Source organism: Amaranthus tricolor, chromosome 9, assembly GCF_026212465.1.
Source record: "Amaranthus tricolor cultivar Red isolate AtriRed21 chromosome 9, ASM2621246v1, whole genome shotgun sequence".
Lineage (NCBI taxonomy): Eukaryota > Viridiplantae > Streptophyta > Magnoliopsida > Caryophyllales > Amaranthaceae > Amaranthus > Amaranthus tricolor.
The window spans coordinates 23297547-23441725 of record NC_080055.1 but is presented as its reverse complement, the minus strand read 5'-3'; the positions used below and the strand labels follow the sequence as shown (position 1 = coordinate 23441725).

Genomic DNA, 144179 nt, shown 5'->3' with positions numbered 1-144179 from the left:
ATGGTTGCGACAATCAAAGAAGTCGCTCGGAAACTTGATATGAGTAGAAGGCGTTCATGCACTTTCCTATTGTGATATTTCTTCTACAAAGGTGCTTGGGATGATAAATGAAATTCACAATGAGATACAATCTACACAACAAAATCCTAGCACAAGGAAATTGTAATAGTAAATACAAGTGTTGTGGTGAATTAATAACTTTGATGATATTGAGAGTTAATTACTCTCTCAATATTATCTCATGAAAGGAAGAACAAGAATAGGTGTATTCTTAAGGGAGAAATAAGAAATGATATGGAGATGGGATGGAATGTCCCTTGGCATGCAACCTCTATTTATAGAGCTATGCATGAAACAATACCTCCTTTTGAAACAAAAGTGTTTCACCAAACAAAGCTTTTTCATCAAGCAAAGCTTATGAAACAAAGTAATGAAACAAAGTAATGTTTCACCAAGCAAAGCTTATGAATCAAAGTAATGATTCATCAAATTCTTTGAGGCATTTAATTTGGACTTATAATATGTTTATTTAAGTCCCACCACTATACTAAGTATGTAGTATATACAAATCTAGGTTTATATACTCTAAATGTTCAACAATCCTCCCCCATTTAGAGTATAACAAACCACCTCCTTCCTTTACACATTAAGTATATAATTCTGTTTCATGCATCAACGCTAATGTCCCTACGGATTGAATTAACGCCTAGTATAAAACACTTCACAAGCAATCGAACTAGAATGATGTCCCTACGGATTGAATCAACTAGCCCATCCAACCACTTGAAGGTTAAATACACACAAAACCAATAACACATTGTCATTTACCTTGACACATTATATAGGGCCGTGTCCATATCTATTCATAAGTTTATCATAGTCGGATATGCCAATCTTGACTACTTGAAGCGGCCAAAACTTCAAACTTATATAGGTAGGTTCTCACTACGTAAAACATGTCCCCGTGATAGATAACCACCAAGAGCTCTTCAACCCTTGACCTTGAGAACTTAAGCGACTACCTTGTCATCACGGCCTAAAGCAACTATGGGTCATTCATCCTTGTTGCTTTCAAAGACTTTAAAGGACTTTACCACATTGAATTCAAGACACATTGCTACTTGTGTGCGAATTGGGACTTTCCTTTAAACTTTATTGACATAAACCGATCTCAATTGACGCTTGTTCAATTAGAACCTTACTCATGGCTTTAGTGAAAAAATCAGCCAAATTGAACTTGGTGTTCACATAGTCAAGAGTTATGACCCCATGAATGATAAGATCTTGCACTAGACTGTGTCTAAGAGCAATGTGTCTCAACTTACCATTATACACTTGACTATAAGCTCTTCCCAAAGCTGTTCTGCAATCCGAATGAATTGCCACCAGTAAAATTGGCTTTGGCAACAAAGGTATCTCAAACATGAGATTCCTTAACCACTCCGCTTCATTTGCCGCCGAGGCGAGTGCAATGAATTCCGCAGACATAGTGGAATCTGCTATTACCATTTGTTTCTTGGAAGCCCATGAAATGGCACCTCCCCCATAAATAAACACCCAACCACTAGTTGAAGAATTATCCTTTTCATTAGTGATCTAAATAGCATCAGAATAACCTTCCAAAATAGAAGGTTCACCACTATAAGTTATACCATAATTTATGGTTCCTTTTAAGTATCGTAATACTCTCCTTATCGCCAACCAATGTTGGGGACCCGGGTTACTAGTAAATCTACTCAATTTACCAACCGCAAATGCTATGTCCGGCCTTGTACATGTCATAGCATACATCAAAGATCCAATAATCTTTGCATACTCTAATTGAGAAATTGGTTTTCCGGTATGCTTGGTAAATTTCATACCTTGCTCCATGGGACTTGAGATTGGTGTCGAATATTGCAATTTAAACCTATTAAGCACTTATCAATGTAATGAGATTGACTAAGCATAATACGACCACCATCTCTTTTGATCTTTATGCCTAATATCACATCGGCCTCCCCCATATCCTTCATTTGGAAGGATTTAGACAAAAAATCCTTTGTCTCTTAGATATGTACTATACTGGTACCAAAGATGAGCATGTCATCCACGTATAAACAAATGATAACTCCATTGCCATGGTTATCAAATTTGCTATAAACGCATTTATCCGCTTGATTCAACTTGAATCCAAAGGACAATATAATTTCATCGAACTTTTGATGCCATTGTTTTGGTGCTTGTTTAAGTCCATATAGTGACTTAACAAGTTTACACACCTTATTTTCTTGTCCTTTCAAAACAAACCCTTAGGGTTGTTTCATGAAACTTCCTCATCTAGCTCACCGTATAAGAATGCGGTTTTCACATCCATTTGATGGACCTCTAGATGATAAATTGTAGCCAATGCTACCAACAATCTAATGGTGGTTATTCTTGCAACTGGTGCATATGTATCAAAATGATCAATACCAAGCTTTTGTCTAAAGCCCTGTGCCACTAAACGGGCCTTGAACTTATCAATAGTTTCATCAATTTTCATCTTCTTGCGGAAGATCCACTTGCAACCAATTGGTTTACAAGTCGGTGGAAAATCTACTAATACCCAAGTATTATTCCCCATGATGGATTGCATCTCATCATCTATTGCCTCTTTCCAAAATGCACTATCTTGTGATGCCATAGCATCACTAAAAGTCAATGGGTTTTCTTCCACATTAAATAAATATGGAACACTAAATGATATTTTATCTCTAGTTTCTTCAACCAAATATACATGGAAATCTGGTCCAAAACTTTTGGCTTTCCGTTGTCTCTTACTCCTTATAGGAATAATTTCAATATTTTCTTCTTCATCATCTAGTTGTTGATTTGTATCAACATCTAGAGGGGGTTCTGGTTGATCATTATCAATACTTTCTTCGGTACTAAGTTGTAGATTCTTTTGTCTACTCAATGATGAGAATCTATTCTCATCAAAAATGGCATCCCTAGACTCAATAATCGAGTGTATCGATATGTAGTCATTTTGTTCTATTACATAGAACCTATAAGTTTTGCTATGTTGAGCATAACCTATAAAGATGCATTCCAAACCTCGTTCACCGAGTTTCTTTCTTTTGTTTCCGGGTAATCTGACTATGGCCCTACATCCCCAAACTTTAAGATAACTTAAGTTTGGTTTTCTTTTATACCAAAGTTTATAAGGTGTTTCCTTATTGGTTCTTGTAGGAACCCGGTTAAGAATGTAACAAGCCGTCAACATTGCTTCACCCCAAAATCCTTCACTCAAACCGGAGTAGGATAACATGGTATTCACCATCTCTTGAAGAGTTCGATTCTTCCTTTCTGCCACACCATTGGATTGTGGTGCTTAACCAGCAGTGGTTTCATGAATTATACCCATAGATTGGAAATACGTAGGATCATAATATTCTCCTCCCTTATCGGTTCTCAATCTTTTAAGATTACGTCCAATTTGTAATTCAACTTCATTTTTATATAGGGCTGGCAAAAGCTAACCCGACCTGCTAACCTGATCTGAAACCGACCCGAAATTAGCGGGTTTGGGTTTAGATTTTTGACCCAATTAATTAAATGGGTCAACCCGACCTGATCTGTTTATTAAATGGGTTAGGTTCAGGTTGAATATTTAAACCCGAAAAAAACCTGTTTAACCCATTTATTAAATGGGTCAATCAGGTCAGGTCGACCCATATTTAACCCATTTATTAACCCATTGAAAATTTTAAATAACTTAATAAAGATAATTAGATAAGTGATAAATCATGTTTCTTAATGTCATAGCAATTGACTGTGCAAGAAAAAATGAAACTTGCAGAACAATACCCTCACTAATTCATCAATTGAGAGTTTGATACTTATAACTACTTTTTGTAGATTGAATGTCAAATGCTGTCTGCAAGTTTTGTTAATAATCCGTTATTCTTTGCTTAAATTCATCAAGAATAATATCCAAATCAGCAAACCCCAAAACTGAAATTGTGATTGTTTGATACCAAAAAATATGTCCCACATCGTTAGACAATAGAGTGTACAGCTAGTAATGATAAAAGTCAGTTTTGAGAAAGAATATTGTCCCACATCGTTAGACAACAGAGTGCACATGACAAAGGAGAGTATAAATAAAGGATACAGGACATTGGAAAATTTACTTCCCTGAACCGGGTCTATGAGTGATTATCAAGACTCATGGTCTAGGGTGTTGACCTCCATTGCACTTTGGTAGGGGCAGCAGCCTATGATGGGTTAAATGTGAATATAATATTTGGGTCAAATGGGTCATATAATATTTGGGTCAAATGGGTCATATGATATTTTGGTTTAATGACTTGGAATATATATGGGTTTAATGACTTGAAAATAAAAAAGCAGGTTAAATGGGTCATTGGCAGGTTGATCCGACCTGCTACAGATCAGGTCGGGGTTTCAATTTTTGACCCAATTAATTAAATGGGTCAGGTTCAGGTCAGGGGTCTATTGACCCATTTATATATGACCCGAACCTGAAAATGACCCAACCCGACCTGTTTGACACCCCTATTTTTATATATCTTAAAAGAATCAAGAGCTTCATCTTTTGCATGTAACAAGAACACATAACAATACTTGGAATAATCATCAATAAAAGTAATCACATACTTCTTATTGCCTAATGATGGTGTACTATGAAAATCACATAAATCACTATGTACCAAATCTAAAATATCAGATTTTCTTAAAACACTTTTGAAAGGTGTTTTCTAGTGATTTTATTCAACATGCATGTTTTACAATTATGAGATTGTTGTGGACAAAAAGGAATTAAATCATGCTTAGACATAAAAGAAACTTTATCAAAATTCACATGTCCCAATCTTAAATGCCAAAGATAATGCAAATCATCAAATATTTTACTAGGATCATCAATATTATACACATAGTTTTTATATACAAGAGAAAGCTTAAATAAATTACATTGTAAATAAGCACGTCCTATAAACAAGTTTCCTTTAGAAATTATACATCCATCGGCTTCAAATACTAATTTGTAGCCCATTCAATTCAATACGGAACCCGAGACAAGATTCCTACTAATTTCGGGAGCGTAGTATACATCTCTTAACACCAAGAGATTTCCCGAAGTAAACATAAGTTCTACTTGCCCTTTTCCATGGACATTGATAGAAGAATTGTTCCCCATGTAGAGAGACTCTCCATCAACCACCTTGTGCAAGGTTTTGAACAAATGTTTGTTGCCACATACATGTCTCGTAGCCCCTGAATCGATAAACCAAGACTTAGGATCATCCTGCACAATACTAATGTTAGTATTCATTAAACAAACATCAAAACTAGATTGTTTATTTAATATGAAATGATCACCTTTAGTAGGTGGGTCCCCTCTTGTTGAAGCATGACCCTTTGTCTTCTTTTGTTTGTTCTTAAAAACAAAACAATTTTTCTTTAGATGTCCGGGCTTTCCACATTCCCAACACCCGTTTTCAACGGTTTTGGATTTGCTAGAACTCCCCTTGTAAGTCTTCTTACACTTTTCACCACGAGAGGATTTTCCCTCTACCATGTTAACCGATCCAATATTTGGATTTGGATCCTTTTGCCCCTCTTGGGCACGAATGCTAGACTCAACAACAAGATGTTGTCCAAGATCGGCAAGACTCATGTCTTCCTTCTTATGTTTTAGTGCATTTCTAACATCCCTCCATGACGGAGGCAACTTGTCTATTATGCTACTTACAACAAAAATCTCATCCATTTTAATGTCATGAATTTGCATGTTAGAGTGTAACCTTTGTAAGTCATGAAATTGATCAACAATTGGGCGATTATCAACCATTTTATATGCATTAAAGTAACTTACAAGGAATTTCTTTGAACTTGCATCTTCGGCCATGTATTTTTCTTCAAGTGCTTCCCATAAAAGTTTGGTCGAGTCATGATATTGATAAACATCAAAGAGAGAATCATTCATGCCGTTCAAGATGTGTCCTCGACAAATGAGATGTGTCCTCGACAAATGAAGTCGTCATTATCCCACTTACTTCTTTTCCTTGCTTGCTCCAATGTTTCATTTTCGGACTCCTCCGGTCTAGGAGTGCTAATAACGTAAGCCACGTCGAGGGTTGTCAAAAGAATTTGCATTTTCTTTTGCTAACGTCGGAATTTGACACCAACAAAATTTTCTAACTTGGTGAAATTTGAAGTGAGTTCCTTAACACTTGCCATGATGAAGAAATCATCACAATAGATTATTACAATAATGATGTATTAACAAATATGTGTTATGTGTTACAAGATAAATCTACACTATTTATAATCCTTTGTATATGGCTTTGAACTCTTGTTGAATCACCAAGGAGACGATGAAAATATAGTTGCAACAATCAAAGAAGTCGCTCGGAAACTTGATATGAGTAGAAGGCGTTCATGTACTTTCCTATTGTCATATTTCTCCCACGAAGGTGCTTGGGATGATAAATGAAATTCACAATGAGATACAATCTACACAACAAAATCCTAGCACAAGGAAATTGCAATAGTAAATACAAGTGTTGTAGTGAATTAAGAACTTTGATGATATTAAGAGTTAATTACTCTCTCAATATTATCTCATGAAAGGAAGAACAAGAATGGGAGTATTCTTAAGGGAGAAATAAGAAATGATATGGAGATGGGATGGAATGTCCTTTGGCATGCAACCTTTATTTATAGAGCTATGCATGAAACAATACCTCCTTTTGGAACAAAAGTGTTTCACCAAACAAAGCTTTTTCACCAAGCAAAGCTTATGAAACAAAGTAATGCTTCACCAAGCAAAGCTTATGAATCAAAGTAATGATTCATCAAATTGTTTGAGGCATTTAATTTGGACTTATAATATATTTATTTAAGTCCCACCACTATACTAAGTATGTAGTATATACAAATCTAGGTTTATATACTCTAAATGTTCAACATAGTTAAGGAGATGCGTGGATTTCTCCTAAGACTGAAGAGGTTACCTAAGATTGGTAGAGTGGGAGGACCTGGTGGTAGTCTAATTTGTTGATTTGATGGGATAGTTTTTGTTATTTTTGAAATGAGAATATGGGTTAGTGTCCATGTTAGTACAAGACATAAGAAAATACTTGGATAATCCATGGGATTTTAGGAATGTTTGTTGTATTTCTATGTTTATTGTTGTATGTAGTTTGTGCTATGTTATGTTGTTAGTTATGTTGTACTTGTCTTACTTTTGGTAGTAATATCTTGAGGGATAGTATTTGAAACGAAGAAATAAAAGCAGTTTACAAGTGGCAAATTATATTGAGGAGAAGATGACAGATAATTGTTTAAGAGAGTTTGGACTTATGTAAAGACATGGTATTATTGAATAAGGAAAATAAAAACTTGAAATACAGATAACTTAAAAAGAGGGTGAAGAAGAGTAAAGATAACCTGATTATATACCAAATAATTTGAAAAATTTAGATTTATAGATTGAAATTATAGAAAATTAAAATCGATAACTATTAAAATTAATATATTAATTCATATAACCATCACCAACCTTTTTAAGGCTAGGCCATTATTAGTATGAACCAAAAATTTTGAGATCATGAAAAGATATAAAAAAGGACAAAACAGCACAAGACTCCATTCATTCAATTCATAATTCTTATCCGTTTCCCTGACCTCTCCTTTCATATCTATCATGTACGTAGAAAATGTTTGTACTTGGTACATAAAGAGAAGTATGAGAGTATGATGGTTTTGTACAAATACATCATGTATTTTCTATCACAATCAAAATTGAACTATTAACGAATTAACTAATAACCATTGATAATATGACTTCAATTGTTTTGTTGGGGTGCCCGTATTTGACTCTTCATAGTCATATTTATGATCATTAATTCAATATTTTGCTGAAAGTTCTGCTATTATTTTATTTTTTTCTCAAGTTATTATTCTCTACAAGTTATTAAGTGGGAGGAAAGTTGATCACTTCCGTTCCTTCTAATTTTAAGTTTATTCATTAGAACTCTTATTCTTCACAAAAATTAATTATATAATGCTTATAATTAATTGCAAATCTTTATATCTCAAAAGTGTATTTTAAGTTTTTAAGCCTAAGCACCAAGTAGGCGGAATAACGTTTTTAGAAAAACAAAATTGTACCTTAGTTTGATATCAAGTTTTTGTAAACAATATTGTCTTAAAAGAATCTTCAGTTTATAGTAAGTTTTATTTAAAGTTATTTAATTTCAATTACTATATTTGTAATAGGTTGCAAAGACTTGTAATCTCGATTTGATGCTTATAATCTCTTTAAATTTTACATCTATAAAATATATAACAATTTAAAAGCGTTACTTCAAATTTAACCGTTTATGTTGCTGGTTAGTTTGATTTACTGAGTTTTTTGCTTCAAATTGAATGAGTTTGAAGAGATGTAAATGTTGTTTTTTTAAGAAATTGCACTTGCTGATTTTTTACTTTTTAATTTTAGGTTGCACGTTAGTTTTAGGCTGACAAGAATAAAACCAAGACTCCAAATAATTTAACTTTTCTCAATTGAATTCATAAATGTATATATTTCTGTGCGTGAAGGATGCTAAGTTGCACTAAAACGGACACGGACACGGACACGGACACGACACGGGTACGGGAAAACGCCAATTTAAAAATGGCGGACACGGGGACACGAAAATAGTAATATAATAAATATATCAAATTAAAGATAATTTTACAATCTTTCATTTAATATATGTAAATAAAGTCTAAAATAATATCAAATGATCAGAAAAATAGTATAAAATACCCTTTATCTTAATTTGAAAAGGGGAATAAAATAAAATTAAAAATAGAAAATTGGTGAATTTATAACACCATTGAAGAAAGAGCTTAACTCATTTCCTTCTCAGCTTTCTCTCTCCTCAAAACAACATCAAAAAAGTTGCTTTTGCCTAAGCTGAGCTATAGCTTTTGCTGGAAACAAAGACAGACTGAAAAGAATCCCTATAGTCGTAGTCATCGGGGGAACTTCCTCTATAAAGGATCATGTTCTCCCTTCTCTGTCCCAAAGGATCTGCCATAGTTGCTGTAGTGAAGATGGAGAAGCAGGGAATAGAAGAAGAGAAAGCACGACAGAGTAAAAAAAAAAAGTTTCAACCTTTCAGTGATTTTTTCACTTCAATGGCAGATTTTACAGCTATCCATTTCCTCCAACAATGAAGATCACTCCAGACACTGACCTTTCTTCTTTACTTTCCTCCAAAAAAAACCCACCTACACAACTCCATAAAAACCCAGATCTTCCCCAAAAAAACCCCGTAAACCTACCCGGAATAGCCCTCGGGTTTCCAAAAAGTCCGGCCCGCCTACCCCACTACTACATGCTGAAGTTCTGATTTTAATTTTTAATTTTTATTTATTTATTTTTAAAAAAAAAACGTGTCCTTGATTCTTGCCGTGTCCCTTTCGCGTCCTTGCCGTGTCCGCGTGTCCGGAAATATATTAAAATATTAGACACTTCATTTAGCGTGTCGGACACGGATTTTCGCGTGTCCGTCGCGTGTCCGTGTCCGACACGCGACACGCAGATTCAACGGCGTGTCCGTGTATCACAGGAAGGATGTGTTTGCATTGAATCGTACCATGTGTGCATTTTTACTTAGTTGAGACCGCTCTCTAAATTTGAACAACTTGTTTTATGATGGTCTATCAGTCCACTTGTGAAGGTTCTCTAATGTGAAAATCTTGAATTTATAAATTAATTATTTTGTTGTAGAAAAATTCAGCCAAATACTATATTTCAACAAAATGCTATTAAGGTATGTGGTTCGAGTGATGAGTCCAAGTTTCTTGCTAGGATTTAATTTTATTTGTTTTACCAAGAAAGGCTACAGCATGTCGAACAACTAAAAACCGAAAAAAAAAAAAAAAAAAAAAGAAGAAGAGGTTTTTGTTATATTTTTAATTGAATTTTCTTATCTTTATCTAATAATTAATTTGAATAAGTAAATATTTGAACAAGTGAAAACTCATACAATAAAACAATCAATTATGAAAATAATGAATATAAAATTTCGTTACAAAATGAGCGACAATTTTCTTTCTGATAGGTAATGATATATACTGAGAGACAAATAGTGAAGACATATAGTGTCATTGAAATTATTGACGATTTTAAAGTACTGAAAGAGCGTTTATATTTATTTTGATTTGAACATTATAATTTTTGGTTGTATTGATTTACTATATTTTAATTGAATTCAATTTTTTTTGTTAACATTGTCCCCTTAAAATTTTGTTCAACTTTCACCATTGTCCACCACTAGACATTATGCCCACACTCTCGTTGAATAATTTTAAAATACAAAACAATATAAAATTTAAATTGGAAAGTTGTGAAATGAAAAAAAATCAATGGAAGAAAATATCATAACAATAATAATAATAATTAAGAAGGTTAACTTAATAGGCCTTTTATTAGGATATAAAATCTAAATCATTTTCTTCAATGAATTCCCATCAGCAACCATGTAAACAATATCTGATCCAACGTCTACAATAAGCTGTTGGGGTATTACAATCTGTAACCCTAATTACTTTTCAAAGGCATGTTACCCTAATTCATAACGATCAAATTGTTCCCCTGGAATCTTTTCATGCAACTCTACCATTTATCAAATGTATATGTAACAATGAGATTTTAACCAGTTGATTAAATAAGATTAATTTAAACTAATGTGAAAGTGTAACACTTATGTCAGGCTATTACGTTGATAATATAATCAATTACTACTGATTATATTATCTACTGATTATAATATCTATTGATTAAATTAATCTTTTGAAAAATATAAAGAAATTACATTATAAGAATCATTTGAACCGATTTGAAATATATAAATTTTTATGGAAAATCCCGTAGAGTTTCGTTTGTAAATCGGACAAATCTAAATTTTTACTTTTGACTTAAAGTCATCCTGTAAGTTCAAAACCAACATTTCAAAATAATAACGCCAGTGGCACAGACGACAAACATTCTGAATTCACATCATTTCGAAGGGTGGAATATTTTCTCCAATCATCCAAAATGAGTGCTAAAATAATTTTAAATAAAAGATTTATTTATTTACATTCTTTTATATGACTAAATGAGACTACTTTGTTGATTATTATCCTTTACTGATTTTATCAATTTCAAAACTGTCCCCCTACCAGGATAGTTTCATAAAACAAAACTACATAGTCAGTTTATGTTGAGTATACATTTATAACTTAATTTTAATAATTCAATTTATTTAATTGTTCACATCTTTTGAATTTGTAGTTTTAATTATAAATCCCGAGAAAACAATTAGTGTCTTAGTAACTTAATTCACAATATAATCAAAATACTAATTATATATAAAATTTACAGAAAAAAATATCATAATTATATTTACACAAAAAAATGACTGGCATTATTTTTTAATTGTATCTAAATAGATATGCAGATAGGATACATTAATTATATCCTATAAATCATTTTCTTTTACAATTTATAAATATATTATAAAACTGTTTTATTCTATTTATTTATTTATTTTGATTTTATAAATCAAATATGTTTCCACTTTATTTAATAAAACATTTCCTTTCAAAGTCCAGAAATTATCAATTAAATCTATGAAATAGAACAAATTTTCTTTTCATCGGACTAGCTAGACTCTCCAGATAACTATTAGACAAAAATCCCTAGTATGCATATCCTACAAACGACTAAATTGTAGTAGAAGATCTAAGTCCGAGGTACTAATTAACATACCCCCAACTATTACGTAAATATTGAGATAATTCGGACGAAGTTTCTATTAAGTTTGATGATTTGGAACGGTTCCAAGAAAAAACATCTCCATGTATTATGATTTCAAAGTTAGAAAAGCAACTTTTTATATTCCCCTCTAACATAACAAAAGAAAAGCTAAAAACACCAACAATGTTATTAATAAAGTTTCTACCTTTTTCATCATTAAAGAATTAAATGTTAAATAATCTACATTTCTCATTAATAAGGTAGCAATTTGGTTGTTAATAAGTATGAGTAATTTTCTTTTATTTTTTATTTGGTTTGATTAAAATTGATTGTTACATACTTTTTTTGATGTATCAAAGTTTTTTAAAAACATTTTAACAACAAAATGTAATTAAATATTTTATTGATATATGAGTACGGTAATACTATTCTAAAATGGTATATGGACCTACGATAATTCATGTAAAATCATGAATACATCATTTTAAACCTTAAAAATAAAGTGGTCAAGGAAAATTATAAAAAAAAAAAATGAAATTACGTATACCATTAGACAATTGCACATTAAGTAGTCTAAAATATCAAATTTGTTAGATTAAGTATTCTTAAATAAGATTGAGGTTCCACAATGAAATTGTGTGTTGAAGATTTCACAAATAGTATTTGAAATGAGTCATACATAAACATTCCTATATTTATTTATTAACTTAAACGACAAAGGAAAATAACACAAGTGGTTAGAAAGATAGGAGAGCAGATGAAATAACACCAATGAAAATAATGACAAATTAAAAAAAATAAAATATCAATAATTATATATGTTGTTTTCAATTCAACACGCTTTTTTTATTTATTGATGATTTTCTATATCTAAATTTATAATAATTTTCTATATCTAATATCTACTTTATTTTCTTTATCTACATCTAGATTTACATAAATAACACACGTGGTTGATTAGATTATTAAGAGGGCAGAATGTCATTCGATGGCTGCTAAAACATGTGAACTTAAATAGTTGAAGGATTTGCTTTTGAGCATCTGAAATCTATAAATTATTATTATGACAATCAATCTGCTTTAGATCTTGCTCAAAATTTGATATTTAATGAAAAAACTAAGCATATGAGGTTGATTGTTATTACTTGTGCAATGCAATATATGATACATCCTTCTATATCCTAGTCATAATTAATTGGCGATATTTTTACTAAAGCTCAAGGTCATAGTCAATTCATGTTGTCTTTCACAAGTTGTGCATTTGCAATTTTCATGCTCCATCTTGAGCTGAATTTAGGATTATTATATAGTGGTTTATTGGGCTAGGGCTACATATTCCAAATCAACTAGTCTCTTGAGAGACGATCTCTTTGAGAGACGTATCTCACCAACCCATTAAACATTAATGCATACTTACCGTATTCTTAATCCCTACTTATATTATCCTTAATGCTTACTTATCGTATCTTTAATGCCTACTTTCAACATTTTAAATGTATATTTAAATCATTCTTAATGTCTAGTTACAATATTTTAAAAAATATATAATGAGCTGGCCTAATTAGAGATGGTCTCTCAAAGAGACCATCTCTCAACAGAATTTGTGATTCCAAAATAGCCCATGTGTAACATAAGGTTAGTATAGAATTAGTTATGTTATATATATATATATATATATATATATATATATATATATATATATATATATATATATATATATATATATATATATATATATATATATATATATATATATATATGTATGTATGTATGTATATATATATATATATATATATATATATATATATATATATATATATATATATATATATATATATATATATATATATATATATATATATATATATATATATATATATATATATATATATATATATATATATATATATATATATATATATATATATATATATATATATATATATATATATATATATGTATATATCAATTATTATCAATGAGCATCACATCTATTACTTCGCATATCATCACTTCTTTGAGGGTGTTTGGCAAATGCCTGGTAATTGATAGTCGATTATAATGGTTGATTTGACCAGCTGAATTTATTAACTGGTTTGACCAGCTAATTTTAAACTCGCTGCTATAAGCAGCTTGTACAAAAACAACTTATACGTATCAATAAGCTGTTTCAACTAGCTAATTCACCAAACACTAGCATTAGCTGGGACCATCCAACCCTCTATTTATATCAAAATAAGCTAAAATTACTCAATAAGTTAATTTGTCAAACATTCTATCTCTTCTTTACACTATTACCTCACTCTCTAGTGAAAAAATATATATATATATCTTCTCTTTTTTTTTTCAAATTTTAAAAATTTTGACTTGATTACATATTTTTTTTCATGGACACTATTGTATCAGATTAAATTTGTGTTAGACATTGAAACTATATAATTCTAAAACACTTTGGATTTCTATCAAAACAAAAATATGATGTCATGAAAAAATATTAATCATCAAAAATGTCTTGAAGATTATGATAAGGAAAAAAGTAAATGTATCTTCAATTGATAGTAAGAATTTATACATAATAATGCATTATTAATTTATCAAAATAAACAAGGACAAAATTTTTGTAATTAGACGGTCTACAAGTGATTACTTATAACGTGATCACTAATAGTTTTAAAGTAATCAATTTTTATATTTTTGGAGTAATCACTTATAACTTCAAAAATAATTAATTATAATCTTAAAGTGACCAATTCAGACTTTGACCGTTTATATGAGCTCGTTTCATTGTGAGATGGTCTTATACAAAATTTGCTCCAATAATGCAAATTGGACGTCTTTTTAATTTTGTAGCACAAGTTTTTAGCATTTTTCCTTAGTAAAAACAATCTTAAAATTTTCCGTATATATGATTTCTAAATATAGTAAAAAAAATATTGAATTGTCATGACTAACAAGTGCTTTAAATAACTTAGCTCATTAATTATTTAGTAACTCTCAAAAAGTATTCTAATAATAAGTAGTCATCTTTTTTGAAGACAACGCCTAAAACTCCTCCCTGAAAAAAAAATAATAAGGCTGAAAAAAGAAGACACAAAAAAAAATCTAAAAATAAAATCACAATTTAAGAAAACAATTAAAGAAAACAGGTTGGAAGGAGGAAAAGAATTAAGAGAGGCAAACAAAAAAATAAAAATAAAAAATAAAAAACCTCCTCTCTTCCTCTTTACCTCTCCTCCCATTTTTTTTTTATTTCTCCATAAATTAATTATTTTCTTTGATTTTATTCGAGCCATGGCATTTGAAGAATTTAGCCAACTATCAAAACGTAGAAGAGAAGAACGAGCACAAAAGTACAAGAAAAAAATATTGCTAGCGGTTTTATGTACATTTATTTCTCTCCTATGTATTGCTATTGGAGTTTTTTCATTCTTATATTTTACCGATAAACAAATTAAAAGCGATAAAAATAATAATGTTTTTCCTCCATCTTCTAAAAAAGAACACGTAAAAACTTCGAGTAAAATAATAGAAATAATATGTGAACCTACGGATTATAAGAAAAAATGTGAAGATACGTTAACAAAAGTTGTACGTACGGATGTTTCAAAACCTTCAATTGATCCTAGAGCTATTATTAAGGCCACTATCTCTGCTGCTATGGATGAGGTTTTTAAGGCCATAAATATGACCCACAAATTCAAGTTTGACAAGCCTCAGGATAAGGCTGCCTTTGATGTTTGTAAGAAACTTTTTCAGGTATGATATATTTTTATTTAAGAATTTTTTATGAAAAAATGGATTTCTAATTAAAAAGAAATTTCTTTTCCAAATAATTTTACAAGTGTTTAAAATATCTAAAATATAACAACCAAAATTATATTTTTCTAGGCTTATGTTTTCCTCAATATTGATATGTTTTGGGGTCTAAAGGCAATCATATATACTCTAGGTCAATTGTTGATTATTTTGACTTGAGTTTTTGGGTTTAGGTTACCGATATATCAAAGGGAGGTACAAAAAATAATGTAATGGGTTAATTTTAAGATAGTTTATTATAAATGGTTTAATTTCATGTTGGGACGATTTGTGTGTTGTTTAGAATTGTAGATATTATGTTTTGTCGTTTTTGAGGCAGATTGATGTATGTACAAATTAATTGTGGATCGAGTAGATATCGAATCAGACTATATATACACGTATATATAATCACTTTTTATCTTGAATATATAACGAATTAATGTCATGTTTAGGTCAACAAAATGTAAAAAGGCAATTATATAATCATGTAATTTAAAATGTTGATTATTCTAACATAAAATTGAGTTAATTCCTTTTTGACTAATTAAGAATAACTTTTTACAATGAACTATATATATAAAATAGTTAATGACTTTTAAATATGTATTTTAACACAATATAGTTATTTTAAAATAAACGTCAATACTTTTAAACTAATATTATATTTTTATAAACATACATCCTATTTAATTTATTATGATGGTTGACTTAAAGTTTTCATCATTAAAATGACTCGTGTTTTAATGGCATGTTTAGCAAGTACAAAATTCAAAATATCATCAATAGTGAGTGGAAAAAAAAACCATTAATAATTTAGGTTTTATACTTTTATATTTATATTAAGTAGATAAAAGAATAAATAATAGATAAGACTTTTGGACAAATGGCTCGCCATGTTGCATTAGAAAGCACTATGACTAAAAAATATCAATGATTTTTAAATTTTACGGTGCAAATTCAAAGCATAGAATTTTTATTTATTTTTTTTATTGGAAAATATTTTACATATAAGGAAGATCTCGCATCATAAAATAGTGGATTGTGTGATTCGTGTATAATGTTTGGTAGGGCTAATCCTCCTAATGGCTAATACCTTACATGTAAGGAAGATCTCGCATCATAAAATAGTGGATTGTGTGATTTGCGTATAATGTTTGGTAGGGCTAATCCTCCTAATACTATATGATTTTGGGAAAGAATGAACCTCCTAATCCACTTAACGAGCCCACGGATTTTCTGTGGGTGCATGTGTCCCACAGGTGATTATGTGACAAATTGTCACAGACTAACACATGTGAACAAGATCTCATATAAGCCCTATGGGTGTCCAGGGTGATCTAGTAATGAATTATCACGGCCTAACGCTGTGACTTACACTTATTTTCACTTTGTACATTATACACTTTTGTTATCAAACATGCTAATGAATTAACAAACCATGCATGTTTTAATACAAAATAGGATTCAACAGAAGAATTGGCACAATCAATGAAACAAGTAGAAGAAGAAGCTAAAAGCAATCACATAAAGATTAATGATCTAAAAACATGGTTAAGTGCAGTTTACTCGTATCAAGAAACATGTATTGATGCATTTGATAAAGGGAATATGAAGAACCAAATGAAGGGTGTATTGAGTTCTACTGAGGAGTATATTAGTAATTCCCTTGCTCTTGTTTCCCAAATCTTTTCTGCCGTTGAGAAGTTTAAAGGAAAGCGTAACCTATTGGCAACGGTTGATAGCCATGGGTTTCCTGAATGGATGAGCCATGAACAACGCAAGCTCATTGTCAAATATACGACTAACTTAACCCCCGATCTCACGGTGGCTAAAGATGGAAGTGGAAATTATACTTCTATTAATGATTGTTTAAACTCATTGCCACAAAATCGTACAAAAAGGTACGGTATTCCAAAAATGTTATCCAAACATAATATTGGTGTTTTGAATAGGTCGTGAGTCATCTACCGTTAGAGTATATAACATATCTTGGGGTCTTAACCATCAACTTTAAATTTTGGTTGAGTTAGTATCTTAACATGGTATCAGAGCCGAGAGGGTGGTTCTTGGATATGATGTGACTCGCGTATGAGATGGAGTGTTAGGGTATATAACATATCTAAGGACCATCATCATTAACTTAAAGTTTTTAGTTGAGTTAGTTTCATAAAATGGTATCAAAGCCGAAGATGGTCCTTAGATATAATTGGTTGAGTGTTAAGAGTATGGAGTATAACATATCCTAGGGCCTTAAACATCAGCTTAAGTTGATGATTGAGATCCCATGATATGTTATATACTCTAACATTTACTTACATGGAAAGGAAGATGAACTTTATCTTTCAAAACAAGATAACTTTTGGTTTTGTTCATGGCAATCTCATTGTCAAATATAACTAAACAAATGACCATCAATCAAGAAGTAATGTTTTTAGTGAATTTTTTTTATAGAGATAACATTTTGTGAAAAAAAAAAACACTTAATGCTATGATGATGCTGAAATATACTTTCTCTGTCCCTTTGAGATCACTAATAATGATGATATATTATGAAGAAAAAATCACTATCACAAACAATTTTAAATCGATAGAGTTTTTACCTAGTCTACAATGTCAAAAATTACTTTTTGCGCTAACTCAATAGGACTTAAAAGCTAACTTTTATTGTATTGTGTATGTTATATATCTAGAATCAATATTTTCGTCAAAGAAGGAATCTACAATGAGTATGTAACTATAACCAAGAAGATGGTGAATATAACCATGTTCGGAGATGGGTCACAAAAGACCATGATTTCTGGCAGCAAAAATTTTGTAGATGGAGTTCGAACTTTTGAAACTGCTACTTTTGGTATGTACTAGTCAATTTTTATCGTTAACTTTACAACAATTCATGAAATTCTTCTTTAGTATTTTACCTCGTATTCTTTTTATTCCACTTTTATGGGTATATATAGCTTATTATGGGTCTCAACTATCTGCTTAAACTTTTTGTTGAGTTGGTTTCTTAATATAGTACCAGAGCCTACGTGACAAGAAATCACGAGTATATATTCTAATATTTGATTATCTTACATGATGGTTCTTCAGCTGTGCTGGGAGAAGGATTTGTAGGAATAGCATTGGGATTTCGCAACACAGCAGGACCAGAAAAACACCAAGCAGTAGCCCTTCGCGTGCAAGCAGATCGTTCAATTTTCCTAAACTGTCGTATGGAAGCATACCAAGACACACTCTACGCTCAAACACACAGACAATTCTACCGCGGTTGTTACATCACAGGAACAATAGATTTCATATTTGGTGACGCAGCAGCCATTTTCCAAAGTTGTCTACTTATGGTAAGAAAACCAATGGAGAACCAACAAAACATAGTAACTGCCCAAGGGCGAGCTGATAAACACGAAAACACAGGGATCGTACTTCATAACTGTCGAATCTTTCCCGATAAAGAGCTTGATCCTGTGAAGGAAAAGTTCAAAACATATCTAGGAAGACCTTGGAAAGAATACTCTAGGACAATCATTATGGAAAGCACAATAGGAGAATTTATAGCACCGGAAGGATGGATGCCATGGGAAGGGAGCTTCGCTCTTAGTACATTGTATTATGTAGAATTTAACAATCATGGTCCGGGAGCAGACACATCAAAGCGTGTCAAATGGGCTGGTTATAATAACTCGATAAGTAGACAAGAAGCACATAGTTATACAGTTACACCATTTTTACAAGGTAGTTGGATTCGAGAAAACTCTAATGTGCAAGTTCATTTTGGGTTATACAATTGAACCAAGCTTCATGAACTATAAGGACATTTCATTTCATTTATGTTATGTTTGATTTTATTCAAGAGTAATTGTAGATATAATTTGAATATCTCTTTTTTCTTGTTAATTTGGTACTAACAATTAATATGCGATGTATATAGTATGCAAAGTTCTCTTCCTTTTGACTCCATTCTAATTATACATTTAGATTTATTTATTGGAGAGTTTTTTTTTTTTTTTTTTTTTTTTTTTTTTTTTTTTTATCATTATAAGGTAAGTTGAGGGAACAAAAAGGATGCGTGAGAATCAAACTAAGAACCTTACTTGGAAAAGCTATAAAGCTGTATTTGAAGATAATATTCTTTTTTAAGAGTATGATTTAGTCAAATAACCCATCCATTGCTTGGTAGTAATAAAAATTCCAAATATGTTCAAACTCAACTAGTGGATATGTGTTCACTCTAGGTGGTGGAGCTATCTTATGAAAGAAATCAAAAAGACTTGTATAGCAAGATCCACCATGGAGTCTGAGTTCATTGCTTTTGAGTTGGTAGGGAAAGAGGAAGAGTGCTTGAGAAATATGCTAAATGATATACCATTGTGACGAAAAGTAGGTGCACCTATTTCATTGCATCGTGATCTCACGCAGCCCTCAATTTGGGTAATGGTAACTTCTATAAAGGTAAGAAGAGACATAAAGATCGGCATGGTATGGTTAAGAAATTCTCAAAAATAGAGAAATTTCTTTGAACTATAAAGTCAGAAAGAAATTTAGATGATCCATTGATAAAAGGGTTGATAAGAAAAGTGTTCTTTGAAAAGTCGAGAGAAATAGAGCTTAAATACTTAAATTGAGTATGTGGTAGATAATAATATTTTAGTCAAACTAAGTAACATAATTTCAACATACACTACATTTTCCATCCACTACGACACATGATAGATCTTGTATAAACTCATAGCCTTCATGGTGGTGCTTTTGAAAAGCACTTGATAGATTTATAATGTTAAGGTTGAGCTTTGCAATCTTAATAGTTCCATAGCCTCATATGGTGGTGTTAGTTAGAAACACCTAATGGACTACATACGTAAGTGTGAAGGTATAACCGCTTTCTATGAATATTGTGTTGTTTCCTAGAGTAATTATGAGAACTTAGGTAAGAAAAACGTTGACTTTAAACATACTAGATTGATCTTGCACGATTTTGCATAAGGGGATCATAACTAAACACTAATATGTTTGAGTAATTTCACTCATTAGTAAGTTGTTGCCTCACTCCACTATGTATCACTTCAAATGGAAAGATACGATTGTTGATGTTTAAGTGTTTTTTCTTTAATAGGCCTTCTCTTTTGTAAGTTTTTATGGGGAATTATTGAAAGTTGAGGAGTTATAATTTCAAATGACTTTTATTTCACCATCCCACATCGTTCACAAATACGTGAATTGTCACATTAATGTTAGTATATATACTTCACTTTCCTCCCGAAAAAGAAGCTAATGGTAAAAGCTCGAATCTCAGATAAGAAAATGGAGAAAGAGATTCAGCAAACTTTGTATACTGTTCAACAGCTCGTTACACTTAACCTTTATAATCCTGACATCTTTCCTGATCTTGAAAACCATGTCAATCACCGGGTTACATCTCTTTCTCCTCGCTTTTCTTTCTAATTTTCAATTTTCTTTCTAAGTTTCAATTTTAAGTGTATTTAGTACAGAATTATTACTCTACTTTCTCTTGGGGTTTTTCATTTGTGTTTCAGAGTTTGTTGATTGTGGAATTTTTAAATGGGTAATGGAAGATATCATGCAATATTGTATACTTTAAACAATCCACTTTTATGATACTTATTTTCTTGAATTGATTGTTCATCTGGAAAATGTTTATTATTGGATAATTTCCTTTCAAGAACAAAAACATGAATTGAAACCTAAATTTTCTGGGTTTACAAGTTTGATCCCATTCCTAATTTTATGTTTGGTAATTACCTTGTTCATCTTAAATATCTTTAATTGTAAAAATTACAAAACTATTAATAAAATTTACAATAAGACGAATTTCAAGATTTCACGTGACTATGTTCTAACTTATAACTTATGGATTAAGAATAAATAACACAATAAGAGTGATTAATGAAATAGGAGGGAGTATAATTTGGATTATGTACTTATGTTGAAGGTGTGTGATTTAATTTATGTGGTGATAGAGAATATAACATCTTGGGCCTCTAAGTATCAGCTTAAACTGAGTTGGTTTCTTAATACCAGGTATTGGGCCTAAGTCATTTGGTTGAGTTGGTTCCTTAATTTGTTATGTTGAGTTGGTTCCTTAATTTGTTATGTTGAGTTGGTTCCTTAATTTGTTATCAGAAGTCGGTGTAACAAGAGGTTACGGAATCAAATCTCAATCATCTCGTGGAATATTTAGCATCAGAGGTAAATATGTGTTGAATTCATACTTATCAAAGGCTCTCGTGTGAGGAGCGTGTTAGAGTACATATCTTGGGGCTCAATCATTAGCTTAACCAACATGTGGATGATGACCAACGACTGATTTATGGTTCATGTAGCCAACCTAATGCAAGCTAACTATTTACAAATCATAATTTGCTCAAAATAACCAAAAATTAAAATGGTATGATTCACGATGAGATCAAACCATGTGGCACTAAGCCAAACCCAATTTTTTGTACTCCCTCTGTTCTATTATGCTTGGTGCATTTGATTTTTTTATGCAATCTAATGTGTTATTTTGATCATTTATATATTGAATTATGTATAATCAGAAATTATAAAAAAAATAATATCATGCAAATATGATTAGACAATTCAAACAAGATCATAACACATTAGCCACAATAAAATAAGCTTGAACAGTTAATGGTGTCAATAATCGTAATGTAGTAAGTGTTTGAGAATGGAGGAAGTATCAAGGCTTTGGCATTGTTGTCTTGGTGGGCATATTTCAGATTAGTTCTGTAAACTGACAGGAATTAGGCATTTGTATGGCTTGATTGTTATCATACTATAACCCAATTATGTTATTTAAATTACTTTTCTCTTGCATTTATCAGGTTATGACGGGATCGTACAGTCTCGATGCCAATCTTTGTCTCCTTCGGCTCTACCAGGTATAGACTCTCCATATATTTATAATGTGGACCTATGTAACTCGAATTCGTATTTTGTTTCACATACTTGGACATTGGAATGGCACCTAGACGCTTTATTATAGGCGTAAAATTGAACATTTAAACGTATTTGACACTTGAATATGTACCACTATTCGACATTAGTATTCGACATCAACATCAGTATTCGACATCAGACATCAGTACCCGTGTCCAAGTAACATAGATATGGACAGTGAATAGCATGAGTTTGCTACTTTTTATCACTATTTTGGTATCAATCATTTGTTTTTCTTTTATTGCCTGATTGGTGCTGCATATCTAGTTTGTACCAGAGAGGATGAGTACTCAAATTATAGCTCGCATTTTGATTAAGGTCTGATTTCTTATGTTTTTCTTTTTTCTTGATGGTTTCTACTTCAGCCTTGTTTGTTACGGTTTTGTTTGGTTGATGAATGCATACTTTGTTTCCTTATTACTCAGGCACTTATGGCTATGCCAGCACCTGATTTTAGCCTTTGCCTCTTCTTGATCCCGGAACGTGTGGTATGGTATTTCTTCATTTTCCCTTACATTTAAGTTAGTATTTACATATCTTCAGAAATAATGCATATGCCACCTATTGAGATTATTGCTTCAATTAGTTCACCAAATGCACTATTTCTTGTGGTACTATGTTCTGTTTCGAGCAAAACAGTCAAAGAGTACACTGGTTGAAATTCCTGCAGTGTGCAGCAATGAAAGCAGAAACTGCTTAAACCAGATTAGTTATTGCAAAACAATCTGACGTACTGTCTTTGAATGGTTTCCTTGAACCTCAAAAGTACATATAAGTTATAGACTAGCAGATACAGCATTGCCTCGTTAATTTTGCTAGCAAGTCAAAAACTAAAAGATCTATTAACTGAGCACCACTAATCAACATATCAACTTGCAAGAATTTAGCTTGGAATTTCTCTTAATTCTTAACACCGAAATCAACCTGTGAGTACCATACAGTTTCGGTTACGTCTAAATATTCAATTTTACGCCTAAAAAGAAGTGTCTAAGTGCCCTTTTAATGTTCGAGGATCAAGTATTGGACATGGGTACGTAAAACAAAATGAAGAGTCCGAGGATAACATATTTTTCCTATACTTCTGCAATGGATACTGTAGACCTCTGTCAGGGGAGCTTAGTTATTTGATGCTTAACCAGTTTGCTGACAAGCTGCATAAGAAAGAACAAGGACATTGGAAACAGATGCTGCATCATCGCAGCAGCATCTTGACATAATCATCCCATAGTAACCAAGGTTCATTTCAACAAGCCTATGTTAAGTAGCACGCCTGTTGATCAAGAAGCATGGAATATCTTTTCCAATAGAAAAGATGTTATTTAAGAACAAAATTCCGGATATCTCTATTAGTAAGAAGAGTCCATAAATACTTTTTGGAAATGACCTATATTTTGGTTAATGCATCCTACTCGCCCTGTTCCCCTCACTACTCATGAGTAAGACCCCAAAAACTATTCTACAGCTTTGTTCCAAAGAGCTCATTGGAAATTGCTAGAAGTGATGTGCTACCATTATACTTTAAATGTATATGTCTCACTTTTTATTGTTGACCGAAAATTTTCATTTTTTGTTGTATAAAAAACTTACAGCAAATGGAGGAGCAGTTCAAGACATTGATTGTCCTCTCTCATTATTTGGAGGTATTCTTAATGCTTTGAATTTGAAAAAGGGGTAGAGTTTGTGGGGTGTTGATAAACTATTGTTTTATGCTTACAGACAGCAAGGTTTCGTCAGTTCTGGGAAGAAGCAGCCAAGAATCGCCACCTTCTAGAAGCAGTTCCGGGTAAGTAGTCTCTGAAAGTTACTGTATGGTCAATTTCTTATGTAGTACTGAGTTTTAATTATAATTTATAGATGTTCACCTGTGTCCTGTAATTTCCATTTATAAAGTGATCTTCACGTATAACTTTCATCATCGTAGGCACTAGGCAGTAGATTTAATGTATAACACCTTTTCCTCGATTCCATTCATGTGATTTTGATCATGAATATACTTTTTTTTAAGAAAAAATTGATATAATAATCCAATCTTTCATCCATCTGACGTGAATAATCCAACTTTTGAATTATTTTTTAATAATCTAACATTTGCTCTTAGTTTGCTTTTATGTACCATTATTTTTTTGTTTTTTTATAATTCAACCTTTGCCCTTAGTTTGTTATTAGCATACCCGATTAGTATGCCGACAACAAACTAAGGGTAAATGTTGGTTTATTAAAAGATATATTAAAAAAAGATAATCCAAAGTTGGGATTGTTCTTCACAGCGAATTTGTAAAAGGTTGGATTATTTATATCAATGTTTCTTTTTTTCTAAATATTTCTTCTTTCATATGAATACTCAGACACACAAATTCAGGTTTTGAACAAGCAATTCAGTCTTATGCGGTTCATGTACTCTCACTAACTTATCAACGTGTTCCAAGAAGTGTGGTTGCTGAGGTATGCAGTCGATTCATATTTGAAGCTTCTCGAACATATAATGTTGCTTGACGCCAAAATTGTTATTGAATGTTCTTGAAGGGGCTTGGTTTACGAATTTTATGTGCATTTTTGTCGAGCTGTTATAGTTATTTTGACTTCCTGCTTGCAATGAAACAGGCCATCAATATCGAAGGTTTTGCTTTGGACAAGTTCTTGGAGCTCCATGTAGCAGAATGCGGTTGGGTTCTTGAAAAGAATTCCAACGGTCAGTCCATTGTCCTTCCCCGTAATGAATTTAATCATCCGGAATTGAAGAAAAATGCTGCAGATGGCATACAATTGGAGTAGCATCACTCGGATATTCCCTATTCTTGGCTGACCAAATAGCATTATGTTGGTTTACAGCATCGGTGACGGGACAATAAATTTTTTATATACCTAGAGATGCTAAGAGTGACTAAGATTTTGTGTGTTGTTTTTAACAATCTACTATATGTACCATGAATTGGTCTCAAATTTTTGAGATTAATCCCACTCGTTTATCCTAAATAGTACTACGTTTTCTTTGAAAGATGTTTCATTAAATTGTTGAGTTTTTTCCCAAAATAATGCCAATCATAAAATATTGCCCAATGTATTTCTTGAGTATTGTCCACGTAGGACAAGTGGGAGAAAATAGTACTATCTTACATAGCGATTTGCTTAGAAATTTTAAGAAAATCGTTAGATGAAATAGCGATTTGCATCACATGGATTTTTTTTTTTAAAAAAAATAAAAATTAGAGTAAACCGCCACATGAGATGGCGGTTTTGTTGCTATACAAAACGATACTTGTTGCCTCATTTTTCACTTCATCCCATTTGTTCCTCATTGCTGTCGGTTTTCTTAAAAAAAATAAAATTTCTACACTCCTCATTTACTTCATATTCACACTCTCTCATTGAACTAAATTAATCAACTACATTGCCATCTTCTCCTTTGTTACTTGTTCATTTTCATCCTTATTTAAGGTATGAATATAACCCTAAATTTTTTCATTATGCAAATTGATATTTTTGTTCATTATTGTTGTCATTTGAAGTTATAATAGATTGATTGTTTGTTACATTATCTTGATTTCATGATTTAAGCTTACATTTTACACATTTGTAGTTAAATTTTATGATTTGGTTTGTATGCATATAAAGTGTTTGATGAAATGCTCCAATGAAAGTTTACTACTTTATAAGGTTAGATTAATGGTTTTAGTATATATTTATGGTATCGTTAGCTTTATATTTGAATTGACCCTTCTAATAAATGTTGCAATAATTTAATATTATACATTAAAGTGTATGTGAAATCACATGAAAAACATGCTTGTGTGTGCAGAATATGGATCATTATCCTGTTATAGTATAGTGGGGTGAGAAAGTAAGTTATACTGGATCCGATGTTGTGTATAATGGAGGATTGAATGCGGTGATGTTTATCCATCGTTAGAATACTACTTTTGAGGTGTTTCATAGCAAAGTCTATGATGTAATTGGTTGTGACTGCAACTCTTTTATGTTAAAAATAGAGATGAAATATCCGGTGACTGGAAAAAATGTGTTAGTCCCGATTAAGAGTGATGAAAGCATAAGTGCTCTTGCTTATGCGGCATCATAAGCCCCTGGAACGGCAATGGAGGTTTATGTCGAAATAGTTGCAAATTTGGGTAATGCGAGGGAAGTCATGACTATCATGGAACTTCCAGAATCAGGTCCTAGTGTACGCCATGATACATTCACAGAAATGTTAACTAACCTAAATTATGTTAAGGAGCACTTAGATGAGTTGACTTCTCCAACTCATTCACGTGGCATTGGTGGTGGTGTAATGAATACCTTCTCCACGAGTCACTTGGGTAGGCGTAATGCCAACGAGGTTGACTCTTTAAATCAGCAGGATGAGTATATTGATTCTGATTCAGAGGAGGATGATGAAAAAAGAGAAGCTCTAGATGCAGCGATTAGAGATGGTGCTCCATCTCAAGACTGGCTTAGAATTGATGAGGTTGATCAAAGATTGATTGATGCATGGATGACCTGGAGTAATGACAACTCCATGACTGAAAATGGTGACTTTAGAATAGGGCAAGAGTTTAGCTCCTTAGACCACCTTAAGAAGAATGTTAAAGCATGGGCGATATCTAACGATAAAAACTTCCGTGTAATTGAGTCGGAGCGTTCAAAGTATGTTATCCAATGTACTAATGCGGAGGAGAAAGGTTGTGAATGTAGGATGCGTGCTATCATGACCACCACTGGTTCATTTGAGATTGTGCGATATAAGGGTCATAATCAAGATTGTGCAACACATTACAGTGATGACCATCCCCTCCTTACTTCTGATTTTGTTGCAGATCTTATCATGAATATGATAAGAGTTGATCCAGCTTTCAAGGTGAAGTCAATTGTTAATTTTGTTAACAATAAATACGAATTCTTTACAAGATACAAGAGAGCTTGGATGGCCAAAAATAAGGCTATAACCAAAGTCTTTGGGGATTGGGATAAGTCTTTTAAGGAGCTTCCAAGGTACATGCAGGCATTATTAATGCAATCTAATGGAGAAACAGTGGTGCATTGGGAAGTCCAACCGACAATGGATCCTAACAGAGTTATTTTTCAGAGAATTTTCTGGGCTTTCAGACTATCCATTAAGGGTTTTCCCTACTGTCGTCCCCTTATTTCTATAGATGACACACATTTGTACAGAAAGTACAAAGACACACTTATGATTGCTATGGCGATAGATGCAAATTCTCAGTTGTTCCCACTTGCCTTTGCCATTGTTAAGGGAGAGAGCAACAACATATGAAGTTGGTTTTTGGATTGTATAAGGCATTATGTCACTAAAAGAGATGACTTATGTGTTAAATCTGATCGTCACAAGGGAATTTTGCTTGCAATGAATAGAGTTGGAAAAAGGTGGGAAGAGCCATATGCATTTCATCGGTTTTGTAAACGTCATCTAGCTTCGAACGTGCGTAAGAAGTTCAAGAACATTGCAGTTAAAAACTTATTTGGAAAAGTTTCTGAACATATAAAGATTCGAAAATATAATTTCTATATGAATCGCCTTAAAGAGTATGATGAGGACGCATATAAGTACTTAGTGGATGGTTCTATTCCTGAGCATAAATGGACTTTGATTCATGATGGTGGTCATCGATATGGAGTGAAAACTACAAATATGTCTGAAGCGTTCCATGGCGTAATGAAGGGGGCCGGGTGTCTCCCAATCACTTCATTGGTTAAGATGACATTCTACCGGGTTAACGAATACTTTGCAAAAATGAGGGATTCAGGGAGAAAGAGATTGGAAAATGGACATGTGTATGCCAAGAAACCAACTGATACGATTGATAAGAATATTGAAAAAGCTCGTTTTCATGATGTTAGGATATATTACACAGTATGTGGTATATTTGAGGTCACCACTGGTCGTGGCAACAGGATAGCAGGAAAAGGTGGAAAATATTACATGGTTGATCGCACAGCAACATCATGCTCTTGTCATAAACCAACCATGTTCAAGTTACCATGCTCACACGTTCTTGTAGTATGTCAAGCTTGTAAAATTTTATATGATGCTTTTGTGGATCCTTCGTTTCGCACTAAAGAATACGTATCCACATATAAGAAAACCTTTACGCCTGTTCCAAACATGTTCACCTGTGATCCATGGAATGGTCCTACAGTTGTTCCACATCCCTCAGCTAAGCGTGAAAAGGGTCGTCCGTGATCAACTCGCATAACTTTCGAAATGGATGCACCAGTGATGCGTCCTCCTAACACATGTGGATGATAGAGTTTTAGAGGTAGTGGAATTAGCTGGTTTTAGTTACATTCACAGGTGGTTGGGCGGGAGTTTGGAGCTCGATCGAGCTCTTATCACTGCATTAGTGGAGAGGAGGAGGCTGAAGACTCATACATTCCACCTTACGGTTGGCGAGGCAATGATTATGTTGCAAGATGTTGTAGTTATATTGGGACTGCCAATTGAAGGACAAGCAGTGATTGGTCATGGAGAGGGACATTGGCCAGCCTTAGTTCTTGAGCTGCTGGGGGTTTGGCCAGAAAACCCTCAAGACCCCACGGAGACGAAGATCATCATTGGATCCTCGTTGAAGTTGACTTGGCTCAGAGAGCATTTCAGCGTGCTGCAGGACGATGCGGATGATATTGCAGTCAAGAGGCATGCGCGCGCGTACATTTTGTACATGTTTGGATGCATCTTGTTTCCAGACAAGAGCGGTGACTCGGTCCAGTTGATCTATCTCCCTCTGGTAGGAGACTTAGAGCGGGTAGATGAGTATAGTTGGGGAAGTGCTACCCTTGCGTATCTGTATCGTAATTTATGTCGAGCATCTCGTAAGGGTCCTAAGGACATTGGAGGCTGCTTGTTGTTGTTACAAATATGGTCGTGGGAGCATATTCATATAGAGATGCCTATAATTCGGACGATTCGACCCGTTGGGCAACATGATCCGGACGATGACGCAGAGGATTATGAATCGGTCTTAGGTTCACAACATCGTCGTGGGAGGGATCCTTTAGCAGTGAGGTAGCAACAATCAATTCCCTATTCAAATTGTATATATTACTGAGTATATTAATATTACACAATGTTCATTTGTTCGCAGCTGGCTTCGCGTATATCTTTCGAGGTCCCACTCCCCACATACTCCAGTCTACTACCGAGACGCACTTGATCGACAACGGGACGACCAAGTTATTAAGATTTATTATTTGTATTAGTTGTCAATAAATTGTATATATTACCGAGTATATAGATTTCTAATACAGATGACATGGCAGCCTTACACAACGGCTAAGATGGACGCTTTGCCACACATATGTAGATCAGGCCACGAGATTTAGAGATCGCGTTGTCCACTAATTTGCTTTGACATCGTCGAACTACATCTCCCGGATCGTGTCATGCGTCAATTCGATTTGGAGCATGTTATTCCGCATGCCTGTGACACCCAACCTCAACTACATGCGATTGATAGGAGGACTGGGGACAAGAACTACTTCATACGACATAGATCGCAAGTAGATGCGTGGAATGACCAAGCATCTCGATTGGTTCAGGGAGAGAACTACACCGGTCAAAGCTCTGGTGCGTACATGAATTGGTACAGACGTATCTCCATACTACGCCTCACGAACACCACATTTGCACAGCCAGGATCACATTACCATCCGACATCTACGTTACTGGTACGTCTTCTTTTAACAATCATAACATATAGTAATACTTTTATGTGATTCTTTTAACAATTTAATGATAACATACAGGCTGAGCGCATCAGATCGGTCCTCATAAAATGAAATGACACGATTCACGGGGCTGCTGCATTACCAGTTGATGTGGGGTATCGGCTATGTTCTCAGACCCTTGGCTCCATTAACACGTCATTAACCGATGCATTGAGTCAGGCGGGGTATGATTACCTCATTCCAACTCTATCCATCATTGGTGAGGTTGATGATACGTTCCACACTCCTTCTCCACGGAGTTCGGCCCACCGAGGTAGCTCTTTCGAAGGATCAAGTAGTCGGTCCACAAGAGGTCGTGAGCGTTCATCTACTCGAGGTCAGTCTTCCAGATCCCCATCGACATCCGGTGCTATGTCGCCATTCGTTCCTCCAGCTTCCATGACCACTCTTCCACATCCATCGCCTCCGCATACGATCATTACATATTAGCGTGCTAGTCAAAGACGAGCTCCTGCTCTTAATGTCATTGTAGAGGTTGACGAGTCTACACCATCCTCATCCACCGGTGAGCAAAACAAAAGGGGCCGGGGATTGTAGTTTAACACACTTTGTATCAATTTATATGGCTTGAACTTCTTGTATCACTTTCCATGATTGTAATATATGTTCACATTATTTTCATAATTAATATTTACAAATCAAGCTGGTTCGTAGTTGATTATTATGGAATAGATGGTATTAAACTAGATTAATGCAGGTTGTGCTAACTATTTATGGGAATTGAAAGAGCAAAATAAAATATTGCAAGGGCACAGAGCAAACCGCCACATGAGATGGCGATTTACCCAGAAAAAACCGCCACATGAGATGGCGGTTTACTATTCAACACAAACCACCATCTCATTTGGCGATTTTATCTGGAAAATTAAAATAAATAAATAAATTGCCACATGGACGGTATATTGGGAAATACTTTTCCATTTCATGCAAAGTGGGAAATACTTATAGAATTTGCAATATTGAGGGAAAATGTTCTAAATTGTTACATTTCGACTTCGTTATTTTTAAAAATTTATTCATACTAAGTCCATGAAAAATTGAAACTAGCTTCGCTTGATAGTAGGGGCGAGTACTATAGTAGGCCTCCGTGGGCTACAGCCCATGATATATATAACCAAAATTGATAACAAGGCAAACGAAGAAACATCCATAGCTATGTCGGTAAAATATGTCAATCATCATTTCTCTAGTTGATGTCAATGTCGTCATCATCATACTCAATGTATCCCGCTCATAGAAAACTATGGTCAGGATTTGGGGAGGGAAGAAAGACGGCAGCTCATACCCATAGAGGAGAGTGCGGTTAAAGAGTCCCTTGGCTCGAGAAAGGTCTTCAAAGAGAGAGAAACCTGCAACTTACAAATATAATAAATAGAATACATACAAATAACTATAAATAAAGATAAAAGTAAAGAAGGAGGTAAATAGCGATAATTAAAGGCAATGATAATCACAAACGATGGGTAACAGGGAGGGGTTTAGTAATCTAAGACGTGGAGAAGACGGCGCCAATTACCCTTATCCCTGGTTAGCTCCTTGAAGAGGTGAAGTTCATGCATGTAACTTTTAATCTATTCCTCCCACGTTCTCCTAGGTTTTCCTCAACTTCTCTTGCCCTCTACTTTGATGCATTCGATCCTTCTTAGTGGGGCGTCATGTGTTTTTCTCTGTACATGCCCAAACCATCTCAACCTGTTCTCCCGCATTGCGGAAAGAGGTGCAACCCCTAACTTCTCCCTGAAGTCCTGGTTTCTTATCCTATCCATCATAGTATTACCACACATCCACCTTAGCATACACATTTCTGTTACTTCCATTCTCTGTTCGATAACCTTCTTTACAGGCCAACATTTTGTCCCATATAACAACGCCGGCCTAATTGCAACGTAGTAAAATTTACCTTTTAATCTCCTCAACGCGGTAAAGTTAATGTCATGTAGTTTACTAAAAATATATTAGTGTTAATGGCAATAATGTCATAAATATAATTAACATTGTAATAATAATCTATTAATTGGTAACTGAGCAAATTAAATATAACACTAATATTAATTAAATAAAGGTTAATATTGTCACTCAAATTTGTTAAAATCGGGTAACTACTTAAAATCGTTTAGACTTATAGAATCGAATCGGTAAAATCAAATCGTAGAACTGTAAGATTCTACAATAAACTTAAATTTTCCATCTAGTCATAATTATTCACATTAAAAGTTTAAGTTTATTAATTAATGTTTCTTTTACTTCATTTTTAAGAATAAAATAGAAAAATATTTGATAATTATTTTAAATCTTCATACCGATGAAGAAATTTATTTTTAAAAAATTATGATGACAGTTCGTTACATTGTAAGAAAAATTTAAAAAAATAAAAAGATAAATATGTAGAATCAAATCGTTAAATCATAGGATCGTAGAATCATATTATAATTCTACCTCTACAATTTTTTTTAACTAGATCGTAAGATTCTACCAACTTACGATTCTACCTACGATTCGACTTGCTCGCTTATTTTTAGATCATAAAATCGTAAAATTGTAGATTGAAATCGTGATTTTAACAACCATGCTGTCACTGCATGTATTTGTTGGTTTTTCTTACGTTAAGCAAGTATTTTTGTCCTTACGAACTTGCTCCAACTCTACAATAAAACAAATGCCCATGTTATCTTTCTCAACCATAAACTCGTTCTCTTTCACATTATCTCATCTAAGCAATTTTTATTTTTCATTTACTTGTTTGTCATATTTTTTTCAATTTACTACAAACCAAACAAAAGTAGGAGTAAACGTTAAGAAAATTTTAAAATTTGTTTTTCTTTTGATATCAAATCACCAGAGCATCCCCATACAATGAAGTTGTCTCGAGCGTCCATATACTAGCACTCTTTCTACTATTTGCGACAAAGCAAGGAACGTATCATACATTTCTCGGCTGTGAACTGTTTTTCATTGATCTAAAGATGCGATATGAAAAGTCGATTGCACTCGGAGATACACACAACGGCAGCATGTCCAGTACTTCTGCGAGGTTCTGCGACTAATGATAATTGATGGCAGCTCGACTCCTTCATTCTTCGACAGTCGCGTTTCCATCTTCCAATTCCCTCTGCTTTTCACGTTCCACTGAAAAAGAACCAATGTGGTTAGCATTTAACAACCTTGCAATCTACTAATTGTTTTCTTATTAGCATACTAGGATACAGCATATGTGCAAATGTACCAAAAGCAAAGAAAGAAGCTAATGAATGACCAAAAGAACAAAAAATGAAAGATAATACAGCATTATTCGCTTGGAAAAGAAAGGTTGATGTTCATTATAAGACTTCAATACAATAAACTATATGCATTAGCTAGTAGCAAGTAACCACCACCATATTGAAGACAAAATTTCAGCAACCAAAGAAGTACATCACAGTTGGTCTCAATCATATAAGAACTTGTTATTCGATTACATTTCCTTCAAGTCGGTCATTGGGAACAGGGATCACAAGGGCTAATATTTTGGGAAGGACGAAGAGTGTAAAACAACAGCTACAATAAGAATGTAGATCAAATATGTGTGTTCTCAAGTTCAAAAGATCTGCATCCCAATGAGTTTCCTTCTAATATATACTGACTCTATCCCATGGATTTGCTGCGATTCCCTAAATTGTTGTCCCATGGATTGCTATATTTCAATTTTTGGGGATGATCCCATTTCGGTTATTCATTTTCCTCCACACATTTCATCTTTCTTTTCATACCATACACACATTTCAATTTATTATGTTATCATCTCCACAACCAAATCACAAAATTAATTTTGTAGGCTACCGGCATAGGATTATTTATTTACTTCTATTCTAAATTAGTTGCAACACATTCCTTTTTAGACCTTCTCGTGAAATGCTTATTTTGGATTTTTATATTTGAAGTTGTGACATTAATCTATAAGAAAAATAATCCAGAATAATACAACCTTTTACTAATGTTCCTACAATAATCTCAACTATCGATTAACCATGAATAATCCCATGTATGGGGTCATTTAACTAAAGTCCCGCCCTTCGCAGAGCATTATAAGGGGTTGTGAAGCTCGAACTTCCAAATGTTGAACATAGGCATTGTGCAAGGCATATAAATGCCAATTGGAACAAGTCCTTTAAGGGTAAAGAAATAAAGCTATAATTTTAAAGGTGTGCAAAAGCTTATAATGAAGCTACTTTTATGATGGAATCACATCTAGGGGTTTCCCTTGCAATTGAAACTTCAAGATAAAGAAGAATGAGATGAAATAATGCTCTTCATAGCAGGAGAGAGGTGGTTTGGACAAGATAAGAGAATAAATGGAGGACAGAGGACTGAATACGAAAAAGAAAGGTTTTTTGGCTGGTTTTAATGGAGTACATAAGCCATAAGGAGATAAGGAATAAGGTCTTCCACCCGTTAAAATATTACCGTTAAAAATTAGCTATCAATGCTTCAGGTTAAATGACCCCATACATGAGATTATTCATGTTTCTAGAATGCTAAACTATAGGAATGCAAACCAACACCACAATTTATCACTGCATGACGCTATTTCCCTGAGCTGAAAAGTTGTGTATACATACTCAATGCAAATCATGTACATAATACTCATACATGCGCTTGGACAACTTAAACCACTTGTTCAATAATATAGCAAATTTTAATTGTCCAACCATAGTGCAGGAATGCAGCAACGGTCGCAATCGTGGTAATGAGAGTGATGTGGCTATCGTAAGTTCGTAACGTTTAAATATCGGTCAAAAGCATGAGATACCTCTTGATACTGTTGATTCACTCCTATTATGTCACTATTTTTATTTACTTTCCCCCATGGTAATCATGCTTTATACCCCTTTTGTGTTAATTTCTTAGTTTTAAAATATGCAATGCAAAAGGGTCTTCAAGCCTAGGAGCTAGGCGAATGGAGAAAGTGTGAGCTTTCCGAGGGTGAGGCACACCTTTTGACTCAAAAGCTTATTAAACAATCCTAAACATATTTCATACTTAGAATAATAAAATTCATAATACATATGCATCAAGATCTAAAAACATTCATTATTGCGCTAATCTACGAATATAGTGCAAATGGCACAATAGGATACCTCAATCTTGTTTATTTAGTGTTAATCTTGGTATTAGTGAAATTAATCATATTTAGTTTTAATTTACTTAACTTCATGTTTTGTTACATTATGAGTGAGTAATTTTCTTCTAGTTGGGGGGAAATTTTTGGTTGATTTGTGAAGAGAATTTAATGGGTAAAATCGACCACTTTCCTCTAGTCTTCCTTATGAAGGGAGTACGAGTATGGATTGTCCGTCACCTTCCCTCACCCAGACCCTGCTCTCGAGCGGGATATTTGGTATGATGATGATGACTTGTTAGAATGGGTTAAGGTTGATTTGTGAAGAGTCTTGATGTTGTTAGAATGGGTCATGGTACATGACCAAGATTCACACCTTACCCTAAAAGAGCCAAGTGGAGTAAGAATATGAGTTATCCCTTAGAAGGCAACATCTCAACCTAGCCTTGCTCATAACCCATAAGTTTAGAACATTGCTTGAATTCACCTCTTGCAATATGGAGTTGCAAGGAAGCCAAACAACACTAGGTACTTCTTGTAACCTTAGAGGATGCATGGAAGGAGTATGTTCGAGCTTGATGATCTAGCTCTAAGATTGGTTGATTGCAAGTAGTGATAATGAAAGTCAAAGGTTTAAAATGTAAAGGCATAGATAACCATCCCTAACCCAATGACAACACACTCCCTACACTAAGAGGTGTAGGGAATACCTTAGGTTAACCCACATGTAAACAACAACTATAAGATTGGTTTCAATATTTTACCCATATCATACATGCTAGTCCTTGTTCCCCTTGATTGTTTTAGAATCAACTTTAGCCACCATATTCACCCCGTAACTAGTTTAGTGTAGACTACACATATCTCTTTCTAGATACAATCCATACTTGCTACTAATACTAGTTATTAGTTGGAATCGATAGTGTATAAATGTGCTTGATTATTTGATAGTTGTGATCTAGGGTTAGTCATCATTCCTCCATTCCCTAAGCTTCCAAGCTTAGCTATGGAATTGAATCCAACAAATTCAAGACCACTAGAGTACCAAATGCATCCTAAAATAAGTTACTAAATCCTCTACATAAATGGCCTAAAAACCCTAAACCCTATGGTCAACTACTCATGAATCATAGAAACTAACAAGAACATAATTAAAGCCGTAACAAATTATAATACTAGTAGCAACTAAAAAGCAATGAATAAAAAAGACTACAAATAAGTGAATGCCTTGATACGGATAAAATCCCTTCAAAAAGCCATACTTTTAGCACCAAGTAAATGCCCCGAAAACATCCTTTCGTTGCTTTTGCTTGGGCGTATATTTACTTTAATTATTCAGTCATTTTGATGTATTTTATATCAATTTAATAGATAATTTGTACTAGGGGGGAATTGGGATAAAATGTAACATCTATAAATTCCTATTGCAAGTTGTATTTAGACAAGAATAGTAAATGGCAATCAAGCATAAGTGAGAAAAATGGATGATGTGACGCTTAAAGTCCCGCAAAGATATCACAAAGTCCAAATTCCACAAAGAAAGAGACAAAGGCCCATTCAAGCAAACTTGAGCGGACACGCAAATTCCAACCCACAAAGTCGAGCGGTTGCACCATGCCAATCTAGCCCACCTTTCACTAGCATGGGCAAGCAAATTCAAACCTTTAACAATGGCCCGCATGTGCATTCCTTTCTAGGCTATCATTCATGACACTGTCATTTTCAAAGTAATTTAAAATTTTATCCAATTTATAAAATCTATTCTTATCTAGTAAAGTCTTAATATTTTATTTATTTTGTTATCCTTTGTGCACTTTTAGACTCTTTAAATCCCATATTTTGTTACCTTTCAAGTATTGTAATATATATATTTCCTTAGTTCCCTTGTGGAGATGATCCCTACTTCTTTAGTACTACTATTAGAAAAGTGTAGTATATTGACAGTGCCTATGCAACTAAGGCGATGTCACTACCCTAGTTCCACCAAAGTCATTACCACTTGGCATCCGTCATCATCGCATTAAATTTGCATATGATCATTTTCTCATGAAGCCTTTTATTAGTCATTCCAATGCTTAACCTTAATCATAAATATTCATATTTTCTAAATGTTAAATTACATGAAAGAAACTAACATCCAAAGCAAGTAGCTAGTAACTGGAGCAAAAAGGTTGAGCATACATAATGCATAAATCAATGATAACGTCCTCTACTTTTAGAATAAGCTAACATATCTCTTATACATAAATTTCTAATATAACCCCAACTTTGAATGGTAGCTTGTCGTAGCAGTGTAACATAATTCGCCAGTTAATTCGCTTTTCAAATTCATTCACTCAAAATGACCCTAAAATAGCCCAAAGCAGACCATAATTCGCTTTTATTTTTACTCGCGATTCACAAGGATATTAGTGAATCATGTGACGGTGTGTCATGGTATTCAATATTCACACTAAGTTACTAACGACTTTGGAGACTCAAGTGCAATGCCTATCCGGCAAAAGGCTATATAACGACCTTAAATTAGAATTTTTTTTGGCGAATGGCTTAGATAGAGTTGTTGGCTAGTTTGATTACATCTGTTATGAACAATGTAACATTTCGCTAGCTAATTAGCTTTTTTATTTGCAATTCTCTTAAATTTATCCAAGAATAGCCCAAAACTGACTATAATTCGCTTTTTTCAATTCGCGATTCACGAAGAAATTAGTGAATCATGTGACACCGGTTATGAAAATGTTTGGTAAATTTTTTACGAGAGAAAAAGTATATCAAAAAGACAAAAGCCAATTAAAAAACTATTTTTAGTAGCTTTTTAGTTTTGGCGTAAAGTTTACCAAACACGTTTTTTAGCTATTTGACCAACCAAAAAACCAAGAACCAAAAGCCAACCAGAATAGTCATTTATCAAACACACTTTTAAGCAATAGAACGGTTCAGGCACTTAAACAAATTGCTCATATCCTGATTAACAGATGATTAGAAATTAGAAAAGAATCCTGCATGTGATGTTATTAAAAGGAAGCCAATCAAAAAAATTATTAACAGAATGTAGGATAATTAACATACACATTAACTTGTGCAATGCCTTTTGCGTCCTCTTCTCCAGCTTATCTAGCTTTTTTTGTACGTCCCTCCTAAGGTCCCAATTAGGTTTTTTCGGTGCAATGTTAAGAAAAGGATCCTGCATGTGATATTATTAGAAGCTAATTGGTATTCCCAACAATGAGGATGATGAAAGAATATATAAACAGAAGCCAACCTCCTTTTCCTCTGGCGGTGGAACTGCAGCAACAGGGTCCTCAAACTTTGGTAGTTGTGGTGCAGCAAGTTTACCCTCTTGTAATTGTTTGTCATGAGGAAGGTAATTTCGGAATTTCAAGTTAAGAGCACTGCAACAGAAATGAGTTCCCAGGTTTTAGTGATTAAAAAGCACACTCAGAAGAACACAATAACTAATAAGAAATTAGTCACCCTGAAGTAAGGAAATGATTCTTTCAAGTTGTCACATTATTGGCTAAACTTTAAGACTCTTGAGAGCACACCAAGTTAACCCGATTAAACAAAATCGAGTATGACACCACCTGAAAATGACTCATGTATTAATCAGATTTTTTACGTTGCTCAAGAATAAAAATTAACCCGACCTAAAATATTATATCCAAACACGCTGAACACCCCATTGGTGTGTTATGCCCTAAGCACAATAATTCCAATTTTGCATAGCAGTCTACAGTTCTTTCACTTTAGCCAAGATGGCTTGGCTACTCAAAGTAACTTTGCAAGGTCACAAAAGAAACATAACAGACAGAATTTAAGGATGGCAAAATGGGTGCAGGTAGCCCTCGCCCATACCCATTACCCATGGAGGCTAAAATTTTCATACTCATGCTTGCACACTTTGGTATGTATACAAACTCATCCATTATCCAATTGGGCATAACAATCACGATTATACCACCTTATATCAGCCTCGTATTCCCCCATACCCGCATCTTATGTGTTCAGTCATACCATCGACATTCCACGACTTCATTGTCACCTCTATACTTTTTACAAGTCTACAAGACTAAAACTATAGCCAACAATAATGTTCTCCTCAAATAATACCATCAAATTAATCAATTCACCACCACACAAATTCGTAATTGCTTGTTTTAAATACCATTTCATCCTGACTCATTACTTTTGTCTTTTTCGCTCGGCAAAATCAAAAAAAAATTCTACATACTAGACGAATTAGGATATGAATTATACAATTGCGCTTTTATTTTACCTTGTTCCTATCCAAAAACTGAAAGTAAAACCAAAATAATAATTTGTAATAAATTAAACTCAGAAGATAATAATTACTCGAAATGAAATTAAAAGAAGTACTTTTCACCATCGTTAGCAGCATCTCCATTGTCAGAGTCGTTTTTAGGCAGAGAAGAGTCGTCATCAGGAGTTTCCAAAAGTTCTTGAGCTGCTCTAAGAGCTCTCAATCTCTCTCTCCTTTCTGCTGCAGCTTGTTCGATTGATTGTTCTTCCGTCGCCATTACAGTTTGCTTCTACAAGTTTCCGGTCGATCTCGATTCGCGGAAATTTGATAGAGAAGGTAAACTAAACTCTTACCTTCGAGAAAAATTGTTTCATTTAGGGTTTATGTTTCATAAACTTATTAAACTTCTTTACCGCTAGGGATGCAGCGGGGCGGGTCTAATAGGAGACCCGCCCCATCCCCGCCCCGATGGAGATGGGTCCCGGTTTGATGGGTTATGGGGCGGGTACGGGTATAAAATTCATACTTACTGTGGGGATGGGGATGGGGATGGGGATACCCGCCCCGCCTCGCCGCCCCTCAAATGACATGTATTTTTGTTTTAGACATGTATTTTTGTTTTAAGGGATGAGGATAGTGATGAGATTATTCTGAATTAATTTACTTTGGATGATTTTGAGTTGATGTTGAAATACTTTTGTTTTAGACATGTATTTTTGTTTGAGACTTTGGTTATGTGTTTGTTTGAGACTTTGGATATGTAATTGTTTGAGACTTTTGATGGATGGTGGGGCGGGGATGGTTTTAGGTACAAACCCATCGGGACGGGGAGGGGGAAAAAATTATACTCGCCGCGGGGATAGGGACGGGGATGGGTATTGCATTAACAGATGGGGATGGGAATTCCAATACCCGCCCCGCCCCTCCCCGCCCCGTTTGCATTCCTATTTACCGCTACTTGCCCTTTTCCTAACTAAACCTATAATAATAACCATACTCGTTTTTGTTAATGCAGTTCTCACAAATAATGTTTGTCGGAATTAAAAAAAATTGAATTTTTTTTTCTCAAACGATTTTCCATTAACACTAAACAAAAATCATTGTCTGCTCAATTCACACTTGAAGTATAGGTGATCCCTTGTTTCGGTTTGTGTGCCAGAGATGGGACAGGTGTCTTCGTCCACCACTCCCATTGTCATGAGCTTTTGCTTTGTTTTCAGTCTATCTTGGCAAGCCAACCAAATTACAAAACGACTTTTCGGGATCGTGGCTCCATTCCATGTTGCATTAGCCCACGAGACTCTACCTTGAGGGCCCAGCAAATCCCTGTATACTGCTTTTATGGAGTAGCTCGGGGCCTGCATCCAATCACTCAAAGTCTCCTTTACAATACATAGCTTCTTGATTACCCAGCTTGCTATTGCAGGGGCATTGAAGAGGTCCCATCTCCTACATTTCATATATACTCCATGCACCCATTTAACCCACAAAGAGTCCTGCATGGTACTTATGTGCCATGCTATTTTCCCCACAGCTGTCAGGTTCCAGAGTTGTAGATTGCAGATACCCAAACCACCTTCTTTTTTCGGCCTGCAGACCTTTCCCAATTCACATTCCCTGGAAAGCTACAATCCGCTTCTCCATGCCAAAGGTAGGATCTACAAACTACATTAATTTGCTTCAATACTTTCTTGGGGAGGATGACTGTTTGACTCCAGCAATTTGAGATGCTCATGAGAATGGAGTTTACTAGCTGGAGGCGGGCTGTGTAGGAAAGTTTCCTTGCAAACCAAGTTCGTATCCTGCTGGTCATCTTGTCCACTACATATTCGCAGTCCACGGCTATGTACCGCTTGGATGTGAGAGGCACACCTAGGTACTTGACAGGGAGGCTTTCAGCTGTAAAGTCCAGGACGCTAGCTACATGAGTTTTGAATTCATTGCTTACCCTGGCAAGGTAGATTCCTGATTTGGAGTTGTTGGCAAAAAGACCTGAACTGGTCGAAAACATCTCCAGTCCGTGACGAAGGATCATGATAGATTGTATTTCCCTTTTGAAAAACATCATTAAGTCATCTACAAAAATAAGGTGGTTTAGTTTCATTTTAGAACATCTTGGGTCAAAACAAAACCCTTCTACGTCTCCTGCTGCTTTGAGAATTCTTGAAAGGTATTCCATGCCGATAACAAATAGAAGAAGGGACATAGGATCTCCTTGACGCACACCACGCTAAGCCTTGAAGGGCTCCAGAAATGAGCCATTCAACAAAAGGGAGTACTGGGTGGAGGTAACACAGGCCATGACGATTTTGATGAACCGGTTGGGGAAGTTGAGGGAAATCAACATGTCCTTCAGGAAGTCCCAATTCAAGGTGTCATACGCTTTGCCGCGGTCCATCTTGAGGAGGCAGCTAGGCATGCAGTATTTCCTACCATAGTGTTTCACCATGTCTTGGCATAGCAAAATGTTGTGGAGGATGTTGCGACCTTCAACAAAAGCTCCTTGGTTAGGGCTTATGATAGAACCCAATACTAATTTGAGCTTGCTGCAGATGAGTTTAGATATACATTTATAGATGATATTGCAGCATGAGATGGGACGGTTGTTCCCCTAGGCCCTTAGGGCATTGAGTTTTGGGAATCAGAGTGATGGTTGTTTCATTCCATTCCTGGGGAAGAAACCTCGTTTCAAAGAACTCTTGGACTGCCCCAATCACATCAGTACCTATTACCGGCCATGCGGCTTTGTAGAAGCCACTATTGAAACCATCAATGCCAGGAGCTTTATCCTCAAGAATGCTCCATAACGCCTTCCTAATATCCTCCCCTGAGAACGAAAGTGTGAGTAGGTTTTGCTGGTCCTCCGTGAGCACTGGGCTATTCTGGATGATATTCATATTGATAAGCCGTCTGTCTTTGATGTCATTACACAAGAGATCCGTGTAGTATTCTTGGAATATCTGTTTGATCTTGGACTGATTGCTCGTGATCTCATTTCCTAGGTGGAGCACATTAATGGTGTTTTCCCGTTGCTTGTGTTTAATGGACTGGTGGAAGAACTTCGTGTCATCGTCACCCATTGTCAGTCAATTAATCTTAGCTTTTGCCGAAGAGTTGAGTCCCTTTCTTCCTTGGCCTTTTTTAGAATTTCTGCCATAGAGCATTCAACATTAATAAAATGTATGTTGTATGGATGATTATGTACCTCCTCTTGGGCTTTGAGAAGGTTAATCTCCGCTTGGGTCATTGCTGCTTGTTCATCCTTCTTGAACCTGTGCTTGCATTGGGTTCTAATTGACTTTAGGTTTTGAATGATTCGGTGCCAATGGGAGCTTTGTTTGTGTGTGCTCCAGATTCCCTGAATGGATTCGAGGAAGTCCTCTCTCTTTCCTCAATGGTTGAAGAATTTGAATGGTTTCGATCTTCTATACTGCTTGAAGAAGTGAACAATCATTAGGGTATGGTCAAAGTCACCTTCCGGAAGGAACGCAACTTCAGATGTGGGGAATGTACTTTCCCATGTGTGGTTGCCCATTACCCAGTCTATTTTGCTTAGGACTCTCGACGCACCATCCTACTTGTTAGACAAAGTGAAAAATCTCCCAATGCTTTGAAATCATGAAGTTCACAATCTTCCATGCACCTCCTTAAGGGCTCTAGTTCATGATGGCGTGGTCTTTGACCCATTCTTTCATCAATGTTTACAATGCAGTTGAAGTCGCCCATGACTAGCCACGGTCCTATCGTATAATGTTTTTATGCAGCCCAGTTATTCGAACATTTCCTCTCTTCCTTTCTTATCACTTGCACCATACACAAAGGAACAATGGAGTTTTTCTTCAACTAGGGGTGTTACTTCTACATGAATATTTCGGCTGTTATAATGTTTGATATCTACTCTGAGTTCATCGCTTTTTCATGCCACAATAATCCGTCCCCCCTTATGCCATGCTAGATTGTGAGTGAAGCACCAAGTGGGGCACAGTCTTTGATAAAGGGTATCGAGTCCTTGCCTCTTTACCTTAGTTTCGAGGAGGCTAAACAGGCTAATGTTGTGATTGGAGATGAAACGCACCACTTCAATTTGTTTGCGAGCCTTATTTAGCCCCCTCACATTCCATGTAAGGATATTATTCATTATCTTCGATGGGTAAGCCCCAACGCTTTTATTGGTAGTTTAGAGACTTCAGTTTCCTCTACTGTAACACCCGAATTTCCTCCCGTCCTTTACGGTTTTGGTTTCGTTAAGGGGTCGGAAATTCTGGGGTGTTACAGGTACAGAATTTCTGACCCCTTAACGAAACCAAAACCGTAAAGGACGGGAGGAAATTTGGGTGTTACATCTACAGGAGAATCCAGATCTAGGACAGAAAAGGGATTGGTGGTTGTGACCTCCCCAAGGCTTTTTATCGGGCTGCTTGATCTTGGGTGGGGTTTGTTGTTACCTGAGGTTTCTGGTATATCTGCTCCCTTTGATTCCTGGGATGCTGTTTTTTGTTTCACCACATAATGTTTTTATCGGGACCGCTGACAACCCAGCTGATTTCTTTACTAAGTCTATTCCATTTAGTAAGTTTAACATTGCTTAGACTTGCTAAATATTGATTACTATGTGATGTAGTAGGCCCTTAGGGGCGGTGTTGGGGAGCTCCTGTTGTAGGCTTGTTAGCCTTAAGGTGGAGCTTGCCCGGGGCTTGTGATGCAGGTGGAGCATTATGATCTGTTATACTCAAAGACAAGTATGTGATAGGTCTTGGTTAGAGACTTGTCGGGATGAGTCTTGGTTCAAGACTTATCGGGATGTATGGCTTATGCATGAGCTTTACATCGAGTTTTGGCTTGAGATATGTTCACTATGTGTTGATGAAATCATTTGCTGAATACGAGTTTTCGTCAGGTGGAGATTGTTGTTAATGGTGACTCAAACTAGCAAGCATCATTGAAGTAGATGAGTATGGGTCAAAGAGGACCTCCGCGGGGCGCGAAGAGGCTGCTGCCTCAGTCCGCGGGGCGCAGAGTGCGTTCTGTTTCCACTTCGCGGCTCGTGTAGTTTTACACGGCTCGCGTAATTGCTGTTTCTTTTCACAGCTCGCGTAATTGCGGTTTCTTTTGGGACGGTTACCTTTATTTGTGGTCGGTTATTTGTGGTTACTTAGACCCCAAGTTGTCTATCAAGATGGTTCTATTATATATACCCCCTCTTGTTAGCACTAGGGATTCATGATTCACAAATTGAGAGACATCACAAGAGAGTCATTATAATTTGTGAGTGTGAATGTAATTCATCTTGTAAAATCTTTGCGATCATAGTGAAAATAATTGATCTCGGTGCCGGTGGACGTAGCTATCACATTGATAGTGAACCACGTTAAATCTCTCGTGTCATTTTCTTATTGTTTGCATTGCATTTCTTATTGTTTCATTATTGTTCATCGACCTTGCTTCCGCTGTCGCACAACAATAATATTAAATAGTTTGATTAAATTATAAAAATTATTATTCGAGTCAAATTGTTTTAAATTCTCCAAACTAAAATTGCGAAAGTTAAGAATGAGAATATTATTAGTCTTGAATGATAATGCAAGTCAATGTCTTTCTTAATCAACATATGAAATTTGAGATTTAGTAATAATTAGTTAGTCTGGCCATGTTAATCAATGGAAATGCGAAAGTCAAAAATCTATTTAATTCGATTTAAGTTGATTATCACCCCGAAAAAGAATAATTGAGTTTCTTTGGTAAACTAATTTAATAAAGTAAATTGCAATTCTTGTTGAAATAATCATATGCTATTAGTGGAAAATTCCATTGTCCTAAACTTTAATCTTATTGATATTTTATTGAATTTTTTTTTTTTTTTTTGCATCTAGAATTAAAACAACCTAAAACTTCTTATTTCTTAAGTAGTTATTTAAACAAAAGTAAACATTAATCTTGCTTCCTTGAGAATTGATCTGTAATCGTGCAATAACATCTATACATCTGTCGTATATTAAAATAAAACACATAACAATAATATTTAAGTTACTGATTAATTTCATCTCAAAAAAAAAAAAGTTACAGATTAATTTTAAATGACATGACAAGAGTGTTATAAGGGTAACTACAAATTTGAAAATGATAACTATGTATAGAAATGCCCTAATGTCAATCAACACACTGCATAGAAAATTTAATAAATTGAATTCAACAATCAACTAGATGAATACTCGCTCGAAATATAGAAAATGGGATATTTATTTTATATACTATTCAATGTAATTATTTAAAGCTAAATATCTCTAAATATACATAACGAAATATTATAAAAAGTGAATATTATAATCTTTGCATTGAGACGAATCAAAAAAAATCTCACTTGACTATGTTTTAATTTATAAATTAAGAATAAAATATAAATTAAGAGTAATAAGTGAATAGTATCAAAAGTAAATGTCCCATTTTCAATGAATCGAAGGGAGTACATTTTAGAGGAGCTTACTCTTGTTTGAGACTGTCTCTTGATGAAACGATCTCAAATAAAGAGTATATATTATCATATTATGTATATTAGATGGACTATTTAACATATGTAAGAGGTGCATCTCTTGGTGAGACCGTTTCATAGAACAATTATTTGTGTAATTAATGTTGTTCACAATTGACCCAATAAACCCAAAAAAATATGACCCAGCCCGAATAATTAAAATCATATTAAGGATGAACGATGCTTAGAAAAATGATAAATCTGCATTCTTGTAAGCACTATACGGAGTTCATATAAAGAAAAGAATGCTAATAACATTATAACGATGGACATAGGAATTTAGAAATTAAGCTATAATCAGTTCATCACATTAACATAGATCCCCCCAAAAAACCGCTTTAGGAAATCTAACAAAACTTTATTTTGGAATTAGGGTTATGGTGCATGTTATTGTTTAACAAAATCATTAGCTTCATCCTTTGATGTACGTATATAGAACAGATGTGCAGGGAAGCTTGATCATTATTGTATGATCCTAAACTGCAGTGATATTAACAATGGTTGAGGTTCTTGAGGATTGTAGTTGGGTTTCATTAACTTCATCCTTTGATGTAGATTTGTAGTACCAAGCGTACAAAATAAGTTGGATCGCCCCAAGAATGGCTCCTACTCCATTGCCAATCTGTGTCATGAGACCATATTAGAAAGAGGATTAAAAAGCAAATTTGTATAGTGTATATTATATATATATATATATATATATATATATATATATATACATATATATATATATATATATATATATATATATATATATATATATATATATATATGAGGAGAAATTGTCAAAAAGTATCCGATAAAATTTGTTTTCCAAAAAGTATCTAAGTTCTGTCAAAAAATACCTAATAAAATTTTTTCTTTTCCAAAGAGTACCAAGTAACGTTTTCCTTCAGTTAACCGTCAAATATAACGGTTGACTGATCAAAATTAAAAATTCTTCTTTCTCACAATTAATTTTCCAATTTAATTTCGATTTTGAGTGAAAAGTAGAGGAAGAAGATAGTGAGGAAATTGAATTAGAACAGAAATTGAAGATGAGAAAAAAAAATTTTCAATTTTGACCAGTCAATCGTTATATTTGAAGGTCAACTGAAGGAAACGTTAATTAGTACTCTTTGGAAAAGAAAAAAAATTATTAGGTATTTTTTGGCAAAACTTTTTTTATTAGGTGCTTGAAAATTTTTTTTTATTAAGTACTTTTTGACAATTTTCCTTATATATAATATATCCTGAGATCTTAACTATAAACTCCAGTTTTTGGTTGAGATGGCTCCTTAACATAGTATTAGTAGCCAACGTGACAAAAAGGTTATGGGTTTGAATCTCAACTACCAATTCTAAGCTTCTAGCTCAAAAGGGTCTCGTACAAGAGGATGTATTAGAGTATATAACATATCCTGAGTCCTTAATTAAGCTTATAATTTACTGCAACAAATTCACTTTAAACTACATTTTGGTTCATTACCCTTGTCATTAAGTGGCTGACACTTGGGCTCTCACCTAGATGGAGTTTGAAAGGTTGGATTCACGCAACATTATTCATTTATTGGTAACAAAAAGTTGTTTTTAATCGACCTTTACTAGAAGATACTATTGACAATTTTACATAAATAAAAAGGCGCAGAATATTTAATAATCATAAGAAAATACAATGAGATAAGATTTGGCATATATATACGTACCAAAATGTAGATATCAAATCTGATTAAGGCGTATGCACTCCATATGACTCCATTTGCAAAACCAGCCAAGGAAAGTGATAGTGGCATGAATTTGACGCTCTTAGTTTTTATTACTTTGTACTGTTATTTGTCAAGCAATGCGAAAAATGATTACTTGGTCCCTAAATACAGAAATTGGGAAATGGATAATAAACAAAAAAAAGTTGAAAACAATAAATGAGTTCTGTTTTTTCAAAATACGATAAGATATATATGTATAATAGTAATGGCGTGGTTGGTTAATTTTGATGAATTATATCATACTATTCTCATGGTATAAAGGTTCCATTGTTCCCAAGAGGTCATATGTATGAACAAGAATTTTTATATAGAAAAAGAATGTTAAGAGTAAAATAAGGCATGACCATAAATCTTATTAAATAAAATTTGCAACTAAATTACATAATAATTTTATTAACATTTTTATTATCATAATCAAAGGGACATTAAAATTCCTCAACATAGAAACTATTAACAAATTTTAGTAAGAAAAAGGTAATCATACTAAAAATTGCTGACACCATTAGAATTAGGTTTTTCCCTAACGTCCAACAAGTTTCAAGGTTAAGGTGGCCTTCAAAAAGGATTTTGTGACTCCTAGGGGTCGCTTGGATTGAGAGTAAATATTTAAAGAAAGAAAAAAAGTCAAACTAATGTAACAAAGATAATTAAAGATGCAAATAAATTTATTAAAACAATTGTGATAGAGGTAAAATAAAGAGTAAATTAATAAAGATGAACAAAAAAGAGGTTGATTTCCCTCATTTGGAGGTAAAGCACTTCTCATCCTCCCCTAGGGTAAATTTATACCTCAAAATAAGGGAACAAATTGTTACTTTTTCATTTTTCATTACATTCTAAATAATTCTTTCACCTTTCTAACAATCAAATTTCTTTAATCATTTATCTAACTTAGTTTTCCTAGTTTGACATTTATTTACCCCTTAAATATTTGCCCTCAATTCAAGCGACCCCATATAAAAATACATGTGTATAAAGAAGATCACAATCGTATTTGGAATTGGATTAGAGGATCGGCCCGAATCCCTAATAAGAAATTAGCCCATTTTATACATAAACAAAAACTTATTCAAGTTTATATTGATGTCTAGACTTCTCGGTGATTTTTTTTATGAGAATATTGGACATTAAATAATTTCTGGTACTTATGAACGTATGAAATTTGACTCATTGAAAGATATATTTGTGTCAAAAAACTTATTAAATCAAAAGTTTAAGTTGATGGTTGAAATTCTTTTTTGACCTAGAAGTGTGGATGCAACACATGCCCTTCAAGTGTTAAAATATTCCACTTAAAATAAAGGGTGAATGAAATTTGAAGTCATGATCTCTCTTCACACTGCTTCCAATACTATGTCAAAGGACCTACTCAACCAAAAGCTTACGCTAATAAGTAAAACTCAATAATATGTTATATACTCTATTAGTTCAAGATAATAATAACATGATATACTTAAGTGCTTATATATCATATCAATTTATCATTATAATTTCATACAAAGCTAGGGAATCTATACAGGAACAGAAAAGAGGTTAATCCTTCTTATAGAAGGTGAAAATTAAATCTTATCACAAGGACGAAAAGAAAAATCTTCGACCACTAAACTAACCCATGATTCTCATTACTTATTATTGATGATTTATAATTAGAATTGCCACTATGTCATAAAAGTCTAAAAAACAAGTCTTATATCAACGTGATGAAATATGGAGATTAATTAAAGATTCGTACCATAATAGTAAGAGGAGAGCCATAGAGGATAATTCCAAACACGTCACAAAAGATCCCAACAAACCTAGTCCTTGTTGCATGAGTGTAGAATACTAGCATTGTTATGCATATCAACATAGCCATAAGCAAAATTTCACCAAGATAATACAAAACAATATGCTTCTGAAATTGCCAAAAAATTTAAAAGGGGAAAGTTCATTAATTAGCAAATTAAGTGAGAAAAATCATCATTTATCTAGTAGCTAGAGGTTGTGTTCTTCATACCCTTTTCTTGTTGTCAGAGTAAAGCAAGTATATGATGTTGTAGATTATATACATAAAAAAGCCAATACTGTTGATAGTGGTGACCAGAATGCTATGTGGATGAACAAACGGCATAGAGTAAAACACCCACATAGCGCAGTTGATTAAACCAGCCACAATTGTATGATATTTGAATTCTTCAACAGACTTGTTCTTTAGGATTCTCCTAATTGTAGGCCTGAAAATCAGATTCAAAGCAATTTCTTTATAATCAAATCATTTTAGCCAAATATCAAGGTTATAATCATTCTATTTTAATTTAGGAAAAATTTACAACTTTTTTCATGATTTTTCTATAATAATTCCACATATTATTAACCATGAATAATCCTAGCTATAGGGATATTTTCCCATTGTAAACTTGGGTAACCGGATAACCTGCTATAATGGAGTAGATCATTTAGCAAAAAAGTAAATTGAAAATTTGACATAAAATTAGAGAAAAAATTTAAAAATTTACATAAAAAGTTATGAATATTAAAAAATAAGAAAAAAAATTAACAATTTTTCATATTTCTTTTGACATTTAATTTTAATTTATCTTTTTTTTAAAAAAAATAAAACTTACTATAACAAGTTATCTGATATCGAGTTTACTCTAGGTAAATAGATGAAATTATTATTAGAAAATCACAAAAATATACAATTATTCTAAATTATTTTTTCAGAAATTTATTAGTAAAAGAGATCATCCCGAAAAACAACACATACGCAGGGGAGGCGAACAACAAAAATGAAGTGACATTGCCTGCAACATTTAAAAAATTCAACGAGTAGAATGTAGTCAGTTATTGTGAATTATTTAAAATCGGCTATGCAGTAAATCATGTTAGTTATTTAATTACCAGAATGAATACAGTTTAGGAAGCACATACTGCATGAAGCAGAGACAATGCTCAAAATGCAACGTTTAGGTAACTTTAATATATATATACTTTTTTTTTCATTTACATGCAAATATTTATTAATCTTATTTATATTACCTGTATTTTTGTTCTGCCATTTTCAGTAATCAAGTACTAAAAGCTGCTATTGAGTAATGATTGTCAAGAAGAACATGTATACTCTCCTATTCATCCAATGTGTCTCACTTGACTTTTCACTACTTTTTAGGCGGTCAAATGAGACTACATGAAAAAAAAAAGTATAGTGTTTTAAAATTTTTATAGGAGTAGAGTGGGTTAATAGGTGTAAAGGTGTGAAAAAGGTAAAATTTAGTAGGGATAAATTAGTAAAGGTAACATACCCAAAATAAAAATAAAATATTTAAAGGGACTTGATTAAATAAGAAAATAAAACACTTAGAATAAATAGGATGGAGTAGTTTGCTTCAAAATTAATGTTAACTTAAGATTAGCAGTATTAGGGAATGCACAACTGCAAATATTCAGATTCCGATAAAACTCATTAAGTTTCAGTTCTAAATTCTAATCAATGAAAAAATACAAAATCAATAAATACAAACACAAAAAGTTCAACTTAGCATAATTAAAATTGAATTATGATCAACTTACTTCTCTAACAACTTTTTCATCAAAATCAATATCAATAACAATAATCACTGTTCACTAACGAAATGAAAGTAGTTATTATAACCAGAAAATTTTATTTTTCAGATCAAGCAATTGAACACTTAATCATCAATCAAAAACTATTACACCGATAGCGAATAATATCAAAGGAAACAGAGTAAAAAACTTTTCGAATAACATACATCTTTTGGTCAAAAACCACATAACGAAGCGTAATGAAGCAAATTTTTCAGTAAATTACGTCTCGTAAATGTTTTCTGACAGCATTTTATGCATCAATATACGATCATTGGCATATTTGGCAAATCAAGCGAATTGCATGTAAAATTACAGTAGAATGATGATATAAAAGTGAGACGTAAATAATTTAGCAGAAAATTTTTTAAAAAATTGCATGTAACAATTAACTACTAAAGTCAAAGAATAATAATCGTAATGATTTTTCTTTTTATAAAACTACTGAAGAGCAATTAAGTTAAAAATGAATCAGTTCATGAAGACATTACCAATAATTCCTAGAGCACTACGAATAATGTCTGCTTTCACCATGATATTGCTCGGAGCTTTAACAGAACAGCAAATTCTTCACAAGTTCGAAGCAAAAGAGAGAAAGCGTGAAGAGTGAGAAAGTGTGCGTGAAGAGATAGAGAGAAGAAAATGCTCAAAATGAAGTTCAAAAGTGAATTAATGAGGGTAATATAAATTTATAGAATGAAATTATAAGAAGTTCTTATAAACGACCTGATTATAAATACTCCTATTTAGTTTTACCACTCTTTTATTTACTTTTGAATTTAGTTTAGCTCATAGTTTATAAATTCTCCGTTCCATATTATTTGCACCAAATAAACTTTTATATGTACTATTCATTATTCTATGGTAAGTTATATATTTTGGCTATTATACGAGAAAAAAACATAGTCATATAGGGTCTTGTTTTATTTATCTCATCATATATTTTCATAACATCAAATTTTTATAATTTTTAATTATGTATAACTCTAGATATAAACGATTCGACAAATACATTAGATTGCGCAAAAATGTATTTGGTGCAAGTATTTTAGAATTGAGAAAGTATTTATTTATTTTTAATTTAATTACTTATTTTTAAGTTTTGTTTTTAAAAAAAGTATACGAGGAATAGGATTTCGAAAACCATTACATAGTTTTACTATTTGGCTATGCCCTTTTAAGTATATTATAAACTATAGATTTGAATCTCATTAACTTGTCTTTAAAATTAATATTTAATATCAAATAAATAATAAGTGAAGAATTTATGTGATAGAACAACATATTTTAGTTATGAAAGAGATGTGATGACGATGTAGGATTAATATTTATTTGAGTTAATTTTTTGATAAAAAAAGTATTTATAAGTTTTATATTAAGTAATAGTGTTTTGTACTAGTATAACAAATTTTCATCATTTGGTTAGGAAGGTTGCACTTGCAGCTACAACAGAATATAAGATTAGAAATACTAATGTATTACTCCCTCCGTTTCATATAATATGGAAAAATTTTCTCTTGTAGAAGTTTCAAAATAATTATTATGTTTATAATTATTATATAATATCATTTATGAAAATATGATATATATATATATATATATATATATTAGCAAATTTACACATATATTCAAAAAATATTTTATAAATAATGTTTCTTTAGTTTTTATCATTTTTAAAAAGTCACATTTTATATAAGATGAAGGGAGTAGTAATAATATCAGCAATTTCAGGTAAATTCCATATATAGTAACCCAAGTGTAGTGCATACTAAAAAGGAATAATCTAATATAAGTTTCCTATTATTAGTCATTTTACTAGGCAACAAGTTAAGACACTAGAGTACCATTGAACTATATCATTGGACAAAACGTACTTATTTAATACACCTTTGTTACAAGGTGTGAAAAGATTTAATATAGACATAGGAAGTCATTATAGATGGTTATATAGATTGTGTTTGTGACTAGCTTGTTTGGTAGATGATATTAAACAATGATAATTGGAATAAAATTAGGGTAATTTTGGTTGAAAAATCTCTTGGCTACCTTGATGGTTATACTTGTCCAACTTCAATAATCTCATTTTCTTTATAAAATTCATTCCAATATGTTATCACTGGGAGAGATAGTATTAGGTGGTAATGTAAATTTATAAACAAAAAAACTTTTTATAACCAAAAGTTTCTTCACCATGGGAATGATATGTAACTTTTGATAAAATATTACACTATAAAATCATTCCTATTACCACCATTTAGTACCTCTAGTCAAACGGGCAGTAAGTCTTTTGCGCAAATGGCTAAGCAATGAAAATGCGAGGATTAGCTTTAGGTTCAAATTTCATTTTGCAATATTTATGAGTGAAAACATTACACAAAACATTCAAATGCTCTCAAACATGCATTGTCTGGTTGCTGTTAATGTATATATAATCTCCCCAAATTCTTAAAGGTTTGTTGAATTGAAATGAAAATGCTCGGATAGTCTCAAGGAGAGGCCTATGTTTACCCTCCCCAACACATTAACATTACTTTGTTGTGGAGTATCTACAAACTTCTTTGATGTTGTATGCCCCTTGTGATGGTATAGAGCAAAAGCAACTCCCTTAAATAGCACTTTAACACTATCAGCCATGACAACTATGACTTTGCTATGGAATTGAGATTTAATATACATGTCTAGACACAATTCAATCAAAAGTATGATGGAAGGTTGATACCCCACGATATGATATATTTTATCACGTTTGTTCACATGAAAGCTCTTTGAGTTAAAAGTGTAGATGCAATACATGCTACGTTAAATATTTAAGGAGGAATGAGGATTCAACACATGTCCTTTCCATATAAAGTGCTAAATATTTCACTAGAAATTAAGGTGAATGAGATTCAAGCCTATGACATATCTATCACGTTAACTTCTATTACCATGTTAAAAAACCATATTAACCAAAAATTTCCCTTATGGCTGAAGCACTAGAGATAATTTATATAATCTAACCCACCTCTTTACATGAGGTCCTTTGGATTAGAAATGTGGATGCAACACACGTTTTTCTTACATGGGGTGAATAGCTCAATTAATACAATTATTAGCATATGAGCTTCTTGTTTTGAGGTCATCTCACTAAGAGACGAAATCATAAGAATAGCTCTTGACGTGAATATGCCTTAAGTGAAAATGAGATATTTGATTAGAATATGAGAAAGTATATACTAACATCCCCTCAAAATAGGCATAGGAGGAAACATGCTCAACATTTTAGGTAGGAAAGGAAAAGGGGAAGTAGCTTATTGATTTTTTCTTCCAAACCTTTTCAATATTGAAAGGATTTGTTTAGTACATGTAAGAGACTTCTCCCCACCAATTCTTTTCTTTCTATTTTCCTCCCCTTTCATTCAGTTATTTGATTGAAAAATTTTCATCTCTTTATTTTCTTTCCCTTCATTTCCCTCTATTTTCTTCAATTCAAACATAGTGTTATAGACCTATTGAAAACTACAAGAGTCCTTTCATCTAAAACACCATAACTTAACCTTGTTTTGGTCAATAGCACTACCCATGAGTTTTGAATTAGCCCCACAAATCAACACACAACTTTTTTTGATGTACTTTGTCCATACTCGGGTGCATGCTAAAACTTCATAAAAAGTCACCTATTCTAATTAAGACTAATCCACACCAGACACGCGTAATTGCAGAATTATTAGCACATGGACGTTCTTTTAAAACAGATTTAACTTGTTGATATGACCTACGTAGTATTGTTCAACCTTTTAAAAGACATTATCCTTACTTGTGCGCACCCTAAACATTTCTCAAAAATTCACTCTACTCCATACCAAAGACACTTAAATATGATGTTCTTAGCAAGTATACTTCCTTAAAACATGCATCTAGCTAATATGAGTATTGAATAGTACTATCCAACCTTTCATATTGTTGTGTCTGAGATTTAATTTTTCATGACCAACACTTTCTACATGATTTTCAAACTACCCCATTTTCTCCTTTTTCAAGTTTCGAACAACTCATTCTTCATGTTATGATTTTTTTAATCTAATAATCCCTCTCCTACTATGGCTTACAATAATTCTCTCTCTAAGATCTCAAATCATATATAGTTAACTCTTTTATAGATTCTTCTACACTAAGATATATTTATATCCCTTATATACACCAACTATAAGAAAATCACAAACATCGGCATAATTAAACCAAGGCTCATTTGTGATTTGAATGACTATGCTTACAATAAGGTGAGAGGACATAACCTCGACCTTAAACAATGTCTCAATAATTCACTCAGAATTGGAAGTTCTATATGGAACCTTACAGCTTACAGTGTAAGCCGATCATTCTAAAAACACAGCTTTAAATCGATTTTCCTATGGAAAACTGAAATGGTGTCAACATATGGTAAGAACTCAAATAATAGACAAAGCTCTTCCCATAACAAAAAGATGATCTTTTTATACCTTTGATTGCTCATTCAACAGAGATCTTGGACGCATCTGTAATGAGTATTAGCGGATGTAAAATACAAAAAACTTTACAAGGAACGTGTTATCTACTGGAAGAACATTGCTTACTCCGAAATTCACCAGACAACAATTTGTTCATAAGCTCCTGAAGCCTTGCAGCACCAGGGCCTGGCTTAAAATCCAAATAGTTACCGCGTATTGAGCAGGGGTCAGTTCCATTAGAAGTGTACCCAACACACCATGCACCAGGTGCGAATCTGTGTGTGCGACCTAAGAGCTCCTGATCAATCTTGTCCAAAACTGGATCGTTTCTTCCGAATTTGCGAGCAAACACCGCACCACTCCTTACCATTTGATCAAAATCCTTCATGGACAAAATGCGAGGGTGCTGTTTTGGAGGATTGTCCCATGCAATATAGTGAAGATCATGGCCTATTGCAGTACTACGGAACTCGTCATTGTTACAAATTACAGTATGAAAATAGCTTTCAGGAGAAGAAATAAAATTAGTGAAATACATCAAGATCGTTCTTGGAAAATTATCCCATCCCCATATACAGTATTCCACAAATGATCGAGTCACTACTACCCAAGCTGAACCTGCACAGTACGAAAGAGGACATCGCTATTAGTTTGAGATTAATTCGGCAGGTACTTACGTTCAGACTCCTAGCACCACATTCAAGAACAATGGATAATATGAAATAATAGCTACATCGATATCCTGAAGATTCGATAAACGATGTTCCTTCAGTTACAGGTAGAAAAAATGAGAACCTGACAAATTTATAAAGCACCACATGATTACCTACCTCAATATCTCTCCTCCCTTACCCCGACAAAATACTTCCTATAGAAAACTCTCATAATCTCCAAGTAGGACATGAAACCAGAACTTAATCCAAAATTATGGAATACACAATTAAATTGTGAACAATACATAGAGACGCTTAAAATATGGGGGAAAAGCTAAGCAAATGAAGCCAGTGTCTCATCAATGACAGAAGATGTATATACAAGATGTTGAATGATTTAGTCAAGGTTTTCTATTAGTTGGTAGATGTGATTTATGATATTTTCAGCTTAATACATAACAAATAAATTCAAATTTCTTTGCCAAGGATACGATTCTAATTTGGTTAGTGGTTTGGATTGGATTGGATTTGATTTTTCCTAAAATGGTTTGCTTTTTGTCTAAATGTGGTTCAAATTGGACTAAAAAATTGAATCAATTTTCGTCCAGTTTTGTATCAGGAAAAAACCAAAATGCATGCCAAATTTTCACTCCTGATTCCTATACAGCTATCCAGAGATCTTTATAAACCTGTTTTAACATCCAATTCAATATGTCCCTCTACTATGTTCCTCACAAACAAAACTTTATATAGCCAAAGAAAGACAGATATACGAAAGTAACAAAACAGATGAGACAATACTTTGGCATGGCTAGCTAGGCCTCCAAGTTGCATAAAATAATCCACAGAAGTCAATGCGCCAATATTCAAACTAAATTATCCATGCTAATGTGGGAATATTACTCCAAGTTTTAGGACTATGAAAATATTCTGAGTACCAAAAGTTATTTGGGTGAAAGTACTATGAAATGACACTCATGCTCTTGAGTGTACCAAATTGAGTCGCTTCAAAGGAACAGTGTGATTAGATATAGATCTAGTAGTATACTCTTAGAACTACCCCTAACAACCCCTTTGCTTCCCAACAAGAAAGAAAACCGAGACAGAAATCATCTGACAAAAAACAAAATAACAGCCTACCTGTGTTGCTTTGCACAGCCGTGCTAAAAAGTCCTAAGATATTTTGTGCACTGCCTCCATTTTTTAATTAGGGTCATTTTATTGTCAAACGTACTATTACGATAATCCAGATTCCAGGAAAAACTGAATTCCCTTGTGCTTCTCTCCACAGAATTTATGTTGAATTACATGCTCTTTATACTATGTTGGAACAGAGAATAATTTCATCTCTCGCATAAACAAGTCAAAAACTCTGTCAAGCATTTTACCGGTCTTTCTACGTTTCAGTTTTACTTCTTTAATCTATACTCAGCCTTATTTAATGAAGCTCATTTTGAACTCTGCTGGCTTCGTGCTCAAGGCTTTATGCAATTATACCTTAGAGATTTACTAACTTTACTTTTGTAGTCAGAGTATGATAGTTTCCCCTTATATTATTTCAAAAACTCAATCCAACTCACCATATATATAATAATTTCATCATTCAGTTCAGTATTTCTATAATGCAGCACGCTGGTATCAAATAGAAGTAACTAGAATAAAATTTAACTCCAAGCTTAAATGAGAACCCTCTCTTTGCTTTGTTTCCCTTCTCTCTAACCCTACACCTAATCAAACGAAGTATCTTTCCACACCAAAGTTAAATAGATAAAAATGATCAAAAAGAATAAGCATCCATGTATCAACGTCTGATCATAATCCTGTAATACAAAATATTGTCGCGCGACCGCATTGTAAAGGTTTTTTTAGCTTACCGCAGCTGAAATATAGGTCAAAACTGTCTGCATTTACAACAAAATCCATTTTGCGACCGGTACCACAAGCACGACAAATGCCATACTTTTGCACTATGCGTCTAATGTTGCTTGCACTTAAGTCTTAACAGTCTAAGTTGAGTATTTATACCACATTTTGACCTTAAAAGGATGCAAAATATTTGTCACACCCATGACACCAATATAAGTAAACGTACAACTCACCGGTAATAAAGTCATGAAATTGCTGTCACCCAAACTTTGTGTGTCTATTCGAAATCTCACCCTATTCTTGCACAAATCCGTAATTAAGTCCCTTCCAAAGACCAAAAAACCTTAGCCATCTCTACCTCAGAACCACGACCAAACCCCTAATACCATATCTTAAAAAAATTATACTAAAAAGTACACCGATGGAGTGGATTCGAAAATTTTCATCTCACGTCGAATACACTCACGCAACCTTAAGGAGTAAATTAGAAAGTATGAAAAGCTCATTATCATAAGATTGATCAAGAGCATTAAACAAAGGGGCCAGCCAATGACATTACAAACGGAATACTGACAATACCATTTGAGTGTCTAAGGAAGAAGCAACCTAAGATTAGCGATCCTAGCATAAGTTCGCAGTAGAAATATAATAATTAGTTGACTAAGAGCTCGATAAAAAGAAAAAACCATCAAAGGATCAAATGCAAGTTCCTAACAAAGAATACACTCAGGTAACAACTTAATATCCCAATAACTGTATGATAAATTGAAATGTGGCAACATAACAAAGCTAGTAGTAAGCGTAAACATTTTGGACGATCCTTTCGATTGATATAAAGCATAAGTAATCATGGAAGATATAAATTTTTATTTGTAGGAAGAAAAGCCCCCTTACCACCTCCAAAAGGGGAAGTTGTCAAGGAATATGCTGGTATTTCTTTGACAAGTGAAGAGCCTCTCCACCTCCAAAATGTGATGAAGAACACTTTTCCCAAGAAAACAGCCTCAATAACATTGCCTTATCTTGACCAATCAAGGGAGATGTTGATATTAAGCATGAGATCATGGTGTACCCTTGACCTTTATTCTTTATTTAATTATTATTTTGTAGATAAGATAACACATGATTCAAGAGATTGAGGGTCTTATGTATTTCATCAATTTGGTTTGGGGTATATTAACAGCTACCTTTAGGGGTTAATCATTTTGGTTCTATTAGCTTACTGTATGGTTCACGCTCCCTTTGTAGTAAGAGTTGTTCATCTCAAAACCAAGCGCATCATACCCATAATAGTGCTTTCAAATGAATTGGTTCACTACTATGATGTACATTTTTGCCATATGCAATCGAGGACAATCCTTAGGGCTTTAATTAAAGTATTCCTCTTACTTTTGAACAATTTTTTTAGAAATTGAACCAAAAAGTAGAGCACTCTTGACACATCTATCTAAAAGTTGTTATATTGCAGTATACTCCCACCATCCCTCTCAATAAGCCTCATTTTCTATGTTGGGAAGTCACTCATTTTGCCTCATTTTCTTATTTTGAAATGAGCTATATCACTTTCTTTTAATCTCTTTCACATTTAAACTATCTTTTAATATCATCCACACAATTTTCTCTCTTGATTTAACTCCAAAACTAAAAAATTAAAAAATGCCACTTTATGGCAAACCTGGGACAAAGTAGTATGGATTATTGATTATAAAACTCAGAACAAAATTATCTGTCCATTTCAGCTTGTACATAACATCAGGTTTAGTACAACAATGCAGTTAGGTTTATAAGGTACTTTGGCTTCTAAGAGAATATTGAAAAAGATGCTCAAGTCTATTACACTAATTATGTTTATTATATCTAATTACAAATATTCAATTATTATACTCGCCAACAATTGAGTACTAATGAATTTTAAGTCCTTTATGACTAAGACTTAAAATGGCTACATAAACCGAGACTACAATGTAGCTTTTCATAAATGTATCTCAATGTCTTGACATGGTTCATTGGTTATACGTCTTATTGTCAATTTTAAATACTATCAAATTAATAAAAGGTTTATAGTCCTGAAATTGTCGGTGCCCTTCAACATAGCAGTTTTACTAGAACAATAATTGCTGGGAACAGTTTTGTTGGATCAGATAGCTACAGAGACTTTTAATTATTAGAACAGATGAGTAGACTGAAGACATTCTAAGTTACTAATTTCTTCCTAAAATTCATACTTGTAAAGAATGTTTATCCAGCACTTAGAGTTTCTAAATCAGTGGTTGTTTGAGCAATTTCCAACCTCAAATTCTTGATCAACTGAAGTGTGCTAAAATTTTGGGAAACCCATGAAAGTGATTATAAAATGAATAAATTTCAGGTTGAAGTGTGCTAAAACAAATCTACCTATTTTACGGGTCAATTTGACTCCAATGGCTTTATTTCAGTTTCAAGTCAGAGATCAGATTTTCACAATCTGGTGAAAACAGCAGTTTAAGAATACTAGATTAAAGTAATCATGTCCAGGACACATTACTAGGTGTATCATGATTTGAAGCCCAAAAGACTGTCCAACGTAACAGAACTAGAAGAAAGAAATTCTATAAAGTGTAAACAGGGATCACAGTACAGAACAAACATTCAAATAGCTGTACCTGTATATAACTTAAAAGCAGTAGGAAGAGATCGGCGCTGAGTAGTCATAGCAAGGTCAGACTTTTTAGACAAGTAAAGACCAGGGTCAACAATGATTGGCCTTGCCCTTTGGCTCCTGCAGATATGACATGAATTAATACACAAGTAAAAACAAGTCAAAGTGCCTTTATATAGAAGCATACTCACAGTTTCCACCCAGCTACCATCTGCATATGCTCAATGAAGTTCAAATTACGTGACAAGTTGGAGAACACATGAAGCATATCTGCGCAATGGAATCTAAGATAAGTTTCTAAGCATTGTGTTGAGAACTGAAAATCAAGCACATACAAGGGAGTAAGGGACATTAAGAATAGAACTCCTATCTATTGAACATACTGTGCTTCAATCATAAACACTAGTAGAATCGGATAAGTTTTGTTGAAGCAAGGTAACTACTTACTAACTGCCATGCCATAATACCACCATGTCATAAGACAGAAGCATCCATGTAACCAGATACAATTGAAAAGGCAGAGATGAACATCCTACATTTCGACACACATATTACCTTCTGAAATCCATGAAGCCAAAATAAGACTGAAAGAAAGTAACTTTAGTGGATAGATCATTCATTTTTATTCTTAAAAGTAGGCCAATATTAAATACAGCCCTAGGGGTAGTATATAAGAAGCTAAAAGTGGAAAGAATAAGTATCAACTGACATAGATGCATAATTCGTAAAAAAAATCCTAAGTTTAAACTATATTAGGATTGTATTTTAAGGATTAATATCATATTCTTGGGATTAGGGTTTGACATTATTGCTATATTGTTATTGTTGTGATAGGGTTGCATTTTTGTCCATTCTTGATGAGTCAAAGATTAATAGTTATTTCATTGCGGATTGTAAAGTGGCTCTTATAAACATGTGCACTTCTTATTTATATAATGTTGCAAATGATGTTTGCTATCAAGGTCAAACGGAAACAACTTCTTTGTTATTCATAAGGGTAAGTTTATGTAAACAACCTCTCAAACCCTTCCTAGACAAGGATCATTTAACCGCATTGGGGTAATGAAATGTTAGAGTATTAGAGATGTATTTAATATTTTTCCAATCCTTACAACTTTATGCTTCATATCATAACCATTACAATCAAACTAAAATAAAAATAATGAAAATATTAAGATCCATGGAAGGGCAAGTAGAAAACTACATATAAATTATTTAATTTCCAAAGAGATTGATTACTTTTACTAAAAACAAAATCATTTGAACAAAAACAACACATTGAAATGGTGCTGGGTAAGAGTGGCTTTAAAGAAGCAACATTATGAGTACCTATTTTGAGGATCTAACAAATAAATTATGGTAAGGAAATTATTTTTCCCTTACTATACAATTCCATCAAGCAGAAGGGTTTCATAGTTGGCAAGCCTGCTTAAACCTCAAGCACGCAACCTTGGTCTTAACTGGTTAACACACACTACATTGCAACTTTCCGTACAAATTAAACTTCACCTATGCATTAGTATAAATGTAATAAAGATAACAAACAAGGATTGATATTGGATAGTACTAACGATCCATACACCTAAAGTTATTTCCACCGATATCCATCTATGCAGAGAAAAATCATTTAAAAACCGTGTTAAAACAACACAATATCAAATAGGATATACAGGCTTACATGAACCACGAGGAATGTTGGGTTTATTTGACGGTACAACTGTGTTGGTTGGTCATTCCTCACAAAACTAGCATTAGAAGCATATGCATCAAGTAAACAATTTTGGAATTCAAAATAAAAGGTATGGATACAGAATACCAGACTATCAAAAAATATTGGAAGCAATAACATCACAGTTGACAGTCTTTCCATATCATTAGAATTTTGACAAAACATATATAAAAGAAAGTTCCATGGTCTATACAATACATCCACCAAATTTTTGTTATCACCTTTCATTTTAGAATGGCTTCATTGACTACCTTAATAGGAAATGTCGCTCATTCAACCAGCTTTATCTACCTAATCATAGAAGACATTAGGCATAGACATTAGTGTATGAATCCTAATCATCCATCACACTCAATTTGTTAGCTTATAAGTCAATTTGAAATGAAAGCATAATGTCATATCGATTGTATTAGACTGGTTTCACAAAGGATGAATATGTTGACGTCATTCCCACACTTTGTGTTGATAAAAAACACACACATACAACCATTAAATGAGTTTAAAATAAATGAAAATCAAACTAAAAAGATAACCCCATCAACTCCACCATGCCCTACTTGAGGTCCACCTTCTAAATTCCTAGAAAATATGTAACAAGCACGAAATCAACTCCAAGGAGCCCTATAATTATACAAGTCTCCTTCTTTCTCTTAAATCATTACTTAAGTAAACAATAGTATCTAATAACATTAACAAACTGTGATATTAGTACTTGCACGAAGAAGGAAAAAAAAGGAGCACAAATGTCACAAACAAGAAATGAGGAAAGCCCTTTGAACATCTTCCACAACTCTAAAAGATACACCATTAGATACCAACACCACACAGCATCGGAAAATCAAGACTATCAAACAATAGCACAAAATAAGCAATGGAAGTACTGAACTAACCGTCTTGCGTCATTAGAGGATAATCCGAAGCACTGAGGTTGATGAACCAATCCCAATTCAAACTTTCCTTTAACAAAATGGCAATAGCTTGAAGTGTACAAGCAATCATCGTTGGCCCTTTATAAGTCACCAAATTAGATTTATCCATGACGCGTACATTCTCTACTTCATGAAATGTAGGATCATTTTTAACAGACATTGTCAAATCCAATCTTTCCTTAGGTGGAGCTTCGAAATCCATATGCAAAATATACTGATTTCTAGGATGATACACTGCTTGCAAAACCCTCAAAATTCTCTGACTATCACCTTTCGTGCCCGATATAAGATAAGCAAATCGAGGCGGTTCATTCTTTGAATTCACGCTATCCCCCAATGACCTCCTCATTTCATCTTCTACATAATAACCAGTCCGCTCCTCAGGATCATCAACTTTCCCAACATCAAATTGTGATTGAAATGATGCATCATCATCAAGATTAGGGGAATATACACCGGAAAAACTAGCTAAAATCAATGTTATAGACACCAATAAACTTGTAAAAAATGGAATAATCCACTTTTTATCACTAAAAATTCTGCTTGAATGAGTATGTATGTTTACATTCTTCCTCATAGCCATACATTCAAACTAATTTTACAAATAGAACCTAAATTGGGTAATCAATGGCAGCACCGCGAAAACCCTAATCAAAGTCAAAATTTCAAATTCTTGTATTTGGTAGCGTAGCAGCAATAAAAGGACTAGAAATTACTCCCTAATTATTCAAATCTCTCTAAAAATTTAAAAATCGAAAAAAATCTTAAATTAACTTCAGAAAATTTGCAGAAAAGAGAGAGATACAACTGAAGCAGGTTATACAGTTTCTTGAAAAAGTCTGATTGATTGTGGTTGAATTTGTGAGTGAAAGCTTCGGATCTGCAGAATCTAGAGCACCAAAAAGATGGATTAATGTGTAAAAAGCAAAAAGTTGAGCAATTGAGAAGAAATGGCGGTTATAGAGAAAAAGGTGGTGATGGCGTTAGACTGGTAGATGACTATTATGAGGAGAAAATACAAGAAATTATTAGAGACATGGAGGGTGGTGCTATGCATTGCCGTGTACGACTCCAAGGCAACGAATTTTACTCACGTTTAGTTGTCTACTAGTATTAAGGGGCTGTTTGGTTGGGTGTAAATGTAATAATCAAAGGAAGAAAGAATAGACAGATTCAATTTTCATTGTTTGATTATTTTTTTTTTGATGGTTTAATTGGATTTCATTGTTTTGTTAACGATTAAGATTTGCTGCATGAAAAATGCTATTGCATTGGTGTGACTTTGTTGTTTGACTCAGTGAAAATAATTATTTGAAGTCAAATTGAAAATAAAAATGCAGACTTTGGTTTTTAAAAAATCATTCATTAATGGAATACAAATTATTTTCTGATTTTCAGTTTTTTTTTTCATTTTTTTCATGTAATTGTTTGTTTAATTTGTACTTAAATTAATTGTATTTTTTCATTTTTTTAAAAATAAGTTTTTCAAGTTTATCATATAATAACTAGTTATTTTTGGAAAAAATATAAAAGAATTTAAAAACTCATAATTTGATTCCTTAACTTGAACCAAACAGTCACAAAGGAAATCAATGAGCAATTCATTCCGTTTCCTGAACACAGCCAAACGACTAGGCTAAATTAGGGGAATCCATTTCTTTCTCCTTCATTCCCTTTCCTCATTCCATTCCGATTCCTTTGTGCGAACCAATAACCTCTAATTATGTTATATTAGATTATTGACACTGTACAACATTAAAAGTTATTTTATGTATTGTGGTTAATTTTTAAAAAAAAAACATAATTAGGTGGAGTCTTGTTTAAATCTTCTAATCGCATACTTTTATATTATTAATTTTTATTAAAATAACACATTGAATTGCGTAAAAAATCGAATGTAGCAAGTATAATGAAACGGAGGAAATATTATGTTTTTTATTGTTTTATTTTTTATTATAGACAAAATTACTAAAAACTATCTATTCTATAGCACCCTCTGCCAAAAAAACTGTCTATTCTAATTTTTTTTTTTGCAAAAAACTACCTTAAATGACATAAACGTTTGCAAAAGACTACCTGATGACGGAATCAGTTAGTTGACCGTTAGTTGACCAACACGTGTCTCACGTGATTTACTAAAGGCATTGATTTTTCTGTTTGAAAACACAATTTTCCCTAATTATTTCTTCTTTCCCCTTGAAATCATAAGAACCCTAATCCTTCACCTTTCCCTTTCAATCCCTAAAAACCCTAATTATTCCTCAAATTAAATTATGGCTTCTCACACCAAAAACTCGAAGTTCGACAGATGTGCTTGCGGATTTCCGTTTGCACAGAGAATTTCGTGGACTAAGGAAAATCCTAGAAGACGGTTCAACACTTGCAAATTTTTCGATCGTGACATGAATTGGAGGGGATGTAACAAGTTCAAATGGATTGATGAACCTGAAATGGTTGATTGGCAAAGACAAGTGACGAACACACTTGTTGAGGAAAAGCGACATTTATCAACAGAATTCAAGATATTGACTTCAAGGGTTTGTTGCCTGGAACATGAGAAGGAACAAGCAATTTCAGAACTTAAAAGGATAAAGAAGAAATTGATGAACGAGAGAAAGCATGGAAAAGAGATATCAAGCTTTATATTAAGTTTTTTATTTGGTTTTTTCTTGGTGTTGATTGTACTAATGAAGATTATGTAACCTTCAAACAATATACCAACATCAGTGTTATGTAATAGTGAGCAGGGATTGTAATTTTTGTTTGAAAGCTTTTGTAAACATGATTATGATGAATGAAGAGGCTGACTTTCTTCATTACTTTGTTGCTAATTATCTAATATCAACAGATGTTCATTACATACAAAGCATAAACTAACCATAGTACTTCCATAACTTAACATAAACAAACTAACGTAGTCAAAAAAAGTTGTTCCATAACCTAACCATAGTACTTCCAACAAAAAAAGTTACAAATTCTTCATTACATACATTGCAACTACATTTTTCTACTTTGATTTTGAGAACTTGAAGATGCTTGGATTGAAAATACCCTTGGGGCTACACCTTTTGCTCCTTTCTTGTTGCATCCATACGCCTAAGATTTCTTTCTACCTCCCTTTGATTGAAATGAGGTGGCAGCATTGTTTGCAGGGGCAACAGAGCTTGCAGTTGCTATTGGCACCATTGGTGTTGAGCTTTGAGTTGCAGGAGGGTTTGTTGTTGCAATTGCTGTTGGTACCATTGGTGTGGTTGATGATGAGGACACTGAAACGTTCTTAGGTCTTCCTCCCTTTTATTTATCCATGGTGGAAGGGGGTTTGGGAGGGTTTTTGCACTTCGTTTTGTTATGTCCTAGTATGCCACAATTGCCACACCTCCTTTGCTTATACTCCATCACCATAGAGCCTTTTTTTTCTCACCCTTGGCTTCATCAACCTCCAACCTCCTCTTCCTCTTATTGGCCTACCAGGAATTTTTTTAAAGGGAGGTGGTAATGGCTTAGGGTTTGTGGAGGTAGGCCACATTTTATGCCCTGGCATTCCATGGAACCTAGGTCCATATGTCTTGACATGGTAAGCCTCATGGACAAACTCTGTATAGTCCAATTTTCTATGCACAATGCAAGCAATGGCATGCTTCCAAGGGATTCCAATTAGGGTACACCTACCACAATGACAAGTTTTATTTGTCAAGTTCACAACATAAGACTCCTCTCCATCATCAACCTCAAACTCAAAAACATCAACAGGGATAACCCTAACACTATGACATGACTTCTTATTGTAATCTATTACTTTCACCACAAATGGCATAACAACCCCCTGAAACTTACTCAGCCCCTCCCTCTTAATTGCACTCCTCTACATTACATACCTCCTAATCTATTCCATCCATGAAATTATTGGTTTTCCACTTACCTCCCTAAGCACATTGTTGAATGACTCACAACAATTATTCAATAGCATACCAAATTTGCTCCTATTTGGGAAGGCATGTCTAGACCAATGCTTTGGGGGAGTTGCATTTAGGTATTCAAATGCATCTACATAAATCTTTTTTATTGCATTCATTTCTTGATCAAAAGATGATTGTCAAAGAAAACTAATATTTAATCAAAGAGTATGTGAAATTCAATGAATGCACTTAAGAAATTAAAGAACATTAATACCTTGTTGAAAGCTTTGGTTGCACTCTAAAAGTGTTGCCTAAACAATTCTCCTGCAAAATTTATTTTGAAATTTGCCCAAATATGTCTACAATAAAATCTGATCTCAGTATGTGGAACTACTGAATTGAAAGCCTCCAACAGTCCCTGCCAATTAAATCATAACAGAAAAATGAATAAATGGTAGCCCTTTTAGAAGTAATTTAGCAAGATTAAACATAAGGATACAACTGTACCTTTTGCCTATCACTGATGAAAGTAACAGACTCTCCCCTTTCTTCAACCTAGCTAGTGGATGATGCCACAGAATTTAAGTCATCATTCAGTAGCTGCAAAAATCATGTTCATGTTTCCTCATTCTCTGTCTCAACAACAACCCAAGCAACAGGAAAGATGTTATTTTAATCACAAACACAGTTAACTATCCTAGCTCTTTCTTTCTTACAATCACATCTATTGTAGCAATACACACACCCTAGTACTACCATTGTGCAAGTAATAATAGTTATATCCACTTTCAATTGCATGATACCTCAAAACTTTTCTAAAAATCAGAATTGAAAATTTCAAGCCAAGGGACAGATTAATTTTACCTTTGACGTCAACCTCAGCATTGTAGGTTGGATATGATGTTTTCCCCTCCTTACAGTCCTTCAAAGTCTCTTCATCATCATTGCATACTTCATCATCACCTTCATTGTAGTAGATATCCCTATTGCTTTCCTCATTTACCTCCTTATCCACAATCCGCCTAACTTCTTCATCACCTAACCCTACATCATCCAAACCAAACTCTACATTCTCTGCAAACAAATCAGCATCATCATCATCCTCTGACTCACTCCCAGAACCAGCTTTGTAGTCACTATTTTGTGAAGTCTGTGCACTTGTTGTTTGGGTATTTGGTGTTTGTGAAAGGTGTTCAGAGCATTGAAATAGGGTTTGGGTAGTTATCTGCGTTTTAGATCTAGGGTTTGAGTGTAATGACACATTTACAACCTTGTCCTTTAGTGGTGGTCCCCTTTTCAAATGATCACTTGGACTCTCCACATCACCACCAACCTTGTCTCCCACTTTACCCTTATTTATGTCCAAGTCATCACCCAATATACACACATCATCATCAATGTCCATGTCTGCCACATCTTCTTTAAGCATTTTCTTTTTTGATTTTTTCTTATTGATTTCTTCACCTCTGTCATCACCTCCATGAACAACATAAAGATGGTACCAACCATCAGGTTCAGGACTTTGAAGGAAATCTGGGATGCTTTTGTCATCCTTAATTTCTGTCCTACCTGCAAACATAGTGTAGCCATACCTCTTGTACCAAATTCTACCAACATCAGCATAGCCTAGCTCATTTCTAATCCAATAAGCCATTTCAAAATAACAAACCTCTTCTACATTTGGGTGCAAGCTAAGTCCTAAATGTCTATATTCAGTTTTGCAGTTTTTGGTAACAAAAAACCCACCAAAATATAAACGAATGTTCATTGGCTTCATCATCTCGTATGTAGAATAATAATGTGCAAAATTTCTACAATTATGAAATTGCAGCACAACACATAAAGATATTAGATCACAACACATATACAACAATCAACAAGCATCATTAGATTCAAGCAAATAAAATGCAATCAAAAACCCTACAAAATAAATTCAATTTTAAAAGGTTTTGGAAAAGAGGAATTTACCCTTGCTTGTTACCACTTGAAATTAACCCTTTTTTCCTTTGATAATCTAATCTTTTTTTTTTCATAAACAACAATTTGATTCAACAGAACAAGAAGGAATGCTTCAAAATCTCAAACGAAAAAAAAGGAAGAACAAGATAAGAGAACAGAGGATCGAGATTGGGGAGTAGATTAATGAAATAAACCTACACATTCAAGTACTGATTCAGAGCATATATAAGAGAAATTCAAATTTGGGGGTAGAATAATAAATAAATATCAATTACAGAATTTACCAGTTGATTGGATGGGATGATTAATGCTGCATTGAAGTTTTGATTGAGTGTTGATGGATGTCTTTCATGATCTGTGAGAGCAATCATCAACTGAGAGTGGAGGGAAAGAAAAAGATGACGCCAATTAAACATTTCGTAGCTTTAAATGAAGTCGCGTGTAATTCACGTGAAAAGTCAACCATAGAACTAACGGTCAACTAACTGATTCCGTCATCAGGTAATCTTTTGCAAACGTTTATGTCATTTAAGGTAGTTTTTTGCAAAATAAATTAGAATAAGTACTTTTTTTCAGAGAATACTATAAAATAGATAGTTTTAGTAATTTTCTCTTTATTATAAGATAAACTAAAGGTAGCAATGATTTTATATAAAAAAGAGATATTTATCCATCCTTCAATCCTTATACTTAAAATATTTACAAAGCCCCAACACTATTTGCTACTGTTTAAAAATCAAAATATGGGATTTTAAATAGTAATGAACAGTATTCATCTCTTTCTCCATGTCATTTTGCTTCTTACCCTTCTCATCTGATTCTTAGAAGGTGTTCTCTTCAACTTATTTTTTTGACTTATTACTTATTCTTATTGGAATCAGATCAGATCAGACAAGACCAGATCAGATCAGACCAGATCAGATCAGATCAGATCAGACCAGATCAGATCAGATCAGATCAGATCAGACCTTACTCCATTTCTTTCCCCATCTATAATGGACACCCAATTTCAAATCTTTCGAACCCAACTTGGTGATTCTAGCAATTTGCGTAAAAGGATCCGTGCTATTGCGCTTCAAGTTGACTCTGTAAACAGAATTATGCATGCTAATCTTCTTTTTGTTCATCAATCACTTCCTATTTCTGATAATTTTTGCTTTACATTTCCCATTTCCCTTTTTTTTCCACTATTTTTCTAGGTTTTTCTTCAATTTCAATGTGAAACTTGGTTTTTATATGACCATCTTATCTGCGTTTTTTCTACATTTCCTTCTTTCCAAAGGTGGAGTTCAGCTTAATAATTCAGTGGGTTATCTCCCAATTTCTAGGTATTTAATCTGATTGTAGTATTCGGTGATTTCTCTCCCAATTTCTTACTGCATCTGATTTTTCATATTATGTTAATTTGTTTTTTTTATTTTGGGGATTTTATCAGTTGTTGTTGTCATCTCTCTCACTTCTTGTTGATCTTCTTCTTTCACCTTTAAACTCCATGAAATCTCTTGTACATTCATCAATTTTTCTTGAGTGTCATTTTAGTAAAGCGAGATTAATTTGATTTTGGTTAGTTCAATTGATTTTAGTATTTGAGTACAGAGAAGTTTTGGCTTTTTAAGGAATTGTTAAGTTATGTTTGTTGCTCTTGCTTGTTGATAATTAAGTCTTATTTTGATTTTGTGCCTGGTTGTTTATTATCTTAATCTGGGTATTTTGATTGTTGAAGTATTCAGGTTGTTGATAGTTGTGTTTGTGGTGATTCAAATTCAGCCCTTCCCTTTGCTTTTGTGGATTTTACTGATGAAGATTTTTCATTGTTTATTTATTTGAGTCTACATTATCAGATTTTATTTTAATTTAAACTTCTAGAATTGATTTCATTAACTCTTGTTTTGGTGTTTGATTTATTATCTGAATTTGGGTATTTTGATTGTTGGGGTGTTTAAGTTGATTATTGCATTGTCATGTATGTGACTGTAGCACTTCCTTCACATTTCCCTCAATCCTGCCTAACCATCCAACTCCGTCCCTCAATACTGCTTCTTTCCAACTCCCCCTTAATTCCACCTTAATTCCCTAACAAGCACGTCCTAACAGACAGAATACATAAGCTGGAGAGGCTTGATATAAGCAGCACTTTTCTGTTGTGAGCATAGTCTAAAGCAGCAGCCTAGGCTTATGTTGCTTTGTGTAGTGAGTCCTCATAGCTCTTTTTCCTTGTAGCCTAGGGTAGACAATTAACCTTGAAAGAGCTCAGGAACATCCTGTTAGTCTTAACAATAACCAACAAGGTTACAAAAACATTCCATTAACCTAATACCATAAAATGGCACCCACTTAGCTAGGGTTTGGGTGATCAAATTTATGCTACCTTATGCTTTTAAAAACAGTACAAAATTCCAATGACTAAAACCATAATCTGTGCACATAATGTGAAAGGACTCAGCACACAGGAGATTTTCGTCTTCATTGGTGCTAAGTTGCCCGTGTTGGTTTGAGCAACTTAGATATTTGATCAAGTTTTTCATTCTGATACCAGCTAATTAGCTGTACTTTTTTAGCTTCCATTGATAAGCTTTATATCACTACCCACTTGTTGTCATTCCTATTTTCAGGAAGTTCATTGACTGGCAACCTTTGCATCAGATAATACTTTTGGCTCGACTTAAATGTTCCATGCTGTCCATTTTTCCCGATGTATTCTTTTTGTGTCATGCGGTCTTTGAATTACATAGGAGTATATGACTATAATACTAATGGTTAATGATTAATATGTTAACTCTTAACTATTTGATGATCGATGAAGTAATCAAAAGATAATGTTTCCTCTTTTGGGGTCCTCTTCCCTCATTCCTTCTTCTAATTTGTACCCTTCCCTAGATCTCTCATGTCCTGTGTATCCTAGATTTGTGGATGTAGCTTATAAACATCACCTCCTTTTTTTTATTGTATACTTGTGTCTAGAAAATGGCGGCTTGGTTGGATTGTACCCTTATATGCCATATCTAGACATGCAAGCAATATTTTTGGATGCCCACACCTTCTCATCACCATTATATAAAACATTAAAACATGAAGATTAATACAAGTATGGTTTTACTATGTTTTTTATTTCACTCTCATGCCTTTTTTGCTTTGCATGTTTGCTTATTTCTTTCATTCAAGTGTTTTGTTTTTTTGTTTTTTCAGTGCCCTTGGTTTTTTATTTTTTAGATATATGATCAAATTTTATAATTTTTGATATTTCTTATGTTGCTTTTCTAGAATTAATTTTTGTTGTTAAGTGAAGTTTTAATTTCATTTGATTGTGAAATTGTTCATGTAAATTTGATTGTGATTAATTGTAAAATTAGATGTACCTAAAGATGGGGCATCATCATTTTTTCAAATTTGCATTTCATAACACAAATCAAGAAAGAAGGGGCTTCTAAAACACCACCTTGCACACCACAAATCAAGAAAGAAAGAAGATGCTTCTAAAAGTGAATCTTATATGCGGCATAGTCTAGATTTTGCAGAATCTATACACAACTAGACTTCTACTTACCTAACTGCATTTTTTTTAATGGAAAATTCCACGTGGTAATATTGAATTATCATGAAATGCCAGTGGTAGCATTCTTGTAAGATTTTTTCATATGGTAGCATCCAGTTTATGCCTTGTCTAATTGTCGTAGCATTTTCGTTTAAATTCTAGTTAATTTTTGTTTAATTCATCATTTTGACGTTTCTACCCTTATTAAGTGTTGGTTGTTGTCTTTATAATTTGCCCTAAACTATTTTTATGCTCTCAAATATTTAATTTACTATTTTGACGTTTAATTTACCGTTTTATTCATCAACACTCTCAAATATTTAGGGCAAATTGTAAAAACAAGAACTAACACTTAATAAGGATAGAAATGTTAAAATGGTGAATTAAACGGAAATAGATAACAATTTAATGAAAAATGCTACGACAATTAGATAAGGCATAAACTGGATGCTACCATGTGAAAAAATCTTACAAAAGTGTTACTACCGGTGTTTCACGAAAATTCGATGCTATCATGTGGAATTTCCCCATGATTATTATCATTTGTTGCATAATTGTAATAGTTGGTTTCAATTCTCATACGATAATAGACTAGAGGTGATGAACCACCACTATTGTTATTTGTTAGTATAAAACATGTAAATTAAGCATAATCATTCATGTTTAATACTTACTCCTTAAACGATCCAAATTAAAGATTATGATACGATGACAGTGATTAACAGATAGAACACGATTATCATGTTGAGATCCTCATCCTATATAATGAATGTAAACTGGGTCTGACAGTGATTGGAACCCAATGAACCAATACCCTATTTTCATTTAATTGATTTTTAAAAAGGTAAATAGATCTTTCCATAGTTCATTAGTATATTCTACCTCATTACATCTTTTTGGGACCCTTGTCTTTTTGAGAGCCTAGCTTGCATGCTATGGAACCATTTTGTGTACTGTTCGCTTTTTAATTTTGTTGATATGAGAAAACACCATTAAAGTCGAAAAATTTATAAATTTTTAAATTAGATAGTTTACACAAGGGCAGAAAGAGTACAATTGATTTTGTTGATTAGTTCGACCAGTTGATTTTGAGCTCGTTGCTATAGCAGCTTGTTCAAAAACATTTTATTCATTATAATAAAATGCTTCAACCAACTAATTTACCAAACACTATATTGGATGGTTTGACCACTCAACCTTCTATTTATATAAAATAAGCTAAAATTATCTAATAAGCTATTTTGTCAAACACTCTCTACTTTTTTATTTTCTAAGTTTGCTACTAAGAGGCTTACATTATGGTGTATAAAACAAGGAAAAGTAAAAAGTGAGTATTTTAAGGGGTATTGTTAGAATATATCACACATATATTCTTTGACTATGTAATTATGGTAGATAATCATGTTTAGTAAGTATATAATTCTCAGCATAATCCTAGCCTAGAATAGCGCTACGAGTTGCCGAATTTAACTCAGTAATTTTTGTATATTATTTGACAAAACCGAAAATCAATGCAGGAAGAATCTTCTTACATGGTATCATAGTCCTCTACGATCCTCACCATATTCATCTTCTTCTTCATACTGCCCAAGCTTCTTCCGCTGCAATACTTCAATAGCCGACACTCCAAAATACCACCCTGCATTTGCCATCACAAATGTCAAATCCCTTATTCCGATTACCTTGGACACTGCCGGCATGTATCACTCTTAGGCCGCCCTCTTCAAAGTTCTTTGTAGGGTTCACGACCTTACCAATCACATCATACCTCCAACTGACGCCACAGAACTCGGTGCATATGAGAATTTGAAATCGGCAGATTTGGCTTATTGGAAACGTCTTGATGCTGCTGTCCTCAATTGGATCTACGGTTCCATATCTCCTGACCTTCTCACTGCTATCCTTCTCAAAGACGATATTGCTCAAAGTGCTTGGTCTCGTCTCGAGTCTATGTTTCAAGATAACAAAGCATCCAGAGCCTCCCATCTCGAACAAGAACTCGCTGACCTTGATTTCGAGAATTTCTCATCCATTGACGGCTATTGCAATCACATCAAATCCCTCGTTGATCGACTTGCAGATGTTGATGCTCCCATTCCCCATACCCGTCTTATTCTTAAACTTACTGCCGGGTTACCTGAAGCATACGCCGGTACAGTGGATTTCATCCAAAATCAAGAACCCTTGCCTTCTTTTGAATCATGCCGATCTCGTCTCAAATTAGCCGAACGTACCATCAAAAATCGATTAGCCAAGGAAGGTGGCTCCAATGGCCGTTCCACCACTGCTCTCGTCTCTACCACCGGTAAGACCATCTCTGACTCCTCTGCTTCTCGCTATACCACGAACAACAAGAACAAGAAAAAGCCCTCTAAACCTTTTAATAAGGCTGCCAGACATTTTAATGGGCCGGCCCATCACCAAAATATATTCAATGGTCAACCTTGGCAAAGACCTTACTCCTGGACAGCACCTTGGACTCAGTGGCAGGCCCAATGGCCCACTCCTCCATGCCCATATCCAACACAGCCTTGGGCACCTAGGCCTCCTGCCTCGTCAACCGGACCACGTTTAAATGGGCCTGGAATATTGGGTCCATCTCCACAATCCTATTGTGCTGCTGAAACGGGTCCGAATACAACACCCACACACATTGAAGCCGCAATGCAAATGCTAGCAAACATCAATCGCCCGGATCCGAATTATTATTTAGACACTGGTGCAACATCTCATATGACGGCCGACCAAGGTATTCTCTCAACTTATGTCAATTCGAGCATTAAAAATCATAATATTATTGTTGGTAATGGTAATTTAGTCCCAATTATTGGTCATGGTAGTGCTACTTTGCCTTATCCGTACCCTCCTTTCACTTTAACCAATGTTTTGCATGCTCCAAAAATAATAAAGAACTTAATCTCCGTCCGAAAATTCACAACTGACAATATGGTTTCTATTTCTTTTGACCCTTATGGTTTTTCTGTGAATGATTTACAGACGGGAGCCCAACTAATGAGATGTGACAGTTCCGGTGACCTTTATCCAATCCTTTCTTCAAGTCAAGCCACCTCTCCAGTCCAACATTCAAATTTTACTGCTCTTTCTTCCGATCTTTGGCATAATCGATTAGGACACCCTGGCGATGTTGTACTTAGATCTTTAACAAATCAAAAATTTATTCAATGTAATAAGGCTTGTACTTCTTTTTGTTCTTCATGTCCTTTAGGGAAACACGTTAAACTTCCATTTTATAAATCAATGTCGCAAACTATTTTTCCTTTCGATATTATTCATAGTGACCTTTGGACTTCTCCAATTATTAGTTCATCTGGTCATTGTTATTATGTCTTATTTCTTGATGATTATAGCAAATTCTTATGGACCTATCCAATTTCAAAAAAATCACAGGTCAAACATCTTTTTCAATCTTTTCACAAAATTGTCCAAACTCAATTTGAACGTAACATTAAGACTTTTCAATGTGACAATGGCACTGAATATGTTAATGGTAATCTTAAAAATTTTTTTGAAAACCAAGGCATGCTCTTTCGCCTATCTTGTCCCCACACCTCTCCTCAAAATGGAAAAGCAGAACGTCACATTAAAACAATAAACAACATAATTCAAACCCTTCTTGCTCATGCTTCATTGCCCCATTCCTTTTGGCATCATGCTCTAGCCATGGCTACCTACCTCCTAAATATTCTTCCCACCAAAATATTAAAATATAAATCTCCGACTCAAATTTTATACCAACGTAATCCCAATTATTCCGCATTACGTGTTTTTGGTTGTTTATGTTTTCCCCTATTTCCTTCCACCACTATAAACAAATTGCAAGAACGTTCAACTCCCTGTGTCTATCTTGGCCCCGCGCCAAATCATCGTGGTTCCAAGTGCTATAATTTAAAAAATGGACAAATCATCATTTGTAGGCATGTCAAATTTGTAGAAACCGAATTTCCTTTCTCAAAATATCACAAACGAATTTATGAAAACTACAATTTCTTAGATACAAGCCCAATACATCACCCTCCTGATTTGTACACAAATCAGCAAGCCCAATCAGCTACACCTATTCCCTCAAATGGGCCGGAAAATCCAACACCCAACATCTCCACATCTCAATTGGGCTCCCCTCTCACACCCTTACAACTGGGCTGTCCCACCCCTGAAGCCCAACACACTCCTACCTTGCATTACCAGCCCTCCTCTACCACCTCCGGCAGGTCTGCCACCACCACCAGCCAGGCCACCACACCACCTCCCAACCCCGCTCCTCATTCTATGACCACCCGAGCTAAGGACGGCATTATAAAACCTAACCCCAAGTATTTTTCCAACCTCAACACAATAGCAACTACATTCATATCTCCTATACCAAAGGACCCGGTTAGTGCTATTAATGACCCTAATTGGAAAAATGCAATGATTGATGAAATTAATGCTCTTATTGATAATAATACATGGGATTTGGTTCCTCGGCCACCTAATGTGAACGTCATACGCTCTATGTGGATTTTTCGTCATAAACGAAAATCAGATGGTTCTTTTGAGAGATACAAGGCTCGTCTCGTTGCTAATTGTAAGACTCAGCAGCCTGGTATTGATTGTGATGAGACTTTTAGTCCGGTCGTAAAACCGGCCACTATTCGTATTGTTCTAAGCATTGCTCTTTCACATTCTTGGTCGATCCATCAGTTGGATGTCAAGAATGCTTTTTTGCATGGTTCTCTCAATGAAACAGTTTATATGCATCAGCCCATGGGTTTTCGCGACAAAAGTCGCCCTGACTATGTTTGTCTTTTGCGAGGTTCTCTCTATGGTCTAAAACAGGCTCCACGAGCCTGGTATCAGCGGTTTGCAGATTTTGTCATCTCCATTGGGTTTGCTAACAGTACCTCTGATAATTCTCTGTTTATTTATAGGCACGGATCTGATACTGCTTATATTCTGTTGTATGTTGATGATATCATTCTTACAGCTTCCTCTGACCAACTAAGGTCACATATTATGGATCGCTTAAGCTCTGAATTTGCAATGAAGGACTTAGGTCCTCTAAGTTTTTTTTGGGCATTGCTGTAACTCGTGACAATAATGGGATGTTCTTAACTCAGAAACAGTATGCTTCTTCTATCATTGACAAGGCCGGCATGTCTAACTGCACCCCTTGTCTAACACCTGTTGACACAAAACCAAAGCTTAGTGTCTCCCCAGATGAGCCTTATGCAGATCCCACTAAATACAGAAGTCTTGCTGGTGCTCTTCAATATCTGACTTTTACTAGACCAGATATCTCATATGCTGTTCAACAGGTATGCCTTCATATGCATGATCCGCGCAATGCGCATATGGGAGCCCTGAAGCGTATCTTGCGTTACTTACAAGGTACTTTATCTTTTGGCTTGCATTTGTATAAGTCTTCTACTGACAACCTCGTAGCTTATACTGATGCTGATTGGGGGGGATGCCCCGACACTAGAAGATCCACTTCAGGTTATTGTGTGTTTTTGGGTGACAATTTGATATCCTGGTCTTCTAAACGACAATCCACTATATCTAAGTCAAGTGCAGAGGCCGAATATCGTGGTGTTGCTAACGTTGTATCTGATTCTTGTTGGCTTAGAAATTTATTGCTCGAGCTTCATTTTCCTATTCATAAAGCGACCATTGTTTATTGTGATAATGTGAGTGCCATCTACCTTTCTGGCAATCCCGTCCAACATCAACGTACAAAGCATATTGAGATGGATATTCATTTCGTACGAGAAAAGGACGCTAAAGGGGAAGTACGGGTTTTACATGTTCCCTCTCGTTATCAAATTGCAGACATTTTTACGAAGGGTCTTCCACGGATTTTGTTTGACGACTTCCGTAACAGTCTAAGCATCCGTAGTCCTCCCGCTACGACTGCGGGGGAGTATTAGAATATATCACACATATATTCTTTGACTATGTAATTATGGTAGATAATCATGTTTAGTAAGTATATAATTCTCAGCATAATCCTAGCCTAAAATAGCGCTACGAGTTGCCGAATTTAACTCAGTAAGTTTTGTATATTATTTGACAAAACCGAAAATCAATGCAGGAAGAATCTTCTTACAGGTATATAGATGGGGTTATGTTCTTTAATTGAGTAATTAACTACCCCTTATATATTTTAATGATTTCATTTATAGGTTACTAATAATTAGGAGTGATTGATTTGACTAGTTAATTTTGAACACACCTCTAAGAGCAGAACCTTTCCGCAACCAACTAAATTAGCAACGCCAGCATTATGTTAAATTGAGTTGGACTTATTGTCAATTTCAGCATGTAATCGAAGAAACAAGAGGTGTACACACTTTATAAGCTAAGGAGATACCATCACAAACAAAACCATATGACAATTGGAAGGAAGGGTTCCAAAGACATATAAACTTTACACATTATTTTTAATTCATTGATGTGGAACAAATCATCTCAACCCATTAGAAAATTTAACCACCCAACCATCTATCCGTGCTAAAATAAGCTAAAATGACAAAATAAATTATGTTACCAAACACTCTCATTGTTATATCAATTTATATAAAAGTTCTGTTGACTAAATATTGCGAATTTATTTGACATATGATCATTAGCTAAAGTTGTTGCCTTATTTAACCACATGAAAGTATTAATTAATTTGCTAATTGTTTAGCCATTGTTCAAGTCAATTCTTGCGAGTATATTTAGTAAAAATTACTATAGTTTTTAATCAACTAAATTAGGTCAAAAAAATCAAAATCTAATGATAAACCTTAATTCTGCATGCTACCTCAAGCTGTGGTGATTGGGTGATTTCATGCTTTTTGGTTGGTGTTTTGTTTGGATGGTACTTCTACTCCTAATGGGGGCCAACAATCCAAAATTCCATTGATTGTGGCATCTCATCATAACAACTTGTCTAATTCCTTTTTTAAGCTATTAGATTGGATTCAAGATGACCTATTTTTATGATTATTTTTCTTTGCTACCATTCATCTATTAGACTTTTTGGAAATTTCCTCTTCTATTTAATTTCTTTTTCGTTAGTCGTAAATAATTCATATTAGTATGATATTGTTTGCTTTGGGTCTAGAAATTTATTTTTGGCCACATTTTCAACAGTCTTCATATATTAATTTGGAGTTGAATCAGTTTTGTATTTGTCAATACTTTCTTATTTTTTTTTTAATATGAGACATGTGATATTCACTCAATACTTTCTTATTTATCTCTTTGATTTTGGTATAATAAGGATATATATTACTCTATTAATTTATAGATGTAATATGAGTATCACTTATCTCATATAAAGTCCTAGATTCGATCTCAACTAACCTTTTCTTAGGGTCGACCTTGAGATTTTAGGGGCTCAGGGCAAGAACTATATTACGGGTCCTAATTATATATAAAATATAGATTAAAAAATACTAATTTTATAATATCGAAAAATTGTTGTTCACCAATACGATCTTATAAAAATTCACTAGTAATCAATTAAATATATTTATTGGGCTATTACAACTCCAAAAGGACTAAAAAAAAATTCATAAAAAAACTTTATTATCATATAAAAAAAAAAATTTAACATCCATAAATTTGATTTGCTCAAATCAAATATACATAAAATCGGTCAAATAAAAACAAAAGCAATGCATTACGAAAGAAGATAACAAGTTAAAAAAAATTAGAGGATAATCGTAGAAAAAGTAAAAGAAATAAAAAAGTTAGAAGTATTAATTACCAATTAAAATTTAATAATTAAGCTCTATCTTATCTTCTTTTTGATTGATAATCGTGTATTAATAATACATTAATAAATAAATAAGGTAACAATCATCATTAATAGTATGTTGGCTTGGTGGTGAAGTGCATTATTTAATTACACAAGATTTTAAATTCAATACATATGAAGGCAATTTTTGTTAATGTTTTAATGGGCCCTAGGCATAAGCCCTTCTTGCCCTTGCCTAGGGCTGTCCATGGGCTTTTCTTTCTCTTGACTTATCCTGTAATAAAAAAAATAAATTAAAATATATGTAGAATAAGATAAACCAAACAATTATTTTCAATAAACACAAATTCTCATGGTGAGACCATTTTAATTGGATTGGCCTAATGTATATTTATTTTTAAAGTGATAACTTTTTATAGTTTTAAAGTTATCACTTATAACCTTAAAGTAACTACTTACAATTTCAAAGTGATTACTAGAGAAATAGACTTATTTGTATGGACTCGTCTTATGATGAAATGGTTTCATATAATACGGGATGATTCAATAAATATGTGAACAATATATAAGGAAATATATTGACTTTCCCTAAGAGAGAAAAGATGATACCACAATCAAAGATAGTATTAGGGTATTTGTAAAATTAAAAGGAAAATTCAAAATAAAAGGTTTAGCAAAATTTAGAAGCAAAAGAAAATTGTTGTTATTTTATTTAGAAATCTTTATTGTAGGTATATATTTAACGTTTATAAAATATAGTCTTAATGTAATAGTATGAAAAGATTTAGCTTTGACTCTTGTCTCCTTGTATATTTGGTTGAACAACGTTGCTGAATAAATTGACAGGCAACTTTTATATGGCGTTGTTAAAAAGTTTTTGTGGTTGAGACTTAAGTATCTACTTTGTTGATATATTCTATCAAATAAAAATATATTTATTTAGAATAAAAATAAAATATTAGTTAATTAGCAGATTTAAGTTTAGTAATTAAACCTTTCAAAAAAAAAGTTTAGTAATCAAAAAGAATACAAGGGAAACCAAAGACCGTACACTATTTTTATTCTTTATTTCTTCTTTGCATCATACTGACTTAGATTTTATTTTCATAAATTTTAATTTATATTTTTAAAGGTTAATATGTTTGGAAAGTTTACCCATCAATGAATTTAAAATGATATGCATACACTATAAGTTCTTAGAGTCCTTATTTCTTCCATTATGTTATGATTTTGGAATGAAATCTCTTTAACTTAATAAGTATGTACACCTCGTCATAGATCAAACTTGATTACTACTACATGCAAACTTGACGGGATTTATGAGAGGTTGTTGGAATAGTTTATCCCAGCCACATCGATGAATTTAAAATAATGTGTATTATATATAAATCATTGGGCCATATAGTTTTAAGATGATATCTCATTGATTTATATAATGTGTATACCTCGTATTTCTTCGATGATTATATATTGTCATGACAATAGGTGAATTAAGTTAAAGACGTTGTCCTCATCAACTTATAAAAATAATATCTAAAAATTAATATTTGAAAATTCAAACTTTGGGAATGGTCTAATTTTAAAGCACTGGAATACTCCTTGATAAGCGATAGAGGGGATTAAACATAATACTCCCTCCGTTCTTTTTTGATCTTCCACTTTGGGTTTTTCACACATATTAAGGAAGATAGAATCTTTGGGTTGTAGTGGGTATTATTTTAATTAAATAGTAATGTGAAGTAATTATTGTATTGGAAGTATGAGTTTGTAGTGGGTATTATTTTAATTAAATAGTAGTGTAAAGTAATTATTGTATTCGAAGTATGAGAGAGAAAATAATTATAAATAAAAGAAAATGGGTACATTAAAAGAAAAGGGGGGTTTTAAGGGGTAAAAGTGGGATAAAAACTTTCTAAAAATAGAAAGTATCTAAAGTGGAAGAACTTTTAAAACTACCCGTCATAGTAATGTGAAAGATCAAAAAAGAACGGAGGGAGTATGTGGCAGTATTCTATTGATTCATGTGTCTATCCTAAGAAAAATCAGTTTATAAAAAAAAAAAATTTAAAAAAAGGTTGAATCCAAACCCTTGTGCTCCTTCTAACCCTAGCCTCTTTAGGCCCACCACCATCACCACTAAAGTGGAATTTTTCTTTTTATTCAGTTTTTAAATAATATCAACCATCTAAAACGGCATTAGGTTATTTAGTACTTTAAAATAATTAAATAATCTCTAAAGTTTAAATTATTTAATTTCAATTGACAATTGAAATTTTTAAAATAAAATCACCAAAAATTTAAACTTTTAAAAGTAATTTTCCAAAAAAATATTTGGTTATTAGTTATTACAATTTACACATAATCATAAAACTTTTATTCCAAAAGTTTTTGGAAAGGTGAAAAGAAGGCATATGCGGAAAGGGGCATTTGGCCTTTTACGGGAAAGAATGAAATGGCTCCTCCCGTACCGTAATGGGCGATGCAAATTGCCCTCATGATAAGTGCTCTTTGTTTCAATCTGAGAGCAATCCTAATTCTACATTCTACAACATAAAATTTTAAGGCATAAGCTACCTTATACAAAACGTTATGGTTATGGTTTCAGGTTTTGGTCCACACAAAATAAATAAGTTTGGGATTAGATCCAGTCTAATTCAATGTAGACCCGATCCATGATCCATAATCATTAGTATCTAGGATTTGTAAATAAGCAATTTTATAATCATGTTTGTTTACTTTGCAAAGGATTACATGGCCCTAACAAGCAAATCATAGTTGAGATCAACACCTTGCAAAACTACTTATTAAAGCTCGGTTTTGTGGTTAGCAAACGTGATATTTCACTTTTCTTTTATGATCGGAAAAAATTAAAGACAATATACTTATTTCTCTTTTAAAACGTCATTACAGTCTCTTACTAACCACCTTTGTGAATTCTGATAATATTAATTCAACATACTTATCCTTTAATCTTGTAAAACTTCAACATATAACCATGTTATATTTGATATTTATTTTGTTTATGAGAATATGAGATGTCGTGATCTCAACTTATTCCCTCCATTTGTTGAGACCGCGAGTATGTCATGAATAAAATATATCTTTTCTAAAAATATAATTCTTGTTTACTTTAGGTTTTCTAATACTATTAGAGTATTAGGACTAATATAGTATACTAGTATATAAACTCGTGCAATGCACGAAATTTGTTAATATTAAAAACATCTATACATAAAAATTATAAAGAAAAATGCAATTGTATTTTATAGTGAACACGATTTAAATGTCTCACAATTACATTTTAAACTATGAAATGCTTTCATTTCGCAAGCTTTATAAAATCGTTATTTGCAATTTTTCTGTTCTTGTATAATATTGTATGATTATATCATTTGATCTAATAAAATCTTTTTAAAAACTTACATTTAATACTTAAAACATAATTAATGTAATAAAATCTTTTAAATATTAGACAATCACATTTTAACCTGTAAAAATGCTCTATTTAAAAGAACTCTATAAAAACTCCATTTAGAAGTTTTTCAATTTTTTTTATAGTATTATATGATTATCATTATATAATTTTTAGTTAACAGATCAAATTACTCAAATTTACGAGTTTTCCAAACAAATCAAATAAAAATCTTAGAATCTACTTATTTTCTCTTTTAAAGATAAAGAAAGCAAAGCAAAGCCACAAGACAATCACATGTTTTCTTTTTTCTCTTGAATTTGCTCCAATAGAAACGAATATCACTAACTTTTATTTTCAAGCTATAGCAACTTAATGTAGAGGGACAAAATATATATATACTCCCTCCTATTCTAATTAAATGTTTTAATTATATAGTTATTTTTAATATTATTTACTAATCACTCTTAGTTCTTGTATTTTATTTTTAAATAAGTCAAAACATAATCAAGTGAAATCTTCTTTGATTTTTGTCTCAATATAAATTGTATTAATATCAACTTTTTATAATATTTAATTATGTACAATTAGAGATATTAAAAATTAAATTAATACATCAGCGTTGAGTAACATTGTCCAGTTAGCTAGTAACATTGTCCCATTACAGTACTACAAATCATCACTTGCGCCACAGTAGCAATCGTGGCACAAATAAGAATTTCCCATGGCTATGATGTCCAGCCACGGGAATTTAAGTTAGAGACTACCGTGGCACAAGTAATCGTGGCTAGATTGTTTCCACGGAAAAATTATGATTTTGGCATAAACCCTTTTTTTTTTTTGCCACGGTAGATCTCGTGGCTAATTATATTCTTTTGACACAAGTATAACCCGTGGCTAATTATTGTGCCACATGCATTTACTTCTGTCACATGCATTTACCCGTGGCTAATCATATTTTTCCGTCACATACAATGACTCATTGTAAATTATACTCGGCTAATACATGCACAACACATGACTATAAATCATTTATACAACTAGATTCGTAAACAGGGAAATTCAATTAGCAGTATGGATTTAATGTTAACAATCAGTAACATTCCTTCCACACAAATGCCTTGGGTAGGATTTGAACCGTCTCCAGGTTGGTATACCAACACTCCAACCACTAGGCCATCAGTTATTTAGTGATAATCTAAGTAATGTTAGTATACTTATAACATAACACTCCTACCACTTAGTGTATTATTAATATTATTATTAATATTATAATAATTATTATTATTATTATTAAATGTAGTACGTCGTAATTAGTCGTCTTAGTGTAGTATTAGTATGTTAGTGGTAATAGTGTATCATTAGTGTAAAATTAGTTGTATTAGTATATAATTAGTCAAATTAATGTAGGATTAATATATGATTACTCGTATTATTGTATTATTAGTTGCATTAGTATATTATTACTCGTATTAGTGTATTATTAGCATATTATTAGTTGTATTAGTGTATTAGTATTTGTATTATTTTAATATTAGTATGTAATCAATCGTATTATTGTATTATTAGTATGATATTAGTCGTATCGTATTGGTGCATTATACACCTTGATTAGAATAAAATGGAGTAATATTAAAGTATAGTTTATTTAAACTATTAACCGTACCGCATTAAGTAACATTGTTCAAAAGGTTAGTAATTAAATAAATAAGCTCAAAAATCCAAAATGGTATCCATAAAAATAAATTAAAGGCAATCACATGGAAATTCACATTTTGTAATAATCAAACTTATGTTAAAAGTTAGTGGGGAATAAAATTGTGGGCAAATGAAGTAAAAAAGTAAATTTAACAAAACTGGTTTAGAAAAGAACACAGGAACTAATTATACAAGTAATTTGCATCTTGTTTTTGATTTTCCACCAAATTAGGACTCCTTAATTACTCCTAATATAATATCTCCCAAGTCCCAAGGGTTTGTTTGTCTATATAAACCTTTCCAATTGATTTCATATCCTCATTAAATCTCAATTCTTTCTTCCTATTATTCTATACTTATTTTCTTTATTTACTCCATTTTTTGGTTTCCTAACCAATTTTTGCAAGCTTCATATTTTTTGGCTTCATCGATTTGATTTCAGGTAACTTTTTTTATTCTTTTTTATTTTACAACTTATTGCTAAAAAGGTTCTACATATATTGTATTATTTGTTTATTGCTAGTTTTGGTTACTTTTAGCTATATCTATTTATTGGATAGTTTATTTGTATGAGCTGATAATTGATAATTAGTTGATATAATCAAGTATATTTTTGACAGGTAATTAATAAATAATAAAATCATATAATCCTTATATATTTACTACTAACTTAGATGAGTGGTATATCTAGTGAGTACGGAAAATTTTTTTGTATAATCTTTTGAAGTTAAGTAATATAAAGTGATAACAATATGTTAATGTATAATATACTCCCTCCTATTCAGCTTATGTGTCCCTTTTTTTTTATGGTCAAGTCATTTTAATTGTCTCATTTCTAAGACTCCTAAGGTGACTCTCCTTAAAATCCGTGAAAAATCAAATGAGACTTCTAAAGTGAATAAAAGGAAGTAATTAATAAACTATTAACTCTTACTCGGCTACACTACATTTAAAATCTCTTTTTTAGTGTGCACAATCTAACAACTTCATAGGAACACGGGAGTATTTCATTCTAATTTGAAATTATAGTTGTACTACTTCTTAAATTTTGGTTATTTATGAAATAAAGCTTATTTAACTAGTTTGTCCTCATTTTTAATTTAAATTGATTCTCTTGGTTCAATTAATTACAATGTATTTGAAATTTTTTTCATTTATATCTATTATAAAGATTTAAATTTTACCACTTATAAAAGAATAAATTCTCTTTGCTTATAGACATTCTTTGTCCAATAACCCAATAAAAAAACAATTAGGGTGTTTATTTTATAGAAAAATTTCTAATTTATGACGTTATATGTGTAAACCAATAGGCTTAAGATTTACCACTAATCCGTACACGATAAGTAAATTTTTGTTAAGGGCCAAACACACCTTTGGCATTAACCATTAAGTGCCCCCATTTTGATGTAACAATTTGACATTTTTTAATCATGTAGGAGTGATTATGCATAACTCCTCCTCTTAATTAAAAGGCATATACTTTTTTGAGTTTTGATCTTGCTCCAATAAATTAGTTTTTTATGGGCCAAATACACCATTAACCTTATTTTTAATGGATTTTTGTGTTTGTTAAAAAACAAATATTATATTTATATGTAAGATATTAATTTCTATTCTTATATAGTTTTTTCTTCAGCCCGTCTTGTATGAGACGGGTCTATATAATTAGCATATTTCTTTAATTGATTACTTTAAGATCATAAGTAATCGTTTTAAGGTTATAAATAATCACTCTAAGACTATAAAAAGTTATTATTTTAAAAGTATAAGTGATTACTTTAATGTTATAAGTGATCACTTTAAGACAAAAAATGTATATTGGGCTAGCTCAATAGAAATTGTCTCACCGTGAAACCGTCTTATATAAGAATTAGTGTTCTTTTTTCCCTAAGTCTACTATGCGCTCTTTTCATTCTCTGAAATTTGCCTCACTTTTTTTTAGTACGTCCTAAGCCCTATTAAATTTTGTGTCATTTTTATTTTGGTCATGACTCATCCTCTTTTAATTCTCATCCATAAATTTATCTAATATTTTCATAAAATATTACTTTATTCAATTTTCTTAATTTTTACACCAATTGGCATTTGGGCAAACATGGTAAGAGAAAAGAAGTAATAACATAATAAAATAAAATTCCAATTAATGGATGAACATTAATCTTTAATTTGTTGTTGTATTTAAAGCACATCAATCCTTTTACGTACCTTTTATTTGGGGTATAAACAATATACAGTATAACCAAATCTATATAAGATGCCATAATGATTGGGTCCATTTCTTTATCCTAATTATATTTAATTATTTTCTTTTTCATTGAATAACCTTTTTTTAGGTGAAATAGATGTTGTGTCACATGAAAAGCAATAAATTTGATTACTATACTAATTTCAATACAATGGTTGACGATTGAATTTTTTTAAAAATTTAGAGTACTCCTATTATATTCATTTAGTTTATTTTTGAAAAAAGAATTTACTAAAACAAATTACATCCACAAATTTTATATATATATATATATATATATATATATATATATATATATGTATATATATATATATATATATATATATATATATATATATATATATATATATATATATATATATATATATATATATATATATATATATATATATATATATATATATATATATATATATATATATATATATATATATATATATAATTTTTGGAAAGAAAATATGAAATAAAAACAATGTTATTCCTCTTAATAATTTAGGAAATAAATTCTCTTCATATGAGTGACATATCAACAAACATATATTAAATTTTAATACTCCTATTATATTAATTATTTCCCTTAATAATTTTAGTAAGTAGAAGGAAAATTTCTCCATGCATATGTGGCTTCATATGCAAGAATGTGTAGAAGAAGCTTGAAAGAGTCTAAAACATTTTTTTTAATTTTATTATAATGATTACATCTAGGAATATAGTTTATATTATCTTTATCCAAAATAATTATAATATACCTACCGCAACTAAAGAGAATGAATTATCCAATGTTTGGATATAAAATGTTTCTTATATAAAAGTTATATAGTCAATTAATATAAATTATAAAAATATAAATTCTTTGAGACTATGTCATTAAAATACGATATTTATCAGCCTATATTTATTTTAAACTTGTGGTTTGATGTCCAAGGGTGAAAAAGACTAAAGAGTAAAGAGGTGCTACATCAAAACTAGGGCTGAAATATTCTACTAATTAACACTCTAAATAACCAATCACCCAAAAAAAAATCCAATTAAACACTGCATCATAGCCTGCTTCAGGAAGTGAGGACGAAATCGAGGGGCATGGTATTTTGTATCAAGCCAATATGATCCTCAATCAAGCTTAGAATCAAAGCAAGAACCGACAGAAATGGCAGAGCAGCAAGGAGAACAACAAGACAATCATCATAAGCCAAGGCTCAACAGTAAGATGAGGCATTTAATCTTTCAAGAGATGCTATCATTGAGAACAAGTGACTCATTACCTCATGGGACTTTCAAAAGGATTGCTCAAAAATATGGTTATCATCATAGGACCATAAGAAACTTATGGAAAAGGGCAATATAATCAAAAGAAGCAAACAAATCATACATCATTGATTCAAAACACAAAAACTGTGGAAGGAAGAGAGTTGTGGTGCCTCCAAACATTCTAGAGTACAAACCAATGGGCGAACGTACATGTATAAGAGATGTTGCAAGTTGTTTACACTTGGCACCATCGACTGTTTGGAGGTGAACCAAAAGAGGTGAAATAAAGGCACATTCAAATCCTCTTCATCCGACTTTAACCGATGCTAATAAAGTGAGAAGGGTGGAGTGGATTTTGAGTCTCATCCAAGAAGATAGCATTCAAAGACATCTAATATACAAGAGAATATTTGATTTCATTCACATCGATGAGAAATGGTTTTATTTAACAAAAGAAACTCAAAGATTTTACCTTGCACACAAAGAGAAGATCCCGTGTAGGGCAACAAAGTCATCTAAGTTCATATTGAAGGCCATGTTCCTAGGGGCAGTTGCTAGGCCATGATGGAGTCCACATGGTCAATGCACGTTTGATGGGGAAATAGGTATTTTTCCCTTTATTAACAGGGTGGCAGCCGTGAGGGACTCAAAGAATAGATTAAGGGGGTCAATTGAAATTAAGCCAATAGTATCAGTCACTCAAAATGTTTGTAGGAACATGCTCATACAAAATCTCATTCAAGCAATATTAAGAAAGTGGCCAAATGAAGGGCCTTCAATCAATTTTATTCAATAAGACAATGCAAGAGTGCACATTACAAATGATGATCCTATATGGCAACAACGCAACAAGCAAGGTGGGTTAATCTTTATTTTTGCACAACAACCCCCTAATAGTCCAAATTGTAACATCTTAGACTTGGGATTTTTTAGAAGCATTCAATCATGATGCATAAGAAAATGCCAAAGAATATATTAGAGTTGATAAGTGTAGATGAAGATGCATATGCGGAACTTCATCCAAAGACATTAGCAAATGTTTGGATTTCATTGCAGCACCACTTAAATGAGATATTGAAGGTTAAGGGATGTAACGACTACGTCCAACCACATTTTACCAAAAGGTTCAAGAAGATAATGGGAGGCTCAGAATTCAAGTACGAATTCCGACTTAGCTAGTTAAGGAAGCCGTTGCTTTTGTGAATGAAGATGTGGCACAGACATCTAATGCAATGCAAGAAGCCTATGATCAAGCAATCAAGGAGACACAAGGATGAATGCTTTTTTTGAACAAAGCCCCTCAGTTTGTTTTATGATTAATCATCATTAAAAATGTTTCTTTAAGAATCTTAGGAGCAACAATTTTGCAAAAACAAGTTAGAAATCAATGGTTAATGTACATATTTGTTAGTAGCCATGTTTCATCATAGACGTTGTTAAACATCTCAGATTATAAACAATCATCAAAAAAGAATGAATGCCACTGAACATGCATATAACACAGTGAACTTAGACGTTTAACAAAAACTACTCAACTAAGAACTGTCACTTTTTCAGATTATGAAATTTACAGGAACTCATGAACAAAAATCATCATTAGGGCTTCAATATCAAAAAAAATATACAGAATGTTCAACAACAAATACAAAATATAGAAAAAGATAAACAGCAAACAGAATCAACACAAAAAAATTTACAGAATGTTCAACAACAAACACAAAACAGAAATGAAGCCCATAAGTCAGTATCTTCCAACATTGAACAAACAGAAACAAGTATGAACAACAAACAAAAGCAAGTCATAAATCAGAAATCCCAAAGTCATACAACAGCAAACAATTTCTAGAATTCTCCCAAAGTTCAAATGACATCCTAAAGCCCAAATATCTGATTGTTCTTAGCTATGAAATTTAAAAGCATAAACATAAATGTCTTACAATCATCAACAACGTTTTTATGGTTTTTTTTTGCCTTAGCAGCAAGTACTTCTTCAGGAGTATCAAGAACCACCAAATTTTGGTGTTCTTCAACAGGTTGATTTGAAGGAGTCATTTTAGTAGGAGAATCATACATAAAATTAACAATCTTCAAAAGGGTTTTTTTTTCCATTAAGGTATGAATAAAAAGGAGAAGAACTAGTCTCAAGAAGGAGGAGTATATATCAATTCATTTATATTATTTATTAAAATTTTTTACGAAGGATCAAGAATGTAGTAGTAGTAATGTAGTAGCATACTACTACTACTACTACAATGGAGTGCATTTTTTTCATTTTTTTCATCATTAAAATGAAGTAGGTGTAATTTGGATTCTTGCATTTTAAATGATTTTTTTTAGGAATTAAATTTCACTTTATTTTTGCATATTCTTGCTTCTTGCTTATTTATGTTATTTCTTTTAGATAAATTATTGATTAATTATTCTTATTTTTATTAAACATAATTTATCTTTAATTAAATTTTTTAAGTAAAGAATATAAATTCTTATTTACTAAATTGTTTTTTTAAATACATACTAATAAATTTTGTAGGTGAAGTTGAATATGATTTAAATATTTAAGAGAAATTCCATATGAGATCTTGAGTTTTGTAGGTGATCATGACGTTTTTTTAATAAAATATCATTACGTTAGATTAAAATGGCGTAAAAATTAACAAAAATAATTTTCATTTTATCTACCACGTGGAGAAGTTGAAAAATCAAGATCATCACGTAAACTAAAAAATATTTATCTACCATATAAACAAATCGAAAATTCAGAATTACCACAATATCCAATACTTTTAAATACTGGTTTTATGCACCCAAAGCCAAAAATAAAAACTTTGTAAAACTTTTTTTTAGTTAGAGCCAAACTTCTATAATGGAATGGAATCTTGTAGATCTTTCGAAAATCATGACAATACGCTTTTAAGTGCTTTTATTTATTCTTTTCCTTGTTGGAACTTTTTCTACCTCATCTAATTGATATTGGATGAACAAAATCCATTTCAACTTCTCTTTCTTCTAGTTTAATTTTCTTGGTTAAAAAGAAAAGAAAAACCAACCAAGTATAATAGTCCATCTTATTCTCATTTAATTTGGCATCCCTTTTAAAAAAAAACTAATTTACATGGATTACATAAAAAAGTGAGTAATAGAAAAAATAATAGAAAATTGATAATTTAATGATAATTTTATAAATAGTTAAATCTCAAAAGGGTATAAGAAAAATATTAACAAATAAGAAAATAAGACAATTAGTGTAAATACATCAAAAATAAATATTACGTTTAATTAAAATAAGAGTCAAAAATAAAATTCAATTCAAACACAAGCTAAGGTTGAATGAAAGAATATTTTCAAATTATGTCTAGATGAAGTTCTCATTTATCCTAAATTGGAAAAGCTATAGCAAATTGATTAAAATGACCATTAAGTTACTATCATTGTACATATTCCGATTTTCATATAGGTTGACGACAATGTGGTAATACCATGTGATTTAGGAGTATCTTTTTATTTTTTAATTACTTGGTAATTAATGTTTTTACCATAAATTTATAATGGAATGGGTATGAGTTGTCGCCGTCCTTCCCTTTTTAGACTCTGTTCATAATTTCTCTATGAGCGGGATACACTGGGTATTAGTTTTTAATTTTTTGTCTTGTGAAAAGTCAAGATAAAATATTTGATAAGTGACTTCAAGCCATTTAAAAATTTGGTTTAAAAAGAGTTTTCCTAACCTTAACTTTAAATAAAAAAATATTAAAATATTTTCTTAATTTTTTTGAATGATAATAGTTTCTTAAATGATGATGTTCGGTGGTAATTAGAAGTAGTAATTAACAAACTTGTTATTTTGTCTTTTTTCACAAAAGCATTTTGCTTGGGATATAAGCTAGCGACTTTCATGGTTGATGCTCTTCTATAAATTCCCAATAAACCCACCCTCTTCAAGACATTCTTTTTCTCCATACTTTCTTCCTTACATCTTTGGTGCGTTTTCATTTTTCATTTCTTTCTACCTTTTATTTTCTTTCTTGCCTATAGTAATATAATTAGTACTTTCATTTCTTTTAATTTATTTATTTTTTGATTAATACTATAATGGGGTTTTTCGCAAATGTGCTTATTGAGCAATCTTAATTGATTTCAATTAGGTTATAGTTATAAATAAGTTATTTTTGAACAAATTGCTCACAGTAGCGGATTTAGTCGATTAAATAAACCACTAATCAGCTATCAGCTACTGATTGTTTGCCAAACACCTCTATTTCTTTCTTCAACAAATCTCTTGAGATATCGTTTTTTCGAGACACGTCTCTCAGCCCCTTTAAAGCTTAATTAAACTAATTAATTAAATTAAATAATAATAATAATGGGCTCACCAAATTAGAAATAATTTCTTAAGAAGACCATCTCTTACGAGAATTTACGTTATTTAGATTACTATACTCTGTTTCTCTTTCATTTCTCCCCTCATTTTCTTCAATGAAGTTGTTTGACCATTGCATGGCTTCCACTTTGTACCTGCTGAGTTAATGATCAGTGACTCAGTGACTCGGTTATTATAATTCAGATAAGTAAAATAGTACTTTCTAATAAGGAAAAAGAGCAAAGGGTGTTATCTCGAACTTGAATTTGATTCTCGCTTACCTTTCTCTTTATTCGACTTATCCTATATTTTACAAAATATTGAAAATGTAGAAAAAATTTTCTAAAATTTCAGAGCTTTTTGACTTAAAATCTATGATCACATTTAAAAAGACATGCAATATAAATAAAAAAAAACAACCTTTGTTCTTTTTTTCACTACCCTTCATTATCATCTACCTTTTAAGGTAAAGTTTCAATTTTTTTCTTATTAGTGCACAAATTCAACCCTTTTAAGCTCAAATTTAAAAACCCATTTATAATTTAAATTCTTTCAACACTTTCAATCAAAAAAGAAAGAAAAAATCAATTAAATTTTTTCTTTTTTAGGAAATTCAATTTAGAAACGTTTCTTTAATCCTCATTTCTGAATATATGACTGTGAAATATATAGTATACTAGAATTTTGATGGGTATTTGTCGGCCATTGATTGTTTAAGTTTGGTGGGGTTTGAAAAATGAGGGTTCTAGATAAACTCAATTAATTTTATAATATATATTTTATCAAATTAAGTAGAAAAACTGGACTTGATTACTTATTTTTTAAATTGTTTTCTGGTATAGTTTTGACTTGGGAAATAGTAATACTAATCTATTTTTCTTCTGTTGTTGATTATTTTAAATAATATAATATAATATGGTTTATTATTTAATTAAACTAATTTAAATATTCTGTTTTGCTAAGAGTTTTGAGTTTTTTTTTTGTTGAAGTTGAAAATTAATCTGAGGATCTTCAAAAGAAAAAATGGCAGCTCGTTTGACTCGAGTTCCAAGCCTTAAGGAGCGTTTGGATGAAACTCTTACTGCTCAACGCAATGAAATCCTTTCCTTCTTATCCAGGTTTTTTCATCTTTAATCTCTTTTTTTCTTTTCTTTTTTTCATCTATATTGCCATTATTTGTTAATATGCATTACAAATTTTGTTGGTTATAATAATCTTGTGAGAAATCATTGAGGAATTAAAATTTGAGCTGATGATTGAAATCTCCACATATGTTATATACTTTTAAAGCTGAGGTCCTATCAGCTTTAAGCTTTCGGTTAAATTGGTTCAAGTTGGTATTTTGATATCGTATCATAGGCCACCGTGATATTCTTGTCACGGATTCGAATCTCCACTACCCAAGTGAAATATTTAGCCTCAGATATGCGGAGGACTTATGTTGTATCCACCCTTCTAGCCCAAGTGTTTAATGGGCCAGACCCCTATTTCGAACCCTTATCCGGCCCGTTTCCAGAAGGCTTGTAAGGGTCGGGCCGAAAACGGGCTATACTATGATTAAAATGAAGCGGACTATAGAAGGGCTCAGTATGGGCCGCTGAAAACAGGTCTTTGTAAATATTATAATTAATGTATAATTTAAATATTATAAATGACAATGTCAATGAAATTATTAATATTTTTTCAATCTAATTATTATAAATGATAATTTAATTGTTATAAATTGATAATTGGAGATTATAATAATTTTTAGTAGTAAAAATGGGTTGGGTTGGGCCGGACCAGGCTTTGAAAGCCCGGCCCATTTAAAGCCCATATTAATTTTAAAGGGCTCTTATCCAGCCCGACCCTTATCCACCCATTGAACACCCTTACCAAAGACTCTTGTGTGAGGGTACGTGTTAGAGTATATAACATATCTCGGGACCTCAAGTTGTCAACCATCAGCTTAAATTTTTGGTATGTCACGACTTCGAATCCCAACCACTCCTCATTTGAAGTGAAATATTTATCCTCAGATATGAGGACTTATGTCGCATCCACACTATTAGCCCAAAGACTCTTATGTGAAGGGGCGTGTTAGAGTACATAACAATATTGGGATCTCAAGTCGTGAACTATCAGCTTAAGTTTTTGGTTGAGTTGGAAGTTACTAGATTTTTTAATGTTTAGGCCTATATTGTATAGATCACTGAATAAAGTTAATGTTTATGAAGGATTGTGAGTCATGGAAAGGGGATTTTGCAACCCCACCAATTGCTATCAGAACTGGAAGCTGTTTCTGATAAACAGAAGCTATATGATGGCCCTTTTGGTGAAGTTTTTAGGCACACCCAAGTAAGATTTATTACTTTTTCCATGATATTACATTGTTTTCTTGTACTATCATATCCATAGATCATGATCAATTAAACGATTTTGTTCGATAAAATCATGTATTTTAGGAAGTTATTGTGTTGCCTCCATGGATTACCCTTGCTGTACGGCCGAGACCTGGTGTATGGGAATACATCCGTGTCAATGTCGATGCTCTTGCTGTCGAGGAATTGACTCCCTCCGAGTTCCTCCATGTGAAGGAGGAGTTAGTTGATGGAAGGTTAGTTTAGCGGTACTAAATTTTTTAACTATTCGCGAATCGAAAAAACAAATCATGGTCGGTTTTAGGCAGTTTTTGAACCATTTTGAGCGAATCGCGAATTCAAAAGGGGAACTAGCTGGAAAATTATGTTTCACTTATGTAGAGTACAATTAGATGGCCATTTGACGATAACCTATGTAAATTTTGGATGGCAGTGTTAATGGACAATTTGTGCTTGAACTCGATTTTGAGCCGTTTACAGCCTCTTTCCCTCGCCCGACCCTCTCCAAGTCCATCGGAAATGGAGTTGAGTTTCTTAACAGGCACCTTTCGGCTAAGATGTTCCATGACAAGGAGAGTATGAAACCCTTACTTGACTTCCTTAGGATGCACCACTACAAGGGCAAGGTAAATTTCTCTGCTATGTCTTATTCCCTTTGCTTAAATCAAGCATGTTTTGCTATAAGTCATGAGTAAATGTTTAGTCACCTTCCCTAATCAAATAATGGTTTATGATAGTGTTACATGATTCGCTGATCACCTTGCAAATCGCAAATCCAATAAAGCGAATTTTATTCAGTTTTTGAGTATTTTTGGGCTATTTTGAGTAGATTGAGAATTTTAAAGGCAAATTAGTGGTCTAGGGCTTGGTTTAATGACATGGTTGTACTAAATTAAGTTGTCGTCATCATCATCGTACTCAGTGTATTCCGCTCATAGGAAACTATGATCAGGGTCTGGGGAGGGAAGGAAGGCAGCAACCCATAAAGGAGGATGCGGCCAAAGAGTCCCTTAGCTCGACTAAATTGAGTTGTCTATTTGGAATATATGCAGTCATTGTGTTGATGATCTTAGGTTACGTGTTCGTTTTGTCGGGCTATTTTCTGTTAAGCTACATCCTGTTTGCTGTGCAGACTATGATGTTGAATGACAGAATCCAAAACCTTGATTCTCTCCAAGGAGTTCTAAGAAAGGCAGAGGAGTTCTTAACTAAACTTTCGGCTGACACACCGTACTCTGAGTTTGAGCACAAGTTTCAGGAGATCGGTTTGGAGAGAGGATGGGGTGACACTGCCGAGAGAGTGATGGACATGATTCAGCTACTTCTCGACCTTCTCGAGGCTCCGGATTCTTGCACCCTGGAAAAATTCCTTGGAAGGATCCCGATGGTATTTAACGTTGTAATCCTGTCACCTCACGGGTACTTTGCTCAAGCCAATGTCCTCGGCTACCCTGACACTGGTGGTCAGGTATGTATCCTTGTACACTTGGGATTATTTCATTGTTGATGTTTCTTGTTGTTCAGGGTTAGAGATGTTCAACGGGGCAGGTTGACCCAACGGATCAAGGATCGGGTCACATTTTAATGGGTAATTAGCGGGTCAGGTCAATAACGGGTCGGGCCATTAACGGGCCTTAGTGTAAAGGGTCGGGCCGGGTCAGATAATTACAAGAACTGTTTAGAAAAAATTACTACTTTTTTTAATTATATTTTTATATGATATTATTATATAATTAGATGGGTGGACCCCACGGGCAATAAAGTTGAATATAAGAACTATCATATGAACTTTAAAAACGGGTCAAAGTGGGTCAGGTTTAAACGAGCTGTGATCTGCCCCAGCCCAGTTAATTTGACATGACGCACCCCTTGATCCATTTAAATTTTGACCCGGCCCATTGAACACCTCTATTCAGGGTAGAGATGTCTCACACTAGCGGAATTTTTGTTCAACAGGTTGTATATATCCTTGATCAAGTCCGTGCTTTGGAGAATGAGATGCTTCAACGTATCAAGCAGCAAGGACTTGATATCATCCCCCGTATCCTTATCGTATCTCGTTTACTCCCTGATGCAGTGGGGACCACCTGTGGTCAGCGCCTTGAAAAGGTGTTGGGCACAGAACACTCACACATACTTCGTGTACCATTCAGAACCGAGAAGGGGATTGTACGAAGATGGATTTCCCGATTCGAAGTCTGGCCTTACCTGGAGACTTACACCGAGGTAATACTTATACCACATTCTGGTCGGAATAAGCTTATACGAGACTTGAATTTCAGAGTCTAATGATATTTCTTTTTCGCCTACCTTTAGGATGTTGCAAATGAAATTGCCGGAGAGCTACAAGCCAAGCCGGATCTGATCATCGGAAACTACAGCGATGGAAACATCGTTGCGTCTTTGTTAGCCCACAAACTCGGAGTTACACAATGTACAATTGCTCATGCTCTCGAAAAAACGAAATATCCGAACTCCGACATCTACTGGAAGTCATTTGAGGAAAAATACCACTTCTCTTGCCAGTTTACAGCTGATCTTATTGCCATGAACCACACCGACTTTATTATTACCAGTACATTCCAAGAGATTGCGGGAAAGTAAGTCTTCTAACCAATGGCATAGCAAAAACCTGCAAACAATTTTAAGACTCAATGCGCTTTTAATGTTTGAGGCCGCCTATTTTTAAGGCCTTGTGCAAGTTTGCATGTTGGACATGCCCAAAACCTCCCTTGCTTCTTACGGTTGTTAGAGTTTACCGCCTAAACTTAAAATAAAGTATTTACAAATTTGGTAATGTTTTGATTCTTCGATCTTTGCAGTAAGGACACCGTTGGGCAGTACGAGAGTCACATGGCTTTCACACTTCCTGGCCTCTACCGTGTTGTCCATGGAATTGACGTTTTTGATCCTAAATTCAACATCGTCTCTCCTGGAGCTGATCAGTCCATCTACTTTCCTTACACTGAAGAGAAGAAAAGACTCACTGCACTCCACCCAGAAATCGAAGAGCTTTTGTACAGTGAAGCTCAGAATGAAGAACACATGTAAATCTTGTTTTCTTATCTTTAGTGTAACATGTGTTTGATTATAAACTCAAATATTGATGTTATACTTGTTAGAGTATATAACATATTTTGGGGTTTCAACCATCAACTTAAAATATGTTATATACTCTGACACGCCCCTTTAGACGAGAGCCCTTTGTGCTAGAAGTGTGGATGCAGCATAGGCCCTTTTCATACCTGATGCTAAATATTCCACTTAGAGGGGTGGTAGAGATTCGAACCCGTGACCTCTTGTCACATTGGTTTTTTATACCATGTCAATGAACCAAATCAACCAAAAACTTAAGTTTATGGTTGAGGCCCCAAGAAATGTTATATATAATAATTCCTAATTCTGTTATACAGATGTGTTCTCAAAGACCGGAGCAAGCCAATTATCTTCTCAATGGCAAGATTAGATCGAGTCAAAAATATGACTGGCCTTGTCGAATGGTATGGTAAGAATGATAAGCTCCGCGAGCTTGTGAATCTTGTGGTAGTTGCCGGGGACAGGAGGAAAGAATCGAAGGACATTGAAGAGAAGGAAGAAATGAAGAAAATGTATGGGCTAATTGAGCAGTACAAATTGAATGGGCAATTCCGATGGATCTCAGCACAAATGAATAGGGTAAGGAACGGTGAGCTCTACAGATACATTGCCGACACCAGGGGTGCATTTGTTCAGCCCGCTTACTATGAGGCTTTCGGGCTCACGGTTGTCGAATCCATGACTTGTGGTCTACCTACATTTGCTACTTGCCATGGTGGGCCAGCTGAGATCATCGTCCATGGAAAATCAGGTTTCCACATTGATCCGTACCATGGAGACAAGGCTGCTGAACTCCTTGTCGATTTTTTCGAGAAGTCTATGGCCGATCCTACTCATTGGGAAACTATTTCCAAAGGCGGATTGAAACGAATCGAGGAGAAGTAAGAAACAAACTAACGAGTATAATTTCTATTATAAACTATGCGGGTGTTTAAAAGTCGACTTTTTTATTGGTTTTTGACTTGTTTGGTAAAAGCCAACAAAAACAACCTAACACTTTCAATTGGTCAAACAAACTAACTAAAACAGCCAACAACCAACGATTATTTACCAAACACCCCATAGATTCTGCTGGATAAGCTTTTTTCTAACTAACTCTAATCCCTTTCTATTGTCTTTATCATGTATTTTGGCAGATATACATGGCAAATTTACTCAGATAGGTTGCTTACTCTTGCTGGTGTTTATGGGTTCTGGAAGTATGTCTCAAACCTTGACCGTCGTGAGGCTCGTCGTTACCTCGAAATGTTCTACGCCCTTAAGTACAAGAAGCTCGTATGTGCTCTTCCTAAGCAGTTCATTTTGCTCTAATTTTGTGAAGTGTTTTTATTTTAGAGTTACTCTTGTCAGAGACCGTCTCTCGGTTAGACGACCTTAAAATATAAGCCCATATTCTCATAATAATATTTATTAGATGGGCTGTTTAGCCCAAGTATAAGGCCCGTCTCATACAACAATCTGTGTTTATATTAATAAAGTTTCTGACTTTCTGTTTGTGCACTGTGATTAATGTTCAGGCCGAGTCAGTACCTTTGGCTATCGAGGATTAAAACTGAAGCTGAGGATTGTTACAGGTTGGTGAATGTGCATGGCGTTTCTCTGCGTGCTTGTGAAAAATAACTCAAATTTTTTTGAGATTGTAATATGGAAGAAATGAAGATCTTCCTGATTTCTTTTTTTTTTTTTTTTTCTCTATTGATTTTTATGATGTTCATTTTGTATTGCTCTTTGCGGCATTTAATATCTTTGATTGTGGAGGGAACATTTATGTTCCAATATGTAATGATAAAAAAATCCATTTTCTAGCTTATCTATGGCCCAATCTGCATTTATATAGGCTTGGAGATTTAGGTGTCAAGTTTTCTAAAACATTATTACAAATTTCGGTGTGATGGTCTCACTGTGAGACGTTCTCCATACGTGCTTAAATAGTTCAATTATTAAAATTATTAACATGAGGGCTTCTTGTTTTGTGGTTGGCTCACCGAAAGACGATCTCTCATAAGAGTAGTTAAAACATCATTCCTTCTTAAGTGTACCTTTAAGATACTTAATGATGTTGAGAGATGCCTTCATATGATGAACATGTGATTGATGTATGAATGTACTTACCATGCATTGTACGAGTTTCTTCAAATATATATTATCCAAAGAGAAGTATTTCTCATCTCACATGTATATAATCAGGGATAACTTTGGACATGTGTACAGTACCCTACTGTACAAGGCTGCTTAGTTTTGGAGACTTTAAATATTAAATTATAGTAGGTTATACATTGCTATTGCTTTAGTTTAATTTTTTGTTTTAGGCCCTAAAATATGTAATAAATAAATAAATAAATAAACACACTATGTCTATTGTTTTATTCTTAATTTCTTATTTTACCCATTCATATAATATCCGTAAAAGAATAAGAATTTAAATATTACAAACACACAGTGATAGAAGGAGTATATGTAAAATCCAAATTGTTTCACACTCTCTCCTTTCTTACAAAGTTTTCAAAAAAATTATTCACAAAATTTTAAAAAAATAAAAATAAAAATATTATTTTATTGAATAATAAATTTAATAAAAATATTATTTTATTGAATAATAAATTTAATAAGAGATATAATCAACTTTACCCTTTATAAAAAAAAAAATATTGTTATAGATGAAACATGAAAGGACTCGAAAACACCTTTAGAAACCTATAAATTTATGTGATAACAATGCACTCTTAGACCAAGATTTAGTTTGATTTCTCTTCCTCATAAAATCAAAAATGGAAGAAACAACCAATCCAATCACCATAATCAACAACTCCCCAAAAAAAAACCAAAACAAAACAACCTTCATCTTCCTTTGTTTAATCATCTTCTTCTTCACTATTATCACCACTTTCTTACTAACAAACCCCATTTCCACAATTCAAATAACAAACATAATTTCATCTCCAAACATCATAATCAAAACTACTTGTTCATCCACTTTATACCCATCTCTCTGTTTCTCCACTCTATCCTCAACCCATTCTCAGGCTACAACCCTTAGAGATATCTTCGAGGCCACGATAAATCACACCATTGATTTAATCTCGAAGACTAAACCCCAAATCATTAACTATTTTGGTCATCAAATGGTTAGCTTTCAAGAAAAGGCTGCTTTCAATGATTGTCTTGATTTGCTTGATCAAACCTTATATGAATTAGGTCAAGCCATGGATGAATTTCACAATTCTATTGTGCTTTCTAGTCCACATTATGGGAATTTAAAGACCCTTTTGAGTGCTGCTATGACTAATGAAAATACTTGCATTGATGGGTTCTTTGATTTAGAGGAAATGGCAAAAAAATTGAATCAGAAAAAGGGTTTTAGAATTTATCTTGAAATGAAATTAAAACCCATTATTCAAATGATTAGTAATTCATTGGCAATCATTAAACATATTGAAGAACACAAGAAACAGAATGAAGAAAACCAGTCATTGTTCTTGGATGAAGATCAACAGTTTTCATTGGTTCGAGGTTCGAAAAATGGGTTTCCGCCATGGATGAGTAAGAGGGAAAGAAGATTGATGGGGAGAAGGAATTTTAGGGTTAGGGCAAATGCTGTGGTTGCCATGGATGGAAGTGGGGATTATAGAACAATTGAAGAAGCAATAAAAATGGCGCCAAATATGAGTATGAGTAGGTATGTGATAAAAATTAAGGCGGGAATTTATCATGAAAATTTGGAGATTCCAAGAAATAAAATGAGTATTATGTTTTTTGGAGATGGAATTAATTCTACTTTGATTAGTGGAAATAGAAGTATTCTTGATGGGTTTTCTACATTTGCTTCTGCAACTTTGAGTATGCATTTTTCTTCCTCTTGATTTTTGCGTGTTTTCTTCAATGATTAGTTAGGAGAATACTCTATCCGTTTAAGTTTGTTGATTATACTTAGAACGAAAAGGTCTCATAATTTTTGTAGCCAACAAACCAAGACGAAAAGCTCTCAAAATACTGCTTGCTGTTGAGGCATTCAAAAAGACTTGATAATTCGATATGCATCTGACATCGAAATCAAATCCGACTTTGACCCGAGTTCAAAATGAACGCAATATTATGTAAAAACAAATATGGACATAATATCCGATTTTTAATCTGTTCGAAATAACTGACTGACCCAATAATTCGAATAATACCTTTAAAATTGGAGAAAAAGTGTTTTATGTACTGTGTTAAAAAAAGTGGGAATGGAGTAAACAAAGTAACAATAATCATCATTTCATTTAAAGAAAAACCAACTATAATTGTGGCTTACTGGTTAACATTTGGACCTTACTATTCTACCATTTGGAATATTTTGGATTTAGTATAATGTGAGTGTGGCTTTATTATTTTTGAAACCATAGAATAATATGAATTACTTGATGTCTTGATGGACCATTTGTTTGATTTTGTACTTTCAATTTGCTTTTACACTTATTATTTCTTAATAATATTACTACCCTCTGTCCCTATGAATTCAATATAGAGGAGAATGACACAAAGATCAAAAATAGTGTAAATATTAATATGGTGCGAATAAGATTAAATGAGATTAAAGTTTAAAAAAGACGTCATCAACATTGTACCTGATCTATTCCGTCCATAAGAACTATAATTAGAGTCTGAAGAAGGCGACACATACCCATAACGGAGAATACGGCCATAGTGTCACTCTGGCTCAAAAAAAAATTTTTTTAGAGAGATTCCTTCAAAATTAAAAGGAACATTTTCCATATATACAGTGGTATTATGGTAAATACTAATGGATAGTTTCCCAATTCCCAGTCACTTCTGCCTTACCAAATTTTACATGAATTGTGCAATAAAAGTGTGTGAAATTTGTTTTACAAGATTACTTATTACAAGTTTACAACTATCTACATTTCTTTAAAGAAAAAGGTTAATACAATCTGTAAAAAAGGTGTTGAGTAATTATTGGTATGGCTGCTATTCTACAGCTGTAATTGGAGACAGGTTTTTAGCTAGAGACCTGACAGTAGAAAACACAGCAAGTCCAGAAAAATACCAGTCCGTCGCAATCAGAGTCACCTCCAACTCTGCATTTTACCGGTGCAACTTCACATCGAACCAGGACACTCTCTATGCTCACTCCCTTCGCCAGTTTTACCGGGAATGTGTCATCCAAGGAACCATTGATTTCATTTTCGGAAATGCAGCAGCCATTTTTCACAACTGCCGCATTCTAGTTAGAAAACCTATTCCGGGGCAAAGCAACATGATTACAGCTCAGAGCAGAGAAGACCCTAATCAGAACACTGGGTTCTCTCTCCACAACTGCACTGTTGAGGCTGCCCCTAACTTCTCTCGTCTTGATCGTAGGCGAACTTTCACCTTTCTAGGTCGCCCATGGAGGAACTACTCAAGAACGGTCATAATGAAGAGCTACTTGGGAGACCTGATACATCCACTGGGATGGTCTCAATGGGATGCATACAGCAATTTGGATACAATAGAGTACATTGAATACATGAACTTCGGACCTGGGGCAGATACACGATATAGAGTTAGATGGAGAGGATTCAAGAAGAATTGTACTGAAGATATAGCCAAGAGATTTACAACAGGAGCTTTTTTACATGTTCCTGATGACTGGTTGCACAGCACTGGGTTTCCTCTGTTTCATGATCCTTGAAGACTACCTGCATAAATTGTACTTGAAAACACATTGTAAACCCCATTTTTATCAACAATATCTTCATACTAACTGTACTTGGAACCACTTGCAGAAACTACCCAGGTTTCCCGATGTGTATATAGCTCGAAAATGCAGGAATAGTATTATTTCATTTGTATATACTGAGAAACAATATGCAATGAAAGAAAGTGTAGCTGTTTTTTTATATACAAGTTCAAAATGTTTCAACTTACACTTGATATCCAGCACCTTTGCTTTGCCGACCTCACATTCTCTTCTACAAAAATTTCTATATACAATTACATTTTTACCTGTTTATTGTGTGTATAACATGTCACAACCCTTCACGTTTTAACTTTTAGGGCATGCTTGAATTGAGTGTAAATATTTAATTGGGTAAAAAAAAGTCAAAGTAAGAAAACGAAGTTGGTGAATGAGAAATCAGTGAAATTTGATTGCTTTAGAGATGAAAAAATGGTTGCCAAATAATGAAAAATAAAGGGAGCTCTCAATTTTGTGGGGTAAATATTTATCCTAGGGGAGGGTTGAGGAATGTATTACCTCCATAATAGGGGAAATCATCTTTTTTTTCCTTCATTATTTTTATTTTATATTCATTTTACCTTCTTCCCAACTATCTCAACTACTTCAAATGCATCTTTATTTGGTTTCATTTCATTAGTTTGACTTTATTTCCCCTTAAATATTTACCCTCAATCCAAGCATGCCCGTAGTGGTTTACTTTCCGCATTCGTTCTAGGCAATTCACCTCCATCCCCATAATGTCACCATTTGTATGTAAATTACAAATATAAACCCTCACCCATTCAAGCAATATATGATAACATCAGGTGGGCAACAGAAGTATCATAGCTCCAAATCTTTCATAATCACAGTTCACAGGCTCTCCAAGTAAGAAGTCCCTCATGCCCGAATACTGCGCATTCTCTCCCTTAGGCCAGGCTGCCTTGGATACAAGGCCACGGCTAATAATAAAACCAAGAAAAAACCCACTACACCACTAAATGGCTGGAAAGGATGTGTACCAACGACCCACCATGGAAACTTGGGCAAGTATACCACAAAACCTCCTGTTTGTAATATAAAACTGGAAGCCAAAAGCCCAGTGCGCAATCCAATGGGAACAAAAAGGCTGCCTTCTCTTCTCATTCTAGCCCCAGCAAGACACATGGATAATAACCAAAGCCCTGGAACAGCCTGCCAAGACCTGGGAAATTTATAAACAGAAGATTTGTTATTATGTTTCTTGCAGTAAAGACAAATGAAAGGCAACAAGGAGAAAAATATCTATTTTCACAAGATAATATGTGATATATGCATCTCTGAAAGCACAAAGGTATTTACATCACATACTATCACAAGTGTGGCATAATTCGCCAACTAATTCGCTTTTTAAATTTGCAATTCGTTCAAAATATCCCAAAAATAGCCCAAAACCATCAATAATTTCGCTTCTACTCTACTCCCTTCTACCACTCAACTTACACCATTTCCATTGGAATAGGAATAGGAGACAGGACAGATACAGCTTCAGGACAATTTCCAGATTCTAAGTATGTATACAATAGACATACCTTTGTGATATTGCAAATGCAAGCCCAGATAAAAGTATTCCAGGATGATAACCAAGGTCAGCTGCAATTTCTTCTAAAAACCATGATCGAAAGAGTAGTTCTTCAACAAAAGCAACACCAGCTGCCATTAAAAGTCCTTGACCAGCCAAAAGGCACAGCTGGCCATGAGCTTTGATTTTGGCAAGAATACTTGCAGAAGATGAACCAAAACTTGGTGGAAAGGAAAAGTTCACAAAACCAAGTAACCAATTCACATAATGTATAGACACAACCAGCATCACTCCCCCAGCCAACCCGATCATGAAATGTTGCACCTGTATGAACACAAGAGACACTGTTAGTAGAAAAGACATAACCACACCTAAAATCTCAAAAAAGGAACAGAAAGTTGTCTTCTAATTTCCTGGTTTGCTTTTGCTTAAATGTATTTTCTCTCACTTCCCCTTTGTTGAAAGGTTTCAGTTAAGAAGAGAAGGTGAGCTTAGCAGCCACAACCTCAAGCAACTTTCATTCTAAGGAACTAATTGAATTCACTAAATATATCATGGTTGTGAATATTAACACTACGAGCTCTACTATTGGTTATACACTCAAAATTACTTCTGTACAGGTAAATCGCAGTTTAAAAGATAGACTAATTAAAGATCCCAGTAAAAAATGTCATCAACCTCTAGTACAATAGATTTCTGATATGAAAGTGACTGCTCCAGATGTTAATTACTACCTTTCTCGATGATGTAAAATCTAGTCCATACTCTTTCAATGGATATTCATAACCTCGTATCCGTTTCCCCCACTGCATGATGAGTATTGTGACAGCAGCATAAAGGCCAACAACACAGGCTAGCTCAGCAATCCTAGAGGAGGTATGTGTTGCCATACTGTGAAGAAGTGTAGGCAAAAGAGGCACCAACACTGGGGACCACAAAACTAATACCATGCATGAAAATCCAAGTACCCTGCAAAAGAAAAGATTGTTAAAAAAAACCCTGTCGGGGAACACCTTTATATTTACACTATCATGTTCAAAGGGATTGAATATTATGGAACAAACATTCGACACAATTAAACTTGCATAGTATGCTGAAAAATAAAGAACACACGCTTCCCTCAATGAAGGAAGTTATGATATGACAGAAGTTATCACAAAATAACACCTGATGAGAGTCATTACTTGTTTATTTCAAGCTGAAGTTTACATCACCAGAAACTAAAGACGTCGACATTGCTTTAGTAGATATATAGTATATAATAATTAGATCTCCACTCCACAGAAAAATAGCAAAAAGAAAAGGCTATTGCATATCCTCAATTCTGGTTGAATGTCAAGTTGAATTATTAAAAAAGCAATATGCTTTCTCGTATGAGCAATTAAGAGTATGGATACTTAATTTGATGCAAATGCTGTACGAATACACAAATATTAAGTTTGTTTCTTGGCATAGGCATAAACTACATTAGGCAGTAAGATTAGTAAAATCACATTTAATGCGATAGGAGAAGTTCAAATGAGTTGAAAATTATTGGTTTTATGCCCAAAAAAGGGGGTGGCACCATTTTCACTATAGGCTTAAAATGCAAGATAAGCTTTTCCAGGTTCAAACTATTGTTGTGAATCATTCCAATACATTCTACAAAAGGGCTAAATTTCCTTTTCATCCGAGAGGGGTTTGGTGTAGGTTACTAGGAGAATACCCAGCTGAATCTCAGTGATGCTTGATTGTGAGGATTTATGTAAAAGGAGAAATATATAAGGAACATTAGTTAATAAGATCAAATCAATTAAGGGAGTCAATGTAACACTCTAACATGTAACCTTCTTTTTTCTAGAACACTTAGACAGGCACACTAGTCAACATAATACAAAAAAAAAAAAATTACAACTCAAAAGACCTTCAAAAAAAATGGATGGATGCAATCATTTCAGATCATACACTCATTTAGTGGTCTAAAAACATTTAGAAAACATTCAACCCATCACCTGTGCAACAAAGGCCGGTCAGCAATTCGTAAAAATGAGATTAGCCGGTCTGTCAAACTCATAGCACCACGAAGACCACCCCAAAGTAAAGCTAATTTTCCAACTAGTCTTAGCATGCCACCTCTCTGGCTCAATTCTGCCAGCATTGCTACGAGCCTGTTCAAGAAAAATTCCATTAAACAATCCACATCCAGGCGCACTCATACATACAAAGAAAAAGGATAACAAACAGAAAAGAGCATATTACTGATGTCAAGCTCAAACCTTTCGTGATCAACAGCTCCATCTTCCTTGGTAGGAACCACTGGAGCAGCAACAGACATTGCCTTCTCAGCAAGACTTGTTACTATATTGCTCTGGTTTTTATTATCTTCTATCTCATCTGACTTTACAGATTCACTCTTTATATGTTTCTCTACCGACGTTTGACAATTGTCAATATCCATGAAACCCTCCTATGATCAAATGAACATCCCAAAGTCAAATGGCAAGTAAGCAACAAAACTGACTGCAATAGCCAATTTATGGTCTTAAAATCAGTTATCGCGATATTGGGCGCCTAGACATGGAAAGAAATATTAGAAAATATCAGCCTGCCAGCTTCTGCGGTCAGGGCAAGCAACAAATAAAGGGATAAGATCAAACATTTAATCCACTGGTAACAAACTCATTCCAGCGGTTCCCAGTTACATGGTTTAACAAAAATTCGTGCAAAGCCAATTCATGTAAGCTTGATATCATTCCAACCACGATAGAGGAAGTTTCATTAAAACAAGAGATCTCATCAATCAGTCACGTTTTTTACTTCAATTAGAGACCAGCCATCATGTAAGGAAGGGATACACCCATTTCTTCACTCATGGACTTACGATAACCACAATTAAAATAGAAATGCGTATAGACAATAGCTTCAAAGCAATATATTACAAACCTGCTGACTTGATAGTAAAGCAGATGCTCCAAGTGCAGCTGTAACAGCACCAACCACGAGAGTGTCCCTGTTTGAAATTCCAGCATCATTCCTTAAATTCGTTTCTAAAGAAAGATCTTGTTCTTTTCCATCAAGGAGCTCAATGACCTTTGGTGGAAGTTGATCCTCATGGTTCAACACTTTAGTATAATTTTGATCCGTGTTCAATTTTTCAGCAGCATTATTCCAATATGCGGAAACCAAATCGGCGCATTTTCTCAAAGCAGCTAAAGTCGAACCAACAATGACACCAGTGGGCAAAACTTTTTTCAAGTAGCTGGTATTTTGAACTGCCATGGAAATCACTTCTAAAATCCGATTTCCATTAAGCCTACTCCACTTTTGGAAATCAGGATCCAATCCAGAGAGCAAGAGTTTCCTATTATGCTCTACGTCATCTTGAATTGCCAAATATACAGCATCTGCTACTCCTTTCATTTCGGCTGCAAGCACAGCTTCCATATCTTCCATGTCTGTTGCATTAAGCCTACGACTAACTTCAACTTCCAGAGAATTAAGAAGTGTGGTCTTAACATAGAGTTTTAAACTATCCAAATTAATATCATGGTTCACAAGTTGGTCAGGACATTTTTTTGACAACTCTTCTGCTGGTTTCTCTTGCCCCTCATTGTTTAAAATGACATATGATGGCTCAATAACACTATCCACAACAATTTCTTTCGGAAGTAGCTTGGGATCCTTTTTTTTTTTCTTGTGATTATCAAACACAGCAACATGCATACCGTCAGGTTGTTTTATCAGAACCCAGTGCCCATCTTCTGGAACATTGTCAAGAAACGGAGCAACAGTTGAATCCCTGTCCATACATTTCACTTTTCGCATCTCTGAAAGAACATATTTTCGTAAAAATTCTATGTATAACACATTCAGATATGGATCTGATGTTATGTGAAAAGAATATTTATTAAAGTTATTCGGTTTGCTACAAGCTGCCGCTGACGAATTCTTGATGACCAAATTGAGGTCCCTGATATTGTCTTCCCTGCCGGAAGCTGCAGTTGGACTATTTTTCATACTCTTGTTTCTATCATGTTCATTAACACGTTTCATAACCAAAGGAATTGTGTCTTCTGTATTTTCTCCTGCATCAAGCTGTGAATCAGTAAGACTACCATAGAAATTAGATCCAAAGGATTTTACAAGTCATAAAGAAACACAAGTTCTTCTTACCTTCTGTTCGTTTTTCTAGCTGAAGTTCACCACTACGGCCATCCTTTCCATTAACTGAGCTGCTAATTGGATTCTTTTCCTCAGATTCTTTGTTGACTAAACTGTCATTATTTTTCTCTTCCAGATGAGCAATCATATCTTCAAGGACACCGAACACGCTATTGACAGCCACCTGAGTTGAATCATCCAACCCTGTCAAAGCATCTAAAGCTTGGGAGACACTGAACGTGGGGCTTTTGTAATCAGGAACTGTAGTCTGATCTGGCTGAGTTTGCAAATTTTCACTCTTGGTTTTACTATCATCATCTGCTTTCTCCGACAATTGATTTTCGGAGACGGATGCTGGTGCTGCTTCATTTGTATCAGCAGGTCTACTCTCAGCGGCTGAGCTTGTGTTATTTTGCACGCTTGTCAAATCTTTGGGCTCTCCAACATCCCCAGAGATATTACTTTCTTTCTGGCCGGTATCGTCATTTAAAGATCTATCACTCTGCATAACACCTGCTTCAGAATGGGTGCCGCCACTAATATGGCTAGACGAATTTACTTTGGAATCCTCAACAGATTCAGAAATCTGGCCCACCTTTCTTGAAGCATCAGCATCAAGGTTTTCATCATTATTCAATGTTTCACTCAAACCTTTTGGCAAATTTTTATGATCATCTTGGCTCTCTAATTCTTTAGAGTCAGAGATATCAGATCTAACTGGTGTTTTTTCTGGCTGAGCCCTAGTAACTTCTCCATCAAATTTTTCCACATCACGTGGACTATTATCACTGCTGTCTGTTTTAGCATCACTTGCAACTATGTTATCTGAAAGGTGATCATTATTTGCATTGGACGTAGAATACATGCTTGTATTATCATTCTTTGATTTTAAACCAGCTGAAGTTTTAGCTTTATGTTTAATGCTCAATAGTGAGTCAAAGTTCAAATTCTTCCCTTGCGCTTGTAGAATTTCAGAAACAGAAGTAGTAAGTTTTCCACGGACATCCTCTGGGACAGCATCCTCTAATGCCTTAATGAGGGTTTCACCTTGACCAATAGCAGATAGAACCTGCCAAAAGGGAGAATCCATCATAATGAATTCAAAGCAAAGTTGATCCTCTCCTAATAAGTGACAGTAGAGTGATTTAAAAGGTGAGCCAGATAGTAGTTGGCTGTAATTTAAAAAATTAGTAGAAAAAATGTTTGTCAATAAAACTGGCAACTTCTTAGAATAATGTAACACAACAGAGGAATGAAAATATGATAAAAACTAGATATGCTTCCTAAAGAAGATTTAATGCATGAGACATTATGACAGAACAATATATTTGGAAAACTGTTGCTGCTTTATCACTTTCGACTCCTAAATCACGAACACAACCAATACATTATATACCGTCATGGTTTACTTATCTTACACCCAGTCTCTCAATGACATCAATAGGAAGCATTAGTTGCACAAAGATCTGAACACATTCATCTTCCAAAAATGTCAACAAGAACTCGTCTTTACCATATTCCACAAGTCTGTCAGGTGTTCTTGATTTTCTTTTCAATGTATAAAATACAATAGAACTGTTAATATATTCTAGCAAAGATTTAATGAGGGTAATCTCTTTATCATAAAACAACATCAAGAAGAGATGTCATATATGCACCTACTATAAAATGAACAACCCACTGTCAGCATTTACAACAATAATATTTCAAATGTTCAGCCTTATAACAATTACCTTCTTCTTCTCTTCTTCTTTCAAGGTCCCAGGCATAGTCACATCAAGCATATTCATAACAACCTGCGCTGTCTGAAGCACTTGACCTTGATCAGTCTCTTCTAAATCATGTTCTGTGTCTTCAGAGGAATCTCCATTTTTCAAGCGGTCACGTGGGAAAGCACCGTTTGATCCACTTGAAATTTGATCAGTAAGCGTTCCATTCCTAGTTAAATTCTGACTGAATTTCAATTGAATACTAGCCACAGGATCATTCTCTGTAAGAAACTCCTTCATGGGATCCATATAAGTATCTGAATCATTTAAATTTGCTATATTCAAGACTTCATCAAGCCTGTCATTTGTTTCAGATGTCCTTCCCTCGACAAGAGCTAAACCCTTTGAAGGGTTGATAGTAACATCGATATCTTGTAGAAGGGGGTGACGACCTTTCAGAAGACCAAGCTCCACTGCTGCGAGCCACTTCAGCATATATTTTATGCAATCAATAGCCATGCGATCAAAATTTATTTAGATGAAAAAAGAATGATGTATCAACAAACAAATAGAATTCAACTGAGGGATTAGGACTACCAGCAAAGCAGGACAACCTTGCCGAAAGAAAAGAACATGTGATCGTAATGATGATTAATCAGAAAGTGCTCTGATCTTCTCAGGATTATACTGATTCATCTTTAAAGAAAAGATGGCTTAAACAGCTGAAGCATTACTTTGAAAATCAATAGTCAAAGTTGCCGACAGCATTATACAAGCTTACAATATTTCAGATGATAACTTACTGGTTCATTCCTCCATCTAGAAGATAGAAAACTATAACCTATCTGAACCCAATATATTACTAGCCAATTTTTGTGTTTTAACTCAAAATTTTTCTCATCGTAGCATCGATATTGTAGACTGGTCCATTATTATTATTGGAATAATTAATTTATAAAATAAAAAATGTATTTATATTTGTCAAGATATAAATATTGATGATGTTAAAAAAATCTAATAACTTTTGCCCATTTGGGCCGACATGTAGCCCGTCAAACTAGAACCGCCCGACACGGCCCAAAGGCTTGACCGAAAATGATTGACTATTTTTACAAGTCTACTTACAATTCTTATTATACCATGCTCAAAGGACAACTCACAATAGCTACTGGTAATGGTGAATGCACAGTTGGCAGGTTTATAAATGAGCAAAAATATCCGTAGTCCTCCCCCACTCCACCATATTTCCCTACCCCTACACCACTCCCAAGTCCAACAAAAAACTAGCAAACAAAGAAAACTAACAGTCTGCACATTCTAGCAACATCGTTTCACGCATGAAGATCGCTCAAGGAAACTGCTACACATTAATATTGGAATGCTGGGTATTTTTTGGGGATTTGATTCCATTTTAGAATATCTTTAAGTTACTGTCACCAGGGTTAGCAAGTCTTGTGTAAGTGTTACACCCTTTTTATGATTATTATTATTATTATTATGAGTTTATTAGTTTTGTACAAAAAACAAGCATCGTGGTTCCATTGTAGATTAGCAAATTAACTGGGGCTATCTTGTTTTAGTCGTTCACCCTATCTGAATGTTATCTTTATGAGTTAAGTGCAATTCTTATTTTTGCTGATATTTCTTCATGCAGAATCTTTACCTCCTTCCTGTTGATTTCTTGCACATTAGGGCTTAAGTTCATTGGCAACTGCATATATGTTCTTTATAATAATTTCAAAAGAACCTTAGAATCCAAGTTGAATAGATCTTTTAGTTTAATTTTTTCTTTAAAAAAGAAAAAGGCAAAACCTATACTACTGAAAGAAAAACCCAAATGCAGGTTATAAAAGCAATTATATCCATAATCAAGCAAATATTAAGCTTTACCTCAATAGCCACTTGTTGATACCACGAGCTTGCAGTAACATTTGATGGTAAGCATGAACACAGAAGTAAACTGGTAAAGGGATTTTCAGCAATCGATCCACGAGGAATGGAGAAAAGTGGCACCGTCCCATTGTCATTCTAAAAAGAGTGGAGGTGGAGAGACATAGTGGATGAGTGTCAATTAATATAAGAGAGTTCAAAGAAAAGAGACAGTATAATAAACAAGAAAAAAAAAGTTCAAAGACAATTCCTTGGAAAGAAAACAGGGACAAGTACAAGGACCAAAATTTTGCTTAGCCATTACTGGTGATGGATATACTTCTACTATCTTTGTATAGCTACACTTCTCCCTCATATGTGAGAGCTTTTCGAGAGAAGTATAGCTATTAAAAATAAATGGAGGATAGTATAGATTTTCATAGTCATGTTGAAAGAACCCAAGGTCTTTGACTTTTCATTGCATCCCTTTTTTCATTTGTGTCAAAGAGATTTCTGTATTTAAGCAAAGACTGTAGCCAAAATATCAGAAAATGTAAAAATGATATCATGGCATTTATACACCTCTCCAAGTATTTCAAATGCAGATGAGTACATAAAAAGATAAGATTTTCCTCACGTAATCAATCATCAATATCCCATCCTTTTGATTGGGGCTACTCACCAAACACTCCATTTTCATCAAGATTATCCACAAACTATGTTGTACATGGGAAACCCATGATTCAAGCATTTAATTATCCAAGGAGTTCACAAAAGGAATGGACTCATCGCACTCAACTTAGCCATACTTTCAGTAGCAATTGAAATAATACACCTTGTAAGACCTCTAAGTTCACTGTTTTGTAGTGGAAAACTCCTCTCACTGCCAAATAGAAAATTGAAATTTGATGGCTTCCAGTTAAATCATCATTTCTCTGAGATTTAGCTCTTACTCAATTGACATGCCATTGCAGCTGTCAGTTATCACAATCAATTTTGGTTTCTTTAATCTGTTGATAACAAGAGCTTTGGCTCTTTATAATTGACTTTACAGTTAGCAATAGCTAATGTTTATAAAAATCTTCATTTTAGGCTATCATTAACAATTATATAATTCTCCAAGGAGTTAAAAAATCTAAGCTTCATTTCCTTACCCGCCTCCCTCTCCTTTTCTCAGTTCTCTCTCTAAATAAAACCCTAATCCCCATAGTTGGTTTGGGGCTATCATCAACCTTTTGGTTGATGGTAAGCCCCTAAAATTTGTCGGTTTTAAGCTTTTTGAATATGATTAGAATAAATATTTGTCCTCTCCCTACAGGAGAGTTGTTCTACCCATTCATTGGATTGATTCTACCCATATATTGGGTTTTGATCTCTCTCTTCGTGAGAGTTTGGAGTTATGAAGTTTAATATGTAATTGATTTGTTGGTAGAGATTAATATGCTGATGCAGCAAACACCAAAATTGCAATTACCATCAACTACATCGAGTTCAATTCTATCTCAAGACTACAACAGATCGAAAGACCCCCTCGTAGAAGGTTGTGTCAAACAACGATGTGGAAGAAAATATTCAAAATTGTCAGATCTCATACACAACGATCGTAGTTTTGTTAATATTGAATTATCTTTGATTAAAGTTGTTATGTACTTGCTAAATTTTATCTCTGATGTAGATGTCGTATGACTCTTAATTAATGAATTAGGTATTATTAAAAATATATATATATATATATATGTATATATATATATATAATTCTCCAAGGAAGCTTATTACAAGTCAAATATTAGAAGGCTTGCAAAAATAAAATCTAAAAACTGCCGCATGTATTTCATGAAGCCAACTGAATCACTGATTATATATATATATATATATATATATATATATATATATATATATATATATATATATATATATATATATATATATATATATATATATATATATATATATATATACACACACACACATATATACATATATACACACATATATACATATATATATATACATATACATATATATACATATACATATATATATATATATATATATATATATATATATATATATATATATATATATATATATATAATTCTCCAAGGAAGCTTATTACAAGTCAAATATTAGAAGGCTTGCAAAAATAAAATCTAAAAACTGCCGCATGTATTTCATGAAGCCAACTGAATCACTGATTTTATTGCTTGCAAGAGAAAATTCAGTGAAGCAATATGAGAGGCATAGTGCAAAATATCACCGTCATTTCCTCGTGACCATATTGCAAAGATATTTGAGTTTATTGCGACCAAAATATATGCCAAGACAACCAATGGCCATCCGCATTGTCTGCAAAATCTAACTGTGGTGTGAGATGTTATTCAATCAATGGGAAACATTTCTTACTAAATCGTAGTCTTCTTGTAGAAATATAGAAATTTTTTATTTTTTAATTTTTAAAAAAAAAAAAGAAAAAAAAAAGAAAAAAATCTTATGAAGTAGTTTGAAGTGCATGCATTGCACTCCCTTTTTGTTCTCATTATACCATCCTTCCTCCTTTCAAAAACAATGGCACTGAGTCGCTGACAATTTGAAATCCTAGTCACTCTTTAATCTATCTCACAAGTCACAACTATAGATAGTCTAAAACATTGTAGAAGTTTTTGCGCTTATGCAAATTGGCTATTTTTTTCTATATACCTAAGGAAGAACAAAGCAAAAAAGATCAGTGGTGAATAGCGTAAACTACTACAGCATAGCAACTAAAGAAATGGAGGAAGTATATCGATGTTGTTCCATTGTTCCTTATTACTTGCAACATATAAATAAAACATGCTATTTAGCATGTAACTTTACAGTAAGGTCCTTGATGTACAAAGAAAACATAGTCAAGCGGTTGTTAGATTCATCTCGATGAGTTATGTTACGAATGAGCTTAACATATTCAGCATCTCGATGGGTTTAATTTGTTGCCTTTGTCCTATAATAAAATACACAAGAAAAAACATCTACAAGATAACGAATACCTTCAAAGTCAATGGGTTTGACATTAACCAAACCAAATCCCTCACAGGGATGGTAGAAACGCCTAATTTTAGATCAAAACAAGTACAACAGCAACTCAGCGATAACAGCATGCTTAAACTGTGTTTGGTTATCTATTCACATCAGTGGCAGTATTGATGAAGACATTGGACATTGCATTTAAAGGTAGGCTGCTAATGTAAATAACACACACAAAATATGTCACCCTAGCTTAGAGGAAAGTCCTAATTAAGTCCTAATTAACTATGTTAATCAGACTTGGGTACTTATGAGTTATATCTGACTCGGTATGTATCCCAAGTGTCCGAGAAGGCTATTTTGTGAAAGATTCATGATTGTAGTTTAGGATGAAATGCCAACTACTCATAGCAATGACAGAGTGACGAGTCACAGTAACATAGCTAGTGAATGCTATAGCACTAACTCTCTGATTATAAATAGATGGGGTGTTGGCAGTCAAGCAAGCAAGGATCATAAGCTAAAGATGATAGAGATAGGAATAAGCTGTCAACATATATAGAAACATGACATGATAAATAACATATAATCCGAAAGGAGATGTTCAGGCAAAAAGAACATTCATATGTTCAAGTTACAAGATAATCAGATAAAACATTATGGGCCACGATAATGACTTTGTCCAAGTCAGAATTGCCGACGCATGACCTAATTCACAAAACAAAGTCTGGAGCAACAAGTAATACATAATAGGCTCCAGCCCTAAGCAGCATTCCTTAATTATAGTGAATCTACGTTCTCTACACTTTACATCCCTTGTACCCTTCTCAACAACTACCACTGCACTCCCGCATACATGACGGAGAATTACTATATAAAGGAGAGTAACCTAGTTATGCGTAACAGTCTCCAGCCCCAATCGGTATTCTTTTATCCTATTAAATTTAGGTTCTCTACAGGTATCCATTTTAAAAAGCACCACTTCCACATTCATGAATCATGATCAATAATAAGTATATAAAAAAGAGTATAGGGAAATTAGAAACACAGGTTAAATTTTTAAAAATGTGCCAGATGAGAACACACCTGCACGAACAGTACTGGAATCTTCAGATTCCCCACCAATAATCTTGTGCTGGAATTGGTGTAGAATTCTTCTACTGTATCAAATCCATATGAAACTGTCGATATTACCTTTTCAAAATCACGAACAGACTCAGCACCCAAAGCCTTTTCGACATCAAAGCCTTTCCTTCTGCCTTGAAAAAGTTCCTGAGACATAAGGTGCCAGTTAATACTTGATTTCTACAGATATATTTGTTCACAGAATAAACAATGAAACAAATTTCACGACTCAAAAAATTAAAGCACTGTAATTAGCTAATTAAAGAAGATACGCGTAGAATTATTAAAACTGAATGTTTACCTTGTTAGACTTTAAGATATCTATCAAGCCTCCAGTAAGCTTATCATCAATGGTGGTGCAGTAAGGAGATGTCCTGGTAGCCTCATCTAAGTCAAATGGGTTGTCAATGCATGTAGCAGCTGTAAGAGGAGTCTTCTCCCCAGCTTCTGCAAGGTATTTTGTCAACATGTTTGCACCATAACCCCAGCCAACTGCCGTCAATGTAGACCATGGTCTTGCACTAGTGATGAATTGTATAGCTGAGCAAATGTCATCACTATCAGCAGCTGTGAATAACCTATATACGAAACAGTTTATGATATCCATCAGGTGATAAGTAAAAATAGAGCAACCAGAAAATAAAATTCACAAAAAGCAATTCTATCCAAATAGAAAATAATTAATTCCCTGCCAAAAGATTGATACTTTTTTTTTTGTTGGGGGGGGTGTGGTAGTTAGTTTTGCACATAAAGAGCACTTCAGCAGAAAATGACATCCATTTCAAACTTCTTCACATGAAGCACTCTCTGCGATCAACCTAGGGCATTGGGTACTCCAAATCTAACTCCAAGATCAACAAGTAGCAGAAAATTCTTGGCTACTGACAAAGATTTTAGATGGTGAAACATCCAATGCAACTAATTGCTCATTCAACAATCCAATCGATATATCTTATTCGCATACATACACCAGCATCTACTTATAGTATCTACCTCCCACACTCCTATGGCACAAATTTTCAACACAAAATAGCATTTCCATCAAAGTAACTAAAAGACAACCCATGAAACATACTCGACTGTCCCTTTAAAGAATTTGCTACAATGTAGTTATTGTGGTTTTCTATGTTACAACTTTTTAACCACAATGTAGCAATTCAAAGGAATGGTGACAACCCCACCAACACCATAATAGCTCCAAATTTATCCTCTCAGATTCCCTACCTCCACCAAGATAGCTCCAAAATCATTCCTCAGATTCCTGCCATCGTGATTTATGCTTGCTAATATACTCCTTTCATCAAAATATAATTTTGCAAATACTTTCTTTGTCTCTTAATGTTTGGTCATTTGACCAAATAGCAAAAAGCTCAAACATTCACCATATGTTTGGATGGAAGGGAATGGAAGAAAAGAAAGAAGAGGGAAAGGAAAGGATGGCATTTCCCTTGTTTGGATATAAGGTAAGGAGAGGGGAGGAAAATGGAGGGAATCACTCCTTTAATTTTTGTAAAACATACATCCGATATTTGGTAGGAAAAGTAAAACACATGATTTACCCTTCTCTCTCCTCCCCTTCTAAAATAATGTAATCCAAACACATTTTAAGACATGAATGCATTATAGTATTTTGAGACATAGAGAAAACGTTAACCTTCCCAAATTAGTAATGCTTTATGAATAGAGCTCCTAAAATATGTCCACCCAAGTCGAGCAAATAAATCTAACTCATTAGTCATTTCTTTGATTATGAAATGTATAATATCAGGCTATTAAAAGGTTAATAATAAATAAAAAGAATACTTCCATCATCATTATACTTATCACACGAAATCAGCCACAACTAAATCAACACAAAATTAAAATCAAACACTCACCTAGCAGTGGTCAATGGTGAACCAGCACATCCTCTGGGATTCATTACAATAGGAAACAATCCTCGCCGCAAACAATCCCTCACAAAAGACCTAATATCCTCATCCATACTACCCTCAGCCGTCCCTGGAACCAATAACACAGTAGTATCCAACCCACGCTCTTCACTCAAATCCAAATTGGATGGCCAATCCAAAGAAATAACCCCACCATCATCAGTGCCTACACACACTCTCTGATATTCAAACAACTCGTATTCTCTCTCCTTCACCTCATCCTCATCACCGTTTCTTAATTGAATTCTTCCACTATCCAATCTGACATAATGTTTCTCCTCTGTCGTCAATCTCTCACTCACATCCTCCAAATACTCGAACGAAATCGATGGACATCGTAACAACACAAACCGATTGAACGGAGTAGGGCTGGAGAAAAGAATCCATTCACCAATATCGGAAACTCTAGAATTCGAATTCAATTGAGGAGCATGAGATTTACGATTGAGAAAAGTGAGAGTGAGTGCCGAAGTGAACCCTAACGCAGCAGATGGAACCCAATCAAGAGGAAGAATGGAGAGAAAAGCAAAAGGTGAATCTGATGGTGCTGATGATGGTGGTTGAAGATTGTTGAAAAGAGATAAGAATTTTTGTTTACGTTTCAATCGGCGTTTCTTCCATAGACGAAACTCCGGGTTTCGAAACGTGGAATGGAGGAGTGGAGATGGATATGGAGGCAGAAAGAGATTAGAAGGAGAAGAAGATGAAGTGAAGGACGCCATTGAAGAAGAGGAGAGAGAAAAAAGTGGGTGATGGAGGACAGGAGGAGGGAGGAGGGAGGAGGGAGGAGAGAGGAGAGTTCGAGAAAGAAATGGCGGGTTACTGAAGGGAGAAGAAAGATGAGTGTGATGGTGGTTTGTACTTCGAGGATGAGGTGGAAGGGTTTTAGCGGTTTATGTTTGAGTTTAACTACTATGTTTGTTTGGGGTTGTTAAGGCCACATCATTAGTTTATATTGAGTACTACCTTCATTGCTAAATCTTCGCACCATTATCACTTGATGTAAATAGTATGAAAATGACTGATTAATACTTCTTTTATATTAAATTTTTAGAATATTTTATCATATGAAATTAAGAATAACTAAGATTAAAAATCGTGCGTTGAATAGCGTAAAAAACATAAGTGTAGTAACTATTAAAAACTAGAGGGAGTAATTATTATGACTATGGAAAACTTAATTCACCAAGTAATTATAATAAGATTAAAAGATTAAGGGAAATTTGCAAAGAAACACCTTTTAAAACCCCTTTTTTGTAATGAAACACCTTTTATAATTTTTTTTTTGTAAAAAAATACCTTTTAAGAGACTTTTTATTAAAAAAAACACCTTAAACTATTTTCCGGTGATTTTTGTCAACTCTCAGGCGTTGAATGTGCTATATTAGTTGCATAATACGCGAGTGATTGCAAACGCAGGGAAGTATAATGAGACACAATTCTTCGTGAGTTTCTACTGCCTCTTCCTCAACTTCATTTCCTTCCGTCTATATTTCCCCTCACTTTGTCTGGTTCCTCAGTTGTCACCATTGTAGATTTTGACCGAAGATAAATAGCGCCTCTACTTCCTCTCAACTGTAAAAGGTAAGGTTTTTTTCTCCCTTAAAGTTACTGCCTTTTCATTTCTGTAATTGGTTTTAGTGGCAATCTTACTCTCGAACCGTATGATTTTTGGTGGCATTTGAATTGTTAGTTGAATTGTTTATTGAATTGTTAATTGGTATGCTTTATTATATTGTATTTGTAGAGTTCTGAAGTTAGGGTTTGTAATTGGTAATTGCGCAGATGAGGACAAAAAACCCTTTATTTAATCCTTCAACTAGAATCAAAACCATTTTCAACCTAAAAATATGGCATGAGGGACGGTTTGTTATTAAGAAGAAAACGAGGTTGTATGATGATGGGTGCCTTGATATCAAAGAGGGTTGTTCTGAAATTAATTATTTTGGTATTGTACAATCAGTTGGGAAGGTGATTGAGAGGAAAGATGCTGAGTTTACTGTATATTATAAGTGTAAAGGGAGGAGCTTGATGAATGGTTTAATTGAATTTACACCCAACACACCTTCAGTTGATGTATTGGCAACGAAAGATGAGAATAATTTCATTACTGTACTTGTTGTGTATGATCAGAGTACAGTTGTTGTGGGATGTTTTGATGCTGGTGGTGGAGGTGAGAAGGATAATGATCATGATGGATTTGAGGAGGATAATGATGATGATGGATGTGAGGATAATTTTGATTATGAAGATGCTGGAAAGAATATGGACTATGAAGATGGTTGGGTTGGGCTGGGCCTAAGGACTAAGGTATTATGCCAAGGTCATTGCTCTTCACATGATTCATGGTAGTGCATTAAAGCAATACCAAAGGGTTTGGGACTATGCCGCTGCAGTTAGGAAATACCTAGTAGGTTCATCTGCTTTTGTTGTTGTGAGTGATATAGAAAGGCCCCCAACTACATTCCAAAGAATGTACATCTGTTTGCAGCCTTGTAAGGAGGGGTTTATACAAGATAGTAGGAACATAATTGGTGTTGATGGTTGCCACTTGAAGGGGCAATGGCCAGGAGTTTGTTTGGTAGCAGTTGGTAAAGATGGGAATAATAACCTGTTTCCCATAGCATGGGCTGTTGTAGATGTTGAAAACAAAGAAAGTTGGGTATGGTTTCTTGATCTGTTGAGCAAAGATCTTGGTAGTGTTACTGAACACATCACTTGGGTCCATGAAAATGAGCAGCTCACCTTCATGTCTGATAGGCAAAAGGTACAATAAATTGCCTCTGTTTTCCCCTGTTTTGTTCTATTTCATGTATTCTATGAAATAAATTAACACAATTACTATACAATAGGGACTGTTGGATGCATTCTCCAAAGTAGTACCTAATGCAGATGTAAGGTATTGTTGCAGACATATATGGGCCAACTTCAAACTTAATTTTCCAGGAGCCGCTTTTAAATCTTTGTTTTGGCAGGCAGCAAGAGCAAGCACCAAGGCAATGTTAAAAACTCTAGTCTTGATTTGGTATATACTAATCAATAACAATGTATTAATCCTACTTAAATGATGCAGGACAAATTAAAAGACCAGATGCAATCCATTAAGATGTTGTCCGTTGATGCTTTCAAGTATTTGGACAACATCCCTGTTCAAAGGTGGAGTAGGCATGCCTTCAACCCCAAGAGCAAGTCAGCCATGCTGTTGAACAATTGTTGTGAGTCATTCAATTCTGTTTTGAGGGAGTGCAGAAACAAACCAATATTGAGCATGATGGAGTGGATAAGAAGATATGTCATGGCAAGGGCTTTCAACAAAAGGGAGGGTGTTAGGAATGCATGCATGCAGTAACTGTGGAGGTTCAGGCCACAATAAGAGCAAGTGCAAGAACCCACCTGCACTCCCTAAACCTCCAGCAAAAAGAGGAAGGCCAATGGCTGATGGTGTTCCAAAACAGGCAATACAAAAGAAAAGGGGAGGTATGAGCCAATGTCAAGAAGAGGTCAACACCAACTCTTCACAACCACTAGATGCATCTCAAACATCTCACACATGATTGTAATAGCTTTGATTTTAGTTTGTGAAAACTTATTAGTGTTTATTCGTTTGTCAATGATTTTAGTATCTCTGATGTTATTTTGTGAACACATGAATGGATTATTAGTATTTATAAGTAAAGTCAAACCTATGTATGACTTGAGGATGTAGCTAATGAACATTATGTAGTTTCATGTTATGGATGATATGCATTATGAAATTTGGTTCAATAAGAGCAAATGTACATTATGAAATGGAGGCAAACCCAAAAACAACCAAGAAATTTGGTTCAATAATTCAACTGTAACAAAACAACCAACCAAACAACAAAACTAGTCCATAATCTTAAATAGAGTTCCTAAAAATAAAACAACCAAAAAAGCCAAAAATTGAGCTTTGCTGCAGTTTTTGGCCAGCTTCAACTTCTCAACATGCCCACCGTCAAATCCATCATCAGCAACCTTTCCAGCAGCCTTGGCAACCTCTGATCGGAACTCAGCAACAAGACATGATTTCTCATACTCCGACCTACTCAACCGACTCCTCAGCACTTTCACTTCATTCCTCAATTCCTTCTTCGCCTCCAACTCATTAATAGTAACCCTTTGCCACTCTACTTAATCGGCATCAATCCACCTGAAGAACGAGCAACCCCTTCTTCCACTTCTAATGTCATATAATTTACAAGCCATGAACCTACGACCAGGATTTTTGGGGGTCCAAGACCTCATCAGCGCAATTTGCATGCCATAGCAGCATCTAGTAGGTTGTGAGTTCCCAATGGCACGAGAAGAACCACTAGAAGAAGACATACTACACCAAACAACAATAACAGAGCACCATTGTAAACAGAACATCTAAGCATCAAATTTTCATAAAAAATGGAGAAAACTTCAACAACAAAGCACATACCTTCACAATTTCAGATGAAAACCCTAGAAATTGAACTTCAAAACCACACAGTGACAAAGAGAAGAGGTGATGAAGTGTTTATGAGTGATTTGAAATGGGAGTTGAGGGTGTAAATGGAGTATTTATTGAGGTTGAAATGGAAGGAGCGTGGATTAAGAAGAGTTTGCAATCACGCGCACGTATTTGGAGCTCAAATGGCTTAGTCAACGCCTGAGAGTTGACAAAAATCACCGGAAAATAGTTTAAGGTGTTTTTTTTAATAAAAAGTCTCTTTAAAGGTGTTTTTTTACAAAAAAAATTATAAAAGGTGTTTCTTTACAAAAAAGGGGTTTTAAAAGGTGTTTCTTTGCAAATTTCCCAAAGATTAATCATGTATATTAGTAAAGGTTAGAAGAGGACCAAAGTACTTCTTTAGAATTGGTTGAGGGAAAATCATATGGAGTACACTCCCTTGGTAATTCGTACTATTGGTTTGATGCAAACCTTGGACGCCAAAACTAGCATTATGTTCTAAAGATAAAGAGTACAATGATCATAATTGAGTAAGGGACCAACGAGACTCATGGCATAGGTTGAGAAACAACCTGGACCATTGTCACTAGGTTGGACATGGGTTGGATCTGGGTCGGGTCCAACAAGACCCAGATTTAGACCCTAATTTTTTTATTGGAATCAAATCCGAACCTAGATCTGTAGGATCTGAAAATTTTGGAACTGGACACAGATCCTTAGGGTCTAACGGGTCTAGGGTCTGAATCTGGGTCCAGAACAATTTTATTTTTTTTTCCTGGAAGTTTTTTAAACATATATTATGAAGTATAATTTTCGACCATTTGCATAAAATTATTTAAATATTTTCGACTAACAAGGATCTTCTAATACTTTATACTAATTTAGTAAAAAATATGAGGTTTTCCAACATTCAAGTTCTTCTAACAAAATATTTATCAAGCCTATAATTTTTTTAAAGTGTAGATACAACGACCACATTTTAAATTACATGAGCCGAAAAAGTTCATAATCACGTAATGTTCAAAAATATAACCAAATTCAAATAAAAAAAATTAAATACACATGATAGCTAATAGAAAGTTGTTTAATAAAAGATGTAAATGGTCCATGGGTCGGATTTGGGTCTCACACATGTAGACCCGAACCCTGACCCTAAGGTCACGGACCAAATCCGACCCGAATCCATAGGGTCAAAAAATAGGTGGACAAAGACTCGTAAAATTAGGGTCAGGTCAGGTCTAGATCCTTAGAGTCCAAAACCCATGCCCATCCCTAATTGCCTCCAACCACTCAAACGAGCAACCTTAGGCGCTCAGACGAGTAGGCAACAACAACAACTTTCTGGGTTCTCGTTTGTGCTTTTTGTGTGTGTCCTCCTCATACTATATGTTCCCTTATATATACACCTTAATATCTTGGGTTATAAGTGTGTCAAAGTGTCATGTGTATAGAGCTCTTATTGCTTAAATTAACTCCCTTATTAGATCCTCTCTTTCTACACTAAACTTCCATTGAAATTCCTTCAAATTTAATAATTGTCTTTTAAACGTATATTAATATTATCCTAGGCTAGATTTATTGGATTTAGCCAAAGTTTTGTAAACCACCTTCAATCTTGTATCTTTATTTATTTGTTCATTAATTTTATTCATCACATATTTGCATATTTAAGGGGTGTTTGGTATGGAAACATAAAATGTAATGAAAAGAGAAATGATAAAGAGGAGTAAGAATAAGGGTATGGGTAGAGATGATCATGGGGCAGGTTTGGAGCGGGTCTTGCCAGACTCGGTCCCGGATTCGGACCCTTTTATTTTTTGTAGATCCAGACCTGAATCTGAAACCTAAGAGTCCAAAATTTTCAGACCTAGACCCTTCGGATCTGATGGGTCTAGGGTCCTTAATAGGTCCAAAAAATTCTCTTTGAGTCACATTTGAACCTTTTGTAAGTCATTAACGTATTTTACAAATATTTAATGCTAATTATACATCCATAGCGTCATCCATATACGCTTAAATTCTATTACAAACAATAGTTTGAGTCCATGAAATTCAAATACAATGTAATTACTAAAAACACTTGTCCAAATCATAATCCAATTTGCATAAAACTATGTATATTATATATATAAATAAAAATTAAATTAGGTTTAATAATTATCAATTGCCATATACTATATTAATTATGTATATAAATAGAAAATAAATGGGGCATTGGGGTGGGGGCAGAAGTCAGAACAATAGACGAAAGTCACAATACTCACGAAATAGTAAGACAATTTAATAATTATAAGGGTCCGGGTTTACAGGGCGGGTCTAGGTTCCGAGTCTAGAGGTCGGGTTTGGCTCAGGGTTCGAGTCCGGACCCTCGAACCCAAACCTACCAATTATTTTTTAGATCCATATTCGACCCAGATCCAATAAGTCTCAAAAAATAAGACCCAAACCCTTAGAAAAAGGGCGGGTGCAGGGCGGATCCTATAGGATCCTGGACGCATGACCATTCCTAAATATGGGTTGTAATTATATGTTGTTTGGTATAAAAATATAAGGAAAACTTACTTAATCATAGAAACGAAATTTATCACTTGACATAAATAGATGGTAACAAAATAAAAGTATTGATTATCCTCAAGAAAGTGATTGAATTAACCTAAAATTATACCAAACAAAAAATGTGAAATAGTGATAATTAAATCGATCAATTACTTAATATCTCCTTACTTAATATTAAAAAGTTCATACCAAACAACTCTATAAACACCAATCTAAACCTCCTTTTTTTATTCTATCAATTAACTCTTTCTCCAATTATCTAACTCTTAAGTCTTGTTTGGTATTTGGAAACCAAAGAAACAAAAAATGGCAAAAGGAGGAAATAAATTGACAAAGCTAATGAAGAAAATCACGTTTGGAAAAATCAGCATCCGACTCGGACATCTCGGCCACCAAATCAAGAAGACGATACGATCTACCATCCGAATTAAGTCGTAAACCATCCGATAATCGAAACATCTGGCCGGAAAATCCAACGGTGAAGATGAGATCATAGTGTTCGGATGTGAAGTTGTGTTGATTGAACACCTGCTTTGGATGTCGGAGAATGCTGATGCTATGTTCGAATCTTTGGATGAACCTGCTCATTACTATGCTTGTTAAAGTAATATATCCTTTGTGCCTCTCGTTTAGCATAAGTTGAAAAATAGATGATATTTAGTGAAAATGAAAATTTTGTCACAGACTGAGACAAAAATCAATAAATGATAAGTGGTTCAGACTAAGAAAGAGAGTGGGACTAATATCAAAAAAATATGCAAAATGAGTTGACAAACTAAAATTAAAAGTGTGTAAATTAAAAGAGGCAAAGAAATAATAGTTTTTTTAGTTTTAAGACATTATATATATGGCATATATCTATATGAAATTCAAAATATTTATACATTTAAGGCTAGTATTAATTGTGTTTGTAGTGTATAGTTATTAGTAATTATATAGTAGTGTGATTAAAAGGAATTGATATTTATTTATATTCTTAAAAACTCTAAATACGAATATATATTTTATTATTTGAGCCTATATATATATTTCAAGGTTAGAATTTATGGGATTTTCATCAAGCTCGAGTATATAAATTGTACATTGTAGATGTATTCTCATTTACTTTATATAGTTGCATAACCATGGTTTTTTTTTAATAAAAATGATTTACCAATATGGCAATATTCATGCGTGTGCTTGATAGATTTATATCGATGCATAGAATTTTACTATATACACTTTCTATTATTTTTTATGAAATATATTTATTTACAGATATACTAAGACTTAAATTATGCTTTAAACTGTATAAAAAATAAATTTAACAAATTATATAAAACGTCAAAAGAAACAAATATAACTACTTTAATGAACTATAATATAGAGACTAAATTTTTTTTTTCTTTTTCATACTCGGTATGGTTAATATGGGGTAAAGTATCAAGAATGTAATAATATTCTCCCTTGGGCTTGTATTGTTAGATTATATAATATATATCTGGAGTCTTAATCAAGTTTAAGCTGATGGTTGAGCCCTCTAATATATCATACCAGTAACGAAAAATATTTATAACTACATATAAACTATGAATTAATTACATATCATCAAATTTACAAAACTATGAGATTGCTAAAAAGTGTCTCATTTTAATACAATTAAATTAAGTTTAATAAATGTTTGCCTAATTATAAATTAGTGATTCAAGTGAAATTTGAATTTTGTCTTAATTATATTGGAGAAAGAATTTAAATTCGATTTTCATCTAGTCCTCCTCTTTCTTTAATCTACTTTTTAATCTAAAAAAAATTGTAATTTAAGTGGAACAAAATTAGTAGAAAGTGAAGTAGGAGTGTAAACTTAATTTTATTGATTAAATTTATCTTTGCTAAATACTTTTGTTATTTTAAGTATGTGATAAAAATTTACAATTATACAACTATTTTCTATCAATGTTATATCTCGCTTCCAAAACATGCATTATAAGAGTAGTTTTTGCTATGATGCACTTCTCTTTATATTTGAGTTTATGACAAATACAAAGTAATCAATTATTCTCCCTTCATATCTTTTAAAATGTCCCACTTATATCATTTGTACTAATTTTTTTAAAAATATTTTTAATTATACATAATTAAAAATAATAAAAATTTTTTATTAATGAAATTAAAAGATAAATCAAACAAAATTTCTGTTGTTTATGATACAAACTAAATTTAATTGATAAGTGTAAAAACAAAAATAGAAAACTTCAAAAAATAAAGAAGTATAAAACTTTTATTTATAGCTAATTGTTGTAATAAACTCAAAAGATTGAAAGAATATGCACTTTCATACTATAAATAGTCCTTCTCAATTAATTAATTAATTAATTAATTATAATGACTATATAACCACTATTTACACTTTTTTATTTTTGAAAAAAGAACCACTATTTACACTTAATTAAAAGTAGTCCAACATTTATTTTATTTAGTCTATTCATTGAACTTTGCTAAATCATGACACAAATTAAGGCGTTGGATGTTAAAAAAGAAGAATTAATGGAGCTAATACATGTGCTTAAAGCTTTTTAAGATTGCCAATAGTTGAAAAGATTCTTAAAGCTAGTTTAGACTTTAGACATTGATTTAGAGAACCACATGCAATGTACTATGACCAAATAAATTCACATTTTATTATTAATTTTTTAAAAATTAAGATTAATTTATTAATGAAAAATCATACATTATCTATATTAGAATTAAAACATATAAATATATAAAATTTGAGATCAATTAATAATCTAAATTGATAAAACCACGCACGATCAATGTAGATGACATCTAACATTGTTGTATACTCTCTTTCGTATCATTGTTTAATACAACCTTCAACGAGTGAGTTTGTCGATCAGATGTAGTTTTATTTTATAAAAAAAATATTGCATAAACAAAAGAATATTTTAGACTATACTCGTAATAAGGGAAGTCCATTAGATAACAATCTAAATTAATAAAACCAGGTATAATCGTTTTGTAAGATTTTAAATTTGATTTTCATCTAATTTGCTCTTTTTTCAGCCCATCCTAAAATATATAAAATTAAAATCTTTTGCATTTTTACAAATAATTAATATTTATTTGTGACTAAAATGTCAAAAAAAAATTGTCATTTAAAATCTTGCATAAACAAATGATAAAGTCCCCTTCTAGTTGCCTCTAAAATTTTGATGATGTACGTACATGTTATTACTTAAACCGTCGATTTTCTGACACAACATGATCATGATCGATAAACAAGATTGTGTTTCACTTATCATAAAGTGAGTCCCAAACACAAACCAAATCTTGTATCATAAACTTTTGAATATGATTATCAAATAATTAATTGCTCATAATTGAAATACCAACACTATGTTTTTATTTTATTTTACAACATTTAATTAACATCTACGAAATATTTGATGGTTATTAGTATGAAATGCCAAAAAGATTAATGAATATTAAATGTAATTGAGCTAGGAATTTCTTTAATGTCTTAATTAATATATTTGCATCGTATTTATTGAATTTCTTGACACAAAATGAACAATATAATACATACTCTTTTAAATTAATCATGTTTATACATAATACATCTATGCATGCTATTAAGAATATGTTTGAATATTATTTATAATCTATGTTGACATAGAAATTTATCAATATAATTATTTTATCATATATATTCTTACATTGTTTCCATTATACTTAAATTGTAATAATTTAAAAATATATCTAAAAATTTTCTTAATACATGGTATACGAATATGTGCGCCTTTGCCTTGTAAAGATGCATTAGTAATTTTTGAGGTTACGTTAACTTTACAATATCCAAAATCTCATAATAACAAAATATTAGAGTCTTAATTTTAAAAAATTAGACTTAATAATTTCATAATGTCTGCGTAATTTTTCATGTTTCCTTTATTTCAATTTTCTACTCCCTCAACCTGTAAGTCTAAATCATTTATATTTCTTTCCACTCCCACCCTTTAGGTTATGTTCGATTTCTTTGCCTTTTTTTATGTCCTCCGTGTTTTAACTTTTTAACGTTATTATCAGTTTACTAATTCTCAATCTTTGCACGTGTGCAAATGAGCTTAATATTCCTTTCATCTTTTTCTCAATTAATAATTGCATTTCTAATTAAATTAAATTAAAATAACATATAGATATGAACTAATATAAACTGTATTTAAGTTTATTCAAAAACAAAAAAAAAATATAAATTGTATTTAAGTCTTCTTATTTTTGAGTTCAATAAATTCCACACATAAAATAATCACTAAATTTCATGATCAAAATTTATACACTGTTTTTGAGAATCGTTATACATTGTTTTTAGGGCACTTTAAGCTTTCAATTTCGTGCAACATGCCCTGCAAGGTGAAATGAATTTCACCAATCATCATGCATGCAGTTAATTAGTGGGAGATACAGTTGGTTTCAGTTGGTTTATCTAGCTGGGTAGTTTTTGAGGGTAGTTTTAAAGTGCAACCATTTAGGACCCAATTCATAAAGGAACTCAAATTAAGTTAATCCTTATAATTAAATTAGTATTTGTATAAGTATCATCTAGCATGAATCAAACTTGCAATATTAGAATTCTTAGTTAAGCACATGACTAGAGTCCAAAAATTGTCAAAAACGACACTATTCTGCAGCACATTAAAGAAGCCCTACAAATTATTAGATCAACATAAATGTTTTTGGTCTTAAAGTTTTTGTCTCAATTTATTCATCGTTTGCTTCTTATTGATTATACTTAGAAAGGGGTCAAGGACGAAAGTTACTTATAATAGAAAGGGTATAAAAGAAAGTAAGAGATCAAAGAGTTGGAAAAATGATTTTTTATATGAATACTTTTATAAGTGCAAGATAGACTTAAGGAAGGAGATGGGGATGCGGGAATCAAACTCGGAATTTAATTATTGAAAAGTTATACTTTATAGATTTTTTCTAGACTTTTTAAATGAAAATTTAACATTTTAATATATTTTATAGCCTCCACCGTACTTATAATCTTTTGGATTGGCTGGTCTATCACTTGACATGATATATGCAAACTTCTCAAAAATAATCACAAATTTTTAACATGTCTTATACATCTTGATCATAAGCTTAATTCTTTGATTGTGACGGTCACTTGACACGATGACATTGTTTTAATCTATAGCCAACGTGATATTTGATTACGAATTTGAATCTCTTCAACTCTTCCTTGCTAGCAAAATATATAACACTGTGTATAATTAGGACATGTGTTTCATCTACGGTCATGCCCAAATTCACTCTTATGTAAGATGATATGATAGAGTTTATAACATATAATGACGTCTCAACGCCAAAGGCTAGCTTAACTGATTGAAAAAAACTTTATCACAATTTCTTGCATGAGACATTCCTTATATAGAGGTTGAATAACCCAACTATACAATTATTGGAATATGAACTTCTTATTTTAAGGTTATCTCACCGAACAATAGTGTTTTACAAGACTAGCTCTAACTTTATAGTTACTATAAATGAATATTTAACTAAGCAATAGTAGTGTGTGGTTCAACTAGATAGTAATGTCATATTCACAAATATATAAGTGGTTATACATGCATGCATATTGGTATGGGGCTCAACTAGGTAGTGTTTCCTTAAGTCAGCTCAATGTGAGTGTGCTTGCATGCTAGCTTAAAACTTGCGCCGTTGAATGCCCATGTGTTTGGTTTGATCCCATGTGACATAGTATATGGTTCTATACATCATCTTCAAAATGCCAAAACAATGGCATCAGCATTTAATATGTTATGTTATCCAAACATCATGATGGTTTTCTCAACTTGTTTCTCAAATCTTCCACATCTTTCAAGTCTCCAATTGTGTGCGGCTCTTATATATAAAATCAAATATTTCATTTTTTACTAGTTTATCCGATTTGATAGACAAAAAAAAAAAGTTAAAAGAAAGAGATGTGTGGAATTATCATTATTAATTTAATATCTGGTTCAAAAATAAAGTTTGGATGAGGAAAGGTGACGGATAATCCATACACATACTCCCTTCACAGAGAAGACTAGAGGGATATGTTCAATTTTACCCAAAAAGTAAGTGCCATGCATAAAAAGGAATATAAGTGACATCGTTGCCTCAAGAGTAAAACTAGCTGTAGAAAAACAACACTAGAAAATGTGTGGAATAAATGAATGACGTGTATACAACATATCCTAGGGTTTCAAACATAAATTAAAGCTTTTGATTAAGTTGAATCCTTCACATGGTATTAGAGTCAACGTGACAAAAAGGTCACAAATTCGACTCTCAACTACCCCTTAAATTTCAAGTAATGGAATATTTTGTTCAAGGGATGAGGAAGGCATGTGTTGCATCCACACTTCTAGTTCAAAGGGCTTTCATGTGAGGGTGTGTTAGAGTATATAACATATCATGGGGCGCAACCATCAACTTATGCTTTTAGCTAAGTTGATTCCTTCAAGAAGATAAGTTTATATATGATATGAGAAGAGATCATACTGTGAGTTTATATCAAAAGGTGAAAATGTAGCGAATTTACTAATAAGACCGATCAAATTAGAAGATGCATTAAGAGATAGTACTTCAACCAATTGCAAAAAGTATATGAATTAGTTATAAGAAGTACATATAAGTTGGATCGAGATTTATATAATATCATATAGTAATTAGTAAACTTGAAAATATAAGTTTCTTTTTATAATGGTAGTTCATATTTATGTTTCTAAACATATTATTACTTATCAAATTTATTATCCATAAAAACAAATATATTTACTTGTCTAGACATATAATCTTATCAATTTACCCTCATTTCCTCTTAAATACGTTTTTTTTTTTTAATCTCAATTAGTTTTTAGTGAGGCCTTCGTTCTTCTTTCTCTAATTCCTTTTAATTTGGATATGTTTTATTAGTATTAAATAGAAGAATTGATGTACGTTACAAATCTTACAATCATATCATATAAGAGTGTAAATTATTACTCTTTTCGATTCTTTTTGATGTTCCCATATGAAATATAAATATTATTAGGAGACATAAATTTATACATGATTTTTCATGAATATTTACAAGTTAAAATATATTAATGTGAGATTTTGTATGATTGGTCTCAACGTATAGAATTTTTTCACGGGTATTTTATAATTTTTATGAAATATATTTATAAATATTAAACATCAAAAACATGTTTTAAAAACTATGAAAAAACAAATGGTAACATCAAACGGGAAGGAAGTGAGTATTTCACATAATCACACTTGAAGATTAGACCTTGACCGTTTATAATTTTCTCAAAAATTAAGTGTATCGAAAATATAATAAATACTAAATCCGTATTGAAAGGAAATAAATTATAAAATATAATAACGGTCGAAATTAATTAGAAATATGGAAATAGCTGGGATAAGAAGATCCTTAGCTTTAGACATCCTTGCACATGCATGTCGCTTTCATCAAACAATTTTTCATGTGAAAATGAAGAAGAATTGTAGCCAAAATGAAAGTAAGATATGACAAATATAAAAATAATAATTTATAGGCCTAGAAGAATTGGACAACCCAATCCTTATAATTCGCCACCCTTTTTATTTTTTCGCCACCCCCTTAGTAAATTACCATATTGCCCTTGGTTTTTGAAAAAATTACAATTATGCCATTGAAGCTAAAATTTTCTATATAAACCACAATCACACTAAAAATACTCTCACTATAACTAAAAACCAACATACAAAAGCAAAATTTGGGAGCAAAAATTAAGTTCAATCCGGAATTTATCAATCGAGGTAAGTTATTTGTAATTAAATTTAATCACGGAAAAAAAAAAATATATATTATAGGAGTCGCCCAGATCTGGGCGACTGGACCCCGGTTCAGTCGCCTAATTTTAGGCGACTGAACCGGGGTCGAGCCGCCCAGATTTGGGCGACTCCTATTATTTTTTTTATTTTTTTATTTTTATTTATTATTAAATAAATGTTTATGTTTTGTATATATAAAAATTTTTGTTTTTTAATTTTTTCCTTATATTTACGAAAAATATATTTAAAGTTTGAAATTTAAAAAAAAAACCTGATTTTTATTAATAAATTAAGTTATTTGTAATTAAATTTAATCACGAAAAAAAAATAAAAAAAATTAAAGGAGTCGCCCAGATCTGGGCGACTGGACCCCGGTTCAGTCGCCTAATTTTAGGCGATTGAACCGGGGTCGAGCCGCCCAGATCTGGGCGACTCCTTTAATTTTTTTTATTTTTTTTTTATTTTTTCCGTATGTATTTTATTAATTTTATTATTATTAATTTAATTATTATTATTATTGTATTGTTATTTTTGTTAATATTAAATATATGTTAATGTTATTATTATTAATATTATTATTATTATTGTGATTGTTAATTTTGTATTATTAAATATATGTTAATGTTGTTATTATTAATTTTATTATTATTATTGTTATTGTTATTTTTATTTATTATTAAATATATGTTTATGTTTTGTATATATTTTTTTTAATTAAATGTTAATAATTTTTTGTTTTTTTTTTGTTATTTTTTTCCATATTTTATTTATGATTATTATGTATTTAGAAATATTATTATTTATAATATTGAATGAAACCGTAAAAAATTGTAGAAAATGGCTGGTAATCAAGGAAAAGGAAAGGGTTTTTTTAGGCAATTGTTGAGAGGTAATAGTTCTAGGCCTACCTTACTCAGAGGGGACCCGCATGAGAGAGGGGTCACGGGTTCTGCTAGGAGGGCTAGGCAGGAAGAGGCGGCCAGACACAGTGAGGCCCAAAGGTCGAGTACGCTGAACCAAGTGCGTACTCATTTTGATGACCAGGCTGATAGCCTCCAGAGTAGTTGGGGGGTTTATAGTGATGATGATAATGATGCTGATGATGTTCAGTTCCAAGGTCCTGAGCCTGCCCCATTGGACTGGACTATAGTTCGTGGCCCCGAAGGCAGATTTGCCCGTGGCGGCCCTAGTTCTTCCGCCGCATCTGAGCGTGCAGGAGGAAGTTTTGTCGATAATGAGCCGCCACGGGGCAGGCCCTCACAGTCCACTAACACAGACTGGTTAGTGACATCACCCCAGCCCGGGGGGCCGACAGATACGCGACTGATCCCTAGCTATGGCGGGCACATAGCTAAACTTATTTATGACGGCTCCGAGCGTACGCCTCCGATTTTGGAGTGCCGTATTAGGAAGAGACCGGTGGAGTCCATCATCGGATTGAGGGATTTGTCCGTTGAGCTAGTCGATTTTCTACCTTCCACTTCCCTCGGTCGACTACCGGTCATTATGCACCAGCACATCGACTCTGCTTTGATATCGGCGTTCGTCGAGAGGTGGCAGCCGGATACGAACACCTTTCACATGCCCTGGGGAGAGATGACGATTATGTTGCACGACGTGCAACGCATATTGGGCATTTCTATTGATGGTTCTCTGCCGGCTGAGCCTTCGGAGGCGGAGTGGGAGGTTGGTATCACCAATCTGGTCGGCGAGCCTCTGTCTGAGCTTCGACGTAAAGGTTCATTCACCAGCGGATGCATAAGCGTTGCTGAACTGATGCGGCTGTGTCATAGGTCGCATGCCTTGGATACCCAGACCACAGCGTACTACATGGCTGTCATTGGCTCTACCTTGTTGGCGGATAAGACCAGGACTGGCATGCGACCTCACCCGATAGTTGTCGTCAACGACGATGAACAGGACGTGGCTTGGGGTGCGGTGACTTTGGCGTTCTTGTACAGGCAGCTCGGAATGGCATCTAGGGCTGGTTGCAAGACCATTGCTGGATGCCTCACATTGCTCCAGACATGGATCTATGAGTACTTCCCCGCTTTCCGCCCTCATCCTCGCCGAGATGATGTGCCAAACACGACTAGGGCGGAGATGTGGACGCCGAAGAAAGTAGGTCGTGAGCTGGACAGGTTGATATCATTCCGCAAGGTTCTGGACTCAATGACAGAGACTCAGGTATTTTACATTACATTTTGTCATGCATGTTGTTTTTTATCTGTAGGAAATTTGTTTTTTAACTTGGCCTGTAAGCAGGTTGAATGGACTCCCTACAATTGTGGAGCTGCTGCGTTGCTGCATGAGCACCCACGCACCACAGTCATCGGGGGTATCACCTGCTTTGATGTTGTGGAGGTGTATTTGCCGGAGCGGGCATTGCGACAGATTGGGTTCGTGCAGTCTATTCCTCCAGCTCCTATGAGACCAGCCAAGGCTCTTCGACCGGCACACGGAACCTACTCCGTGACCTTTCCTTCTTCTGCTGCTGCATTTGTGGAGGCGTGGAGTAGGTTCCCCTACAGTGGCCGCCTTGTTGAGCAGGGACTTCGACGGGCTACTGTTCCTTCAGAGACTGAACCTAATTACGTTGAATGGTTCAGAGTTTGCTCGCACCCGTACATATCCCGAGACGAATTGCTGGCTTCCGGTCCTGGTCCTGGTCAGAGCAGATCTGATTACGTGAGTTTTATTATAAACTTTTTTTCAAGTTTCTTTTATTTAATGATTTAATAACGCACATTGTACTGTTGTGTTTTCAGTTCGCGAAAGAATGGGCCAGTCGATTCTCTCCAGTGGCAAGACTACCTACGCGGCTTGCGGATTTGAACTCCCGTCAACGACATGCGTTAGAAATATACCTTAATGATTGTAGAGAATTATATGATCAATGGCATACTGAATAGTCTGTACTGAAACTATTTTACATTATTTATTGCATTTAATTTCGTCAATGATTGCATTTAATTTACATAAATATACACACTAACCCACATCACACAAATACATGTATATTTGTCTACCAGCATTATAAATTCCTCCTATTAATCAAAGAAATAAATAAATTGTTAACAGCACACACTGTAGTATAATTATGGATTATATACAACTTTTAATGAATGTCGTGTATAAATTCTATGGAGTATCTAAATTTACAGCATCGTCAGCGGTGTTATTTGTTGGTGGGGGTGCCCCGCGTAGATTATTCCACAGCATAATCCTCATAGTGAAATTTGTGTCAAGATCTTTCGCGAAATTGTCAGCTGCTTGTTTCCAACGTGGGTGGATCGGCGGCAGAGGGGATGAATCGTCGTTCATAAAAAGTTGAACAAAATGATTTCGATTAACCCAAAGTATATGTATTAGTTTATTTACACTTCTCGCGGCCTGTGATTTTCTTAAAGGAAGAATCAAACAGTTGTTTAATGAATCACCGTTAGCAGAACCATAAAAAGCAATGGCAATGTTAAGAAACGTTGCTGCAGAGTAGAAAGCCATCGGTGCATCGAACCAGTGCATGAAAGGAGCAGGTCCATCAGTGTGTGAACCTACTCTGAATATTGACTCGTCTAGTGACTCATGAGATAGATACAAAGTTAGGTATTGCGCTCTGTTCATTTGCATTTCCATACTCATAGCACGTCTTAAAATAGGCCATGCTTCCTCGCCTCCCAGCTCTGTGACGGCAATTGCTCTAAATCCACAGTTACCATCACCTAACACATCAATCCAGTCGAACAAATAAGGAGGAAGCATGAATAGGATGTAATCAGGCCATGGAAACTGTGAGAAATCACGACCTCCTGGATCATCTACAATAAATGTAAATTAAGTTAATATAACCACAATAACAAATAATTAATGAAAAAAACTAAAAATTAATTCAATTACCGGATAAGTTGAAACTGAACTTAATTCCTACTGAAGATTGTGTCTCTCGGCCACTAGATCTGCCACTTGATCTCCCGCGGGAAGAAGATCTAGACCCTCGACCACGAGAAGATGATCGGCTATATTCAAATGAACTTTTTCTCCTTCTCATGGTTTTACTAGTGCTTGGTCTTCCCTTTCTCGGTGGACTAGCGTAAGGCTCAGGTATATCCGCACCATCTGGTTGTAATTCATATTCAAGTACCTCAGCCATTCGGCGAACAAAAGCGGGATCAGATTTAAGGACTTCATCGACCAGAGATTGAAAGTACTCTTTGTCATTGGCGTTCGCGTTTCGTACTTCTTCATTGGGTTCGTCTCCTACCTCTGTGTACCTCAAAGTACTCCAGAATTCATGAATGTCATCCAAGTACAAAGCACCATGTGATCCAATTTTTATTTGTAAATAACATGCACACGGCAATCCATGGGTTTTTAGAAGTACACAACCGCATTTGTTCAATGCAAAATCACCCAATTCTAACATGCGGTTGAACTCATTCTGGATCTGCTCCAAGGCATAGAGAGACACGTGGCGATATAGAGGTCTAAAGAAATACTGTCGTAGCGTTCTTGGTACAGAAGTCATGGATTCCTGTAGCGATTGTCGGATTTTAGCTTGTTGATTTGTAATCTGTGCGTGCGCCCTTTTGAAAAGGGTATCGAATGAGCTATTACCGCTACCAAGGTAATACTTAAAAGACGAGTGTTGGCTTTCCACTCTGCTGGTAGTATGGTTACCCAAGTGTAAACAATCATTCGTCCACGCACGCACAAATTTCTCTTTAAGTGGAATCCATGTTCCAGTCAAATACCGAACGACCCTTCTGTTCCTAACCGACCACGTACTGACGATCCCTTCCCATCTCTTTTCATATTCCCGGATTGTAGCACTTTCAACCAAGGGGTTCCATCTACTTTTCCTAAATATCTGCCCTTGTTGATTTTTCTTGCCGCCGCACAACTTGTCCACCATGTTCTCAACATCGTTGCCAATATGCCAGGTGCATAACAAATGACGTACATCTACATTAAACAAAACAGTGAACGTAATTAAGACATTATCAATAGATATAACCACAATAATGAACTCACAAAGCGTTTTTACCTGGGAAGACGTCACGAATAGCTGCAGATAAACCTTCGTCACGATCGATTACAATGACGCTAGGAGTCTGAGCACTGCCGAAAATATCTCTCAATCCCTGCAGCACCCACGAGTACGACACAGCCGCCTCATCTCGCATCAAACAAAACGCAACCAAGAAGTTGTGATTTGTTGGCGTCATTCCGATGACTTCACATAGTGGCCACTTTGATTTGTTCGTTTTGTACGTTGTATCTATCAGCACAACATACGGCCACGTACGTATCATTTGGATTGAAGTAGGATTTGCAATTAAAAGTCTGCTCAAGTGCCCGTCATTATCCAACTCTGTCCAGACCACATAATTATGTTCTGTGGCCATATGAAGACAGTGTTGAAGGGGAGTCCTGCCCTCCATTTCATCTCTCCTTATTGATTGCCTAATATTATATATCTGATTCATACTAGCATAAAAACCAGGAAAATTATCTCTAATAGAATTCATAATAAAGGCCGGTTGCATTCCGGTTGCACTAAGCTGTCGTATGTGCTCCCGAATATCTACATTAATCCTCGCCCTTACATGACCATCTCTGTACACCAAGAACGGGTGGTTATGTTTTCCCTTTACACCAGGACACACCCTTACCGTCCAAGGTCTTTCTCCTGGTTTACGACTACTTCCTACAATCATAAATTTACACCCACAACTCCTACTTTTAGAACCAGGTCGGGCAGCATTATCTACATTATCTACATCACCCCTAAGTTTACCATAGCGGTGACATCTTAAATAACAACTAACTCTGGAACGTCCTTCTTTCTTTTTATAAGAAGCACGTGTAAATAGAAAACCGATTGTAATTGCTATTGCATCGGCCCAACTATGTAACTCATCTATGGAGATAAATTCCCTATCCGTAACAAAGCGACCGGAGTAGTCTACGTTGTCTCCAAAATTTTCAAACTCCTGCACATTTGAAATGATATAAATTAAGTACATTAATGACTACAATAATAATATTTGGATTAATAATAACAACAACAACAACAATAATAATAATAATAATAATAATTTTAATAATAATAAAAACATTACGTTAACAAAAAAAATTTAAAAACATTTAAAATAAATAAATAATGACAAGAAAAATAATAACAATAATAATAATAGTTATAACAATAATAAATAAATAAATAATTATAACAATAATAAATAAATAAATAAATAATAGTTATAACAATAATAATAATAATAATAACAACAAATACAACAATAATAATTATAATTATAACAATAATAAATAAATAAATTACGTAAATTAAAATATTAAAAAATTTAAAAAATAAAAATATCAACAATAAAAATTAAAATAATGACAACAACAATAATAATACTAACAATAATTATAAAAATAATTTAAAAATACATTAATACGTAAATTTTTTTAAAAAAAAAAAAAAAAAAAAAATAGCAGTCGCACAGATCTGGGCGACTGAACCATAGTCCAGTCGCATAAAACTGGGCGACTGAACCATGGTTCAGTCGCCCAGTTTTGTGCGACTGGACCATGGTTCAGTCGCCCAGATCTGTGCGACTAAACCATGGTTCAGTCGCCCAGATTTGTGCGACTTGTTTTTTTTTTTTTTTTTTTTTCCTTCGAACGGCAATTTTACGTACCGCATCCGACTCATAGTCGCTTTCGTTAGCCATATTCAACCAACTACGCCTTACAACTTCATTAACACTTTTTAGAGAGATAGTACCAGTTTTTAGTGAGATAGTACCGTGTTTCAATTCGTATTTCAAACGCATCTCAGAGTTCGATATATATAGACAAATCATCCTCATTAAATTCTTAATAGTGTTATTAAGCGTGATTTACATTTATTAATTATTTTTCAACTCCAATGGCATTTTTGTAATTCTTTTAAATCCAGGAGCAATTAAGTAATTTTGGAGGGGGGGTGGCGAAAAAATGAAAAGGGGTGGCGAAAAATAGCAACACCCTTGGACAATTGGTTAATGGTTGCTCTTTTATCTCTAAGACATTATCATATTTTTTAAATTTGTCTTTTTATTTCGCTATAATTTTCTTTTTAAAAATATTTTATTAACTTTTTGTTACTTTTATTAATATATTTTTTAACTCTTTTTAATATTCTCTAATTAATTTAAATAATTTTATAATTTTTTAATCTTTATACAATATATAACGGTCTAGATTAGAGCCATCTTAAAAATTTGAAGGTCCATATGCAAAACTTTTATTTTGCGCCTTATTTATAGCAAATATATATTTATTTATAAATAATTAATAAAATTAATATTTTTTTATGATATTTGTTTATAGGAAATTTCATATGGTAGCATCGAACTTTCATGAAACGCCAGTGGTAGCACTTTATAAGATTTTTCCACATGGTAGCATCCAGTTTATGCCTTATCTAACTGCCGTTGTATTTTTCGTTAAGTTCTTGTCAATTTCCATTTAATTTACCATTTTAACGTTTCTACCGTTGTTAAATGTTGGGTCTTGTCTTTATAATCTGTCTTAAACATTTGAGAGTGTGATGAATTAAACGGTAAATTAACCGTCAAAATGGTGAATTAAACATTTGAGAGTATAAAATGGCTTAGGGCAAATTATAAAGATAAGAACCAACACGTAATACGTTAAAATGGGAAATTAAACGAAAATTGTCAAGAATTTAACGAAAAATGTTACGGCAGCTAGATAAGGCATAAATTAGATGCTGTCATGTGGAAAAATCCTACAAAAGTGCTATCACTGGCGCTTCATGAAAGTTCGATGCTACCATGTGGAATTTTTTTTTTTTATTAACTCTTTCATATACAAGAGATCCTATACGATCGATCACCTTACACCCTCAAAAATCCCAGTAGTCTAGACCGTAGAAGTTAAAACATAGAAGTTGTTGACGGTGACGTTGGCCTACTCAAGACCATACATGACTACGTGCCTACTGCCAAGGAGTATACATCACCATAAGGTGTTGACTTTAGCTATCTACTTTCAATAAATATGTCTTAATCTTTTTTAAATGAACCCTTTTATATGTTTTTTGGAAAAATTACCCTGAATAATATGAATTTTCACTGATTTCCCAATAATAATACGAACTTTCAATTAACCATGAATAATACGAACTTTGATACATATTTCCCGTTGACATACCAATTTACCTTTTACCGGTAAACTTACTCATTCTTTTTAAAATCTTTTTTTTTGCTGATGAAACTTAGTAAACCAAACAGAAGCAGAGCAGTCATCTTCCTCACGCAGCGAAATTGTTCTTCAATCATCCTCAAGCTCGTGATTTTCATTGTTTCTTCTCCCTCTCGTTCACACGCATCAACTACAAAGATATCATCTCATTCATGGTTAGTTAATTCTTCTCAATTGCAATATTCCCTAAATTTTGTTTTAATCCCAAAAATAAGGGCTTGTATCCATTTAGGCGAAAATGGATGAAATTATGTGTCCATTTACTCGAAAATGGATGGAAGTTTGTTTCTGTTTTGTTGATCCATACATGATTATTGTTTGATGTTGATTAAAAACGTTTATACCTTTGAAAATGGATGTAATTTACTGTTTTTATCCATTTAGCCGAAAATGGATGATATTCTCTATCCATTTACTTGAAAATGGATGGAATTTTGTTTCCATTTTGTTAATCCATACATGATTATTGTTTAATGTTGATTAAAAACGTTTATGCCTCTGAAAATGGATGTAATTTAGTGTTTTTTGCTTGTTTTTAGGCTAATTTGAATGATTCAATTACCTTGAAGTTTTGGCATGATGGGGTATTAAAAAAAGGAGTTGTGGGCTTTGAGTATGTGTATGGTATATGTAAAACCATCTCTATAGACCTGGATAAGATGTCATTTTTTGAGTTAGAAGGAATTGTAAAGGAGGATCTTGGG

General features: G+C 33.6%; 11 protein-coding genes and 1 pseudogene across 14 annotated transcripts in view; 6 read left to right on the top strand and 6 right to left on the bottom strand.

Annotated features, from left to right (window-relative positions):
- Positions 1-7143, bottom strand: part of LOC130823403 (geraniol 8-hydroxylase-like) — a 9508-nt gene extending 2365 nt beyond the window's left edge. The window contains exon 1 of the mRNA XM_057688025.1: positions 6965-7143. Within this exon, the coding sequence (XP_057544008.1) occupies positions 6965-7143 (179 nt within the window). The remainder of the gene's footprint in view (positions 1-6964) is intronic.
- A 7699-nt stretch (positions 7144-14842) lies between these two features.
- LOC130823702 (pectinesterase-like) lies at positions 14843-19498 on the top strand. The gene is made up of 4 exons (XM_057688431.1): positions 14843-15544; positions 17048-17487; positions 18277-18437; positions 18677-19498. The coding sequence occupies exons 1-4, from the start codon at positions 15080-15082 to the stop codon at positions 19372-19374; spliced, it is 1764 nt and encodes a 587-aa protein (XP_057544414.1). The 5' UTR covers positions 14843-15079; the 3' UTR covers positions 19375-19498.
- Positions 19499-20765: 1267 nt separating this feature from the next.
- On the top strand, positions 20766-25911 carry LOC130823701 (eukaryotic translation initiation factor 3 subunit K-like; annotated as a pseudogene).
- Positions 25912-29834: 3923 nt separating this feature from the next.
- LOC130823700 (serine/threonine-protein phosphatase 7 long form homolog) lies at positions 29835-30865 on the top strand. The gene is made up of 2 exons (XM_057688430.1): positions 29835-30223; positions 30302-30865. The coding sequence occupies exons 1-2, from the start codon at positions 29939-29941 to the stop codon at positions 30332-30334; spliced, it is 318 nt and encodes a 105-aa protein (XP_057544413.1). The 5' UTR covers positions 29835-29938; the 3' UTR covers positions 30335-30865.
- Positions 30866-33084: 2219 nt separating this feature from the next.
- On the bottom strand, positions 33085-40104 carry LOC130823699 (uncharacterized). Its single transcript, XM_057688429.1, has 4 exons — positions 39756-40104; positions 38641-38770; positions 38448-38562; positions 33085-33409 (listed from the first exon to the last, which is right to left on the bottom strand). Exons 1-4 carry the CDS (start codon positions 39914-39916, stop codon positions 33354-33356), a joined length of 462 nt encoding a protein of 153 aa, XP_057544412.1. The 5' UTR covers positions 39917-40104; the 3' UTR covers positions 33085-33353.
- Positions 40105-46443: 6339 nt separating this feature from the next.
- On the bottom strand, positions 46444-52143 carry LOC130823698 (bidirectional sugar transporter SWEET4-like). Its single transcript, XM_057688428.1, has 6 exons — positions 51984-52143; positions 50657-50693; positions 49907-50123; positions 49643-49804; positions 47851-47970; positions 46444-46787 (listed from the first exon to the last, which is right to left on the bottom strand). Exons 1-6 carry the CDS (start codon positions 52024-52026, stop codon positions 46641-46643), a joined length of 726 nt encoding a protein of 241 aa, XP_057544411.1. The 5' UTR covers positions 52027-52143; the 3' UTR covers positions 46444-46640.
- A 3468-nt stretch (positions 52144-55611) lies between these two features.
- LOC130823697 (beta-glucuronosyltransferase GlcAT14A-like) lies at positions 55612-64858 on the bottom strand. The gene is made up of 4 exons (XM_057688427.1): positions 63735-64858; positions 61307-61385; positions 61120-61235; positions 55612-56576 (listed from the first exon to the last, which is right to left on the bottom strand). Exons 1-4 carry the CDS (start codon positions 64354-64356, stop codon positions 56059-56061), a joined length of 1335 nt encoding a protein of 444 aa, XP_057544410.1. The 5' UTR covers positions 64357-64858; the 3' UTR covers positions 55612-56058.
- A 2300-nt stretch (positions 64859-67158) lies between these two features.
- Positions 67159-67845, bottom strand: LOC130823402 (uncharacterized). The gene is made up of 2 exons (XM_057688024.1): positions 67693-67845; positions 67159-67635 (listed from the first exon to the last, which is right to left on the bottom strand). The coding sequence occupies exons 1-2, from the start codon at positions 67843-67845 to the stop codon at positions 67159-67161; spliced, it is 630 nt and encodes a 209-aa protein (XP_057544007.1).
- A 25586-nt stretch (positions 67846-93431) lies between these two features.
- LOC130823694 (sucrose synthase-like) lies at positions 93432-101278 on the top strand. 2 transcript variants are annotated; one of them, XM_057688425.1, is made up of 12 exons: positions 93432-93491; positions 94860-94988; positions 96087-96207; positions 96315-96466; positions 96664-96856; positions 97363-97698; positions 98187-98456; positions 98547-98830; positions 99053-99277; positions 99644-100207; positions 100463-100601; positions 100844-101278. In XM_057688425.1, exons 2-12 carry the CDS (start codon positions 94894-94896, stop codon positions 100874-100876), a joined length of 2412 nt encoding a protein of 803 aa, XP_057544408.1. In that variant the 5' UTR covers positions 93432-93491; positions 94860-94893; the 3' UTR covers positions 100877-101278. The 2 variants fall into 2 exon arrangements, with proteins under 2 accessions (XP_057544408.1, XP_057544409.1); XM_057688426.1 differs by lacking the exon at positions 93432-93491 and adding an exon at positions 94313-94336.
- Positions 101279-102047: 769 nt separating this feature from the next.
- Positions 102048-104997, top strand: LOC130823693 (pectinesterase-like). Its single transcript, XM_057688424.1, has 2 exons — positions 102048-103163; positions 104303-104997. Exons 1-2 carry the CDS (start codon positions 102095-102097, stop codon positions 104995-104997), a joined length of 1764 nt encoding a protein of 587 aa, XP_057544407.1. The 5' UTR covers positions 102048-102094.
- Positions 104705-121282, bottom strand: LOC130823692 (uncharacterized). Of its 3 annotated transcripts, none has more exons than XR_009046613.1 (14): positions 120306-121282; positions 118730-119006; positions 118390-118575; positions 114325-114462; positions 112459-112920; positions 110738-111794; positions 109508-110649; positions 108841-109031; positions 108577-108732; positions 107320-107554; positions 106596-106909; positions 105824-106228; positions 104942-105004; positions 104705-104845 (listed from the first exon to the last, which is right to left on the bottom strand). XR_009046613.1 is itself a non-coding variant. In XM_057688423.1 (12 exons), exons 1-12 carry the CDS (start codon positions 121079-121081, stop codon positions 105925-105927), a joined length of 5238 nt encoding a protein of 1745 aa, XP_057544406.1. In that variant the 5' UTR covers positions 121082-121282; the 3' UTR covers positions 105180-105924. The 3 variants fall into 3 exon arrangements, 1 of the variants encoding a protein (XP_057544406.1); XR_009046614.1 differs by having other exon boundaries at positions 104715-104845; positions 104925-105004; XM_057688423.1 differs by lacking the exons at positions 104705-104845; positions 104942-105004 and having other exon boundaries at positions 105180-106228.
- A 14587-nt stretch (positions 121283-135869) lies between these two features.
- On the top strand, positions 135870-138294 carry LOC130823691 (protein MAINTENANCE OF MERISTEMS-like). The gene is made up of 3 exons (XM_057688422.1): positions 135870-137388; positions 137467-137889; positions 137970-138294. Exons 1-3 carry the CDS (start codon positions 136039-136041, stop codon positions 138111-138113), a joined length of 1917 nt encoding a protein of 638 aa, XP_057544405.1. The 5' UTR covers positions 135870-136038; the 3' UTR covers positions 138114-138294.
- Positions 138295-144179: the final 5885 nt, after the last annotated feature.

Bases quoted from the DNA above. Each gene is read 5' to 3' on its own strand.
- LOC130823700 (XM_057688430.1), top strand. From the start codon at position 29,939: ATGCGTCAATTCGATTTGGAGCATGTTATTCCGCATGCCTGTGACACC. The intron at 30,224-30,301 runs GTACGTCTTCTT...GATAACATACAG, and splicing joins ATCCGACATCTACGTTACTG to GCTGAGCGCATCAGATCGGT.
- LOC130823697 (XM_057688427.1), bottom strand. From the start codon at position 64,356: ATGGCTATGAGGAAGAATGTAAACATACATACTCATTCAAGCAGAATT. The intron at 61,386-63,734 runs GTTAGTTCAGTA...TCCATTGCGCAG, and splicing joins TCCTCTAATGACGCAAGACG to ATATGCTTCATGTGTTCTCC. The intron at 56,577-61,119 runs GTACAGCTATTT...CGTACTGTGCAG, and splicing joins TGCTTTTAAGTTATATACAG to GTTCAGCTTGGGTAGTAGTG.
- LOC130823693 (XM_057688424.1), top strand. From the start codon at position 102,095: ATGGAAGAAACAACCAATCCAATCACCATAATCAACAACTCCCCAAAA. The intron at 103,164-104,302 runs GTATGCATTTTT...GCTATTCTACAG, and splicing joins ATTTGCTTCTGCAACTTTGA to CTGTAATTGGAGACAGGTTT.
- LOC130823699 (XM_057688429.1), bottom strand. From the start codon at position 39,916: ATGGCGACGGAAGAACAATCAATCGAACAAGCTGCAGCAGAAAGGAGA. The intron at 38,563-38,640 runs GTTGGCTTCTGT...TATCACATGCAG, and splicing joins CACCGCCAGAGGAAAAGGAG to GATCCTTTTCTTAACATTGC. The intron at 33,410-38,447 runs GTATGTTAATTA...GTTCTTTTTCAG, and splicing joins GGCATTGCACAAGTTAATGT to TGGAACGTGAAAAGCAGAGG.
- LOC130823698 (XM_057688428.1), bottom strand. From the start codon at position 52,026: ATGGTGAAAGCAGACATTATTCGTAGTGCTCTAGGAATTATTG. The intron at 50,124-50,656 runs GTATGTGTTGTT...TCTGATTTTCAG, and splicing joins TTGTTGTTCGCCTCCCCTGC to GCCTACAATTAGGAGAATCC. The intron at 47,971-49,642 runs GTACGAATCTTT...GACAAATAACAG, and splicing joins GCTCTCCTCTTACTATTATG to TACAAAGTAATAAAAACTAA.
- LOC130823702 (XM_057688431.1), top strand. From the start codon at position 15,080: ATGGCATTTGAAGAATTTAGCCAACTATCAAAACGTAGAAGAGAAGAA. The intron at 17,488-18,276 runs GTACGGTATTCC...TTATATATCTAG, and splicing joins CCACAAAATCGTACAAAAAG to AATCAATATTTTCGTCAAAG. The intron at 18,438-18,676 runs GTATGTACTAGT...ATGGTTCTTCAG, and splicing joins TTTTGAAACTGCTACTTTTG to CTGTGCTGGGAGAAGGATTT.
- LOC130823692 (XM_057688423.1), bottom strand. From the start codon at position 121,081: ATGGCGTCCTTCACTTCATCTTCTTCTCCTTCTAATCTCTTTCTGCCT. The intron at 112,921-114,324 runs GTAAAGCTTAAT...TATATGCTGAAG, and splicing joins ATCAACAAGTGGCTATTGAG to TGGCTCGCAGCAGTGGAGCT. The intron at 107,555-108,576 runs GTGATGGGTTGA...TTTCTTTTGCAG, and splicing joins GACCGGCCTTTGTTGCACAG to GGTACTTGGATTTTCATGCA.
- LOC130823694 (XM_057688425.1), top strand. From the start codon at position 94,894: ATGGCAGCTCGTTTGACTCGAGTTCCAAGCCTTAAGGAGCGTTTGGAT. The intron at 98,457-98,546 runs GTAATACTTATA...GCCTACCTTTAG, and splicing joins ACCTGGAGACTTACACCGAG to GATGTTGCAAATGAAATTGC. The intron at 98,831-99,052 runs GTAAGTCTTCTA...CGATCTTTGCAG, and splicing joins TTCCAAGAGATTGCGGGAAA to TAAGGACACCGTTGGGCAGT.
- LOC130823691 (XM_057688422.1), top strand. From the start codon at position 136,039: ATGGCTGGTAATCAAGGAAAAGGAAAGGGTTTTTTTAGGCAATTGTTG. The intron at 137,389-137,466 runs GTATTTTACATT...GCCTGTAAGCAG, and splicing joins ACTCAATGACAGAGACTCAG to GTTGAATGGACTCCCTACAA. The intron at 137,890-137,969 runs GTGAGTTTTATT...TTGTGTTTTCAG, and splicing joins GTCAGAGCAGATCTGATTAC to TTCGCGAAAGAATGGGCCAG.
- LOC130823402 (XM_057688024.1), bottom strand. From the start codon at position 67,845: ATGAATGCAATAAAAAAGATTTATGTAGATGCATTTGAATACCTAAAT. The intron at 67,636-67,692 runs GTAAGTGGAAAA...TATGTAATGTAG, and splicing joins TCAACAATGTGCTTAGGGAG to AGGAGTGCAATTAAGAGGGA.